Source organism: Carassius carassius, chromosome 32 (genome assembly GCF_963082965.1).
Source record: "Carassius carassius chromosome 32, fCarCar2.1, whole genome shotgun sequence".
Classification (NCBI taxonomy): Eukaryota; Metazoa; Chordata; class Actinopteri; order Cypriniformes; family Cyprinidae; genus Carassius; species Carassius carassius.
The window spans coordinates 25,382,091-25,526,269 of NC_081786.1; the positions used below are offsets into that span (position 1 = coordinate 25,382,091).

At 38.7% G+C, this 144,179-nt stretch overlaps 1 protein-coding gene and 1 long non-coding RNA gene across 2 annotated transcripts; both read left to right on the plus strand.

The window, feature by feature from the left end:
- The first annotated feature begins 15,455 nt into the window (after positions 1-15,455).
- LOC132113039 (glycine N-methyltransferase-like) lies at positions 15,456-98,744 on the plus strand. Its single transcript, XM_059520832.1, has 6 exons — positions 15,456-15,765; positions 64,657-64,784; positions 64,874-64,987; positions 65,068-65,210; positions 68,733-68,857; positions 98,311-98,744. The coding sequence occupies exons 1-6, from the start codon at positions 15,560-15,562 to the stop codon at positions 98,480-98,482; spliced, it is 888 nt and encodes a 295-aa protein (XP_059376815.1). The 5' UTR covers positions 15,456-15,559; the 3' UTR covers positions 98,483-98,744.
- On the plus strand, positions 97,254-98,126 carry LOC132113040 (uncharacterized). Its single transcript, XR_009425073.1, has 2 exons — positions 97,254-97,825; positions 97,903-98,126. It is a non-coding gene; the product is annotated as an uncharacterized LOC132113040 (long non-coding RNA).
- Positions 98,745-144,179: the final 45,435 nt, after the last annotated feature.

Consider the following 144,179-nt stretch of genomic DNA (forward strand, 5'->3'; position numbering starts at 1 on the left):
CATTGAATTCAGTGATGTCATCTCTGTTCAGTTAAATAGTGTCTGTGCATTTATTTGCAATCAAGTCAACGATATCGCTGTAGATGAAGTGACCCCAACTAAGCAAACCAGAGGCGACAGCGGCAAAAAAAACGAAACTCCATCGGTGACAGAATGGAGAATAAAACCTTGGGAGAAACCAGGCTCAGTTGGGGGGCCAGTTCTCCTCTGACCAGACGAAACCAGTAGTTCAATTCCAGGCTGCAGCAAAATCAGATTGTGCAGAAGAATCATCTGTTTCCTGTGGTCCTCTGAGACAAGGTCTTTACAGGGGATCTGTATCTGGGGCTCTAGTTGTCCTGGTCTCCACTGTCTTTCAGGGCAATAGAGGTCCTTTCTAGGTGCTGATCCACCATCTTGTCTGGATATGTACAGTGACCGTCTGATCTGGATACAGACTGGATCTGGTGGCTACGGTGACCTCGGAATAAGAGAGAAACAGACAAATATTAGCGTAGATGCCATTCTTCTGATGATGTAGCAAGTATATAGGGTGTTATGGGAAGTGTTTCCGGTTCCGGTTTACCTAATTAATGCAGCCTAAAAATCCTTTAACGGATTTGAATATTAAAAGCATATTAGTATGTTATGTGTAAGCCAGGTTAAAGAGATGGGTCTTTAATCTAGATTTAAACTGCAAGAGTGTGTCTGCCTCCCGAACAATATTAGGAAGGTTATTCCAGAGTTTAGGCGCCAAATAGGAAAAGGATCTGCCGACTGCAATTGATTTTGATATTCTAGGTATTATCAAATTGCCTGAGTTTTGAGAACGTAGCGGACGTAGAGGATTATAATGTAAAAGGAGCTCATTCAAATACTGAGGTGTTAAACCATGCAGGGCTTTATAAGTAATAAGCAATATTTTAAAATCTATACGATGTTTGATAGGGAGCCAGTGCAGTGACTTACATATGAGAACAACAAAAGCAGTCAGGTCAACAAGAGAACAACAACAGTATGTCGGGTCTCGGGGCTAATCACCTGCCTTTTGGGGTTGTGAATATGTGTTCTGTGTGTTTGGATGGTTTGACAGCTCACCGCGTCTGTCTGTTTGATTTGTATTTCCCCCCGCCCTCCTTGTTTCTCCGTTGTTAACCTTAATTGTTTGCCACCTGATCTCCATGTTCTTCTAATTTCTTCCCTTTATAATTCCCTGTATAATATGGGATCTCTGTCCGTTGTCAGACTGTTGTTACTCATACCAATAGCTCCAATCTACTAGCTGGTCTGTGTACTCACCTTGTCATTTCTTGTCTTCAGACTCCAGTGTCTTTAGCTGTTTTCTCTGCCTCCTGTTCTCACGAACGCAGTGCTCGTAGAAGCTTCCAGCTCTCATTCCTCCGGTCTCGGCTGTCGAACGAGCTAAACTGTGGAACGTTACTCATCTGCTTTGACTCATTTGCTTCAACTTCTCATTCTCTCACTCAGTGCCGGCATTCCTCGGCCCTACGAGCTAAACTGTGGAACGTAACTCATCTGCTCTGTCTCATCTGCTTTAATAAAGCACAGTGTAAATCTGCAACTGAATCCAGCCTGTTTCTCCTGACAGAACAGTCTGACCACATTATGGATTCTGCGGGATCTGATCCACTTCGTTTGGCTCTCGTACAGCAGGGAGTTTTATTAGGGCAGCATGCCGGCCAAGCTCAACACAACCGCACAGGATGTGGACGTTCTTAGTGCCCGAGTCTCTGAACTCCTCACACGGGTGGATAGCCTTCAGCGAGAGGCGACGAGCCGGGGGTCTTTTCTTCACACCGGTATGTCCCACGATTCCAAACCCCATGCCAACAATCTGCCAGTCTACGATGGCGATCCAAATGCCTGTCAAGCGTTTCTTTCCCAGTGCTCGCTGGTGTTTTCTCTGCAGCCCCGGCGTTACGCAAATGAAGAGGCCAAAGTGGCTTACGTCCTTACACTTCTTTCGGGCCGTGCCCGCGAATGGGGAATTGCCGTATGGAGATCGCGGGCTCCCTGTTGTGACACCTTCGCAGATTTTAGTCAAGAGATGGCCAAATTGTTCGATCGCTCAGCTCAGGGTGACGAGGCAGCGGCCCAGTTATCGCGACTGTCGCAGGGGAGGAACACTGATTGTGCCATCCAGTTCAGTCCTCTTGTCAGTCCCCTTACCATCATCACCCATGTCACACCCAAGATTAATCTTCACATTGCTGGCAACCATTGTGAGCAGATTGAACTGTTTATCATTGATTTCCCGAAGGCTCCTTTAATTCTGGGACACCCGTGGTTACATAAGCACAATCCACACATTGACTGGGTTAGTAATTCAGTTTTAGCCTGGAGTCAGTCTTGTCACGTGTCATGTTTGGGTGCTGCTTTTCCTCCTGTCTCTGTGTCTTGTGTTTCACAGGAGGATTCCTCTGATCTGACTGGTGTTCCGGCAGAGTACCATGATCGTCGGGCAGTCTTCAGTAAGGCCCGGGCCACCTCGCAACCTGTGCATCGTCACTACGACTGTGCCATTGATCTTCTCCCAGGCTCTTCTCCACCTAAGGGTCATTTATATTCCCTTTCAGGTCCTGAGAGAGAGGCCATGGACAAGTATATACGTGAGTCACTTCAGGCTGGGCTCATCCACCACCCTCCTCTCCCGCTGGTGCTGGGTTTTTCTTTGTTCAGAAGAAGGACGGCTCCCTGTGCCCCTATATTGATTACAGAGGTTTGAATGACATTACTATTAAGAACAGGTACCCCCTACCTTTAATGTCTTCTGCTTTTGAATTGTTGCAGGGAGCTCTGGTCTTCACCAAGTTAGACCTGTGCAGCGCCTACCACTTGGTACGCATTCGTGAGGGGGATGAATGGAAGACAGCGTTTAACACCCCTTCGGGACACTACGAGTACTTGGTTCTTTTGTTTGGTCTTACCAATGCTCCAGCCGTTTTCCAGGGACTCATCAACAGCGTGTTGGGTGACATGATTAATCAATTTGTCTTTGTGTATTTGGATGATATCTTGATTTTCTCCCCTTCTCTCCAATTACACATCTAGCATGTCAGGCGGGTTCTCCAGCGGTTGCTAGAAAACCAGTTGTTTGTGGAGAAGTGCGAATTCCACGCTGAGTCTGTTACGTTCCTTGGCCACATTATTTCTATGGGAGGGATCAAGCCTGATCCCGCTAAGATAGAAGCTGTCGCCCAGTGGCCGGTCCCTGATTCCCGTAAGGTTCTGCAGTGTTTCCTGGGTTTTGCCAACTTCTACCGGCGATACATCAGGAATTGTGGTCAGATCGCTGCACCGTTCACAGCCTTAACCTCCACTAAGGTGTCCTTCAGATGTTACCGGGAGGCGCAGGTAGTCTTTGACATTTTAAAGTCCCGTTTTGTCTCTGCACCTGTTCTGTTGGTTCCAGATCCTGAGGCCCAGTTCATTGTCGAGGTTGATGCTTCGGATGTTGGGGTTGGCACAGTTCTATCTCAGCATTCCCTCCATGACGGGAAGGTCCACCCGTGTGTGTTCTTCTCTCGTCGTCTCAGCCCTGCAGAATGTAACTACGACATCGGCAATAGAGAGCTGTTGGCGGTACGATTGGCCTTGGGTGAGTGGCGTCACTGGTTGGAGGGGTCAGTGCAGCCCTTCTTGGTCTGGACGGATCACAAGAACCTTGAATACATCCGTTCGGCCAAGAGGCTGAGCTCGCGTCAAGCCCGCTGGGTGCTCTTCTTTGCCAGATTCAACTTCACCCTCTCGTAGCTCTGGAGAGCTGGGTGATACTCCTGGGAGTGGGGGTACTGTCGGGTCTCAGGGCTAATCACCTGCCTTTTGGGGTTGTGAATATGTGTTGTGTGTGTTTGGATGGTTTGACAGCTCACCGCGTCTGTCTGTTTGATTTGAGTTTCCCCCCACCTTCCTTGTTTCTCTGTTGTTAACCTTAATTGTTTGCCACCTGATCTCCATGTTCTTCTAATTTCTTCCCTTTATAATTCCCTGTGTTTCTCTGTCCGTTGTCAGACTGTTGTTACTCGTACCAATAGCTCCGATCTACTGGCTGGTCTGTGTACTCACCTTGTCGTGTCTTGTCTTCAGGCTCCAGTGTCTTTAGCTGTTTTCTCTGCCTCCTGTTCTCACAAACGCAGTGCTCCTAGAAGCTTCAAACTCTCATTCCTCTGGTCTCGGCTGTCGAACGAGCTAAACTGTGGAACGTTACTCATCTGCTTTGACTCATCTGCTTTGACTTCTCATTCTCTCACTCGGGTACCGGCATCCCTCAACCCTACGAGCTAAACTCTGGAACGTTACTCATCTGCTCTGTCTCATCTGCTTTAATAAAGCACAGTGTAAATCCGCAACTGAATCCAGCCTGTTTCTCCTGACACAGTATACAAGTGCCATGACAAGTCTCAGTTAGTCTAGTACAGAATGCATAGCCAGGTTTAAAAAAAAAAAATTATATGAAAGACAAGAAAAGGAAAAGTGTTAGTTTTAGTTGGTTAAGTGCTGTAGAAAAAGATAAGTCTTTAGATGTTTCTTGAAAATGAGTAGAGACTCAGCTGTATGAATTGAGAATTGAGTTCATTCCACCAGCTGGGCACAGTTCAGGAAAAGGTCCGTGACAGTGATTTAGAACATTTTTGGGATGGCACCACAAGGCGTCGTTCACTTGCAGAGCTCAAACTTCTGTAAGGCACATAAGATTTAACCAATGAGTTTAGGTATGTTGGTGCCATGCCAGTGGTCGTCTTGTAGGCAAGCATTAGTACCTTGAATTTGATGTGAGCGGCTACTGGTAACCAGTGTAACCTGATGAGGAGAGGAGTAACGTGAGCTTTTTTTGGCTCATTGAAGACAACCCTCGCTGCTGCATTCTGGATCAATTGCAGAGGCTTGTTAGTATATGCAGGAAGGCCCACCAGGAGAGCATTATAATAGTCCAGTCTGTAGAGAACAAGAGCTTGGACAAGAAGTTGGGTGGCTTGCTCTGATAGAAAGGGTCTAATCTTCCTAATGTTGTATAGGGCAAATCTGCAGGACCCCGGGTCGTTGTAGCAATGTGGTCTGTGAAGCTTAACTGATGATCCATCACAACTCCTAGGTTTCTGGCTGTCCTGGAAGGAGTTACGGTTGACGAACCCAGCTTTATAGAGATGTTGTGATGAAACATATGGTTAGCTGGAATCACCAGGAGTTCTGTTCTCGTAAGGTTGAGCTAAAGGTGATGGTCATTCATCCAGCTAGAAATGTCACTCAGACAGGCTGAAATACGAGCAGCTACCATCGTGTCATCTGGTTGGAATGAGAAGTAGAGTTGTGTATCATCAGCGTAGCAGTGATAAGAAAAGCCATGTTTCTGATTGACAGATCCTAATGACATCATGTAGATGGAGAAGAGAAGTGGTCCAAGTACTGAGCCTTGAGAAACCCCAGTAGCAAGTTGTTGTGACTTAGAAAAATCACCCCAAAGACATGCTGAAGGATCTATCGGAGAGGTAGGACTTCAATCCTACCTCTTAATCCTACCTACTTCATCTTTCTGAGGGTGGACAGGAGAATCTGTTGATTTACAGTGTCAAAAGCAGCAGACAGGTCCAGTAAGATGAGTACTGAGGATTTTGAAGCTGCTCTTGCCAGTCGCATGGCTTCGGTAACCGAGAGCAGGGCAGTCTCAGTTGAGTGGCGACTTTAGAAGCCAGATTGGTTGCTGTCCAGGAGGTTGTTCTGTACAAGGAACATAGAAAGCTGGTTGAACACAGCTTCCTCAAGTGTCTTTGCAATGAATGGCAGAAGGGATACCGGTATGTAGTTTTCTAGAAGTGCTGGTTTAAGAGATGATTTCTTAAGCAGTGGGCTTACCCGAGCCTGCTTACATGCTGAGGGAAATGTTCCAGAGTGAAGAGAGGAGTTAAGTGAAGGTATGACTGAAATGTTAGAATGCTGTTCATAGATTTCAGTTCAGCATTCAACACAATCATCCCTCAACAGCTCATCCACAAACTGGTCCAGTTGCGGCTCAACAATATGCTGTGCAAATGGCTGTTAGACTTTCTGACTGGAAGACCTCAGGCAGTACGGCTCAGCAGCAGCACATCCAGCACCATCACACTGAACACAGGGTTCCCCCAAGGATGTGTGCTGAGCCACCTTCTCTTCACCCTGCTGACCCACGACTGCACACCATCACACAACTCCAACCTCTTTATTAAGTTTGTGGATGACACGACTGTCATCCTGTGCACTGTGTCCTGTTGCATTAATTCTTCATATATTAAAAGCAGGGAATATGTCTTATTAGTTATATCCATTGCTTCTGCATTCTAAGTCTTGCATTCGACAATGCAAGACTTAGCCAGGATGAAGACGACTCTGAAAGAAAAGCAAGTAATTTGGACGCTAAAAGAAAAGAGGAAGTTAATTAGAACTATAGGAAAAACAAAGGGCATGGAGAAATCAAGTGTTTGGAAACTACCGGCGACATCAGCAACAACGATGACCTGATTGGCAGAGAAAAACAACAGTAGTTGATGGCAGAGAAATCATAAAAGCTTTGAAAAAGAACTCTAAAATACATGTCTGTAAAATCACCAACAACCTCCAGAAAGCAAAAGTGTGGAAAAAAAAGGAACTGCAAATGATCATAAGCATACAACCTCATCTGTAAAGCTTGGTGGAGGTGGTGTCATGGCATGGGCATGCATGGCTATCTCTAGAACTGGACCTCTTAATTTGAATGATGACTTAATGTATGATGGCAGTAGCAGAATGAATTTGGAAGGTTACAAAATCATCTTGGCTACCAATATACTAGAAAATGCCACCAAACTCATTAGAAAGCACCTCGAATTAGATCAGGACAATGACCCGAAACAGGGGCGGACTGAGACCACAGCAGCCCACCACAAATATATATATATATATATACATATTTGTGTACTGGGTGGGCCGGCCCACATTGGCTAGCGGCCCACCGGGAAAAGTCCCAGTGCTCCAGATGGCCAGTCCGCCCCTGCCCGAAACACCCTGCCAGTTCAGTCAAGGACTTTATCAGGGCAAAGAAATGTAAAGTCTTAGATTGCCCAAATCAATCTCCAGATTTAAATCCGATTGAATATTAATTTCACCAGCTGAAGAGGAGACTAAAAACTTCCCGAAGCAAGCAACATTTGGAATAGGCTGCATTAAAGGTTGGGGAAAAGCATTTCAATGCATAAGACCAAGAGTCTGATGATGTCTATGGGTTGCAGATTCACTGATCCGATTGCATGCAAGGAATCTGCAACTAAATACTAGCTTTTAATATTTTACATCTGCCTTAAATTCAACTGTTCCAATACTTATGCTCACATCAAATAGTGGGATGAACTCTAAAAGTGCTGTCCTTTTTATTTTGTTAAACATGTATGTGTCAAAAGACCTAATAATAAAATTTTACATATATTTCAATATATTTAACAGTGCTACACATATATTTAAATATATTACCTTTCCATATGGGTTTCTATGCTAATTTAGCTAAAATCAGTTGATGCAGTATAAAAAAAAAATAAAAATAAAAAAATTCCAAACCAGCCAAGACCAGCATGACTTGCTAAAACAGTTCCCAAAACAACTTTAAATCCAGCTTGGGAGACCAGCCAAAGCAACCAATAAGCTTAGGCTGGTTTTAGCTGTATTTTCAGTAGGGAGTTTTTTAAGCTTTCCCATGGAAGTAGACATCTTAAATACATTACAAGTCTTATTGTGTAAAAGTTTTCACCCCCTCAATGAAAGTCTATTGGATTTTAGGTGATTTTGATAGTCTGCTGGATCAGTCAGAAAAGATAGGAACCTGAGTAAGACAAGTCTGCAGGTCTGTTCCAAGTTTGGTGGTTGTAGCTTTAAAAGTCTAGGAGGAAATACATTTTAAAATTAAAATTTGGTCTCAAATCTCAGATCTTTAAATCAGATTTCAGTAAGTTGGCTTTTTCGAGCCAACTTAACTATATATACACAATAACAGCAAAAAACCCCTCTCTCTCTCCCTCTCTCTTTATATATAGTTTTTTTTCTTTTGACACATGTAGTGCAGTTATAGAGATAACATTTATCAATCCTCACTTTCTAGATCAACACAAATATTTAACTTGAGCTGGTCTTTAAACTCAGTGTCTTAGTGCAAAAGGTCAAAGGTTGAACTAATGTTTATACTGTTTCTCCATGCCTAAGGTGGTAATTTATTTACACAAAAATCTAACAAACTCTTGTCCATTATGACAATGTTTCAGTGTCGAGGACAAAGAAAATGTATTGTCCAATGTTTTCTAAACTGCTCATACCATGTTATTTCAAGTCATGTATCATACAACGTTTTTATTGTTTATCTATTTAGGAATAAATGGACTGCAAATGGACTGCATTTATATAGCGCTTTCAACAGACCACATGGCCATCCAAAGCGCTTTACAATTTGCCTCACATTCACCCATTCACACACACATTCACACACCGACTGCGGTGTCTGCCATTCAAGGCGCCATCCAGCTCGTCGGGAGCAGCTGGGGTTAGGTGTCTTGCTCAATGACACCTCGACACTTGGTCAGGTGGAGCCGGGGATCGAACCACCAACCTTCCGGTTTGTAGACAACCTACATGAACCACTGAGCCACTGCCACCCCATAACAATATAATTAACATTGTAAATGTATACTGTGTACTTAACAAGTGCCCCTAATTGTTCAAAATGTGTATTAGATTGTGTGGAGTTTGCAAAGCATAGCACTTGGTCATTTGTTATATAAATGACTTTGTTTGTCTAAGCGATTTAAACTCTGTAGATTTAATGTCAAAAGATAAAACACTTTTCTGATTTCCTATGTTCACTTAATCTGGTTTGGCTAATTACATGATACATTTACATAAACCAGGCAGTACAAAACTACTGTTGAGAAAGGTTTTTATTCAGTTTTCATAATTGTGATCTTTCGTCCATTGTTGTTGTACTTGATGGGGTACTACATTGGATAGTGTGGCCACTGGCCAGGTAGCCTAATTTATATCTAACATCCAGCAAAAAGATGGAGAATTTTATAAGATCTTTAGTCCAGTGTTGTTGTACTTGATGGGGTACTACATTGGATAGTGTGGCCACTGGCCAGGTAGCCTAATTTATATCCAACATCCAGCAAAAAGATGGAAAATTATATAAAATTTTCTAGAGCTACTTTATAGATTAATTTAACTCATTAAATAAATTATGGACTTTTTGCAGTTGTTGGATGGTACCGAATCAACAATTAACTAATTTCAACTAAATAATGATTGTTTACTATTATCTTTTTAAAGCTGCTTTACAGCTGAACTGAATACTATTTTCAATATTCTATACACTATTTTTTTTTTGTATAACTGTAAAGATTCCTTTAAACTATCTTTATTGTATAAAGTGCTACATAAATAATGGTTACTTGTCCTGACAAGTATTTTCTATTGAATCAGTGTTCACACTGGTCACTGAGTACAAGAGAGGTGAGGGGGTGGAAAGAGATTATCTGTTCAAGAATGCAAGTCAGTGGCAAAACTGAGGTCAGACTTTGTCTATGCTGCATTTGAGGCAAGAGGCATTAGGAAAATAAATACATTTTAATGAATTTCTTAAAAATATCAAATGTTACACAAAAATACCAATAGTTACTTTACAGTGTATTAAATGAGACAAACTGACAATAAAAAAAATAAAATAAAAAATAAATACAACAACATTAGCAGTGAAATAAAGTTAATGGACAAGAACAAAAAACAACAGAGAAATTAAGTTAATAATCCATTTAATAATGTGGAGTGACTGATCCTCGCCGAGTACAAATATTAAGTTAAGTGGCCTTTATTTATATAGCGCTTTTTACAGTGCTGATTGTTAAAGCAGCTTTACAGTATTAAACAGGGAAATAGTATGTCGAAATAGTGTGCTGTTCTCCTCTGGCCAGACCAGCAGTTTAATTCCAGGTTCTATATTACACACTATGTATACTGTATAAGTGCTTTATAGTGTTTGAGATATGTGGACATTTATTACTTTTTTTTTTTTTTACTTTAAACATTTTGTGTGTTCATTCACTAGATTACAGTATATTATTAGAAATTTTAACATTTGTCATTTTTTTGTTTTCTAATTAGTCTTTAAAACCCAATAATGCCAGGGAGCAGCTAATGAGACTTTTTTTTTTCAACAAATAGAATAAATATATATATATATATATTAAATATTAAGTACTTAATTAGGTTAAATTACATTTCGCAATTACTTGTACTCAGACTACTTTTTTATTGATTACATGATTACATATTATTCACGCAATGGCAATCAATAATTCATAATTTATTCTCACTTTTTCACTTTTTTTTCACATGTGAAAGTGCCCAATTCAGAATCAGCGGTGCTCTGGTGTTCAGGGGACACGCAGAGACGTGTCTCAAAGCAGTGAAGTACAACATGTTCCTGGAACAACATTCTAAACAATCAATCAGAATTGACATATAACTTCTCAGGAAATATCTGTTTAGGTTTACAATCAGGGTTAGGTTCTTCTACAACCCTTTTTCATCAGCTAACATTTGTCACTGATTTTAGGAATAAACAATGGGCATGGTTAGGTTTAGGGTCTATATTTATGGACAGTAATGTTGATCCAGGATCATGTCTTTCTTGGAAAAATCATGGCGGCCGTCTCAAAGTGTTTAAACACCGAATCTGCCACTTCTTGCTTTTGTACTGACAAATACATACAAAATATGTCAAAATACCCATCTTGGAAAGTGTGAAGAAAAAAAAACATATTGGTTTTGTCTTAAGTGAAAGTTAACAGTTGAGAAAGAAATCAGATGTGTATCATTTAGAATGGATGCATTGTCTCTTAAAGGGTTAGTTCACCGAAAAATGAAAATTATGTCATTAATGACCCTCATGACGTCCCAAACCCGTAAGACCTCTGTTCATCTTCGGAACACAGTTTAAGATATTTTAGATTTAGTCCGAGAGCTTTCTGTCCTTCCATTGAAAATGTATGTACGGTATACTGTCCATGTCCAGAAAGGTAATAACAAACCGAGTCAATAGCCGCATTTCCACTGTCGGGCCAGTGCGAGCCAGGGCTTAAAGCGGACTGGGCAGGGCTAACAGTAGCACCGAGGCCAGAATAGCGCAGGGTTTCCACAATCCTGAAGCTCTGCTGCGCGTCACTAAAACACAACCGTTACACGCCTCTCAGGAACAACGTCATGCAACCTCATCATTTCACCAACAAAGAGAAGTTATCAGAAAACGAATAAGTAATAAATCACTGGAACATGTGCGATCACACAGGAACATGATAAAAGCGGAAAAACAAAGGAAAACAAAACTAGAGGTATTTCGTATTGCTTGGCGGGAAGGTAACATATTCTACAGAAAAGCATTAAAAACTGCTAGATCCGATTACTTTTCTTCTCTTTTAGAAGAAAACAAACATAACCCCAGGTATTTATTCAATAGAGTGGCTAAATTAACGAAAAATAAAGCCTCAACAAGTGTTGACATTTCCCAACACCACAGCAGTAATGACTTTATGAACTACTTTACTTCTAAAATCGATACTATTAGAGATAAAATTGCAACCATTCAGCCGTCAGCTACAGTATCACATCAGACAGTGCACTATAGACCCCCTGAGGAACAGTTCATCTCATTCTCTACTATAGGAGAGGAAGAATTGTATAAACTTGTTAAATCATCTAAACCAACAACATGTATGTTAGACCCTATACCATCTAAACTCCTAGAAGAGGTGCTTCCAGAAGTCATAGATCCTCTTCTGACTATTATTAATTCCTCATTGTCATTAGGATATGTCCCCAAAACCTTCAAACTGGCTGTTATTAAGCCTCTTATCAAAAAACCACAACTTGACCCCAAATAACTTGTTAATTATAGACCAAACTCGAATCTCCCTTTTCTGTCCAAGATACTAGAAAAGGTGGTATCCTCACAATTATATTCCTTCTTAGAGAAAAATGGTAAATGTGAGGATTTCCAGTCAGTATTTAGACCGTATCATAGTACTGAGACTGCTCTCCTTAGATTTACAGATGATCTGCTCTTATCATCTGATCGTGGGTGTATCTCTTTATTAGTTTTATTGGATCTTAGTGCTGCGTTTGACACAATTGACCACAACATTCTTTTGCATAGACTTGAACACTTTGTTGGCATCAGTGGAAGTGCATTAGCATGGTTTAAATCGTACTTATATGACCGCCATCAGTTCGTAGCAGTGAATGAAGATGTATCATATCGATCACAAGTGCAGTATGGAGTATCTCAAGGCTCAGTACTAGGGCCGCTACTCTTCATGCTTTATATGTTACCCTTGGGAGATATCATCAGGAACATGGTGTTAGCGTTCACTGTTATGCTGATGATACTTAGCTCTATATTTCTTTGCGGCCCAGTGAAACACACCAATTTGAAAAACTAATGGAATGCATAGTCGATATAAAAAACTGGATGACGAGTAATTTCTTACTGCTAAATTCTGAAAAAACAGAGGTGTTAATTATAGGACCTAAAAACTCCGCTTGTAATAACCTAGAACACTGTCTAAGACTTGATGGTTGCTCTGTCAATTCTTCATCATCAGTTAGGAACCTAGGTGTGCTATTTGATCGCAATCTTTCCTTAGAAAGCCACGTTTCTAGCATTTGTAAAACTGCATTTTTCCATCTCAAAAATATATCTAAATTACGGCCTATGCTCTCAATGTCAAATGCAGAAATGTTAATCCATGCATTTATGACCTCAAGGTTAGATTATTGTAATGCTTTATTGGGTGGTTGTTCTGCATGCTTAGTAAACAAACTACAGCTAGTCCAAAATGCAGCAGCAACAGTTTTTACTAGAACCAGGAAGTATGACCATATTAGCCCGGTTATGTCAACGCTGCACTGGCTCTCTATCAAACATCGTATAGATTTTAAAATATTGCTTATTACTTATAAAACCCTGAATGGTTTAGCACCTCAGTATTTGAATGCCGATGTCGCCTCTGGCTTGCTTAGTTGGGGTCACTTCACCTACAGCGATATCGTTGACTTGATTGCAAATAAATGCACAGACACTATTTAACTGAACAGAGATGACATAACTGAATTCAATGATGAACTGCCTTTAACTATCATTTTGCATTATTGACACACTGTTTTCCTGATGAATGTTGTTCAGTTGCTTTGACGCAATGTATTTTGTTTAAAGCTCTATATAAATAAAGGTGACTTTGACTTTGGAACGACATAAGGGTGAGTCATTAATGACATAATTTTCATTTTTTGGGTGAACTATCGCATTAAAGTGACCGTGCCTAATTTACTAGCTTTGCTGTCGGTGTCTTTTATGTTTATCCAAGAAAATGAAAGAAAGAAAACCACTCACTGTTTTTGACTGAATTACTTTAAAGTTTTGATGATAATTAATAATCCACAGTCAAACCAAAAGTATTCAGACAGCAGTTTTAATTGTTTATTTTGTTTTACTAGTGGGTGTAGGACACTATAGTTAATTTATGTGAGTATGACAAAATAAAACTTTGTCATATTATACCCAAAAATTCTTTATACTGTAGACTACCATTGAAATTGATTAAAATAATAATAATAATAATAATAATTTGGGACCAAAAATGATTCAGACACTTTGACCTGACCATGTTTTGCTTACATGTTTGTGTGTGTGTGTGTGTGTGTGTGTGTGTTTTAATTGCTAATGCAAACTTTTTACAGCACAGACTGAACAGAATAAAGCATTGCTTGGTAATTGTTCAACAAAGTATTGGTAGTTGTGTAAATATTGTCATACTAACAATGTTGTCTGAAGTTTTTGCTAAACTATAGCAAATAAACTTTGATAATGTAAGAACTGAAGGCTTCTGAATAAATTTTGGTTTGACTGTATATTTTATTTTACATTGAAGACTATGCAGTGCTATTTTACATTTGATTATTCGGTTTCTGTACCTGGACACCTACAAACTTGAAAAATTTTAAACATTGTGTAAATAGCACAAATAAATAAATAGAACTAACATACATATTAAACTATTTCTAACCGGGCCCACTGGTACAACCCGCACCAGGGCCCCGCTAACCCCAGCTATGGCCCTTTGTAATGGCCATAGCTGGCCATAGTAATTTTTTTGGCAGTGACTTAAATTTTGTGATTTGCTTATGGTGTTCATTCACATTCTTTCTAGATTATTGTTTAGAGTGATCAAATGCATTTTAAATAATTGCTAAAAGCTTAATTGGCCAAAAAATGAACTTTTCACAACAACAACAGCAACAAAAACTAATTGTACTATTATTATTCTGATACAAAATGACCAGCTAACATTAATTGACTTATCATATCAGCAGCACATGTGAAAGTGTGAATAAGTGCTAGTCAGGTAAAATCACTATCATACTAATTAGACTGTAAGAGCAGACTGGTTGCTATAAAAGGAGGGAAGAAGTGATTCCAATCATTGTGTTGTTAGCAATGGTTACCTCCAAAGAAACATGTGCAGCCATTGTCATGTCAAATGGCCTCACACGCAAGGAAATTACTACAAAGAATATTGCACCTGAAAGAACCATTTACCAGATCATCAAGAACTTTTATCATCAAGAATCATCAAGAAGAATAAGCCTTTAAAACTTATAAGCTAATCATCATTTTTCAGTATACCGTAGAAACATGTGGAAAAATAATCTACAAATACTGAAGTAGCAAACTTAAAACACAAAATTTATGTCATTGCCAAAGCTTCTGGCCATGACTGTAAATAACAGCAAATATAATATGTTTTCTTTTACTTTGCCTTTTATATCAGTATGTTACAATATTATCCTATTTAAATTAATATGATAAACAAGTTAGGTTCAGGCCACTACAATTCTTGTCATGTAAATGACAAATTAAGAATCAGTAACGGACTACAATTTGCAAGAAATCTAACGTTAGATTAGATCAGATTTTTACTTTGCTTTTAACTTAAGAAGCAAGCATAAAATCTTTTTAGTCTGATATTTTCGCTAGTTGAAAAATAAAGACGACCTCACGTTGTGTCAATCACGTTAACACACTGTTTTCGAAACTTTCTTTCGTCATAAAAAAAAAAGAAAGAAAAGAAAATAATAATCGGATCAGGTTCGATTTTCTGCGTTTTCGCATCAGCATGCATTTTGATAGGAAAGGATGGTGAATACGAAAAACGGAAAAACTCATGCGACAATTTCGGACACGGAGTGCAAAGACCTTACACTTTAACCTTAATCGTAATCTGAAAAAAACATAGATCGGAGGTGTATCTTCCAGCCTTATGCGTCATCACAAGTTTCGGCCAATGGAGATGGAGGCGTGAGTGTATTCGAGCGTCCGATTGGTCAAACGTTTCTGTTTCAACACAGACGCGATATAAGTGTCAACAAAATAAACGTGATAGAAAAACTCAAACAAGACAAGACAGGAGATTAATTCATATCCGGAAGACGAACCGTTCACGTGGTGTGATAATTCATTATGGTGGACAGTATTTACCGTACACGCTCTCTTGGTGTAGGTGTAGTTGGTCTTCCTGATCAGTATGCCGACGGTAAAGCAGCGAAAGTGTGGCAGCTGTACATCGGAGACACTCAAAGCAGGACAGAGGAGTACAAGTGCTGGTTGCTGTCCCTGCTCAGAAAACATGGGGTACAGAAGGTGTTGGATGTGGCCTGCGGCACAGGGTATGACCTAACATGTTCATAATAACTATTATGAAAAATGAAAATTAAGAAAAATAGAAAAACATGTATTTAGCCTTATTAGTGGATATATTTGTATGAAAAATTGCTTATCTGAAAAGCATTAGAACGTCGAACCGAATACACATCGCAGTTTATTTGTTTTACTCCTCGATATGTTGCAACCATAGACAGTATACAGACGTCTTCTTACAGAAGTCTCTTGCAGCAGCGAGATGGCGCGGGCAGCTGGGACCGTCTGCAAAGTTTATGTAAAGGATAAAACGATTAATGTTTTCCCACCAGAAAGTTTTTTTTTTAAATAAACAAAACAAGAGCAATTTGTGCACTAATGTTTTGAAATATATAAAGACAGACACTTATAACACTCACTTGACTTTAGAAATTCAATCAATATTGTAAACAATTAATATTGTAAACAAGATATGTGATAGTGGTTATTATTATATTATTACTATTAATTAATATATTCATAAAAGAAAAAAAAACAATATTAATAATCATTATCATTCCATAATACAGTGGTTGTGCATTAGGCAGATTTTAATGTTCTTTGTTTTCACAAAAGTATGACATCTAAAAGTAAGCACTATTGAAATTAAAACCAATAAATAAATTCATTTAAAATAAATACACTCTTCTGTATCAACATCAAGGTGTGTCTTGGTAACTGTTTTTTATTTGTTTCAGTCACAGTGTCACATGTTGTTTTCTGTTTAGTTCCTGTCTGTCCTCATTTGGTTAATTTCCTGTTCTCATCATAAGTTAATCTTCTGTCATTTAGATCACCTGTTCCTTGTTTTTAGTTATCCTTATCACCTGTCTGCCCCTTGTTATCTTTCTTATTTGAGTTAGAGGCCGTTCTGCTCTCCCTTTTCTTGGATTATTGTTATTTTGTAATGGTCAAAGTGGTTAATGTTTATTAAAAGATTCCTTGATCTCCACTCCTTTCGTGCGCATTTCTAAATCCACATACCGTATGACAGAATCCAAATTACAGAAGCAGGGCCAGCCCAGGCTCTGTTGGTGTAACATTTAATTTGCACGGTATATTTTACATAATACATGACAGTATCAATTTAAAGGTGATGGTTAGGGGGGATGCTTTTTGTAATTTTTTTGAGGGAAAAGTCATCCCCCTCATCGCCCCTAACATTATTTTAATCAGTGTGATGATAGATCAGTGTTAAAATAGTTAATTTCAAAAATAAGGCTGCATGATTAATTGAAATGGAATCAAAAATGTGATTTGACGTGATTCGAAATCGACGTGTATCTTTCAGAGAAGCACTGTTCTGTGATCAGCAGTGAATCTCCATTCGAAGGCCAGAGGGAGCTCTTGCGCTGAAAATCCAAATATGCCCCAAAGAAAAAAAACCCAGGAAAAGCCTATCCTGCAGCTAAATAAATAGAAGATTTAACTGCTTTCATTGATTCAGTGGGACTAATAAACCCACGACTATGACTATATATGGTTTATATATTGACGACTTCTTATTATTTTATATTCAAATAAAGTAACATATTTATAATGTAGTGCCATTATCACAGCTTAGAATACTATGAAACATTTTGTGTGCCTTATTCTGTGTAAGAAAAGCATTATCTCACAGAAGGATTTATTTTAAACACTCGACTGATGTTATGAAGTGAATTTGGAGTAAAAGCATGTTATTAAATGTGGTATTTTCACGTGCTCTCAGATGGAACAGTATTTACTACGCAGAGCCGTAGTTCACTGAGAAGCTATGCAAACAGCTGTCATTATCGGGAACGATTTTTTAGATTTCATGATCATGCAATGGAAATCGTCTACTTTTTTCTTTTTTTGTGTAACTTGATAGTCAACTACCGCTCTTTGTAGTAAATGCTGCTTGATCTGAAACCAGGTGTTGATGATTTACTGCTGATTACAGAACCGGCTTTACTAACAAAATGTGCATAACAATCGCATTTGATTAATCGTGCAGCCCTAGTCAGAAATTATTTTGCTTTAGGGATGGGACGATAACCGGTTTTATTGATAACCGTGATAAAATGTGCTGAAGGTTAGTAATATCGTTTAAAAATGAATTATCATTAAAACCGTGTTTGATTATCGCGGTTTTAATAACTCACTATTAAATCATGTCCAGCCAGCAACAGTCTGACGCAAGCGCAGCGCACAATGTTTTTTTTGTTTTTTTTCGAGAAGGAATGGCGAAAGTCAGTGACTTTTCTATGCTTCTACACTTTTCATTGTAAGGAAGGAAATGCCACAGAATTTAATCTTTCTTTAAATTAAGTGCTTGTTAATTTAGAGTTGCTTGTTTTATTAGTTGTTTGTTGATTATTAAATATAAAACTTGCTGAAATGTTTTCAGTGTGAGCATCAACTATTTTTGAACACTTTCATCTCGTTTCAACAAAACCGTGATAATATTGATAATCGTGATAATTTTAGTCACTATAATCATGATATTAAATTTTCATACCGTCCCATCCCTATTTTGCTTAAAGGGTTGGTTCAACCAAAAATGAAAATTATGTCATTAATCACTCACCCTCATGTCGTTCCAAACCCGTGAGACCTTCATTTATCTTCAGAACACAGTTTAAGATATTTTACATTTAGTCCAAGAGCTCTCAGTCCCTCCATTGAAACTGTGTGTATGGTATACTGTCCATGTCCAGAAAGGTAAGAAAAACATAATCAAAGTAGTCCATGTGACATCAGAGGGTCAGTTAGAATTTCTTGAACCATCGAAAATACATTTTGGTCTAAAAATAGCAAAAACTACGACTTTATTCTCCATTGTCTTCTCTTCCGTGTCTGTTGTGAGAGAGTTCAAAACAAAGCAGCTTGTCATATCCGGTTCGCGAACGAATCATTCGATGTAGCCAGATCTTTTTGAACCAGTTCACCAAATCAAACTGAATCGTTTTAAACGGTTCACGTCTCCAATACGCATTAATCCACAAATGACTTAAGCTGTTAACTTTTTTAATGTGGCTAACACTCCCTCTGAGTTCAAACAAACCAATATCCCCTCTTCTTTTTATAAGTCTGCAAACCTCTGGGGACAGAGAAGACAAGTTGCTCAAGTTTAGGAATAGGAATGTTGTCCCATTCTTGTCTAATACAGGCATCTAGTTGCTCAACTGTCTTAGGTCTTCTTTGTCACATCTTCCTCTTTATGATGCGCCAAATGTTTTCTATGGGTAAAATATCTGGACTGCAGTCTGGCCATTTTCAGTACCCAGATCCTTTTTCTACGCAGCCATGGTGTTGTAATTGATGCAGTATGTGGTCTGGCATTGTCATGTTGTAAAATGCAAGGTCTTCCCTGAAAGAGACAACATCTGGATGGGAGCATATGTTGTTCTAGAACTTGGAAATACCTTTCAGCATTGATGGTGCCTTTCCAGATGTGTAAGCTGCCCATGCCACATGCACTCTAGACCACAGGAAACAGATGATTCTTCTGCACAATCTGATTTTGCTGCAGCCTGGAATTGAACTACTGGTTTCGTCTGGTCAGAGGAGAACTGGCCCCCCAACTGAGCCTGGTTTCTCCCAAGGTTTTTTTCTCCATTCTGTCACCGATGGAGTTTCGGTTCCTTGCCGCTGTCGCCTCTGGCTTGCTTAGTTGGGGTTACTTCATCTACAGCGATATCGTTGACTTGATTGCAAATAAATGCACAGACACTATTTAACTGAACAGAGATGACATCACTGAATTCAATTATGAACTGCCTTTAACTATCATTTTGCATTATTGACACACTGTTTTCCTAATGAATGTTGTTCAGTTGCTTTGACGCAATGCATTTTGTTTAAAGCGATATATAAATAAAGGTGACTTACTTGACTTCACTCATGCAACCCCATACCATCAGAGATGCAGGCTTCTGAACTGAGCGCTGTTACCACCTTTACCGTCCTTTAGTTCAGATGACATGGCGTCCCAGTTTTCCAAAAAGAATTTCAAATTTTGATTTGTCTGACCACAAAACAGTTTTCCACTTTGCCACAGTCCATTTTAAATAAGCCTTGGCCCAGAGAAAATGCCTGCGCTTCTGGATCATGTTTAGATATGGTTTATTTTTTGACACAGAGATTGTTCCAGATTCTCTGACTTTTTGGATGATATTATGCACTGTAGACTCTTTGCAATTATTCTCTGAGAAGCTCCTTTCCAATATTGCTCCACAATTCGCCGCATCAAAATGTTTTGTGATTATTCCTTTAAAATAATGTTTGTTTTATTTTAGTAGTAGGCTATGCACATTCTACTGAAAAATAGTAATAGACACAATGTTTTCAAATCAAACCGTTCTTTTATTTTGATGGGTTGCCGTGAATATCTTTACAGTTCTGTGTATGTGAAATTACGCTAGTTTTACTCAAATTAAATGGCAAAATGCTTGCGAAATGACTCTCAGAGTAGTTCTGGAGATGTTGTTTTTATGTATTTATGTCCTCATTAAGTGAGACGGCAGACGCTCATATTTAAATCATCTTTTGTGGCTTAAGATTAACATATACCAGTCGTGGCCAAAAGTTTTGAGAATTACATAAAAATTGGAAATTGGAAAAGTTGCTGCTTAAGGTTTTATAATAGCAATTTGCATATACTCCAGAATGTTATGAAGAGTGATCAGATTAATTGCATAGTCCTTCTTTGCCATGAAATTTAACTTAATCCCAAAAAAACCTTTCCACTGCATTTTATTGCTGTCATTAAAGGACCTGCTGAGATCATTTCAGTAATCGTCTTGTTAACTCAGGTGAGAATGTTGACGAGCACAAGGCTGGAGATCATTATGTCAGGCTGATTGGGTTAGAATGGCAGACTTGACATGTTAAAAGGAGGGTGATACTTGAAATCATTGTTCTTCCATTGTTTACCATGGTAACCTGCAAAGAAATGCGTGCAGCCATCATTGCGTTGCATAAAAATGGCTTCACAGGCAAGGATATTGTGGCTTCTAAGATTGCACCTAAATCAACAATTTATAGGATCATCAAGAACTTCAAGGAAAGAGGTTCAATTCTTGTAAAGAAGGCTTCAGGGCGTCCAAGAAAGTCCAGCAAGCGCCAGGATCGTCTCCTAAAGAGGATTCAGCTGCGGGATCGGAGTGCCACCAGTGCAGAGCTTGCTCAGGAATGGCAGCAGGCAGGTGTGAGCGCATCTGCACGCACAGTGAGGCGAAGACTTTTGGAAGATGGCCTGGTGCCAAGAAGGGCAGCAAAGAAGCTACTTCTCTCCAAAAAAAAACATCAGGGACAGATTGATCTTCTGCAGAAAGTATAGTGAATGGACTGCTGAGGACTGGGGCAAAGTCATATTCTCCGAAGAAGCCCCTTTCCGATTGTTTGGGGCATCTGGAAAAAGGCTTGTCCGGATAAGAAAAGGTGAGCGCTACCATCAGTCCTGTGTCATGCCAACAGTAAAGCATCCTGACACCATCCATGTGTGGGGTTGCTTCTCATCCAAGGGAGTGGGCTCACTCACAATTCTGCCAAAAAATACAGCCATGAATAAAGAATGGTACCAAAACACCCTCCAACAGCAACTTCTTCCAACAATCCAACAACACTTTGGTGAAGAACAATGCATTTTCCAGCACGATGGAGCACCGTGCCATAAGGCAAAAGTGATAACTAAGTGGCTCGGGGACCAGAATGATGAAATTTTGAGTCCATGGCCTGGAAACTCCCCAGATCTTAATCCCATTGAGAACTTGTGGTCAATCCTCAAGAGGCGGGTGGACAAACAAAAACCCACTAATAACTCCAAGAAGTGATTATTAAAGAATGGGTTGCTATCAGTCAGGATTTGGCCCAGAAGTTGATTGAGAGCATGCCCAGTCGAACTGCAGAGGTCCTGAAAAAGAAGAGCCAACACTGCAAATACTGACTCTTTGCATAAATGTCATGTAATTGTCGATAAAAGCCTTTGAAACGTATGAAGTGCTTGTAATTATATTTCAGTACATCACAGAAACAACTGAAACAAAGATCTAAAAGCAGTTTAGCAGCAGACTTTTTGAAAACTAATATTTATGTAATTCTCAAAACTTTTGGCCACGACTGTACTAGTCGATATTGCGATTTCATATAAGTGTAATAACCTACTTTTGATTAGTTTTATTAAAAATTTGACAAATTCCATGACATTCCTTGTCAAATTGTGAAATTCGTGATTCCGTACTTATTTTCCGCATCATGGAAATCATAAGGTCCTAAACATAGTCCTCTAGGGGGCGGTGTACTGCACTATGAAAGGCTTTGTGAGCTATTTGCTCATTTCTTACAAACCACCATGTAAATGTTGTTCCATGAACCAGTAACACGACACCCCCCTTAGAGTTTGGACAGATGAGCATACTTATTAGAAATGACATTTCAATAGAATGTGGTGTGCTATAGTTGTGCAAATTCTACCAATATCTAATTATTATTCTATGAACCAGTAACAAGACACAGCCTGTGAAGATGAGAGAAAATGCTGTATGTTTACAGAAATTCTATGTTAAAGGGGTCATATAATGCTGCTGAAAAACATTATTTGGTGTAATGAAATGTTTATACTTTTTAAGGTTCAAAAAACACATTATTTTACAGATACATTATTGTTTCTCCTCTATGCCCTGCCTTCTGAAACGCATACATTTTCACAAGGCTCATCGGTCTGAAAAGCGAGGTGTGCTCTGACTGGTCAGCTATCCAGTGCTTTGTGATTGGGCGAATACCTCAACCGTGTGACGGAAATGTTATGCCCCTTAACATATTGTGATGCCCTGTCCGACCGAAGCAACGAAACATAAAACCTATTAGAAACGTTATCTGAACATGATTTCTAGTCGTGTCCTCTTTTGGAAGGCCAAACAAAGTAATTTCGCTTTCTCAATGAAACAGCCTAGAGTGAGCGGAGGATGGCTAGAGTGAGCAGAGGCGGGCAGGCTTAAGAACAGCATGAACGGCGGATTCTACAAAGGGGTGTCCGTTGGGCTTGCAGCAACTACATGTGACGACCCCGGGACTGGACTCTGCTTCGTCCACAGAAAGCCGATCTGGTGGTCCACAGTGCAAAGTTGATATTTCCTTAGCGACCATCACAGATCAGCTTCAGGCATTACAAAGAGGATATCACCCTCTTGGAAGGCCAAACAAAGTAGTTTCGATTTCACAGTGAAACACACTGTCTATACGACATGGCGACGGGGGACAACAACAATACTACAACTAGAATAAAAGTTATGCCTTCTTTCTTTGCATGAACATCTGGGCGGCCGTTTTAGTGGGGTTTGGTTTATCTTTTTGGATTTGAGACTTAAGTCTTCGCAACTTTACAGATATTCTTTATGAACCAAGAGCTTGTAACACTCCAAAGAGAAAGGAAATTGCATCATATGACCCCTTTAATAGGTTTCAATTTGACTCTATAGCATGTATTCAGATTTATTTTTATGAAAGTAAAAAAAACATAGAAATGTGGTTCTATGAACCAGCAACAAGTCACACTCTTTGAGGTTTAAAGGTCCCGTTCTTCGTGATCCTATGTTTTAAACTTTAGCTAGTGTGTAATGTTGTTGTTAGAGTATAAATAATATCTGTAAAATTCTAAAGCTCAAAGTTCAATGCCAAGCAAGATATTTAACAGAATTTGCCTAAATCGAATGACCAGTTTGGACTACATCCCTCTACTTCCTGCAGTAATGATGTCACTAGAACCGTTTTTTTTTTTACTAATCTCCGCCCAAAGGAATACACAAAAAAGGGGGCGTGGTCTTGTTTGCGCTCCAGCAGGGAAGAGGAAGAGTTGCGTTTGTGTTTGTCACCATGTCATCGAAACACTGTTATTTTCATCTCGGGGTCCAATCACCTTTGTTTGGGCTTCCCAGGGACGCTGTACTTAGCAATCAATGGTTACAATTTATGTTTAACTCGGTTCCCAAAAATTATAATCCACATGTAAATCTATGTGCAGCACATTTTGCTGAGGACAGCTTCCTCAATCTCTATCAGTTTAATGCCGGATTCGCACAAAGATTATTCTTGAAAGATGGAGCAGTTCCCTCTTTGTCTGGAGAAGATGTTGTTTATGGACCACAACCGGTAAGTGTATTTTATTATTTAAGTTGGTGCGTTTAACAGTTCTGTAACTTATTACACAAAGGGCAACGCTGTTTAGCTTTGTTAACTAGATGTTAGCGCTGTGCAAAAAAATCTCATGCGATTTTAATGCGCATCTCGTCAGTAAAGGTGTTCTGTGATTAGAAGTACATTTCCAGCATGTGCGTTCAGATCAGGATTGCCAGGTTTCCAGGAGGGCAGCGTGCGCTAAGCTGCTGTCGAATCACAACACAGGAACCGCTGGCACAATACGAAACATGAACACATGTTATATTGCACACTGTAAACACAATCAAAGCTTAAAAAAAACACGACCTTTAAATGTCTGTGTTTTTTAAATTAATTTATTCACATTTCTGAAGTTTAAACTGTCAAAACAACTGCAATGTGTTCCTCTAGGGGGCGGTGTACTGCACATCTTAATAAGCTTTTCCTCAATTTAACTGATGTATTTGTTACATTTTAATATCATGTGCTGTGTTTTAGTTTTGTGAATAAAACCAACATTTAAATATTTGTCTATGAACCAGTAACAAGACACAACCTTATAAGCTGAGATGGAATACTTGAATGTGTTAACAGATTAATCTTTAATTCAATAGCGTGCATCCTGATTTACATATGATAGTAAAAGATAGCTTTAAATATTGTTCTTTGAACAGGTAACAAGACACACCAATTTAAGCTTACATATAAAACTGTGTGCATTCTAAATTAATTATTAATTAATTAATTTAAACTTTGAATGTCAAACTTGGTCAAGAAAAGTGCAGTATCTTCCTCTAGGGGGCAGAAGATTACATCTTTGTAATCAAGAGCAGCTTCAAAATCTTCGGTACTCATCTTACTGGACCCGTCTGCTGCTTTTGACACTGTTAATCACCAGATTCTCCAGTCCACCCTCAGAAAGATGGGTATCTCTGGTATCGCACTCCTGTGGTTTAAGTCCTACCTCTCTGACATATCCTTCAGTGTGTCTTGGAGGGATGATGTTTCTAAGTCACAACACCTTGCTACTGGGGTTCCTCAAGGCTCAGTACTTGGACCACTTCTCTTCTCCATCTACATGACATCATTAGGATCTGTCATTCAGAAGCATGGCTTTTCTTATCACTGCTATGCTGATGACACCCAACTCTACTTCTCATTCCAACCAGATGACCCGACGGTATCTGCTTGCATTTCAGCCTGTCTGAGTGACATTTCTAGCTGGATGAATGACCATCACCTTCAGCTTAACCTTACGAAGACAGAACTCCTGGTGATTCCAGCTAACCCATTGCTTCATCACAACTTCTCTATACAGCTGGGTTCGTTAACCATTACTCCTTTGAGGACAGCCAGAAACCTAGGAGTTGTGATGAATCATCAGTTAAGCTTTACAGACCACATTGCTACAACACTGTTTTCTTAATGAATGTTGTTCAGTTGCTTTGACGCAATTTATTTTGTTAAAAGCGCTATATAAATAAAGGTGACTTGACTTGACTACAACGACCCAGTCCTGCAGATTTGCCTTATACAACATTAGGAAGATTAGACCCTTCCTGTCAGAGCAAGCCACCCAACTTCTGGTCCAAGCTCTTGTTCTCTCCAGACTGGACTATTGTAATGCTTTATATATACACACAGAGCTGGGTAGTAACGGATTACATGTAATCTGGATTACATAATCAGATTCCAAAACTGAAGTACTTGTAATTAGAGTAAACTACTTTTTAAAATACTCGTAATAAGACTACAGTCGTTCACAGTTCACTGATTCTCCTATGTTTCTTTTTTTTTTAACGTTTATATTTATTCCTAATAAACCTGCTGCTTATATACGTTTGTGATTCTTCTAGTTTTTCCGGTAGAGAGGGCGAGGTGTGTCAGAATTGTGCTCAGAAGAAATCAGTAAAAGATAATGGAAAATGGAGTGGAACCTGTTTTTATACAGTCTATGAGGGGAATGCAGCCTTTAAACACTGGATGTTCAGACATCATTTAATTTTTAAAGAAAGACACAGAAAAAAATTCACTATTCAGTGTAAACTCTGCCTACCACGGATTAATTTGTTGTCCATGGATATCTTTGACCTAGCAAAGTTAATGCTGGGAATTTCATGTTCTTTAATATATTTTTGTAATGTTGATTTTTCTTCATTGTAACTACCTTATGCACTTCAAGTTTTTTGAGATGAAATATTTGACCTGGAAATTGTCTTTATATATTAGCCAGGGCTTGACATTAACACTTGTCCGGGACAAGTGGAAGAGAATTTTACTTGCCCGAATGGACAAGTAACCTGATCAAAACAGCATGAACAAACATACTGCGGTAGAATTTTTTTTTTATATTGTTTTTTTTTATATTGTTTAAAATTTATGTTTTATAAACATATTTATATATGTTTTCCCGACTTTCAGCTCGATTGCAAATGTGATATTGATTTTATACATCTTCAGTTAAATAAACAAGTAAATAAACGAGTTTGCTCATGGCGAGGCATTGAAATTATGGCAAGAAATGAGAACCAGGAAGTGTCTAATAACATCCACATACACTACCTGAATTTGACCAAACTTCTTTGGTTTGTTTGTTGTATGATGTTGATCGCATATATGTGACTATTAGGAGTCAAAGTTATAGCGCCATCAACTGGCAGCAGGAAGTGTGTCATTTTCAAAATGCTTTGAATTCAGTATCTTATTTTTACTCGATTTGCTTCCAACTTCATCAGAATAATGTCAATACACAGCCGATAAAAATCTGCTGGGGGGATATTGATATCTAAAAAATATTGTTGCCGTGGCAACATGTCAAACTTGAATACTTTTCAGGTGATTTTGAAGCAGATAACATGCTTAGAATTTCATGAAACTCAAAACAAATATCAGTATTAATGATAGCTAGACACTGGCAAAAGTTCATAAAAAGGTGTGGAAGAGGCACTCTATAGCACCACCTTTTGGGTTAGTTTTAGCTATAGACACCAAACTCGGTACATAAATTGTTCTTATCAAGACGGACAACTTTATAATTATCAGCTACGACCAACAGGAAGTCAGCTATTTTGATTTGAACATGGATTTTTGGAAAAATATAGCTGTGAATTAATGCATACTGCTCAAAGGAGAGTTACAGTATACACACAAAACTTTGTCTACATGATGCCAAAACATTGAGGAACTTAAATTGCGAATGAATTTTGGATAGCTTGAATGGTTTTGTCATGGTGATTTTTTTAAATAACAGTAAAAAGGTCATCATTAATTGCCCTGTATTTTTAAATTGCAGCTTCCGAACACTTCAAAACATTTTTTTTAATCCAGATAACAAGTCATTCTAAGGAAATATGCATAGTTTCACAACTTTACAACACTGTTTGGATAACAGAAATGAAAAAAAAACTGTCAGACATCTGATCTCTGTCTTTCTGCCACTGCCCTGTTTGAGTATGTGTGCTGAGACTTCCATTTTCTGAGAGAAATTGCGCCCCTACAGGAGCAATTCCTCTGATTGAAAGGGAAGAGTCTCCCTTATTTTCACTTTTAAATCTGTTAAAAATACTAATAAATACTTAGATTTAATTCACATTGACAGGCTAAACCAACATACCTGGTTATTACCGGGTCAGGGCTCATTAATAATTTATGTCTGGCCAGATATACGTGAGAAAGACGAGAGATAAATCACCACTCTGATCACAAGCGTGTCGAGTCACGAGCTCATAAAAAACAAATTTATTCTTGTTTTATAGCTTTTAAAAATAAAATATTATGGCGATATTACACAATCCACCAATTAGAACACACCAAGAGCTAAATTCAGATGTTTGTAAGCAGTAAAGTGTGAAAATAAAGACTATTTGACAGCGCAAGACTGTCTATGGGCAGAATAACATCGATTTCTCGAGCTCCAGGAAGCTGATTCAGGCTTTCGTCGTAAGAACAGACACATCACGAACAAGATTATTTCGAAATACATGATAGCTTGGCGAATATAAATGAGAACAGCCACGTGAACATAAACTGTTGAGAAATAAATCTGAAGTGGATCATGATACTGGATTTGAATATTAAGTGACCGCATTTACCAGCTGCTTTGGTCTTCAATTTTAATCTATAAAAAAACAGAAAATCATTCATCTTGGCTGCTTTTTTTATTTGTGTATGTAGTCATGTATTTATTATTATTATTATTATTGTTTTGCTCTAACAAGAATTAATCTATATTTAATTAAATTGATGACATTTTATTTTACATTTGATTTGTCCATTTCTGCATCTAATCACCTAAAAACCTAAAACATGCTCTATTATACTATTGTTAGCAATTTTATTTATTGTCCAATTTATCTGGGGTACACACTTTTATTTACATTTATTCATTTAGCAGACGTTTTTATCCAAAGCGACTTACAGATGAGGACAGTGGAAGCAATCAAAAACAACAAAAAGAGCAATGATATATAAGTGCTATAACAAGTCTCAGTTAGGTTTACACAGTACACGTAGCATGGGATTTTAAATAATAAAAATTAAAAAATTAAAAAAAAATAACCGATAAAAAAAGAATAGAGCAAGCTAGTGTTAGAGATCTTTTCACATACACATACACACACACACACACAAACAATTGCATAATAAATGAAAAGAAAATAGAATACAAAAAGATTAGAAAGGTAGGTAGATTTTTTTTAAAGAACAGAATTAGAATAGTGAGTGTTAAAGTTAGAGGGTCAAATAAAGATGGAAGAGATGTGTTTTCAGCCGATTCTTGAAGATGGCTAAGGACTCAGCTGCTCGGATTGAGTTGGGGAGGTCATTCCACCAGGAGGGAACATTTAATTTAAAAGTCCGTAAAAGTGACTTTGTTCAAGCTTCTAGAGGGCACATAAGTCTGAAGTAACAAATTTAGGTAAATGGGTGCAGAGCCAGTGGTAGTTTTGTAGGCAAACATTAATGCCTTGAATTTTATGCGAGCAGCTATTGGAAGCCATTGCAAATTGATAAACAGAGGTGTGACGTGTATTCTTTTTGGCTCATTAAAAATTAATCTTGCTGCCGCGTTCTGAATTAATTGTAAAGGTTTGATAGAATTGGCTGGAAGACCTGCCAAGAGGGCGTTGCAATAGTCCAGCCTGGACAGAACAAGAGCTTGAACAAGGAGTTGTGCTGCATGTTTCGAAAGAAAGGGCTTGATCTTCTTGATGTTGAATAAAGCAAAGCTGCAGGATCGGACAGTTTTAGCAATGTGGTCTGAGAAAGTCAGCTGATCATCAATCATAACTCCAAGGCTTCTAGCTGTTTTTGAAGGAGTTATGGTTGATGTGCCTAACTTGCACTCGCGTAGCTACGGGTGGGCCTGGGCCCACCCACCTGTCAGTCAGGCCCATCCAGTCATTGGCCTCACAATGTAGCCTAACAATATTCAACAATAATGTATTTTTGACACAAACATTAGTAAGTTGCTCTGTTTCATTTTAGTTTAACATACTTAGCTAAACTTCAGTGTCCCTCTGTGAAATGTGCTTGTCGTTGTGAAGGGGGGATGGGCTGTTCGCAATCTGACTGCGAAATGCGCTATGCGGGCATTTCATCATCACCATGACAACCAAACAAGAATCAAGAAACATTAAGATTTATTTTTATAGGTCAAGTATTGTGATAATTGCAACAGAAGGAGTAAATTATGTTGCAATTATCACAATACTTGACCTATAAAAATAAATCTTAATGTTTCTTGATTCTTGTTTGGTTGTCATGGTGATTATGAAATGCCCGTGTCAGATTGCGAACAGCCCATCCCCCCTTCACAACAACGTGGTGCACATTTCACAGAGGGACACTGAAGTTTAGCTAAGTATGAAAAATGAAACAGAGCAACTTATTAAAGTTCGTGTCAAAAAGACCACGGCCGCCGCAGGAGGAAGATGATGCAGATGTTCAGGAGCCTCAGCCATCAGTCAGTAGTAAAGAGCTGAACAGCTCTGCTTGTGATTACATTAATTCAGCCATTTCTCCATCACCAGCAGTGCTCCATTCTCTAACATCTACCTCACCTACGCGCCAGTGTACAGGTACATACAGCCATGTAATAGGCCTATATACAAATGTGCAATAATGAACACGAATGAATCATGATTTACTATAGCAGCGTTATGTGCGTTCATTGTTTCAGACTCGGCTAAGCCTAGGGCCAGCACTGAGGATGTAACAGCCCCATCCGACTTATCCACCATTGATGACCCTGTTACCCAGCCCAAACTCAGTTCATTTCCAGTCACAACTATAGCAGGCAAAGGAAGAAGTTTTAATGCCCGTTGGTATGAAAAGTTCCCATGGCTAGAGTACAGTATTTCGAGAGACGCTGTGTTTTGTAAGCCATGTCGCCATTTCCCTGAAGCAGCCACTGAGAGCCGATTTATAAAAACTGGCTTTAGAGACTGGAAGCATCTCTCCCAGTGTTGTGTTAAACACGAGACTAGCAGGGCACATACTGCAGCGCTGGGCAGGACTGAAGGATACAGACAAAGCCATAAACCAGGACGGGGAAATATAATTAACCAGCTGCACAAAGACGCTGTTAACAGTTCGTTTGTGGAAAGAAACAGAGAACACTTTAAAGTTGTAATAGACCTCGTTTTATTTTGTGCAAAACAAGACATTCCCTTGCGTGGGCATCGTGAAACTGAAGAGGCACTGAACAAAGGCAACTTCTTAGAATTATTTCAACTGATCTCCACCTATCACCCAGAAATAAAAAGGCGACTGGACGAATTGCCTAGAAACGCGAAACTCACTAGCCCTGATATTCAAAACGAAATCCTGGAAATCGCCGCATCATTAATTATCCGCAAAATAAAGGCAGATTTGCACGAGGAGACAGACACACATTATGCAATTTTAGCAGACGAATGTAAAGACTTATCCAAAAAAGAGCTTGTGGCAGTATGTATCCGATACATACATAAAGGCCTGCTGAAGGAAAGGGCTGTGGGGTTTGTTGAGACAGGGAACATGAACGCAAGTGCTATATCAGCAAAAATCCTGGAAGTATTGGAGCCATTGCAGCTGGATCCAGCTTTGTGCGTTGGATTTGGGTTCGATGGGGCATCAGTTATGTCCGGCAATAAAGGAGGAGTACATGTGATTTTAAAGAAAACATTTCCTCACGCAGTATATGTGCATTGTAATTCCCACCGCCTTAACCTCGTCCTGTGCACAGCATCAAAGGTGTCCCCTAGCATATCAACATTTTTTGACGTCATTAACAACCTGTATAGTTTCATGACGGGGTCACATAGGCATGCTAGATTTATGGAAATCCAGCAACAGCTGCGGCCAGGGAAAACGAATTTGGAGCTAGAGAGGTCCTGTGAAGTCAGATGGAGCTCGTGGTCAAGTGCAGTGAGTAAAGTGCTGACACTTTTGGGTCCTATATTGGAGACTCTTGCTGAATTTTCTGAAAGCTCAGGCAAGACAAAACTTGAGGCAGACTCACTACTGCAACAAATGCAAAATAAAAATTTTTTGTTTCTACTTGTAACGTTCAACAAGCTGTTTGAAACGAGTGACTATGCCACTAAGGGCTTGCAGTCTGCCACTATATCAGTAACAGATTGCATTGATCTAATCGAAGGGCTTAAGGAGAGCTACAGTACATTCAGGAATGAAGAAAATGACTTTGAGAAAGTTATGGCACTGACGGATGATTTGATGAAAATGCATGACATTGTGAATTTTGACGTCACTGGGGCGCGAAAGAGGAAGTTGCCAGCTAAGTTGGGCGATATGTTGATCCAGTCTACCGTGGGCTCTGACCTAAAAACAATTGTGGAATGATATACTAGACAGGCAGATCATGGAACTGAACTCCCGTTTTAAGGCTGACACGTACGGTTTAATGAGAGCAGCCGCTGCGTGCTTGCCTCAGTCGAACACCTTCGGCAAAAAGACTCTGTTACAGCCTGCCGGTGCGCACTTTAACATCGCTGTTGATGATTCTGAACATGAGGTGTTTGTTCAGCAACTAGAAAAAAAAGTATCAAATGGCAGGGCATTTCCATCACTTGTGGAGGTGCTCGATGCATGCCCATGCGATATCTTTCCAAGAATGAACCGTCTCTTGCGAGTCCTCATCACACTACCAATAACAAGCTGTACTGTCGAACGTTTCTTTTCCACTGTAAATCGGATAAAAACTAGTATCAGAGCAACAATGTTGACACATAGACTGAACTCTTTGTCCCTTCTCTCATTTGAGAGAGAATTGACTGAATCCTTGGACTATAACGAAGTCATTGCAGTGTTCAACTCAAAGCCCCGTTGTCTCCTGTTATAAGCGCATCAAAAGTAAGCCAATCTACGTTTACTATGTACACTAGTTGCCTAGTTAATGTTGTTATATAACATGGTTTATGTGGCCGCTGAGCCAGACCAAGCATTGTTTTTACACACTGTCCACTACTGTCCTGATTTAATGATGGTGTTTTTTGCATCTGTCAGATGCGCGTGTGTGTGTGGTGTGGCCGCGCGCAGTGGAAATGTTTATCGTTATGTTCTTAACACTGCTTATGATGACATGATACATGCTTGTGCTCTCATTAAACTGTGGTGTATTCAAGAAGCAGGTGTACTGTAGTTGTGTTGGCCTATTTTGATAACAGATGCATTTTAGGCTGTGCCCACCTGATTTTCTCTGGGCCCACCTACTTTGTGATTCCTGGCTACGCTACTGCTAACTTGATGGGGAAATTGTGATGAAACGATGGGTTTGCTGGAATCACAAGCAGTTCTGTCTTGGCAAAGTTGAGTTGAAGGTGATGGTCCTTCATCCAGGAAGAAATGTCTGTTAGACAAGCTGAGATGCGAATAGCAACCGTCGGATCATCAGGATGGAATGAGAGGTAGAGTTGAGTGTCATCAGCATAGCAGTGGTATGAAAAGCCATGTTTCTGAATGACAGAACCTAATGATGCCATGTAGACAGAGAAGAGAAGTGGTCCAAGAACTGAGCCCCGAGGCACCCCAGTGGACACCTCACCTCTCGAAGATACTTTGAAGGACCTATCTGATAGGTAGGACTCAAACCATTGAAGAGTGGTTCCTGAGATGCCTTTTGCCAGTAGGGTTGAAAGGAGGATCTGGTGGTTAACCGTGTCAAAAGCAGCGGACAGATCAAGCAGGATAAGTACTGAAGATTTGGATTCTGCTATTTTATTCTATTATTTTCATAATAAACTTGTTTGTTAGATTATAGACAGTTACAGTGGTCTATAATAAATATTAACAGGTTTTATTCAAGCTGCTTAGAATGCTTGAATTAGAACCACTGACAACTCCTTCATAACTGGCTTGTAAATAACGTCATTTATTATACTTAAAAGTATGAAAATACAATGATTGAACTTTATAGATATGCTCAAGAACAAAAAAAATATAGCTTTATTTATGAACTGCTTAATAATGCCTATTTAAAGAAGTGCTATTATGCTTTTTAATTTTTTCAACTTTAGTTAGTCTGTAATGTTGCTGTTTCAGCATAAAAAGTTCTGCAAAGTTACAAAGCTCAAAGTCCAATTCAAAAGGAGATATTTTATTGAACAAAAGACACTTAAATAAACAAATTGTTTGGAATTCAACAAATATTTTCCCGTGTGATATAACAAATATCAATGAATGGGATGATGCTTTGGTTGAACTGCACTAGAGAAGGCAATGGGTGTGATATATGTCAATGTCAATGTCACCTTTATTTATATAGCGCTTTAAACAAAATACATTGCGTCAAAGCAACTGAACAACATTCATTAGGAAAACAGTGTCAATAATGCAAAAATGATAGTTAAAGGCAGTTCATCATTGGATTCAGTTATGTCATCTCTGTTCAGTTAAATAGTGTCTGTGCATTTATTTGCAATCAAGTCAACGATATCGTTGTAGATGAAGTGACCCTCATCTGGACACAGACTGGATCTGGTGGCCACGGTGACCTCGGAACAAGAGAGAAACAGACAAATATTAGCGTAGATGCCATTCTTCTAATGATGTAGCAAGTACATAGGTTGTTATGGGAAGTGTTTCCGGTTCCGGTTTACCTAATTAATGCAGCCTAAAAATCCTTTAACGGATTTGGATAATAAAAGCATATTAGTATGTTATGTGTATGCCAGGTTAAAGAGATGGGTCTTTAATCTAGATTTAAACTGCAAGAGTGTGTCTGCCTCCCGAACAATGTTAGGTAGGTTATTCCAGAGTTTGGGCGCCAAATAGGAAAAGGATCTGCCGCCTGCAGTTGATTTTGATATTCTAGGTATTATCAAATTGCCTGAGTTTTGAGAACGTAGCGGACGTAGAGGATTATAATGTAAAAGGAGCTCATTCAAATACTGAGGTGCTAAACCATTCAGGGCTTTATAAGTAATAAGCAATATTTTAAAATCTATGCGATGCTTGATAGGGAGCCAGTGCAGTGTTGACAGGACCGGGCTAATATGGTCATACTTCCTGGTTCTAGGAAGAACTCTTGCTGCTGCATTTTGGACTAGCTGTAGTTTGTTTACTAAGCTGTAGTTTGTTTACTAAGAACAACCACCCAATAAAGCATTACAATAATCTAACCTTGAGGTCATAAATGCATGGATTAACATTTCTGCATTTGACATTGAGAGCATAGGCCGTAATTTAGATATATTTTTGAGATGGAAAAATGCAGTTTTACAAATGCTAGAAACGTGGCTTTCTAAGGAAAGATTGCGATCAAATAGCACACCTAGGTTCCTAACTGATGACGAAGAATTGACAGAGCAACCATCAAGTCTTAGACAGTGTTCTAGGTTATTACAAGCAGTACAAGCAAGAGTTTTTAGGTCCTATAATTAACACCTCTGTTTTTTCAGAATTTAGCAGTAAGAAATTACTTGTCATCCAGTTTTTTATATCGACTATGCAATCCATTAGTTTTTCAAATTGGTGTGTTTCACCGGGCTGCGAAGAAATATAGAGCTGAGTATCATCAGCATAACAGTGAAAGCTAACACCATGTTTCCTGATGATATCTCCCAAGGGTAACATATAAAGCGTGAAGAGTAGCGGCCCTAGTACTGAGCCTTGAGGTACTCCATACTGCACTTGTGATCGATAGGATACATCTTCATTCACTGCTACGAACTGATGGCGGTCATATAAGTACGATTTAAACCATGCTAATGCACTTCCACTGATGCCAACAAAGTATTCAAGTCTATGCAAAAGAATGTTGTGGTCAATTGTGTCAAACGCAGCACTAAGATCCAATAAAACTAATAGAGAGATACACCCACGATCAGATGATAAGAGCAGATCATTTGTAACTCTAAGAAGAGCAGTCTCAGTACTATGATACGGTCTAAATCCTGACTGGAAATCCTCACATATACCATTTTTCTCTACGAAGGAATATAATTGTGTGGAAACCACCTTTTCTAGTATCTTGGACAGAAAAGGGAGATTCGAGATTGGTCTATAATTAACTAGTTCTTTGGGGTCAAGTTGTGGTTTTTTGATGAGAGGCTTAATAACAGCCAGTTTGAAGGTTTTGGGGACATGTCCTAATGACAATGAGGAATTAATAATAGTCAGAAGAGGATCTATGACTTCTGGAAGCACCTCTTTCAGGAGCTTAGATGGTATAGGGTCTAACATACATGTTGTTGGTTTAGATGATTTAAAAAGTTTATACAATTCTTCCTCTCCTATGGTAGAGAATGAGTGGAACTGTTCCTCAGGGGGTCTATAGTGCACTGTCTGATGTGATACTGTAGCTGACGGCTGAATGGTTGCAATTTTATCTCTAATAGTATCGATTTTAGAAGTAAAGTAGTTCATAAAGTCATTACTGCTGTGGTGTTGGGAAATGTCAACACTTGTTGAGGCTTTATTTTTCGTTAATTTAGCCACTGTATTGAATAAATACCTGGGGTTATGTTTGTTTTCTTCTAAAAGAGAAGAAAAGTAATCGGATCTAGCAGTTTTTAATACTTTTCTGTAGGATATGTTACTTTCCCGCCAAGCAATACGAAATACCACTAGTTTTGTTTTCCTCCAGCTGCGCTCCATTTTTCGGGCTGCTCTCTTTAGGGTGCGAGTATGCTCATTATACCATGGTGTCAAACTGTTTTCCTTAACCTTCCTTAAGCGTAAAGGAGCAACTTTATTTAAAGTGCTAGAAAAGAGAGAGTCCATAGTTTCTGTTACATCATCAAGTTGTTCTGAGGTTTTGGATATGCTAAGGAATTTGGTTACATCAGGAAGATAACTTAAAAAGCAGTATTTTGTGTTAGAAGTGATGGTTCTTCCATACTTGTAACAAGAAGTAGAATTTACAATTTTGGCTATATGAATTTTGCAAAGAACTAAATAATGATCTGAGATATCATCACTTGGCTGAATAATTTCAACACCATCAACATCAATTCCATGTGACAGTATTAAATCTAGAGTATGATTTCGACAATGAGTAGGTCCTGAAACGTGTTGTCTAACACCAATAGAGTTCAGAATGTCTATAAATGCTGATCCTAATGCATCGTTTTCATTATCAACATGGATATTAAAATCACCAACTACTAAAACTTTATCTGCAGCCAGAACTAACTCGGATGTAAAATCACCAAACTCTTTAATAAAGTCTGTATGGTGCCCTGGTGGCCTGTATACAGTAGCCAGTACAAACATAACAGGGGATTTATCATTAACATTTGTTTCTTTGGATAATGTTATATGAAGTACCATTACTTCAAACGAGTTATACTTGAAGCCTGCCCTCTGAGAAATCCTGAAAACGTTGTTATAAATTGAAGCAACACCTCCACCTTTGCCTTTTAGATGTGGCTCATGTTTATAACAGTAATCTTGGGGGGTGGACTCATTTAAAATAATGTAATCATCAGGTTTTAGCCAGGTTTCTGTCAAACAGAGTACATCTATATTTTGATCAGTGATCATATTATTTACAAAAAGTGTTTTCGTAGAAAGGGATCTGATATTCAATAAGCCAAGCTTTATCATTTGTTTATCCATATTGCTTCTGTTTTTTATTTGTTGAACCTCAATTAAATTGTTAATCTTAACTTGGTTTGGACGTTTTTTGTATTTTCTAGTTCGGGGAACAGACACAGTCTCTATAGTGTGATATCTAGGTGAAAGAGTCTCTATGTGCTGAGAATTAACTGACCTCTGTGACGGGAGGCAGCTAGCAGACGGTCGGTTTAGCCAGTCTGTCTGCTTCCTGACCTGGGCCCCAGTTAGTCAAGTATAAACACTAAGACTATTTGCCATATTTCTAGAGAGAAGAGTGGCGCCACCCCAGGAGGGATGAAGACCATCTCTTTTAAACAGGTCAGGTCTGCCCCAAAAGCTCGTCCAATTGTCTATGAAACCTATGTTATTCTGTGGGCACCACTTAGACATCCAGCCATTGAGTGATGACAATCTGCTATGCATCTCATCACCACGGTAAGCAGGGAGGGGACCAGAGCATATTACAGTGTCTGACATCGTGCTTGCAAGTTCACACACCTCTTTAATGTTATTTTTAGTGATCTCCGACTGGCGAAGTCGAACATCATTAGCACCGGCATGAATAACAATCTTACTGTATTTACGTTTAGCATTAGCCAGCACTTTTAAATTTGCCAAGATGTCAGGCGCTCTGGCTCCCGGTAAACATTTGACTATGGTGGCTGGTGTCTCTATATTCACGTTCCGTACAATAGAATCACCAATAACTAGAGCACTTTCATCAGGTTTCTCAGTGGGTGCATCACTGAGTGGGGAGAACCTGTTTAATGTTTTGATCGGAACAGAAGAGCGGTGTTTTGACCCACGACTACGCTGCCTCACCGTCACCCAGTTGCCCTGCTGCTGGGGCTCTGTTTCCGGAACCGAACAATGTATAGGAATCCCTGAGCTAGACGCATCCAAAGCCGTATCTAGAGCCCTAACATTTTTACTGTCCTCAATTAAAGTTTGGATGCGTGTCTCTAATTCTGAAATCTTCTCTGTCAGCCTAACTATTTCCCTACATTTATCACATGTGAATCCCTCATCAGCGACAGAGATAGATAAACTGTACATGTGGCAAGAGGTGCAAGAAACAATGATAGGAGAAGCCATTACTCACCGTGCTTGATGAAAATTCTTACTGCGGTTGTTTGATGAACTTGTGAAAAACTGGAGCGAGGGAGAGGAGAAAACAGCGATAGGTTCGAATGAAAACGCTAATGACAAGCTAACGAGTGCTAACGCTTTGCAGGTGTACTGCACTCACGGAAATAAAATAAAAGTGAACGATCAAAGTTAATCTGATAAGATTGATCGATAATATCAGAAATATGGTGTGAATTAAGTTATATTTTACCACTTTAAAAAACAGAGAGTGATAGTAAGATAAAGATTCTAGAGAAAAAATAAAATAAAAACAGCTACACGGAGCTACAATTTGCTACAGAAGGCCAACAGGAAGTAGAGAAAACACTGTCCAACAGCGACCTGTTGGACAGTATGTGTAGTTGACCATGAAGGCTGGAAGAGAAATAAAAAAAAACTACTTATATTCAGGTGTGAAGAATTATTATGCATTTTTTAGTTTACTGATAAAATGAGCCAAAAAAATAGGTTTAACTCAGACTGAAAAATCCAAAATTATTAGATTCCCATGATAAATATTCAAAATTAGAGCAGTACAGTAATTGCAAATTTAAGACATGACCACTGGACAGCAAAATGCTTACTGGGTCAGAAGGGTCAGAAAAAAAAACAGGTGGAGAAGAACAGAAACACATTAACTGCAAAAGAATTAAGAATTAAAGTGTAGAATTAGGTGTGAAACTGTCAGGGAGCATTTAGTCTCCAGTGCCAACATTTTCCAGAACTGCAACTTTCCTGGAGTCTCCAGAATTACAAGGTGTCTGGTTCTGAGAGACTTAAAAGATCCCAAAAAATTACTTTATTGGAATAGCATGAAGTATTGTGAAATACTAAATATTAAGACTTTATATATAGGCTTTATGAACAGATAGGTTTTGAGTGACTCTTGAAGGACCAGTACCACCTCCTCTTATACAACGCTTTGAGGAATATATCTTCCAGATTCTGGCATTAAGATTTAGGAGCTCATTTTTATTCCATCTCCTATCCTGAAATGTCTGTCTTGCAGAATTGACAAAAAATGTATCTTCACATTAATTCTTAATTCTTTTGCAATTTTTTGTGTCATTTCATTTTCACCTGTTTTTTATGTTTGTTTTAGTTTTTTTCTTCTTTTCTGTCAGCATTTTTTGTCTAATGGTCAAGTCTTAACTTCGCAATTTCTGTATTGCATTTGTTTTTGATATTTCTCATGGGGATTTCATAATTTATGACTTTTTAGTTTGAGTTAAAACTCTTTTGGCGCATTTCCTCTGTAAAAGAAAACATGCCTAATAATTCTGCACACCTGAATATAAGGAGTTTTTCTCTTCCAGCTTTCATGGAGAATTATATATCACTCATAAATGATTAAATAAAATAATGGTAGTTATTAAGATTGATATGGTTTGGTATTGGTTAAATGCGTTTGGAAAAAAATCTCAATAAAACAAGGTTTTAATGTTTAAGTTTGGAATATTAACTGACATGAATGAATGCTGTATAATTATTGTTCATGTTAACATAGTTAATGACTATGTTAACATTTTAGATTTGACACATTTAAAAGGTGTGCAGTATTATTTATATTATATTAATTATGCGTTATATTATTCAAAAGAAATTGTGGTTTACTTTGCATCGGAGCATTAAAAGTGGTAGCCTATTTTAGGGGGGGTAGGCTACATGGATTAATTTGCAAAATGTCAATATTTTCATATATTATGCCTATGTTTTAATTTATATTTTAAATATATATTTTTTCCTTTAATAAAACAACATGCATTTTTGTTATTCGTTACCTGGCCTTTATTTTGACATAACTTATTGGGGAAAAAACATTTGTCTGTAAACTGATTAAGAAATTGTTGCATGTTTAAACGTGTGGCACTGTATAATTTCGTTCCGATTATTTAAGCCTGATTTGCCTAAAACAAGAAACGAATAAAATTAAACCTGCACGATTAAATCTTTAAAACTCTAAAGAATGGACGGATTAATAAAACGTACTCACGATTAAACTCAAGTTCTCTCATTATAATCAACAAAATTCACATGATGTAAAAAAGAGCTTTAGTAATTGACAACTTAAGTGATTTTAAAGGGAGCCTTCTTTACTTGCTTTTAAAGTTGGGCAATAGCATATGGCCTAAAAAAAAAATCAGATTTATGATTTAAACCGATTTTTAAAACACTATTCAAATGACGAAGAAATTTTACAAAACAAGTTTTAATATAGTTCTTTATCATTCATTTAGCAGTCAAATTTATAACTGCAACAAGATAACTACAAACAAAAAACAGTAATGTTATTACCTTAATGCTGGAAAGACCTTTATTTTTATTTATTTATTTATTTAATACTAGCCCATCATGCATCTAACCATCAACTCCGGGTTAAGAGCTGTTAAGATTAAAACTGGCAGCTCAGCAGTGAGTCAGTGTCATGGACGGAGGACCTGTTAATATATTTTCTAGTCTATATTTCCATCTCGTTATGCCGCTGGTTTAGGTTTTTTTTTTTTTTCTTATAGAACTTATTTGTAAATATAGCAGACACTTTCTGTGTGTCTTCACCAGACACGAGACTTGTATCCGTGCCCCACAGCGAAAAGTGTGTCTAAACTTGATGACATCACACTATAGTGTCAAATCATCTGAACACAGTGTCAGAACATTTTGTCATAAACAAGCATCAGTTCACTAATGGGGATCGTGTCCAGTGTATCCATCACTGGGTTCTGTGTCTTTTGTTGGATAGCTCCACTTGTGTCCGGTGTAGACCTGGTGCGTTTTTTATTGTTTTATTTTACAGCCCTGCTTGTTTTAATGTTTTTATTAAATATCTGTATTGACTGCATGGTCATATTATCGTATTATTTACTGCCATGCGACCTACAAAAGTAAAGCTTGGCGAGTCAATCAAACGAGCATTGCTGCAGGTTGATTTTTTGGCGGATGTGCTGTGCTTGTGTTCCTGTGGTCGTCTTCATTTCGTCAGGTGAAACGTCTCTCTCACATGCAGCAGAGTCTGTGAGCAGCAACAACTTCCCCTCCACGCACACTGATACCAGAAACACGCTCCGCCTTCACTCCGTGAATAAAGTATTTCAGTATGTTTGAAATATTATGTTCATAACGTAGCATATAAAATAATTATAAAAAAATAAATAACAAGAGAGTTTCAAAGTGGCTTAAGCTATTTTGTGTAATTTTTTTTTCCCTATATCACATGCCAAACTAATAACATTGTAAGTATTAAATCTTTAATTGCTGCTTTCTGCTGTGAACATTTTGTTTGTGATGAAAATAACAGTACATTTTTGTCAGTTATTTTATCTAAACAGATCGATTAACTTCTTCAAGATTTTAAAATCAGATAGCATGCTGATAATGTAGCAGCACTGTAAGATTACATTTGTTTGAATGCATTACTGCGAAAGTGATTGAGTGTGAATCTGTTTAAATCATTCTTTAACCTGAAAATAATCAGTAAAAGAAACAGACTGAATATGCAGTTATATTATGGGCTGTTGGCATGAATTGTACTCGTGGTGGAGCGCTCTTAAAGCGGCGCTCATATTCAAGTGTTTGTCCAAAAATTAACCATTAATGACAGGGAGGCGCCGTCTCATCACTTTAATTGTTTCCTGATAATGAATTTATAATTTTTTAATTTACATAATATCGTGGTGTCTCACATACAATAAAAATATATCTACAGAAAGCTTGAAATGTTTTTTAAACGAAAGTGAATTGTGTAATCTGTGAATGTTGCATTTCTCTCGTCCGAGAGAGCCAGCACTGTGAATTTCATCCTGCAGCTGAAAAGAAAACATTTGTTTATTAATAAATAATTAAAATGTCTCATTTTTCACAATTATTAGGCTACTTCTACATGTGCTTTGTTGCAAACTTAATGCATGTGCTTGAGCGCGGAATATATTAAGATTTGATTATGTAAATTTAATATAAACCTCTGATTAGTTGAATATAACAAACGAACGACTAAAACTAGAAAAATCTTACGTGGGGGCATACCATTTTTTGTCTAAAACCAAAACATCAGTCCTATATAAACCAGTTCAGCAAGTGAAAGCCTCATTAAGACACTGCCCATATGAAAGAGCAAGAGATTCACACCTTTATCTCGACCCCCACAAGTCATACATAACTACCCCCATAAACCCAACCCCCTCCAGCTGAACTGAATTCAGTCTGTGTTTTGGCTCTGAGGAATGGTGTCAGCAGCACTACTCTTTGTATTCATTATTTTCTCGCAGCACATATTATTATTTTCACAAGACCATAATGATAATAACAAATCATCAATTAATAATTAATCATTATGTTATGAAAATCATTGTTATTTGTGATCGTGGGTGTTTGCGGAAGGCTTTAAGACCAAGTGGAATCCTCTGTTCCCGCCTCACAGCGCGTGGAACTCTGCTTCACTGTCTGCGGTTTGGCTTTACTAAATCAGATTGAGGCGAATACAACTTATTGATCACGAGCCCAACATTTAGCAAGCAGGAAAACATTCATTCTAAAGGAAGACGTATTTCATTGAGCTAATGCTGTTAAATAGAGAGACAGAGAGAGAGAGAGAGAGAGAGAGAGAGAGAAACTAGTCTAGGGCTATTCTTAAAGAATAGAAACTTTATGCATTTTATGAATAATGAAATGTTATGAAAAATATGCATTTTATTTATTATCATGCTGTATGGTTGAAATAATATTTTAGTTCACAACTTTAAGTTCTGTTGTTTAAAAAAAAATGCTTTATTGGCTAATGTTTCATAAACCATGCCATTATTAATTAAACAGTATTTTCACCTCCTAAATCACTAACCTTTAAAGTCACAATTCTATAATGGTCAAAATTACTCAGGCCAATGGTATTTTTTAATGACATTATTTTATTATTTTTTATTAATTTTTTTTGAATAATTGTAGCCTACATAAATAGATGAAGCGAAACAAATATTCGGATTGTCCCTTATTTTTTCCTTAATTTTCTTGAAGAATAAACACGTATTTTCTACAAGAATAAACATGATAACATATTATTAATTAATAAAAATAATTTAAGCAATTAAAACCTTTTTTTAAACTTGAATTTAAATACTATTAAACTAACTTTAAATTCTCAAGGAGTTTATAAGTAAAAAAAATGGTAAAATGTCACAGTGCATGTTAAATAGCCTAAATGAACTTGTGTTAACAATATAATTTGAACTAACAATATAATTAGATTTTTTTAAATGAACTATTCCTGTATGAAATTGGACAGCAACCTTTATATCAAACATGTTAAAATCGTCCACAGCTGAGCATCGCGGGAGGCTGATTTGTGCCAGAGCGCGTGAAGTGAATGTGATGAACGAAGTCATTTTCAGATTCAATGAAAAAAAAAACCCTGGATAGCCTAGATTAGGCCCAGGCTCTGTTCTGAAGTATAAAATAATTATAATTACTGTTAACCCAGAGTATCATATTTTAACGGATTAATCGCCTATTTTAATTTGCTGGACGTTTTCTTTATTTTTTATTTTTTAAACACGCTAAAGAATTAATTAAATTTGTCAGAGGAAAAAAATATATGAGTCGTGTATAGGTTTCATTTTTACGGATTTATCACCTATTTTCGTTTGCTGCATGTTTTTTTTTTTAAACACGCTAAAAAATAAATCTGAGTTTGTGAGAGGAAAAAATATAACTCAGGTATAAGTTGCATTATATTACATTTAGAAATAATAACGGCTGGCCTAATAATGTTATAATGTACTAACAGGATATTTTTAGTTCCCTTCACTTTACAACAAATCCTTTAAATTTAACAAATTTATCAGAACAAAACAAGAATTAAAAATATATAATTCTAATGGATAAATATAATTGCAGTATATAATAATATAGGCTTAGTTATAAAAAAACAAAATAATAATATTAGTTTAAAGCTAAGCATAAGGTAAGGTTGGGCTTTCTCTTTCGGGATTTCTCATTTGTTTCCATATTCGTGATGTTGCCCATTTGAAGCTTAACTATTATTCATGAGGTAAATAGGCTGTGTAGTTCACGCGTGTTTCAGTATCGATGGAAAAAAATCATAATTAACGATATGTCAAAGTGCTAACGCTAAATGTCTGGTGAACGACTGCTGTTTCCAGTGAATAAGTGCGCGAGGCACCAGCGCGATCAAACAGCTGAAACAAATAATACTTAATTTTTGGTCACACATAAGGCATAATTCAAAAATGCAAAGTGTTGGCAGTTTGAAAAATCAAGAATAATAACAGAGTTAATACTAATTATTGCTAAATGCTGGACCATTCTCATTTCGCTCTGCATATGGAACCTGAAGATTTTTTTTAAACAAAGAATGAACCGAAATGAAAATGAAATGAAAACATTTAGCTATATATATATATATATATATGTATATACATACATACATAGGCCTTATATTTATTTACTGTTTAATAAAACTAGCATATGATCCTTTGTGTAAAGGTCTTCTTTTAATTTTTGTTGAGTAGACTGTAGCCTAAGACTGTCCTACATTTAGAAATTAACAAATTGTACATTTTTTTATGTTTTTTTTTTTTTTTAATGTTAAAATGTTATATCATAATGTTATTGTTGTTTTATTTCCTTCATTTATGTCATTTTACAATTACATTAATTTCGCAATCCGTCCCTATGTGCCACCTGGCGGTAGTTTCGCTAATGATTTTACCACGTGACTGAATTACAGTTACCGCCGCAGCGGTATAGACCAATTTCGCTGTCCAATTAGGCTGTCCATTAGGCTGGCGTTCGCACTGATGGCTTAAGCCCGCCATCGCTGCTTGCAGCTTGCAGCAAAGCGTTAGCACTCGTTAGCTTGTCATTAGCGTTTTCATTCGAACCTATCGCTGTTTTCTTTTCTCCTCTCCCTCGCTCCAGTTTTTCACAAGTTCATCAACCAACCGCAGTAAGAATTTTCATCAAGCACGGTGAGTAATGGCTTCTCCTATCATTGTTTCTTGCACCTCTTGCCACATGTACAGTTTATCTATCTCTGTCGCTGATGAGGGATTCACATGTGATAAATGTAGGGAAATAGGCTGACAGAGAAGATTTCAGAATTAGAGACACGCATCCAAACTTTAATTGAGAACAGTAAAAATGTTAGGGCTCTAGATACGGCTTTGGATGCGTCTAGCTCAGGGATTCCTGTACATTGTTCGGTTCCGGAAACAGAGCCCCAGCAGCAGGGCAACTGGGTGACGGTGAGGCAGCGTAGTCGTGGGTCAAAACACCGCTCTTCTGTTCCCGATCAAAACATTAAACAGGTTCTCCCCACTCAGTGATGCACCCACTGAGAAACCTGATGAAAGTGCTCTAGTTATTGGTGATTCTATTGTACGGAACGTGAATATAGAGACACCAGCCACCATAGTCAAATGTTTACCGGGAGCCAGAGCGCCTGACATCTTGGCAAATTTAAAAGTGCTGGCTAATGCTAAACGTAAATACAGTAAGATTGTTATTCATGCCGGCGCTAATGATGTTCGACTTCGCCAGTCGGAGATCACTAAAAATAACATTAAAGAGGTGTGTGAACTTGCAAGCACGATGTCAGACACTGTAATATGCTCTGGTCCCCTCCCTGCTTACCGTGGTGATGAGATGCATAGCAGATTGTCATCACTCAATGGCTGGATGTCTAAGTGGTGCCCACAGAATAACATAGGTTTCATAGACAATTGGACGAGCTTTTGGGGCAGACCTGACCTGTTTAAAAGAGATGGTCTTCATCCCTCCTGGGGTGGCGCCACTCTTCTCTCTAGAAATATGGCAAATAGTCTTAGTGTTTATACTTGACTAACTGGGGCCCAGGTCAGGAAGCAGACAAATTGGCTAAACCGACCGTCTGCTAGCTGCCTCCCGTCACAGAGGTCAGTTAATTCTCAGCACATAGAGACTCTTTCACCTAGATATCACACTATAGAGACTGTGTCTGTTCCCCGAACTAGAAAATACAAAAAACGTCCAAACCAAGTTAAGATTAACAATTTAATTGAGGTTCAACAAATAAAAAACAGAAGCAATATGGATAAACAAATGATAAAGCTTGGCTTATTGAATATCAGATCCCTTTCTACGAAAACACTTTTTGTAAATAATATGATCACTGATCATAATATAGATGTACTCTGTTTGACAGAAACCTGGCTAAAACCTGATGATTACATTATTTTAAATGAGTCCACCCCCCAAGATTACTGTTATAAACATGAGCCACGTCTAAAAGGCAAAGGTGGAGGTGTTGCTTCAATTTATAACAACGTTTTCAGGATTTTTCAGAGGGCAGGCTACAAGTATAACTCGTTTGAAGTAATGGTACTTCATATAACATTATCCAAAGAAACAAATGTTAATGATAAATCCCCTGTTATGTTTGTACTGGCTACTGTATACAGGCCACCAGGGCACCATACAGACTTTATTAAAGAGTTTGGTGATTTTACATCCGAGTTAGTTCTGGCTGCAGATAAAGTTTTAATAGTTGGTGATTTTAATATCCATGTTGATAATGAAAACGATGCATTGGGATCAGCTTTTATAGACATTCTGAACTCTATTGGTGTTAGACAACACGTTTCAGGACCTACTCATTGTCGAAATCATACTCTAGATTTAATACTGTCACATGGAATTGATGTTGATGGTGTTGAAATTATTCAGCCAAGTGATGATATCTCCGATCATTATTTAGTTCTTTGCAAAATTCATATAGCCAAAATTGTAAATTCTACTTCTTGTTACAAGTATGGAAGAACCATCACTTCTAACACAAAAGACTGCTTTTTAAGTTATCTTCCTGATGTATCCAAATTCCTTAGCATATCCAAAACCTCAGAACAACTTGATGATGTAACAGAAACTATGGACTCTCTCTTTTCTAGCACTTTAAATAAAGTTGCTCCTTTACGCTTAAGGAAGGTTAAGGAAAACAGTTTGACACCATGGTATAATGAGCATACTCGCACCCTAAAGAGAGCAGCCCGAAAAATGGAGCGCAGCTGGAGGAAAACAAAACTAGAGGTATTTCGTATTGCTTGGCGGGAAAGTAACATATCCTACAGAAAAGCATTAAAAACTGCTATATCCGATTACTTTTCTTCTCTTTTAGAAGAAAACAAACATAACCCCAGGTATTTATTCAATACAGTGGCTAAATTAACGAAAAATAAAGCCTCAACAAGTGTTGACATTTCCCAACACCACAGCAGTAATGACTCTATGAACTACTTTACTTCTAAAATCGATACTATTAGAGATAAAATTGCAACCATTCAGCCGTCAGCTACAGTATCACATCAGACAGTGCACTATAGACCCCCTGAGGAACAGTTCCACTCATTCTCTACCATAGGAGAGGAAGAATTGTATAAACTTGTTAAATCATCTAAACCAACAACATGTATGTTAGACCCTATACCATCTAAGCTCCTGAAAGAGGTGCTTCCAGAAGTCATAGATCCTCTTCTGACTATTATTAATTCCTCATTGTCATTAGGACATGTCCCCAAAACCTTCAAACTGGCTGTTATTAAGCCTCTCATCAAAAAACCACAACTTGACCCCAAAGAACTAGTTAATTATAGACCAATCTCGAATCTCTGTCCAAGATACTAGAAAAGGTGGTATCCACACAATTATATTCCTTCTTAGAGAAAAATGGTATATGTGAGGATTTCCAGTCAGGATTTAGACCGTATCATAGTACTGAGACTGCTCTTCTTAGAGTTACAAATGATCTGCTCTTATCATCTGATCGTGGGTGTATCTCTCTATTAGTTTTATTGGATCTTAGTGCTGCATTTGACACAATTGACCACAACATTCTTTTGCATAGACTTGAATACTTTGTTGGCATCAGTGGAAGTGCATTAGCATGGTTTAAATCGTACTTATATGACCGCCATCAGTTCGTAGCAGTGAATGAAGATGTATCCTATCGATCACAAGTGCAGTATGGAGTACCTCAAGGCTCAGTACTAGGGCCGCTACTCTTCACGCTTTATATGTTACCCTTGGGAGATATCATCAGGAAACATGGTGTTAGCTTTCACTGTTATGCTGATGATACTCAGCTCTATATTTCTTCGCAGCCCGGTGAAACACACCAATTTGAAAAACTAATGGATTGCATAGTCGATATAAAAAACTGGATGACGAGTAATTTCTTACTGCTAAATTCTGAAAAAACAGAGGTGTTAATTATAGGACCTAAAAACTCTGCTTGTAATAACCTAGAACAGGGGTTTTCAAACTGTGGGTCGCGACCCACTCGTGGGTCACGGAATGGAACAAGGTGGGTCGCACAAAGTCACTTGGCTGCAGCTAATTTTGCGTTTCAATGACACACAGACACTAACACAGTTCAGTCTAGGGCTGCACGAATGTGACGAGTGGGGCGGGGCCTAGTGCCATGGGAACAGAGCTAGGCCGGTGGAGTGATTGGGAAATGAGCAACACTCACCGGTCTCAAGAACCACGGAGGAGATCGGAAAGATACAAAAGAGGAGCGATGACAGTGAAGGACGAGAGAGGACCAGGCCTGGGTTTTATTTTGTGTTTGTTTTTTATTTGTGCACGGCAGTCATCCGAGAGGGGCTGTCGCGCTGTTTTGTGTTTATTTGGTTATTAAAACTTTGTTTGATTGTCCGCCGGTTCCCACCTCTTTCCACGAAGGAGTCATCGAGGCGGTGGGCTGGAGTGAGTTCGCCCCCCCCCCCCCCCCCCCGGCAACTCACTCCAGCCCACCACATCGAGCACCCTCGGCGGCAGACTCCTTCGCCCTGCTCGATGGCACTGCGGATTCACCCCAGCGGCGAAGGATCTTCGGCAGCGCGCCCCTCCTTCCTCCCTGGCTTCGGCACCAGTGTAAAACATTAAAATCTTCACAATCACAGGAAGAAGGAGGCGGGAACTGGGAACCCACTCATCACAACGATATAGCCCACCAACATTAATAATGAACTGCAATATCCTTAGTGTGATTTTCAAATTGCAATTAAGTCCGTGTGCGTTGCGTGTTTTGAAGGTCTCAGAGCAATGTCATTAAAAGGTTCAATCGGTCTTTTTTTACCTATTTCACAATTATTTTAATCTCCAAACTGTTTTAGATAGTTCTGCTTTGCTTCTTATGCTTTTCTAAAAAAGTGTTGGATTGTGCTCCGTTCTCGCCGACACACACGGAAGGATCATGAATGCAACAAAACACAGCAGCGCAGATCACACTTCACTGGAGTGAGCCTGCTTCACGTTTTTATGGACACTACATATTTTAACGCCTGTAAACAAAAATTAAAACTTGTAAATTTGTAGTGAAATTTTCAGTTGTACTCTAAAATAAAATGGTTATTTTTCTTAAATACTTAATTTCTGTCATAAAAATTTTAAGTAAGATTAGGTTTAAAGTAATTTCACTCGTTGTTTTTTTTTTTTTTAAATATTTTGGTGGGTCGTGAAATATATTACACTTGTCTAGGTGGGTCGTGGAATGGAAAAGTTTGGGAACCACTGAAGAACACTGTTTAAGACTTGATGGTTGCTCTGTCAATTCTTCGTCATCAGTTAGGAACCTAGGTGTGCTATTTGATCGCAATCTTTCCTTAGAAAGCCACGTTTCTAGCATTTGTAAAACTGCATTTTTCCATCTCAAAAATATATCTAAATTACGGCCTATGCTCTCAATGTCAAATGCAGAAATGTTAATCCATGCATTTATGACCTCAAGGTTAGATTATTGTAATGCTTTATTGGGTGGTTGTTCTGCACGCTTAGTAAACAAACTACAGCTAGTCCAAAATGCAGCAGCAAGAGTTCTTACTAGAACCAGGAAGTATGACCATATTAGCCCGGTCCTGTCAACACTGCACTGGCTCCCTATCAAGCATCGCATAGATTTTAAAATATTGCTTATTACTTATAAAGCCCTGAACGGTTTAGCACCTCAGTATTTGAATGAGCTCCTTTTACATTATAATCCTCTACGTCCGCTACGTTCTCAAAACTCAGGCAATTTGATAATACCTAGAATATCAAAATCAACTGCAGGCGGCAGATCCTTTTCCTATTTGGCGCCCAAACTCTGGAATAACCTACCTAACATTGTTCAGGAGGCAGACACACTCTTGCAGTTTAAATCTAGATTAAAGACCCATCTCTTTAACCTGGCATACACATAACATACTAATATGCTTTTATTATCCAAATCCGTTAAAGGATTTTTAGGCTGCATTAATTAGGTAAACCGGAACCGGAAACACTTCCCATAACAACCTATGTACTTGCTACATCATTAGAAGAATGGCATCTACGCTAATATTTGTCTGTTTCTCTCTTGTTCCGAGGTCACCGTGGCCACCAGATCCAGTCTGTGTCCAGATCAGAGGGTCACTGCAGTCACCCGGATCCAGTACGTATCCAGACCAGATGGTGGATCAGCACCTAGAAAGGACCTCTACATCCCTGAAAGACAGCGGAGACCAGGACAACTAGAGCCCCAGATACAGATCCCCTGTAAAGACCTTGTCTCAGAGGAGCACCAGGACAAGACCACAGGAAACAGATGATTCTTCTGCACAATCTGACTTTGCTGCAGCCTGGAATTGAAATACTGGTTTCGTCTGGTCAGAGGAGAACTGGCCCCCCAACTGAGCCTGGTTTCTCCCAAGGTTTTTTTCTCCATTCTGTCACCGATGGAGTTTCGGTTCCTTGCCGCTGTCGCCTCTGGCTTGCTCAGTTGGGGACACTTCATCTACAGCGATATCGTTGACTTGATTGCAAATAAATGCACAGACACTATTTAACTGAACAGAGATGACATAACTGAATCCAATGATGAACTGCCTTTAACTATCATTTTTGCATTATTGACACTGTTTTCCTAATGCATGTTGTTCAGTTGCTTTGACGCAATGTATTTTGTTTAAAGCGCTATATAAATAAATAAAGGTGACATATTTATTTGTATTTTTTTTCCAATGTCTCGGGGGCTTTTGGGGCCCTTAACATGCTCAAACACTCTTGAAAATTGGCACACACCTTGGAAACCGCAGCCATTAGGGCCGGGCAGAGACTGATACACGGGCATGGTACAGGGGTTCTACAGCGCCCCCTGGAATATGGAGGACCATATATTATGCATACTTGTACGTGGCCGTATGAAACTTGGTACATATATAGATCTCATCAAGCCAAACAACTTTCATACTGCATGTCATAGGCTCCGCCGAACAGGAAGTTGGCTATTTAGGGTTTCGTTTTCAAATTTTTCGTCAAAGTTTTGGGGGCTTTTTGGGCCCTTAACATGCTCAAAAACTCTTGAAAATTTGCACAGACCTTAGAATCCGTGGCCATTAGAAGGCTGCATAGGCTGGGAGCCGGGCGTGGCACAGGGGTTCTACAGCGCCCCCTGGAACACAGTCAGAAATGTTGATGTATAGCTCACACATACTTGCACGTATTCATATGAAACTCAGTACACTTATAGATCTCATTGTGCCGAACAACTTTCGTATTGCATATCATAGGCTCCGCCCAACAAGAAATCAGCTATTTAGAGCTATGTAAAAAGCACATGCTCTGGAATTTGATATACTTGTCATAGGCTTTTTACCCGATTGCCACCAAACTCAGTCAACTTGATCTCAAGACATTGGGGATAAAAAATTGCCAGGGGTTTTTGATCTCTCAAACGGTTTGTCCGTGGCTAGGCGTTGAAATTATGGCGAGAAATGAGTTTTGAATTCAGCATCTTATTTTTAGTCGATTTGCTTCAAACTTCATCAGAATAATGTCAAAACACAGCCAATGTAAAACTTTTGAGGGGATATTGATATCTAAAATAATGTTGCCATGGCAACATGTCAACTGGGATATGTAATTTTGAGGCAGATAACATGCTTAGAATTTCATGAAACTCATGATGCCAAGATACTGAAGATGCTAAATTGAGAACAGATTTTGGAAAGCTTAAACGATTTTGCCGTGGCAATTTATTGAAATTAGGGGTGTGCACGCATAGTCGAACATTCGAATATTCGTTCTGCTCTAATTATTCGATAAATAAAAATGATATTCGAATTTTGCAAAAAAAACAAACAAAAAAAAACAAGTTCACAATAAAACCTAATTTGGTCACTTTCTGTGATTCTCCACGGCATATTTGAAGATGTATGCAAGCAAAAAATAATTTATGAATGAATAAGTGAATAAGGGGCCGTTCACATATTCTCCTTCTCCAAAGCGCTCGGGCAGAAGCGCTCCTGAGGCGTCTGCCGTTGCTAAGCAACAGTGACGGGCTCTCTCCATGATGACGCGGAAATTTCAGCAAATGATAAATGGATTTGCAGCACAAAAAAATCGCTTGCAGTAGCTCTGCTACTAAATTTATGATCAGCTGTTCCTTCATCTTGGCTGAGCTTTCAACGTTGTTACGGGAAAGAATGAAGCTGAATGTTTAGTTCTTGTCACATGACCTGCGGTGCGCTTGCGGCATTCTGAAAAGTTGAGATGTTTTTAACTCAATGCTTTGCGGACGCGCCTGGAAAAAATGAGCGCGTCGCACCGCGTGCGCATCGCGACTGCGTCGCTTCCATTATGAGCACGCAAACCTCCCGCCTACATTGGAAATAATGAACTTGAGCGCACAAAAGACACGATATGTGAACGCCCCCTAAGAACTGCAGTCTTCTACAGTACTTCAAATATGACGTGGAGAATCACAGAAAGTGACCGAATTCAAGAACATTGTTGCGGCATCTTTCAAGCAACGAATAAACACCGCTAACTTGGAGAATGCAGTGAAAACTCCTCTTCTCGCGTCTGCCCTAGACCCTCGGCACAAACATCTCAGGTTTTCTCGATGAAAACATGAGAGAAGTAAGAAAAAAAAGTTTTTTGAACATTATCAGAACATTTTCCTTGATGTGAGTGGTGCAGATGCAGCCGCCATCATCAACGATAAAGCGGATGCAATGCCCACTCGTCGGAAAAGGCTGAGCCAGTTTTTCAGCGATGATTACAGAGAGTCCAGCCGAGATGAGTGGGAACAGTTCTTGCTGGAGCCATGTATTCCACCAGAAGAGGATCCCATTCAGTGGTGAAACGAAAACACGAAGCGCTTCACAAAACCTATTCGTTTAGCACACCGTTATTTGTGTGTCCCGGCAATTTCTGTGCCGTCAGAGCGCGTTTTCTCCGCGGCCGGCCTTATTGTTAACAGACTAAGAAGCCGACTTTCCCCCGATCATGTTTACATGCCCGTATTTCTTAACAAGAACATGTAAAACAATAGAAAAAAAGCAAAAAAGATTTGCTGACAGTTTAAAAGTTTCAAAGTTAAGTGTAGGCTACGTTCTACAATAGCCTAATCGCTGCAGGCTGCTTTACGTTTTTTCTTTGTTCACTTTTTTTTTCACTTTTTATTTTGCTTTTAATCTGTACTTTTGTTTGTTTGCACGCATTGTTAAAAGGTTTTCAGCTACAAAACACGATGTGTAGTCTAATGTTCAAGCTTATTGTGTGTAAGCTTGTTCAAAATGACGGAAACAATAAATGTTGCTGAAAAATAACGTCTGTCTCATTAAACTTAATTTAAATAAACGAATATTCGAATATTCGTTTTTTGTGAGCTCAAATATTCGAATGTGATATTTGCGGAAAACGCCCATCCCTAATTGAAATAACAGCAAAAAAGGAACTCTTCACTCTGCCTCTCTGTGAGAGAGAGTTTAGGGGTGAGTGATTGTGTGTGTGTGAGGGGGTTGGTGAATGTGTGTGCGAACTGTTGGTGGGTGTGAGAGAGAAAGAGAGAGAGAGGGGTCTGTTTAAATTTTAATTGGTTTAAAATTATCAGTAAAAGTGTTCAGCCCTCAAATTAAGAAACAGATGTATTAAAAATATATTTTGTAATATTTCACAAATCCTTATAGATAAATAAAATCATGTTTTTATTTACATTTATGCATTTAGTAGACACTTTTTTTATATATACCTAACAATAAATCTTATAAATCTTTAAAGGTTTTGATAACACTCCACAATAATGACTCATTTGTTAACATTACTTATTGCATTAACTGACAAAAACTATAAATGTACAATATATTTTTACAGCATTTATTAATGGTTGTTGATGTTAGTTAATCAAAATGTTTGTTAATTCACATTGCATTAACTAATGTTAACAGATAAAACTTTACATTTTATCAATTCCAAACCACATAATTCTCAATAACTGCTATTCATTTGGTATTTAATCATTTATGAGTGATATACAATTGTCCATGATGGCTGGAAGTGAAAAACTCCTTTTATTTAGGTGAGCAGAATTATTTGGCTTGTTTTCTTTTACTGATAAAATGAGACAAAAAAGAGGTTTAACTCAGACTGAAAACTAATTTAAAAAATCCTAAACCAGTTCATTTAATTTACATAATTATTAATAATTGTTAATTTCACACATGAAAAGATCAAATTATGTATACACATAGACATATTTTTTTCTGCAGATAATAATTTTAAACTCATTTGATACTGACCTATAACATCCAGTGACATGACATTAATTTGAATTTACACAATATGGATGTAACAGTAAAACAGCTCAGGTCAAAGATAAAGACTAAGCTGTAATGCAGGCAAAAATATTTCACAAATGCTTATATGTAAAAAAAAAATGGTTAAAAAACCTTTATAAATTATTAGAGGTTTTGGTAACATAAATTTTTCATTTGTAAACAATACTAATTGTATTGGTAACACTTTATAATAACTCCACTCTGTGAATCATTAGGTAAGCATTACACTCACAGAAATATTTCACCCAAAATTTAAGATTTATGTAATTTTATTACATAACAAATTCCCATTTATATTTTTTTCATAATTTTAACACAAATCTACCAAATAAACTTCATACGATTTATTTTCATTAGGATAATAAAACCTATTTATTTTAAATGCATAATCCTCAGGGTTTATGTAATTAGTTTATGTAAAGTGTAATTATTCTTAATTAATAATAAAAAGTTTATTTATTTAAAATACATAAAGTTTATTGTATAAATTGCATAATAATTAAGAGAACTAAATCAGGATAATTAAAAAAGTTAAATAACATTTATTTGAATCATGTTTAATGTATGCTTATATACTAAACCAAATTACATTTATTCACTTAGCTAACGCTTTTATCCAAAGCGACTTATTATTATTTAATAATAAGTTATTTAACTTATTATTATTGCCACATATGTCAGAGGTCGCACACCTCTGGAGCAACTAGGGGTTAAGTGTCTTGCTCAGGGACACATTGGTGTCTCACAGTGGATTCGAACCTGGGTCTCTCACACCAAAGATACGTGTCTTATCCACTGCGCCAACACCACCCCATCTCCAAATTAAACAGTGCATCACATTTATGCAATTGTTTCCCCATCTTATAAAAAAAAATAGAATTAGACAAACACAAAAACAACTCTATTAGGTTATTTGTGAACTTACCCACTGTACAAAGTTACGTCCAGTGGACGTCTTTTTATGTCTTTGCAGACGTTGAAAAGACGTCCACTGAGGAGCCAGAATGAAAGTTTTTATGACGTCTTTTTTTGACGTCTTCTGTACGTCTGATTTAGACGTTCACAGAACCTCCTTACAAGGTTAAAAACTAGTTCAAAAGTGGTCAGTGGAAATATTTCAACATCATTTAAGGTTCATTTAGGCATCATTTATACTGTTTCTGGACCAAATCAACACTCTCAGGATGCATTAGATTTAGACTCATGTTATTTCAATGTAATTTCCAGACACTGTGTTTGTCCTAAAATCAAGAAAATAAAATAATCTTCATGAAATAATGGAATAACTGATGATTGAGCATGTGGTAAAATCAACTGCAAATCAAAGACATTAAATTTCTGAAGATCTCAGCAGAGGAGGATCAAACATCTCCACAAACATGGAATCATTAGATTGACTTTATTTCTGTCAGACATCTAGAGAAGCTCTTATTGAGAATTAACAGAGGTTTAAATGTTGATATTTGATTCATTTGAAGTCACCATTGTGGTGGACAGTGTGGTGGACAGCTTATTTGGGATCTTGGTCCTCATTCTTCTTGTGTTAGCTTGTCTCTGGCTGTTATAACTGTGTATTTGTGAAACACTGTTGTTGTAGCAAAGACAAATTTAAGAGAGCTCAGGTGTTATCGGCTCTTTGTTGGTGATGATAAAGTCATCACATTACAAGTATCTGAGGTCAAGAAATAAGTGTTGTTTCGTTTGTATATATATCTCCTAAACCTTTTGACTCTACAGTACAGGCACCAAGAGCAAAATACTTATTTTGAAGTTCGACAAAATGCATGCATTTGAAATATTTTGAGCAAAAGCATCATGTACTCACACACACAGACTTCTAGATTTAGCATATGCATCACAACAATGGTGACAATCAAAACAAACAAAACTGCTTCATAGCACAAACTCATCCTTATTTTCCAGACTTTTTAGTTTTAATTGTCACCATTGATGTGATGCATATCCACAATCTTGATGTCTGTGTGTGACTACATGATGTGTTTCTTAAAAATAAGTACATTCTTTATTTCTACAAAGTGTCTGTCCATGAAAACAAATACATAGCTGCAACAAAACATTAATAACTTATTGTGCTATAGTTTAATCAACATTAAAAGAAAGATGTTAGCACTTGAGCTCACTGCTCTCTGCCACAATAAGAGTGTTTTATAACACACAGTTACAACAGCCAAAGATAAGCTAACACAAGAAGTATGAGGACCAAGATCCCAACTAAACCAAACACTGTCCACCACAATGGTGACGTCAAATGATGTTGATGTAAATGATGTAAATTGATCCTCCTCTGCTGAGATCTTCAGAGATTTAATGTCTCAATCATCAGTTATTTCATTATTTCATGAAGATTATTTTATTTTCTTGATTTTAGGACAAACACAGTGTCTGGAAATTACATTGAAATAACATGAGTCTAAATCTAATGCATCCTGAGAGTGTTGATTTGGTCCAGAAACAGTATAAATGATGCCTAAATGAACCTTAAATGATGTTGAAATATTTCCACTGACCACTTTTGAACTAGTTTTTAACCTTGTAAGGAGGTTCTGTGAACGTCTAAATCGGACTTACAGAAGACGTCAAAAAAGACGTCATAAAAACTTTCATTCTGGCTCCTCAGTGGATGTCTTTTCAACGTCTGCAAAGACATAAAAAGACGTCCACTGGACGTAACTTTGTACAGTGGGTAAGTTCACAAATAACCTAATAGAGTTGTTTTTGTGTTTGTCTTATTCAATTTTTTTTATAAGATGGGGAAACAATTGCATAAATGTGATGCACTGTTTAATTTGGAGATGGGGTGGTGTTGGCGCAGTGGATAAGACACATGTCTTTGGTGTGAGAGACCCAGGTTCGAATCCACTGTGAGACACCAATGCGTCCCTGAGCAAGACACTTAACCTCTAGTTCCTCCAGAGGCGTGCGACCTCTGACATATGTGGCAATTGTAAGTCGCTTTGGATAAAAGCGTTAGCTAAGTGAATAAATGTAATTTGGTTTAGTATATAAGCATACATTAAACATGATTCAAATAAATGTTATTTAACTTTTTTAATTATCCTGATTTAGTTCTCTTAATTATTATGCAATTTATACAATAAACTTTATGTATTTTAAATAAATAAACTTTTTATTATTAATTAAGAATAATTACACTTTACATAAACTAATTACATAAACCCTGAGGATTATGCATTTAAAATAAATAGGTTTTATTATCCTAATGAAAATAAATCGTATAAAGTTTATTTGGTAGATTTGTGTTAAAATTATGAAAAAAATATAAATGGGAATTTGTTATGTAATACAATTACATAAATCTTAAATTTTGGGTGAAATATTTCTGTGAGTGTAAGAAATAGTCAGTTCATTTTTTATTAATCTTTATCCCAACATTAAGTCATTAGTAAGCAGTTTATAAATATAGCTATAAATGCCTTGCTCTTGATTTATAAGCACATTTATTATAAAGGTGATTAAAGAATCAGTTATCTTCCTAACAAAATAATTAATAAATAAATAAAAAATAAACAAACAACACAGAGGGATACATAATTCAGAAATATTTATTTCAAGATGCAATAAAATGAAACTGTACAACTGTACACTTGGATTGTTTTTACGTAAAATTGCATAGGTTTTTTTATCAAGGGTACAGATGAACAGTTTCATTATTTGCATCTTGAAATTTTTTTTGCTATGTTCTGTATGCCTCTGTGATCCATTAAATCTCCTTTGTAAATGCTTTGGTATAAATAGTCCTCACTTTAGGTGAGCTCACAAAATTAGATGGCTGGCAACTACTAAATGTTTATAACAACCTGACTTAATCATGAACTACAGCTGGAATATGTATCAACAAAGCAGTTATTAACAAACTGAGCAACTGTTATCACATGTCTTAATAACAAGATTTATATATGTATGTTTAAATAGTTTACTAATCATTTACTTAAAATTTCTTAATGATCTTATGCAGGGGTTTTCAAACTGTGGGTCGCGACCCACTCGTGGGTCACGGAATGGAACAAGGTGGGTCGCACAAAGTCACTTGGCTGCAGCTAATTTTGCGTTTCAATGACACACAGACACTAACACAGTTCAGTCTAGGGCTGCACGAATGTGACGAGTGGGGCGGGGCCTAGTGCCATGGGAACAGAGCTAGGCCGGTGGAGTGATTGGGAAATGAGCAACACTCACCGGTCTCAAGAACCACGGAGGAGATCGGAAAGATACAAAAGAGGAGCGATGACAGTGAAGGACGAGAGAGGACCAGGCCTGGGTTTTATTTTGTGTTTGTTTTTTATTTGTGCACGGCAGTCATCCGAGAGGGGCTGTCGCGCTGTTTTGTGTTTATTTGGTTATTAAAACTTTGTTTGATTGTCCGCCGGTTCCCACCTCTTTCCACGAAGGAGTCATCGAGGCGGTGGGCTGGAGTGAGTTCGCCCCCCCCCCCCCCCCCCCCCGGCAACTCACTCCAGCCCACCACATCGAGCACCCTCGGCGGCAGACTCCTTCGCCCTGCTCGATGGCACTGCGGATTCACCCCAGCGGCGAAGGATCTTCGGCAGCGCGCCCCTCCTTCCTCCCTGGCTTCGGCACCAGTGTAAAACATTAAAATCTTCACAATCACAGGAAGAAGGAGGCGGGAACTGGGAACCCACTCATCACAACGATATAGCCCACCAACATTAATAATGAACTGCAATATCCTTAGTGTGATTTTCAAATTGCAATTAAGTCCGTGTGCGTTGCGTGTTTTGAAGGTCTCAGAGCAATGTCATTAAAAGGTTCAATCGGTCTTTTTTTACCTATTTCACAATTATTTTAATCTCCAAACTGTTTTAGATAGTTCTGCTTTGCTTCTTATGCTTTTCTAAAAAAGTGTTGGATTGTGCTCCGTTCTCGCCGACACACACGGAAGGATCATGAATGCAACAAAACACAGCAGCGCAGATCACACTTCACTGGAGTGAGCCTGCTTCACGTTTTTATGGACACTACATATTTTAACGCCAGTAAACAAAAATTAAAACTTGTAAATTTGTAGTGAAATTTTCAGTTGTACTCTAAAATAAAATGGTTATTTTTCTTAAATACTTAATTTCTGTCATAAAAATTTTAAGTAAGATTAGGTTTAAAGTAATTTCACTCGTTGTTTTTTTTTTTTTTTAATATTTTGGTGGGTCGTGAAATATATTACACTTGTCTAGGTGGGTCGTGGAATGGAAAAGTTTGGGAACCACTGATCTTATGAACCACTGACAACTCCTAAATAACTGAAACTTCATGAAACTCTAAACTTAATGGTTTGGTTTAACCCTTTAATTGCCAAATACCTTCAAACTAGCCTGCCAGAGGGTTACTGTAAGTGAATGTGCTCTCGCAGGGCACAGTTTTTCTGATGCCCACCGGGTTGGCGTTTGCACTGATGGCTTGAGCAGCTATATTTATTCTTACGCTTCTTCTTCTTCTTCTCCGAAAAACTTCTCCAAAACTCACAAAACTTTGCTCACGCATCAGAACTGGCAAAAATTTACATCTGATATAGGTTTCAAAAGTGGGTGTGGCAAAATGGCTCGATAGCGTCACCTGTTAAATTTCAACGGAGTGCGCCTCAAGCTACATTTCACATACATGCATGAAACTTGGTACACACGTGTAAGACACCATTACCTACAAAAAAGTATCTTGTTACAAGATCCAAAACCCTACAGAAAGTAAGTTATTTTGAATTGCCTTTATGATTTTTGTGCAGTTTTTGCCATTTCCATGCCTCGTACTTTGACAAACTCCTCCTACAGTTTTAATCAGATTATCTTCAAATTTGGTGAGGGTCATCATAAGACCTTTGAGATGTTAAATTGCGTAGATTTTGAGTTTTGTGAAGGGGTGTGTCCCTGTCGGCCTTAGAAAATTTGATGTTTCGCCGTGAAACAGGAAAGCCGCTGTAACTCAAGCTATGTCCGATCTGCCCCAAACTTCACACATGTGATATGTTTTCTGTCCTGAACAAATACCCATGACCAAATTCAGTTATAGTCATAGTGCCACCTGCTGGTAACAGGAAGTGACATGGTTAACACTGTTTTGGACCAAAATGTATTTTCGATGCTTCAAAATATTCTAACTGACCCTCTGATGTCACATGGACTACTTTGATGATGTTTTTCTTACCTTTCTGGACATGGACAGTATACCATACACACAGTTTCAATAGAGGGACTGAGAGCTCTCGGACTAAATCTAAAATATCTTAAACTGTGTTCCGAAGATAAATGGAGGTCTTACTGGTTTGGAACGACATGAGGGTGAGTTATTAATAAAATAATTATGATTTTTGGGTGAACTATCCTTTTAAATAGGCTGGCAACATGCTAGAAACATACTAAAACATGCTAGCAACACTTAGCTCAGTGCTAAAGCATGCTATTAATGCAGTGAAAAAGCTGCTGTATTTCAGGCTAGCGATGTCTGATCTGCCCCAAACTTCACATGTTGGACAAGAGTCCTGTCCTGAACACATCAACATGCCCGTATTTGGTTATAGTCATAGCAGCATCTGCTGGCAACAGGAAGTATCATGTGTAACACTGTTATGGACTCTTAATAACATGTTAAAAAGTGTCAACAAGTGTTAAATAGGCTGGCAACATGCTAGAATCAAAATAAAACATGCTAGCAACACTTAGCTAAATGCTTAAGCATCCTATTAATGCAGTGAAACAGGAGGTTACTGTAATTCTGGCATACAGTGTGCAATCTGCCCCAAACTTCACACGTTTCACAAGAGTCCTGTCCTGAACACATCAACATGCCCGTATTTGATTATAGTCATAGCGACACCTGCTGGCAACAGGAAGTGGCATGTTTAACACTGTTATGGACTCCTTGGAAAATAATAAAAAGCATCAACAAATATTAAATGGGCAGGCAAAATTATGCAAGCATACTAAAACATGATAGCAACACTTAGCTCAGTGTTTAAGCATGCTATTAATGCAGTGAAGCAGAGCATTATTGTAACTCATGCATACAATGTCCAATCTGCCTCAGACTTCACATTCCTGGCCTGAAGATATCTACATGCTCATATTTGGTTATAGTTATAGCACCACCTACTGGCAACAGGAAGTGACATGTTTTACATTTATACACTATTAGTAACACTGTAAAATATTCCATTGTGTGCTAATCATGCTTGAAATATTTTCAAACATGCTAGAAACACTTACTATGGGCTAAAAAGTGCTATTAATACTATGAAACAGGATGTTGTTGTAACTCATGCATATAATGCCCAATCTGCCCCAAACTTCACACATTTTATAAGAGTCTTGGCCTGAACACATCTAAAGGCCAATATTCAATTATATTATAGTGATTATAGCGCCACCTGCTGGCAAAAGGAAATTAGTTATTTTAAACTAACTTAAACATGAAATGTCCATAGACAGTAAAAGAAATGGACACAGCGACCCCATTGGAACTCAATTGAGACAAGTGAAGCCCATTTTTAGCGATTTTTAGCACTTCCGTTTCTGACGCGCAGACTCAAACTAAGCTTGATGACGTCAGCAATCTGTCTGACAGATGTAAATCTTCTAGTAGCTGTGCGTGCAAACTGCCATCGTTAATCTTGCAGAGATCGCGAGCTTGAGCGGGGAGTTCTTTTGCGTGAGTGAGCAGGAGTAAGTATTTTGATTAATTATTTTGTATAGTATTTTAAAATGTAACGCCAGGGCTTGTATCTATGGGCTTCTCTCTTGACGTCTCCCCGATTGCCTGCAAGCTTCTCCTCCTGTCTGTACGCTAATTTCTCTACTGTGTGACAGAGAGTCGAGTGGTTATGATGCAATTGTTAGCCTATTTTTACAAAAACTATTTCTATGGGGCCATAATGTAACATAGAAGGTAATGGAGCCCTTTATATGTTGTCGTGTATCTTTAGAAATAAATAATGGACAAATGGAGTCTTTAAAAGCCTCAGATGTAAAGTTATTCGTTGTCAAAGTGATGCCAAAATGAATGGGAGTCAATGGGATACTAACACCAGTGAAGTTCTGCTACAAGATGGCGGCACGCGGCCGACTTCAACTTCCTTCCCGCCAGGAAATGTCTGATCTGCCCTAAAATTCACATGTTTGATAAGATTCCTTTTCTCAACAGATCTTAAGGCCAATATTTCAGTTATAATCATACCGCCACCTGCTGGCAACAGGAAATTACTTGTTTTAAACTAACTTAAACATGCAATATCCGGTCTGCCCAAAGTTCATGTGTTTGATATGGGTCCTAGCCTGAACTCATCTTTAGGCCAATATTTATTTATAGTCTTAGCGTCACCTGCTGGAAACAGGAAATTTCTTCTTTTACACTAACTTAAACATGCAATGTTAATAGTACTTACGTTAATAGTATTTATAGCTCCTAACAGGTGTGTGACTATGAGAAGTTATTACCTCAAAATGTACGTCAAAATGCAGTTTTCCCTATTGCTCGTGTGTCAGCGATTAACCCTCTGTGTGCCACTGATGGAATGCGTGCCGTAGGTTACCGACCCCTGATCTAGAACATGATGCATTGCTGTGTCTGTCATAATTAAATAATTCTGGAGCAAGTGGCTGTGTATGTGTGTGTGTTTACATAAAACATTTTTTGTTGACAGTCTTCCTTCAACAGACATTAATATAAGACAATACTGCAAAAACAGTTTACTGTAGAGCTGTTTTATTCCTGCTCTATATTTATTGTCCAACATTCCTAATTTTTCTGTCATTTATTTAATTGTTTATGTTGGTATTAATTCAGTGTTTATAATGCTAATACTTGAAATAATTTTTTTTTTTATCATTTCAACAGAAACTGACAAGGTTTCTAGAGAGCAGAGGTTTTGAGGGAAGATTTAAACACATTGTCCGTAAAATTATTTGTTAAATTCGATGATCGCTAAAATTAAAATTGCCGCTGTCGCCTCTGACTTGCTTAGTTAGGGTCACTTCATCTACAGCGATATCGTTGACTTGATTGCAAAAAAATGCACAGACACTATTTAAAATGAACAGAGATGACATCACTGAATTCAATGATGAACTGTCATTTTGCATTATTGACACACTGTTTTCCTAATGAATGTTGTTCAGTTGCTTTGACACAATGTATTTTGTATAAAGCGCTATATAAATAAAGGTGACTTGACTTGACATTATTGTTGTCATAATTCAGGTTGTATTTCAGCTTTAATGTATGGGTTTTTAAATTAAGCAACTGATATTTGCCATAGCGACAGCAAGAAGCTAGCAGACTGTCGAGTTGCTTTCACTCCAAATTTGCAGAAGCGTAGGGGTGCTGCTGAGTGCTGCTGTTGCAATGGAATGTTCTATTTGTTTCACTTTTTCAGTATACAGTAACTTATTTGGCATAATGGGCGCACTGCTCCTGCTCTGGATACTCACGTCTTCTGTGCTGCCATTGCCCTGCTTGTACATCCAGTGTGAGACACTGTTGCTTTAAGATCTGATGCATAGATCAAATATTTTATCACATTAATATTTTTCTCAACTGTTCAAGTTCACTTAAAACAAAACCGACTGCATTTACATGAATAGTCTCCAAGAAAGGCATTTTGACATAACTTTTCATGTAAGTGTGTAGCAATAACAGAACTTAAGCGAAAGAGAACTCTCATTAATACATTGACTTAGAGGCACGTTCTGTGGCCACACATTTGGTGTGTGAGCACAGAAACCTGTCGGCTTTCAAATACTGGACAAGACTTAAAAACATGCAAATAACTTTTAATAAATAAACTTTTACAAGTCAGATCCCTTTAAAAATTGTACTTGAGAATGGACTCAAGTATGAGTCCGAGTAACCTAACTCTAATTTTTTTATTGTTTTTTTTGTTGTTGTTGTTGTTTTGTTTGTTTTTTAAAGGGTCGATTCCATCATGTTGGTAGAAGAGGGATTTAAGGTGGTTAGTGTGGATGCCAGTGACAAAATGCTTAAATATGCTCTTAAAGAGAGATGGGAGAGGAGAAAAGAGCCTGCCTTTGATAACTGGGGTAAGTGGAGATCCCTGTTTCAGTGGGTGACTTTACTGTCATGCGAGAATCAGTTAAAGTTTTTTCATGGCCTGGACTTTTTATTTCAGTAATTGAGGAGGCCAACTGGCTAACGTTACCAGAAGATGTTAAAAAACCTGGAGATGGGTTTGATGCAGTAATCTGTCTAGGCAATTCATTTGCTCATTTACCAGACTTCAAAGGTAAGAGTACCAAAGCAAAAAAGTTTTAATATTTTTTTTTAACAGATTTGTCTATTTAACCACTTTCTTGTATCTTACAGGGGACCGGAGTGATCAGAAGCTTGCCTTACAAAACATAGCCAGCATGGTGAAACCTGGAGGGATCCTAATCATTGACCACCGTAACTATGATTACATCCTTGAGACTGGCCAAGCACCCCAAGGAAAGAATATTTACTATAAGGTAGTTAAAGACTCACTGTGGTGTGCTGACCTAGTTTTCAATAAAACCAGAAGTTATGGCAAGACATATGGTGAGGGTCCTCCCTTTAAAAAAAAACAACAACAATACCAATAGTGTTTTATGTCTCAGTCCCACGGGGACATGACACAAACAGTTTTACCCAATCTCATGTTAATCTTAGTACCTATAGAGTAGTATTGCATCCTTCATATCTCAAAAGAGTGTTTAGTTTTATTATATGTATAAAAGAAAGATACAGCTTTACGTTTCTCCCCGAAAACAGTTCAACTCCTGGAGGTGTCCCGTGGGACCACTCCATCTTTCGATATCAAAATATGTGCAAATCCAGCATCAAAATGGGCCTTATTTATAAAAATAATTGTCACCCGAAATGATGGGAACAAACAAACACACTTGCAGAACTCTGTTGCTGCCCCTTGGAAGAATAAACAACATCAAACTACACTCTTTCATGTAACAATGGGTTCTTTGGGAAGCTGAACAATGTTCAATTCCCTCACAACCAAAACCACACTTCTTTTGCAGCTGTCAGAGCAGAAATGTATTCTGCTGGCTCTTTTCATGTTCAAATGTAAATATATCACGTATACATACACCCGCCCATAGACCCTCCCTTCAATTAAATCAGGAAAGTTGTTGGAAATGGGCAAAAGAGACAGGAGATTAAAACAACAGGGGCCCGTTTCACTAAGGAGGTTCAACCAACTCTGAGTTTAAACTTGAACTCTGAGTTGACTTACCCTGAGATGGGAAACTCTGGTGAGTTTTCGGTTACAGAACAGCTGAAATGAGTTGGTTTAATCAACTCTAAATTGACTGATTTTGAGTTAAGCGTGTGCACCACAACTATAAAAAGCCATTATCAATGGAGTGCCGTTATTACGATTTACCATGGCAACACCTCCCATCAAAAAGCCGTCTGCATACTTCCGACTCAATACAAATGTAATTGTTCTCAGTGTTATAAAATCACAGGTGAAAACTGGCAGAACGTTAGATTAATGAACTATGGGCAAAAAAATATATATATAATAATAATATTAATAATAATATTTTAAGTGCATTTTTCTTATTTTGCAAATGATCTGCCAATAGAGTAAGAAAATATGGCAATTAGTGGAATTAACATACCGATAGATCCTATCTACAGTAGGCTTAGTGCAAGTAGCTCTAGGTGCTATTTACAGAAAACAATTACAGTGAAAATTGTGATATATTCTATTTACCATGTAAAAGTAGCAGTTCTTTGCAACAGGATAAGTGTAAATAATAATTAGATGCTAGTTATACTTTATACTGGCAGATACATCTGCACCTCAGTATTGTTATACATTAACAGGATGCAATAATAACAGATTGTAAATGATTATATTTATTACAATTATAAATAGTTGTATCATTATTAAAAACTTGTTAGGCACTTTACTTCCATTTTTAGAACATTATGTTCATTTTTATTGAAAATAAATTGTAATGTGACGGGAAAAGTGAGAAGAACGAGGTTGGCAAAAGCCGGACTCTAACCCAGTCAATCGCGTTACAAGCTAGTTTTCCGTGCCCAAAACATTACTGTCTACTGTACACCATTGAAGCCATTATTCACATGTGTCGTATTTAACCTTATGTGTCGAGTTAATTTGCATTAAGATTATTTGTATTACCACACTGGCATATAATATTACTTAAGTAAAATGCACTTAATTTAGATCCCCACATGAAACAAGATTAAGTATCTTTTATCATTTTCTTATATAGAAAAGCGATCTTTATTTTATTATTTTTTTATATTTTGTATTTGGAGAAAAAAAAGAATAAAAAAAAAACATTTAGTAAGAAGAGCATTTTTCCAGCGTGCATTAATGAAGTGTTTAAAAAGGGGGAGAAGACCGAAAGAAACTCTGGGTTTATCGAAGAAAACCTGCTCCTGACCAGGTTAGGTTCATAGAGTAAGTTACCATGGTAACTGACTCCGAGTAAAAGTTTGCTCTCTTTCAGAAACGGGCTTGACTTACCCTGCTTTCTCGGGTTTGACAAACCTCCCATTCTGAAACAGAAAACCTAGAGTTTCCCTCATTTCAGGGTTAACATACTCAGAGTTTTCACTTAACCTACTTTGTGAAACGGGCCCCAGGTGTGAACATTCTCCCTTGTCTACTTGTGATCCAATTGGCCAAAATGAATCTTAATACAAGGTGTAAACAAACAGGGCCTTAGAACTATTTTTACCAGGGGAAAAATATATCTATAAAAGTTATACTTTTAAGTAATACTAATTACTTTTATGTACTTTTAACTTTATTAACTTTTTATCATTGCTGTTTATAATGCAGAGAACGTCTAAGCATTTGCAATGTTTGATTGTGCCTTCATCACACTTTATTTTGTTAATGTTTTGGAGCACACTAGCTCATTCTAAAATCACTTCAGTTTTGTTTTGTCTTGAATGGGACTTTAAGAATCCAGCTGTGTACTAGGGACCACAATTAACTCTATAGTATTTTAAGAAAAGCCTCTAGACTATAATTATGCTTGGCTTTTGTCTGAAATCATGTATCCACTTGATTCTTTGTACTGAAGATTTTACATCAGGGCTTAGCTTCAAAAATGTGAAACAATTGACAAAGTTTGATAAATACCGTATTTTTCGGACTATAAGTTGCACCTAAGTATAAGTCGCATTATGTCATCTCTGTTCAGTTAAATAGTGTCTGTGCATTTATTTGCAATCAAGTCAACGATATCGCTGTAGATGAAGTGTCCCCAACTAAGCAAGCCAGAGGCGACAGCGGCAAGGAACTGAAACTCCATTGGTGACAGAATGAAGGAAAAAACCTTGGGAGAAACCAGGCTCAGTTGGGGGGCCAGTTCTCCTCTGACCAGACGAAACCAGTAGTTCAATTCCAGGCTGCAGCAAAGTCAGATTGTGCAGAAGAATCATCTGTTTCCTGTGGTCTTTTCCTGGTGCTCCTCTGAGACAAGGTCTTTACAGGGGATCTGTGTCTGGGGCTCTAGACTGGATCTGGTGGCCACAGTGACCTCGGAACAAGAGAGAAACAGACAAATATTAGCGTAGATGCCATTCCTCTCATTACCGTCTACAGCCGCGAGATGGCGCTCTATGTTTTCAGTGTAGGCTACAGGAGCACTGAGCAGCATAGAGCGCCCTCTCACGACTGTAGACGGTAATGTTTTATCTTGGTTCATTTCTCTTGGTTCATGTCTAATTAATTTTGATAAATAAGTGGCACCTGACTATAAGTCGCAGGACCAGCCAAACTATGAAAAAAGTGTGACTTATAGTTCGGAAAATACGGTAACTTGTCAGCATTACCTACCTAAAAGTAATTAAAGTTGCAGTCAAATATGGTTTCTGAGAAACAGTATTGAAAAAAAAAACACAAGTTGTTTGTTTTTAAGGCCTGTTTAGTTGACTTGATTTGTGCTTATGTAAAAGTCCAATAATTCATATGAAATTTGAAAAAATCAGGGCTTGTTTTTCAGAGTGACCTAAAACAGGACATCTCCACCTCAGTGCTGTGGGTCAATAGCAAGCCTCACATGATCACACTGGACTACACTCTAGAACTGCCTCAACCAGTGGATGTTCAGTCTCCACCTGATTCAAGGTACTGTGACCTAAGCTTCTAGGGGTGTCATTGGTTGTGATCTGTATGTAATTATAGAGTACTATGGAACAGGGATGTGATTACAAAAACAGAATATCAGCTGTAGACAAACTGTTTTTCATGGTACTGTATTTTAGAGTTATCATAATACCATAAATATATCTCACAGTACTATACCAGATGAAGTATTGATATACAGATAAATCTACTAGTGCAGACTATCTATCTATCTATCTATCTATCTATCTATCTATCTATCTGTCTGTCTGTCTGTCTGTATTAACACACACACACACATGCATATATATATATATATATATATATATATATATATATATATATATATATATATATATATATATACAGTACAGACCAAAAGTTTGGAAACATTACTATTTTTAATGTTTTTGAAAGAAGTTTCTTCTGCTAATCAGGCCTGCATTTACTTGATCAAAAATACAGAAAAAAAATGTAATATTGTGATATATTATTACAATTTAAAATAATTGTTTTTAAATTTATTATACTTTAAATTATCATTTATTTCTGTGATGCAAAGCTGAATTTTTAGGATCATTATCACATGATCCTTTAGAAATTATTCTAATATGATGATTCATTATCAAAGTTGGAAACAGTTCTGCTGCTTAATATTTTTTTCAGAACATGTGATACCTTTTTTAGGATACTTTGATGAAAAAAAAAGAAGAAAAAAAAAGAAGAATGTTTTTAAAATATAAATATTTTGTAACAACAATATACACTACTGGTCAGTAATTTGGGGTCAGTCTTTTTTTTCTTTCTTTTTTTTAAATAAAATCAATACTTTTTTTCAACAAGGATGTGTTAAATTGATAAAAAGTGATAGTAAATAAAATATATTATTAGAATATATATTATTAGAATTTTTTTTTTTTTTTAATAAATGCAGTTCTTTTTAAACTTTTATTCATCAAATATATTAGACAGCAAAATGTTTCCAACACTCATAATAAATCAGAATATTAGAATGATTTCTAAATGATCATGTGATAGACTGGATGTTACATGTGACACTGAAGGCTGGAGTAATGATGCTGAAAATTCAGCTTTGCATCACAGGAATAAATTATTGTTTTAAAGTATATTCAAATAGAAAACTATTATTTTAAGTTGTAATAATATTTCACAATATAACTGTTTTTTCTGTATTTTTGATCAATTAAATGCAGGCTTGATGAGCAGAAGAAACTTCTTTCAAAAACATTAAAAATAGTAATGTTTTCAAACGTTCGGTCTGTACTGTATATATATATATATATATATATATATATATATATACACACACACAAAATTAGAGGTTTAACTCAGACTGAAAAGTCACAAATTATCCAATAACAATAACAAAACTTATGCAATACAGAAATTGAAAAGTTAAGACATAATCTTAACTGCAAAAGATTTAAGAATTAATGTGAAGAGTTAGATATAAAATCATCAGGAACCATTTAGTGTCCAGTGCCAGTCTCCAGAGTCTCCTGAAACATAGAGCATATATATATATATATATATATATATATATATATATATATATATATATATATATATTAACAGATTCAATTGTTGTATTGCTCTTATCTGTACGATCAAAACCGAAAGTGTAATTTAAGTTATTTTTGGGGTTTCAGTTCTTTCATGGACTGTGTCTGTCTTTACTCCCAGCTAAATTCTCTGCCTTTCTGAAGTAGCTCATGCAGTGGTCTGGCTATGTCTCCATAATCTCTGGTTTGATAACCTTTACTGCTTCAATTCTACTCGTCTGAGGTTGGATGCCATCAGAACCAACAGTCAGTCCAACATACTCCGCTTTTATTCTGCATCATTGTCCTTTGGCTAATGACAGTTTAGAACCAGTAAGCTGGGTGAGAACATGCCTTATTTCAGCTAAATGAACTGACCAGGTTTGACTACGCATAAGGGCATCATCAACATAGATCACATTGTTGCATGTAGATGCATCACCCATCGCTTGTGTAGAACTATATTAAACACTGCAGTGTAGTTTGAATAGCCAAATGGACACCTTTTCCAAATTAACTGTATACCTCCAAAGCAAAATGTTAACTTGTACTGATCTGCAGGGTCTACCTTCACTGTCCAAATACCATTTGCCACATCCACTGTGGATAAATATTTGGCTATAGTAACCTTTTCTAGCTCTTGGTCCAGATGTATCATGGGCCAAAGTGACAGGGGAAACTGTTTGTTCAGTTGGCAGTAATCTACAGCTAAACGGGAGAATTGAATTTTCTCTGACAGGGAATCAATAAAATCCTGAATAAAGTCAAAAGCAGCAAGTGGAATTCTATGCTGCCGTACAAATGTCACTCTCTGTGTCCAGAGCATCTGCCTGTGCTAACTGTTGTTGCACCTCTGCCTCAAAACCAGGGTACGGTTCAGTGCATTGTTCCACATTTTCCTTTTCACTAAGTGGTACAGATGGCTCATGGACCTTCACTGTCAAAGTATACTCAACACATAGCTCCCTCCATCACTGCTGGGTGGGGTGTGATGGAAATCATTTTGGTGGGGTAGGTGAGATACACTTGTTCATAGCTGTCTTTCTCTATTGTCAAATAAGGAAGCTCTCCTATGACTGGAATAGTTAATTCCTAAATAGAGCTATCAACCCTAGAGGAGTGCGTGGGGAATATGTATACTTCCTCTTGTGAGGTTTTGTACCAGAAGGTAGGTTGAGCGGTTGTACAGTTCAAGCTGTGTGTTACCACAGATTGTTAGTCCCAATTTGCAAAATTGAGCAGAGGGCTGGAAAAAGGCAAGTACTGTCTGATTCAGTTATTGACCTCTTTTAATGATTAGCCAGACAGGGACCTCTGCCGTTTGGGCAGGAACCACCATTTCAAACTCGTTCATTACCTGACATGCCTGGGCAATTGTCTGCAAATAGCAAATTAGGACCAGTATCTGCTCTATCATTGTTGACTGTATCTAACAGCACTCCCAGTCTTACTAACACCTCAGAACCGAGGTATACTGAGCGTGTCAGATCAGGTACCACAAGAATGTAGTGCTTGAACTGTTTATGGGCAAGGCTAAGGGAGACTTGACCTTGACAGGTGCCTCATTGACACATATGCCCACTGCCACATGTGGATTATATGTATTATATTATGTTATGAGTTTCCAGGGCACACAAAAATGCATCTTTCTTCTCTAACAGAGCCTGTTCTCATGAGCTGAATCTTCTAAGAGTTGCATGTCCCTCACATCAGATGCTTCTCCATTGAGAAAGGGATCCTGCTTTGTCTGCTATCTAGTATCAGTTGTTTATTTTACCTCGACTGCCTTACAAAGCTTCTGGCTAGAGCTAGTCTCTCTGATGGGATGTGGAGTTCAGACCTGTGCCCACAATTGACAGTTGTGATAATCAACGGTGCCAGCCTATTTAACAAATCCAGGCCGACAAGAAAATGTTCTGTGTTAAAACCAACAACATGGAGAGTAGGGGTGTAACGGTACGTGTATTCGTACTGGACCGTTTCGGTACAGGGCTTTCGGTACGGTGCACGTGTGCACCGAATGACTGAATGCAATATTTTGTGTTCGGAACATAGGTACATTTTCGTGTTTCCAAATGAAAATATTAAGTGGCGGAAGTCTCCTCGTTCAGCATAATCCTGCCCTGCAGCTGATTGTAAGGTTTTCGAAAGGCATCGTGCGAGTGTGAACATCTTAATTATTTTCCAGTTAATGTGTTTCTGTTCTTCTCCACTTGTTTTTTTCTGACCCTCCTGACCCAGTAAGCATTTTGCTGTCCAGTGGTCATGTCTTAACTTTGCAATTACTGTACTGTACTTATTTTGAATAATTCTCATGGGGATCTAATAATTTTGGATTTTCAGTCTGAGTCTAACCTTTGTTTTTGGCTCATTTTATCAGTAAAGGAAAAATGCCTAATAATTCTTCACATCTGAATATAAGGAGTTTTTTTCTTTTCCAGTCTTCATGGTCAACTACGTATATATCACACTCGTTGCCTTCTCTAGTGCAGCTCAACCAATTTACATCCCATTCGTCCATATTTGTGATAACACAAATCCCGGAAAATATTTGTTGTAGTCCAAACAAGTTGTTCGTTGTAGTTTTTAAAATGTGATTTTGTTAAATAAAATTTCTCCTTTTGAATTGGACTTTGAGCTTTGTAACTTTGCAGAACTTTTTTATGCTGAAACAGCAACATTACAGACTAACTAAAGTTGAAAGAGTGAAACAGCATAATAGCACTCCTTTAATAGGCATTATTAAGCAGTTCATACATACAGCTATAAATGTTTTGTTCTTGAGCACATCTATAATGTTCAATCATTGTATTTTCATACTTTTTTAAGGATCTTTGTATAATTTATAAATTATTACGTTATTTACAAAAATGAAATATAAACAAATGCAATATATATATATAAAATGTACTGGCTTTCCAATGCCGTTGATAATAGGAGTCAAAGTCAAAGTCACCTTTATTTATATAGCGCTTTAAACAAAATACATTGCGTCAAAGCAACTGAACAACATTCATTAGGAAAAGTGTCAATAATGCAAAAATGATAGTTAAAGGTAGTTCATCATTGGATTCAGTTATGTCATCTCTGTTCAGTTAAATAGTGTCTGTGCATTTATTTGCAATCAAGTCAACGATATCGCTGTAGATGAAGTGTCCCCAACTAAGCAAGCCAGAGGCGACAGCGGCAAGGAACCAAAACTCCATCGGTGACAGAATGGAGAAAAAAACCTTGGGAGAAACCAGGCTCAGTTGGGGGGCCAGTTCTCCTCTGACCAGACGAAAAGGAGTAAGCAAGTTTAGAACACCTACAAAAAAGAGTCCATGCAGATGGATGTAGATACATAACAAATGTCTTTCTTCATTACTTGAGCTCCATTAAACATGATCTCAAACTTCTTGTGGCCTCTCCTTGTTCACATGTACGCACAAAGCCATACCTTATGAACCAAAATTTTATTTTATTTATTTATTTATTTATTTTTGATTGCCTAGAGCCTGATTTATTACTCCAGGTATACAATCTGCTATTAGGATTCTTCTCTCTCCATATATCTATCAGTTTAAATCTTCTTATAAAGTCAGTCAAGTATGAGTCTGAATTGTTACGCTGAGAGGGTGGACTTTTATCTATAGAACCGTCTAGAATAATGTTAAAATCACCTCCTAACAATATAAACGCATTTGGGAATCTAACCACCCAACCTGTAAAAATATTTTCAATTGACAACAAGAGGTTCATATTTTTTTTCTTGGTATTGTACCCATAGATATTAGAAACTAAGTAGGTTGAGTCATTATGTTCAATAACTTGGCAAATAAAGTGACCGTCTAGGTCACATTGTGTGGTCAAGACATTTCCATTAAACCTGTTATTTAAAGAGGCTACCCCAGCTGACCGCTCTGTTCCGTAGGAGAGCCATATAGTATTTCCCCATTGAGACCTCCAAAAGTTAGAATCGTCCTCATTAGAGTGAGATTCTTGAAAATAAACAAAGTCTGACTTGAATTGTTTTTCGAACAAAAATAATGCTTTTCTCTTAAGACTATTACGAAGACCCCTGGCATTTAGTAAGATAAATGACAACATTAATAATGACACAAAATAAGAACTATGAAAGATAAAGAACTTAACCTTAGAAAAGCCTTGGTTAAATAGCCTACTAATAGTGTTGATAAGTGACAGTGGGCTGTCGAGATCGGCACCATATTTAGCATTATAACTCAGCACCATAATATAACCTTAACATCACTCACGTAAAAAAGAATAATGTTCAATATCATATAACCGTATAAGTAGGAGACGTATAAAGATTATAACGTTACCCTTTTTTTTTTTGAACCAGCAGGAACTTCACCTGCTAAGTAACACAAAATTTTACCCTGAGATAAAACAATTCAGAGTAATTATCCTGGAATGACCTGAACACGAGGCACTTCTTAGACAAACCTTCTGAACTAAGCTTGACAGATCACAGATTAATTTCCGAACCGTTCACGAATCCTTTTCCTCCCACGAAATAGGCCGTTTTTCCTTCATCCCGAGCTTTCTTTATGTGCGGCCACAGTTTTTGTCTGTTCTCTCTGCCCTCTTGGGTTAAGTCCTCTGAGAAGCGAAGACCATTGTTTTGGAGATAATAGTTGTTTTTTGCTGCTTTCCAAACTGCATCCCTGTATCTTCGAGAGATAAATCTCATGACAACGCCTCTAGGTTTCGTCTGATCTTGCCGAAGTTTTCCCGACCGGTGCGCGACGTCTATAGCAGCAGGGAGGCTTTCCTTTTCCTCCGGTAGAATCGCCTGACAAACACTGGTTACTCGAGCCCGCACATCCTCCTCCCTGTCCTCTGTCAGCCCTTGGAGCCGCAGGTTCCACCGGCGGCTGTATCGCTCCAGCTCACTAACCCAGTTCATGGTTTTCAAAGCAGAATCCTCGTTCCTTTGCACCCTCTTCTCAATGTTAAACCACCTTTGCATTTAAGACTTTAATGTCGCCGCGTACAGATTCCACCATTTTTTCGAGGGTGACGCTCCTGTTGTTAATAAGATCAGCCAAGGAGCGCACTGCATCATCTGAGCCGAACCCGGCTTCCCTAGTAAAAGTTGGTTTCTTATGAAGCGGAGGCTTACTTGGGGTTATGGGCAAGGGCGGGAATTCTTCTTCAAGGCTTGTTTGCTGGTTGCAATCCATTCCGTCGTTGGTATACTCGTGGTTGCTAGCTAAGCAGCTAGCCCCCTCCTCGTTGGACATGGAGTCGTTAGGATGTTTCTGTCCGGACTTTCTAGGCATTATAGTTGTGTTCGTTTAGTCTTTCACTGAGAGTTTGTGTTAATCTTTTCTTGTAAATTATTTCAGCTGCATTTGCAGAGGCTGACGGTCAATATGTGCTTTAAAGCCGGTTTGATGCCGAGAGCTCGTAACGATGCGGCTATTCACTCCGCCATCTTCCCTCTCCCCCCTTATGAACCACATACAACTAGAATCCTCCTTGCGAGCTACTCTGACATGTGCTCAAAAACTGTGTCCTTCCCAATTTCCAACACACACACTTGTTGCTCAGATGCTCTTATTAGACATAGCCACAGCACCACCCAGTGGACAAAACCTTTATCATCCCTAAAATGCCTCCTACTATATATATATATATATAATTCAAGTGTACAGTTTCCTTTTAATGCATCTTGAAATAAATATTTCTGAGTTCTGCATCAAACTGTGTTGTGTTTATTTATTTATTTTATAAGATAACTGAGACTTTAATCTCCTTTGTAATATATGTGCTTTTAATCCAAGAACAATTTATTTATAGCTGTATTACTGCTTAATAATGACTATTATTAAGGGACAAGGCTTTATAATCATGAACTGACTATTTACTAATGCTTAGCTATTGAGTGCATTTATTATAAAGTGTTACCAATGCATTTACTAATGTTAACAAATGAAACATTATTTTACAGTGTTACCAAATCCTTTAATAATTTATGTGTTTTGTAATGATTTTATTGATCTATAAGCATTTAAAATAGAAATAGTTTTGCTTGCATTGCAGCTTAATCTGTCAGTTGAAGAGTTTTACTGTTACATCCATGAGATTATGTAAATTCAGATAAATGTCATGTCATGTCACAGGATGTCATAGGTCAGTATTAAATGAGTTTGAAATTATTATTTGCAGCACAAATAAGGTCTCTTAGGATGTTTTTAAATCCCTAAAACTGTCAGAAAAGGATAAGGCCTAAGATATTTCTTAAGCTGTAATGAAAGAAAAAAAAAACACCACCATTAGCAAAACAATAAACATTTCAAATACTGATTTTTTTCCCTGATGATTAAAGAGATGATTAGGTCTCTCTCTCTCTCTCTCTCTCTCTCTCTCTCTCTCTCTCTCTCTTTAAGTTCCTCAATGTTTTTGCAACATGTAGACAAAGTTTGGTGTGTATAGTTTACTTCCCCTGTGAGGAGTATGCATTAATTCACAGCTGTAATATCCAAAAATACATATTCAAATCAAAATAGCGGACTTCCTGTTGGTTGTAGCTTATGACTGTGAATTAGAAAGTTGTCCGTCTTGATAAGAACAATTTATGTACCAAGTTTGGTGTCTGTAGCTAAAACTAACCCCCCCCACTTTTGACAAAAGGTGGCGCTATAGAGTGCCTCCTTCATGCCCTTTTAAAAGCTTTTGCCATTGTCTAGCTATCATTAATACTGATATGTGTTTTGAGTTTCATGTAAATCTGAGCTTGTTGTCTGCCTCAAAATCACCAGAACAGAATATTCAAGTTTGACACGTTGCCATGGCAACATTGTATTAGATATCAATATCCCCACAACAGATTTTCTTCGGCCATGTTTTGTCATTATTCTGATGAAGTCTGAAGCAAATCGAGTAAAAATAAGATGCGGAATTCAAAGCATTTGGAAAGTGACACACTTCCTGCTGCCAGTTGGTGGCGCTATAACTTTGACTCCTAATAGTCACATATATACGATCGGAATCATACAATGAACAAACTGATGAAGTTTGATCAAACTCAGGAAATGTATGTAGATGTTATTAGACATTTCCTGTTTCTCATTTCTCGCCATAATTTCAACGCCTCACCATGGGCAACCCGTTCGAGATATCAAAAATCTCTTCGCAATTTAGCATCCCCAATGTCTTTAGATCGTGTTCACTCTCGCCCTCCAGGCTTGAGCCCTAATAAGAAATATAGCTGCAAGCAGCGATGGCGGGCTCAAGCCATCAGTGCAACACCACCCCGGTGGCATCAGGTAAACTGTGCCCAGCGGGCACATGCATTCACAATAGCCCTCTGGCAGTCCGGTTTTAAGGGATATGGCAGTTAAAGTGTTAATCCAAATCATCTAGACTTTGAAATCACATTCACAGAACAATATATATAACTTTAGTAACACATTTTTAGTCTGAGTTAAACCTCTTTTTTTTGGCTCACTTTATCAGTAAAGGAAAAAATGGCTTCTAATTATTCACACCTGAATATAAGGAGTTTTTTTTCTCTTTCAGCTTTCATGGACAACTACGTATATATAACACTCGTTGGCTTCTCTAGTGCAGATCAACCAAGTCTCATCCCATTAGTCAATATTTATGATATCACAAATCCTGGAAAATATTTGTTGTTGTCCAAACAATTTGTTCGTTGTAGTTTTTAAAAAGTGATTTTTGTTGTATAAAATATCTCCTTTTGAATTGCACTTTCAGCTTTGTAACTTTGCAGAACTTATTTTATGCTGACAGCAAAATTACAGTATATCTAAAGTTGAAAAGGGTAAAAATAATAATAGCACTCCTTTAATAGGCATTATTAAGCAGTTCATAAATACAGCTATAAATGTTTTGTTCTTGAGCTATAAAGTTCAATCATTGTATTTTCATACTTTAAGTATAATAACATTATTTTCAAACCAGTTATTTAGGAGTTGTCAGTGGTTCATGAGATCATTAAGAAAGTCAAATTAAATGATTAATAAACTATTTTAGTGTAAATATATAAATCTTATTATTTAGACACATGATAATAGTTGGTCAGTGTGTTAATAACTGCTTTATTAACATATATTCCTGCTGTAATTCATGATAAAGTCAGGTTTTTATAAAACATTTAGTAGTTTCCAGCTATCTATTTTTGTGAACTCATCTAAAGTGAGGACTATTTATACATTTAAAGCATTCACAAAGGAGATTTAAAGGAACATTCATCTACCAAACTAAAAAGTCAAACACAACACAGAGGGATACAGAACACAGAAATATTTTTTCAAGATTGATAAAATGAAACTGTACAGCTGTACACTTGACTATATATATATATATGTGTGTGTGTGTGTGTGTGTGTGTGTACTGGCTTTCTGCATAACAAATGTCTTTCTTTTTTACTTGAGCTCCATTAAACATGATCTCAAACTTCTTGTGGCCTCTCCTTGTTCACATGTACACACAAAGCCATACCTTATGGACCACATACAACTAGAATCCTCTTTGCGAGCTTCTCTGCTGTGCGCTCAAAAACTGTGCTTCCCAAATACCAACACACACACTTGTTGCTCAGGTGCTCTAATTAAACATAGCCACAGCACCACCCAGTGGACAAAACCTTTACCATCCCCAAAATGGCTCCTACTATACGTGTATATATATATATATATATATATATAATTCAAGTGTAGGGTTTCCTTTTATTGCATATTGAAATAAATATTTCTGAGCTCTTTATCAATCTGTGTTGTGTTTGTTTATTTTTATTTTTCTTAGGAAGATAACTGACCCTTTACTCTCCTTTTTAATATATGTCCTTATAAACCAAGAAAAAGCTGTATTATTTATAGCTGTATTTATAAGCTGCTTACAAATGACTATTAATGTTGGGACAAGACTTTATAAAGCATGAACTGACTATTTACTAATGAGTGCAGTTTTTATAAAGTGTTACCAATGCATTTACTAATGTTAACAAATTAGACATTATTTTACAGTGTTATCAAATCCTTAAATGATTTATTAGTGTTTTGTAATGATTTTATTGACCTACAAGCATTTGTGAAAGGAAATGTATGTGGATGTTATTAGACATTTTCTGTTTCTCATTTCTCGCCATAATTTCAACGCCTCGCCACGAGCAAACCGCTCGAGTTATACAAATCCCCTGGCAATTTTTCATCCCCAATGTCTTGAGATCATGTTGACTGAGTTTGGTGGCAATCGGGTAAAAAACCTATCACAAGTATATCAAATTCCAGAGCATGCGCTTTTTACATAACTCTAAATAGCTGACTTCCTGTTGGACGGAGCCTATGACATGCAATACGCAAGTTGTTCGGCACAATGAGATCTATATGTGTACTGAGTTTCATATTAAAGGGGTGGTTCGGGATTTTTGACATCGGACCTCATTTTTAAGTCAGCCTGGTTGTTATTCATTAGTGGAGACATTTTTTTTTTTTAAATTATCCAGTCTTTATATTTGGATAGATAGCCGATGCTAGGCTAGCGCGAGTCAATGGGTATATGTTAGCCAGCCATTAAAAAACGTTTTACCCGCTCCACAGTGCACCAAACGCAAATCAATTATAACACTAGACTATCGATGCAAATGTCCGTTGATAGAATAATGTTAGAAATCAAACTTACCTTTCATCACATTGCATTAGTTATAATTTGTTCCCTGTAATCATAAGCCTTGTCGACAGCAGCAGCGGAGTGATATTGATTACCTAGGCAACCGAGTGACCGGTCCACACATGACGCAAGTGTATTTACCTGCCGCTGGCACACTGATTATCACTAACATCACATAAGCAGAGCAAAGTAAAATTCCGCAGCGGCTGAGAAACTAGTTCCTTTAGGATCATTGAGATGAAAGGTAAGTTTGATTTCTAACATTATTCTATCAACGGACATTTGCATCGATAGTCTAGTGTTATAATTGATTTGCGTTTGGTGCACTGTGGAGTGGGTAAAACGGTTTTTAATGGCTGGCTAACATATACCCATTGACTCGCGCTAGCCTAGCATCGGCCAACTATCCAAATATAAGGACTGGATAATTTTTTTTTAAAAATGTCTCCACTGATGAATAACAACCAGGCTGAACTAAAAATGAGGTCCGATGTCAAAAATCCCGAACCACCCCTTTAATACGTGCAAGTATGTGTGAGCTATACATCAACATTTCTGACTGTGTTCCAGGGGGCGCTGTAGAGCCCCTGTGGCACGCCCAGGTCCCACAGGGATATATATATATATATATATATATATATATATATATATATGTGTGTGTTTTTTATTTTATTTTATCCGTATTGTATCTTTTTTTATGTTTTAGGATGTTTTTTGTATTTTCTAGTTCACGGAACAGACACAGTCTCTATAGTTTGATATCTAGGTAAAAGAGTCTCTATGTGCTGAGAATTAACTGATTTCTGTGGCGTGAGGTGACTACCAGATGGTTGTTTTAGCTAGTCTGTCTGCTTCCTGACCTGGGCCCCAGTTAGTCAAGTATAAACTCTAAGATTATGTGCCATATTTCTAGAGAGAAGAGCAGCACCACCCCAGTAGGGATGAAGACCATCTCTTTTCAACAGCCCAGGTCTGCCCCAAAAACTTGTCCAATTGTCTATGAAACCTGTGTTATTCTGCGAGCACCACTTAAACATCCAGCCCTTGAGTGATGAAGATCTGTTATGTATCTCATCACCACAGTAAGCAGGGAGGAGACCAGAGCATATTACAGTGTCTGACATCGTACTTGAAAGTGCATATACCTCTTTCATTTTATTTTTAATGATCTCCGACTGGCGAAGTCTAACACCATTAGCACCTGGGTGAATAACAAACTTTCTGAATTTATGTTTATCACTAGCCAGCACTTTTAAATTTGCCAAGATGTCAGGCACTCTGTCTCCCGGTAAACAGTGGACTATGGTGGCTGGTGTCTCTATTTTCATGTTCCATACAATAGAATCACCAATAACTAGAGCACTCAGTGGGTGTGTCACTGAGAACCTGTTTAATGTTTTGATCGGAACGGAAGAGCTAATCTTAACGATTAATTGCGATTAATCTCATCTCAAAATAAATGTTTTTGTTTACATTATGTGTGTATTGTGTTTATTTTAGGGCTGGTAATTTAACCCATCAATTAGATTAATTAATTATTTAAAAAAATTAACGCATTTAATGCACTTGCCCTTCACCAGTCCTGTGTGGGTCATTTGACATTTCATACAGTTGATTGATGACAAATATGAGGCAGGGCAACAACTAACTGCATGATGGAGCCTAGAGAAGAGAGTAGTTGTCCCTAAATGTTCCTAAAATTCCAAGATATGGGGCAAAAATGCCTGTTTGAGTTCTTGTCTCATATTTGGTAAATGGACTGCATTTATATAGCACTTTCAACAGACCACATGGCCATCCAAAGTGCTTTACAATTTGCCTCACATTCACCCATTCACACACTCATTCACACGCTGACTGCAGTGTCAGCCATTCAAGGCACCATCCAGCTCGTCGGGAGCAGCTAGGGTTAGGTGTCTTGCTCAAAGACACCTCAACACTTGGTCAGGTGGAGCCGGGGATTGAACCACCAACCTTCCGGTTTGTAGACAACCTACATGAACCACTGAGCCACTGCCGCCCTCTATTTACATAGAGTGATATCACACAAGCAATAGGCTAAGTGCAATATCACACGAGTGCAAATGTAATACTGATCTTATATTAAGGTTCAGTAAGAAGTTAATATCGTGTTATTTTAGACACAGTGTTATCTGTGTAATTTTGCCAATGAAAATATAAAGACAAAGCAGAACTGTTCGTCTTCGTGCAACACACAGCAGCAATTAATTTCTTAATGCACATTTTGAACGAATTGGGTGAACCATTTGGCGCATTGAACCATTGGACATAGGCATGATGGATTTGAATCGGCACTATGCAGATTGATCAGTGTATGACATCAAGGTACTGCGAGAGCAATTCAGTAGCATAAGGAGCTATCAGCTCTCTATAGCTCTTGCAGTATTTGATGTCACATCGATCGGTTTGATGGTGATGATCCGTTTAAAATCAAACAAGCCTAATGATTCAATGGACCATTCATAAAGAGCCATTTACTTCACTTCTGAATAAATCAGCCATTTGAAAAAAATAAAATCGTATTATGTCAAACTTTGAATAGAAATTCACCACTCATTCATATTCACTCACGCAGTGGTTTATTTGTGTTCACATAGATTCACTGAACAGCATCAATAAGGGTTTATGGTCCAAAGATGCATGTACATTTACTTCATATTTCTTCAGACAGAATCATCATTTCGATTTATTTTCCACTGATTTACGCGATCTGATGATAAATAGCCTCTCCCAGCGCTGTGTCTGTGTGTGTGCTCCTTTGTGTTCATGCTGTGACTCAGACAAACTCTGATTGGTCCTTCGCCTTGTCAATCTTTAGAGTCTCATAACAAGACAACGTCATCGTGTCACATGCTTCCTTCACTCTTCCGCTTTGATATCTGACCACAACAACACAGAGAAACCTCTGTACCCACGAAATATCCAAATAATAAAAACACGATTACGTTAGTAAATGGTTGGTATGTGATTTTCTTGAGATTTGGGCCATGTGTATAACAATATTGAAAAATGTACATCTGAAATGCTAACTTGTGCAGCGATGTAAAAGGTTAAATATATATATATATTTATTGCATATTTTTACAACAGTAAACGACCAAATTCCACCTGTGGTTGCAAAAGGAAGTTATTACAAACATTCGATCGGGGTTACAGTGAGTTTTGAGTAAAAGTGTACTATATTATTTCATAAATAGTCTGATGTAGCTTGATGCTAACGTTAGCTCTAATGCATCTACAAAGCAGCTGGAGTTCTTCTTCATAATGCATTTTGTCATAATAATTGACGTAAGGTTGTAAGAAAATGTTTTGTTGTATTTTTATAGTAAGGCTTTTAATAATAGTGGGGCAAAAGTATACTGGGTTTGAAGCAATGTGGCTTGGTAAACCTTGAAATACCAGAACAAAGGCTAATAATGGTGGAATAAAAACAAAAGAATAATGATAAAAGAATAATGCGGATAATGTGTCATACCGGGCCAATGTGTGATAGGCTCGTTTCGTAAGAACAATAGAATCATGAATAGGGCAGTATTCAGAGCCAATACTGAGGCAGCACACAGGAGAGTTTACATGAGAGTTTACAGGAGATGACAAGGGCCATAAACTCCCGAGTCCCCAGATCCGCCATGGCCTCCAAGGCGATTTCATATATATATTTTGTGCACGTGAATTGGATTTCATGCATATGAAACGTGTCTTTTGTGTGAATTATTATTATTGAGATCAATCCGATTCCATAGGTACATGGCATGGTGTGGAATGTACGAAGTGGATCCCTCTGACAGCTCTAATTCTTATTTTGGCACTTTCTCAGCATAGTTTCTCTGTAGAGTTTCAATCATGAATTTTATATATTCCTGCTTGTACTGTTCACTTACTTTAAAAATGTCCTTTTAAGACAGAGGAGACGCTGCTCTGCAATGTGGCGAGGTATCATAGAATGGTCTTCTTTAAATTGCAACTTGAGATTTTAATGATTGACCTGTAGAACTGCAGATTAATTTACTATCTTTAGCAATTTTTCCATTGAGAGTACCTTCTTCTCTTCTGAAGTTACTTCACTGAACTCTTGGTTGTATTGTGAAATTAGTAGCTTTTCTAAGTTTGCAAATGAAATTCTGTTCACATAGACAGGTATTTCAACGTTGAAGACATCAGTTAAAGGCAATAATTTGTTGTCATTCAATGCAGAAACTTCCAAACCAAAAATATAAAACTGGTGGGAACAAATCTCTCCTGTGTCATGGTGCACAATAAGATACTAGTTTTGCATCCTTTGATGTAGTCTTTTGGTCCAGAAGGTAGAAGAGGACCTTTGATCCAGAAGAGCATACACCTACGGCACTTTACTGCCCTTTGCATCCCTTTGACAGGAGCAATGGAAAGAATGCATTTTGGTTACTGGCCCCAATATGCCCACAAGCTTTTGGGGACACTAATGCATTACCTATTGCATCAATTTGCCTTTCTGCCTGTTTTTCTCTTTTAACTTGTTGTATCCACAGTATCAAACCTGCAGAAGAACGTGTTCATTTCATCTACAAGACTTTGACTGCAAACTACAGAACTGTTGCTTTTATTGCAACTTTTTCCCAAATGTTTAAGCCCTCCCAAGCCTGTTTTATATTCCCACTAAAAAAATTACTCTCTATTGTGTTTTTATATTCAGTTTTTGCCTTTAGGATATCCCCCTTAATTGTTTCCTTTTTTAAAAAGTGCCCCTTTTATGCCCTTTTTAAGGTTGCTAATATTATTTTATGAGTCTCCTAAAATAGGTTTACATCCATGCAAGGTATTAAAACAATAGTTTTCTCAATATATATATATAGTAGTTTTTTTTTTTTTTTTTTTTTTACCTCATTTCTAAATGATTTGTAAACTACTCTTGTGAAGCAGTTCAAAGAATCATTCTCTCTAAATCCTTCCTTTCCGTGAGCCCTCGGAATGACAGCCCTGGAAACTTGTCTATACATAAAAAAGATGGTATCGATTGTACCTTACCAATTCGAGTTGGAGTCTGATGATCAACAAGAGACTGATTCACAAGCACGACTGGAGCAGGACATTTCTCAGTGGTAAGTGTCAAGTGTTGAAAAGTTTGTGGTAATTATAAGATGTGATAAAACAAATGTTCTATCACAGCATAGGATACAGTGTCTTATCGGCATGATGTTAACCACATGGAAATATAGCGGTTTGTGGGCGGGCAAAACTAATACCAGTGACAAAACTACTTCCAAATACTTCCTTTAATTGTTTCTAGCATAACAGGAATCTTTGTTTTTCCTCTCCTATTAGGAGTACCTTGTATATCACCGAATGCTGAATCAGGCGAAATGTGAGCTCGTTTCTTAATAAATGCAACTAAATCCAACATTTTTACTTTGCATCCATGTTGCTCTTGCAGCTCATATACAACAGTACGCCATTTCTCCCTGAGTTTGAATGGGAGTTTAAGTATGATGTTTCCCATGTCAATGATCTCATTGAACTCCTCCATATAATCCATACCTGACATAGCAGTGCCATAAGCTCTAAGGAACATTGCAAAATCCAACAGGGCCTTTGAATATTCAGTTTAATCACTGGCCAGGACTTTGCTTTTTCCATATAAGCACACGATATCTCGTACATATTTCCAAAATTTTCTTTAAATCATTTTGATTTTTAATAACTTTAGCAATATTGTTGTCTTGCTCTGCAATAAACTGCTGACTTGTACTTGCAGACAAGATTGTAGACTGCTGACGTGTACTTGGAGGCAAGACTGTAGACCAGGGATAGGCAACTTCGGTCCTGGAGGGCCACTGTCCTGCAGAGTTTAGTTCCAACCCTAATTAAACACACTTGAACAAGGCAATCAGTGTTTTCGGGGGTTACTTGATAGATACAGGCATGTGAGTTTTTATGAGGGCTGAAGCTAAACTCTGCAGGATGCAGAACCTGATTTTACCAAGTGAGACATGTTCCTGGGACAACATCTTTGTTGACCCTGGAACAACATTGTGATTAACCAATCAGATTTGAAGAACAAGTTTATAGATTTTGTGAAGTTTACGCTTAAAATCACTGTTTGGTACTTGTACTGTACATCAGTGTCATTCATCTATCATTTCCTCTGATTTTAAGGATTACTCATGGTTAAGGTTAGGTTTAGGTGTAGGAATATGTCAGGACCACATTTTTTGAGTAAAATGTTATTCCAGGGTCAACAAAATATGTTGACCTAGGAACACATCTAACTATAATAACTATAATAGCAATATCAGGACGTGCCTGCAGGATAGTGGCCCTCCAGGACCGGAGTTGCCTATCCCTGCTGTAGACTGTTACCTTTTTACTTGAACTAGTGGTTTTGTCAGGTCTTTAAAAAGGATGGATATAACTTGGGGTGATACTTAGAACACCAACACGTTCTTTTAGTTTAACACCCATTGCATCTTTATCAAGTGAGTTCAAGACATCACCCATATAATCAACTCACGTCTTCTCTTGTGTCTGATTGAAGATTATTCATTGCTGCTTCTGCATGTTTTAGATAAGTGATCTTTTCTGTAGCAGCTTCTAGTTCACCTTGAATTTCTAAAGCTTCTAACCTTTTTTCTTAACAACTCTAGACATTCCTCTAACTCATGCCTTTTTTGCAGAGTATCAGCCTTGACTAATAGTGCTGCCCCTTTTGCTTTTTCTTGGAATACGGACAGAGCTTGTTGATTTGCTACTTAATCTACTTGAACTTTTAGAACGGTTGCTACACACAGATCTACGATCATCAACCTCTCCATTGTTTGGATCTTCTCAGCTGCTTTCACTATGCGTTGAAGTGACTTGCGGCAGGACACTGCAGGTGCCATACCACACAGTGATGGAGCTAGTCAGGATGCTCTCGATGGTGCACATGATGGGGGCCAGGGCTCTAGCTCTTCTCAGTTTGCGGAGGAAGTAGAGACTTATTATTAATTAATAATATTGCCTTTAACTTCCTCTAGATAATCTTTGTCTTTGTCTCTGAAATCTTTGATTTTGGACCACTGTGCAACAGTCCAGTTCTTCTTCTCTTTACCCAGGTAAGACGCCTCTGACGTTGTCTGTGGTTCAGGAGTGGCTTAGCAAGAGGAATATGTCAACTGTAGCCAGTTGTGTGGTCGCTCTTGATGCCTTGACCCCAGCCTAAGTCCATTCTTTGTGAAGTTCACTCAAATTCTTGAATCGATTTTGCTTGACAATACTCTGCGGTTCTCTCAGTTGGTTGTGCATCTTTTTCTTCCACACTTTTTCCTTCCACTCAACTTCCTGTTAACATGCTTGGATACAGCACTCTGTGAACAGCCAGCTTCTTTGGCAATCAATGTTTGTGGCTTATCCTCCTTGTGAAGGGTGTCAGTGATTGTCTTCTGGACAACTGTCAGATCAGCTGTCTTCCCCATGATTGTGTAGCCTAGTTAACCAAACTGAGAGACCATTTTGAAGGCTCAAGAAATCTTTGCAGGTGTTTTGAGTTGATTAGCTTATTGGTATGTCACCATATTCTAATTTGTTGTTTTTGGAGCACTTTTTTTTATTGGTCTTATGAAGTATTATAATTTATTGATATTTGAGTTGGTGTTTTTTTGTTAAATGTGAGCCGAAATCATCACAATTAAATGATCCAAAGACTTAAATTATTTCAGTCTATGTGCATTGAATTTATTTAATACACAAGTTTCACAATTTGAGTTGAATTACTGAAATAAATTAACTTTTCCACAACATTCTAATTTACTGAGATGCACCTATAGACTCAATACGATACCTGCTGATAGGCAGCTGCTTTCAAATGGTCCTGTGCTTATGTGTGTTCTGTAAATTGTTTTACTTTTTACAGCTCCTTTACTTCTGCCTCTTTTAAACACAAGTAAGATGTGTAAAGTCCCTGCTCAACTGTGTGAACATGTCATATTGCTGCTGCAGGGAGGTATGGGGACTGCAGATGTGGCCATAACAATAAACTGCAATGTTTGTTAAGGAAATAAGGGAGGACAGCTGATCACCCTTATAGTGCCTAATCATCACATGTAATTGTCTCTCTGTGTGTGTCCACCAACCCCCATAAATATCTGGGATAACATTGCACTGCAAGAGCTAACAAATCTGGTGCATCCAAGAGTATGAGATGCACTGTAGGACTTAAAGCAGCTGGTGACCACAACGCAAGGTACTGTATGCCGACTACAGATGTGGCCATTGCAATAAACTGCAATGTTAGTTATGTAGGACAGTGCTAAAGGAAAACAGGAAGGACAGCTGTTCTTCCTTACAGTGGCTAATCATCACATACACTAAGTAGACATCGAAAACGCATCTTTTACGGCGGCGGCGGTATAAAGTGCATTTGCAGCCTTTGACCGCTGAGTGGCGCTTTAACCACAAGTTATCAAACAAGCGCATCAAAGCACATTTTCGCAAATAGACGTCAGTTTTGCCTCACTGATGTGTTACATTTGACGGCTTCAGTCACGGAAAATGAAAGAAAAACACTATAGTTTAAATATTTAATATATTTAATATTTAATATTCACAGATGAAAGTTTGGTATTTAGGAAGTTATGTGCATTTCTTAGAACGAATTCAAGCAGGATAAATGTCAAGCCTGTGCCTGAGTATGTGCTTATATTTTCTAAGCTACATGGTATTAAACCATATTTTAGATTTGACACATTTAAAAAGTGTGCAGTATTATTTATATTATATTAATTATGCGTTATATTATTCAAAATAAATTGTGGTTTACTTTGCATCGGAGCATTAAAAGTGGTAGCCTATTTTAGGGGGGTAGGCTACATGGATTAATATGCAAAATGTCAATATTTTAATATATCATGCCTATATTTTCATTTATATTTTAAATATAAATATATTTTTTCCTTTAATAAAACAACATGCATTTTTGTTATTCGTTACCAGTCCTTTATTTTGACATAACCTTTTGGGAAAAAGACATTTGTCTGTAAATTGATTAAGAAATTGTTGCATGTTTAAATGTGAAGCACTGTATAATTTCGTTCTCATTATTTAGGCCTAATTTGCCTAAAACAATAAACGAATAAAATTAAACTGGCACGATTAAATCTTTGAAACTCTAAAGAATTAATAAAACGTCCTCACGATTAAACTCAAGTTCTCTCATTATAATCAACAACATTCACACGATGTAAAAAAAGGCTTTATTAATTGACAACTTAAGTGATTTTAAAGGGAACCTTCTTTACTTGCTTTTAAAGTAGGGTAATATAAATTTTTTTTTTTTTTTTTTTTTTTTTTTAGAACTTTAGAACTTTCTGTGTGTCTACAACGGATGCGAAAGTTGTCATCTGTGCCCCACAGCGAAAAGTGCGTCTAAACTTGATGACATCACACTATAGTGTCAAATCACCTGAACACAGTGTCAGAACATTTCATCATAAACAGAACGAGCATCAGTTCACTGATGGGGATCGTGTCCAGTGTATCCATCACTGGGTTCTGCTGTGGATCGTTCCACTTGTGTCCGGTGTAGATCTGGCCTGCGTTTTTTATTGTTTTATTTTACAGCCCTGCTTGTTTCAATGTTTTTATTAAAAATCTGTTTTGACTGCATGGTCATATTATCGAATTATTTACTGCCATGCGACCTACAAAAGTAAAGCTTGGCGAGTCGATGAACGAGCATTGCTGCAGGTTGATTTTTGTCGGATGTGCTGTGCTTGTGCTCCCGCGGTTGTCTTCATTTCTTCAGGTGAAACATCTCTCTCACTCGCAGCAGAGTCTGTGAGAAGCAACAACTTCCCCTGCGCGCGCACTGATACCAGAAACACGCTCCGCCTTCACTCCATGAATAAAGTATTTCATTATGTTTGAAATGTTATGTTCATAACATAGCATATAAAATAATAATAATAATAATTAAAAAATATAACAGGAGAGTTTCAAAGTGGCTTAAGCTATGTGTAAACATTTTTCCCTATATCACATGCCAAACTAATAACATTGTAAGCATTACATCTTTAATTGCTTCTTTCTGCTGTGAAAATTTTGTTTGTGATGAAAATAACATCTTTGTCAGTTATTTTATCTAAAACAGATCGATTAACTTCTTCAAGATTTCAAAATCAGATAGCATGCTGATAATGTAGTAGCACTGTAAGATTACATTTGTTTGAACGCATTATTGCAAAAGCGATTGAGTGTGAATCTGTTTAAATCATGCTTTAACCCGAAAATAATCAGTAAAAGAAACAGACAAACTCTTAACATCCCGCTCGACTCTTGCAGTCAACCTTCTGATCAAGCTAAATATGTTTAACATGAATTCTTGCTGAATATGCAATTATATGGCTGTTGGCATGAATTGTACTTGAGATGGAGCGCTCTTGGAGCGGGTGAAAACCACAAAGCTCATATTCAAGTGTTTGTGCAAAAAAATTATTAATGTGCATTAATGACAGGGAGACGCCGTTTCATCACTTTAATTTTTTCATGATAATGAATGTATAATTTTTTAATTAACATAATATCGTGGTGTCTCACATACATTAAAAATATATCTACAGAAAGCTTGAAATGTTTTTAAAGAAAACGAATAGTGTAATGTGTGAATGTTGCATTTCTCTCGTCGGAGAGAGCCAACACTGTGAATATAACCAAAACAACAGTCCTATATAAACCGGTTCAGCAAGTGAAAGCCTCATAAGACACTGTCCAAATGAAAGAACAATTCACACCTTTGTCTCGACCCCCACAAGCCATGCATAACTATCCAAAACCCAACCCCCTCAAGCTGAACAGAATTCAGTCTGTGTTTTGGCTCTGAGGAACGGTGTGTTACTGGGCTGAAACATGCCTGCACTCAGCAGCACTACTCTTTGTATTCATAATTTTCTCGCAGCCCATATTATTATTTTCACAAGACCATAATGATAATAACAAATCATCAATTAATAATGAATCATTATTTTACGAAAATCATTGTTATTTGTGATCGTGGATGTTTGCGGAAGGCTTTAAGACCAAGCGGAATCCTCTGTTCCCGCCTCACAGCGCGCGGGTCTCCGAGGCTTCACTGTCTGCTGTTTGACTTTACTGAATCAGATTGAGGCCAATACAACTTATTGATCATGAGCCCAACATTTAGCAAGGCAGGAAAACATTCATTCTAATGAAAGGAAGAAATATTTCACTGAGCTAATGCTGTTAGAGAGAGAGAGAGAGAGAGAGAGAGAGAGAGAGAGAGAGAGAGAGAGAGAGAGAGAGAGAGAGAGAGGGAAACGAGTCTAGGGCTATTCTAAAACTAGGAGCTCATTATATTGAAGTACAAATCCAAACACCAGAAACATTATGCATTTTATTTATTCACATGCTGTATGGTTGAAATAATATTTTAGTTCACAACTTTAAGTCACTTTGTTTAAAAAGAATTGCTTTATTGGCTAATGTTTCGTAAACCTTCAGTTGTTATGCTCTAAAATCCATGCCATTATTAATTTCACAGTATTTTTAACACCTAAATGACTAATCTTTAAAGTCACAATTCTATAATGGTCAAAATTACTAGGCCAATGGTATTTTTTAATGACATTATTTTATTATTATTATTATTATTATTATTATTTAATATTTGTAGCCTACATAAATAGGTAAAGCAAAACAAATATTCGGATTGTCCCTTATTTTTTCCCTTGTTTTCTTAAAGAATAAACACGTATTTTTTACAAGAATAAACATGATAACATATTATTAATTAATAAAAATAATTTAAGTAATTAAAACCTTTTTTTTTAACCTTGAATTTAAATAGGCTACTATTAAACTAACTTTAAATTCTCAAGGATTTTATAAGTAAAAAAAAGTTCTAAATTATTATGATAATTCGATTTTTTAAAATGAACAATTCCTGTATAAAATGGGACAGCAACCTAGTGGTTCTCAACCTTTTTTTCCAGCGGGCCGCACTATGGTCTAAGTGAAAGTCGCATATAATTTACATATTACGTCAGCAATACAAACCAACCTGATTTATAATATTATAGCCTAACTATTATGATATATAATCTATTACATTCATTGAAATAAACAATTCTACTCCCCATAAATAAAACACCTGATGCTGTCGGGAGCTGACCAATTTTGTGAGATTCAGCTTGAAAGGAGTAACAGCACAAAGAAGTTGCGATTGTAACGCCTGTGTTATACTCTCCGCATGAGCAATCCGGACGCAGACACGGCCAGCGCGGACGCAGACTTCTTCAATTTATACTTCTGAATGCGCAGGCTGATGGCCAGCTCTGCAATTGCCCAGAATTAATGCACATCTGACTGTCTTTATATTCTTTTACTGACGGATTGCACAGGTTCGAGTAGCAACGAGCTTCTTCACTCTGCCTGCACATGTGCAATTTTGCTTTTGAAGTCGTCTGCTCAGAGCCTCGGCACACACTCTCCAATGACGTTTTTTACGTCACGCCTACCTAGCGGTCCGTAGCGGACTCGCGGACGCAGAAAGTTTGACAGAGGCTTTAAGATGCAGGCTTGCATGACCTGACGCGCAACACTTCAGAAAATGTGCGTTCACAAATGTAGCCTTTTTTGATCCAAATATGGAAAGCACTTTTGAATTTAATAATATGAGGTTCTCTCAGGAGATGTTTTGCCACATTTCTTCAATTAAGGATTGCTAGTGTATGGTGTTTCTATTTGCCTGAACTTCTTCAAGTGAGTTGCGCGACAAAAAAAATGAAAATCCAGCACTTCTCCATACTGATACTGCGACTATTCACAGTTTGTACATGTTCATTCGCTGGCATATTTTTTGAATTTCTTTTTTTTCTCCCTTAAAAAACAAATGTGTCCATTCTGATGCGTCCAATTTTACCTTAAAGGCAATTTACCTAATGGCTGTTGATTTGAATTTAATTCTGCCAAAGTGCGTGCTTGTATGTGTTCGTTAAATGCTTATGCCAGTAGGTCTGCTCATGTCTGAAAATAATATATGAAGAAAAAAAAAATCACATAAAAACATTAGGATATAGCGTATATTCCATTAGTAGCATTTTTTTTTAATTGATGTAAAAAATAAAATTTTACAAACTGATAAAGTTTTTTTTTTTTTTTTTTATTCAGCATGTGAATTCGTGACGGGTCGCGGGTTGAGAACCACTGCTTTATATCAAACATTTTTAAATCGTCCACAGCTGATCATCGCAGGAGGCTGATCTGCGCCAGAGCGCGTGAAGTGAATGTAATGAACTCATTTTGTGAATATAATGAACTCAGAATGAAGTCATTTTCAGATGCAAAAAAAAAAAAAAAAAAAACCCTGGTTAGCCTAGATTAGTCCCAGGCTCTGTTCTGAAGTAAAATAATTATAATTACTGTTAACCAAGAGTAACAAATTTTAACGGATTAATTGGCTATTTTCATTTGCTGAATGTTTTCACGCAAAAAAATTAATTAAGTTTGTCAGAGGAAAAAAATATATGAGTCGTGTATACGTTTCATTTTAACGGATTAATCACCTATTTTCGTTTGCTGCATGTTTTTTTTTAAACACGCTTTGTGTTTGAAAAAAAGATTATAGTGAGTTTGTGAGAGGAAAAAAATAGGCTATAAGAAAATATTTTACAACAAATCCTTTAAATTTAACAAATTTATCAGAACAAAACAATGATTAAAAATATATAATTCTAATGGATAAATATAATTGCAGTATATAATAATATAGGCTTAGTAATAAAAAAATAATAATAGGCTAATAATAATAATTTAAAGCTAAGCATAAGGTAAGCTTGGGCTCTCAATCGGGAGAAATCCAAACGTTTCCATAATCGTGATGTTGCCCATTTGAAGCTTAACTATTATTCATGAGGTAAATAGGCTGTGTGCGTTTCATTATTGATGGAAAAAAATCATAATTAACAATATGTCAAAGTGCTCACGCCAAATGTCTGGTGAACGACTGCTGTTTCCAGTGAATATGTGCGCGAGGCACCAGCAATCAAATAGCTGAAACAAATAATACTTAATTTTTGGTCACACATAAGGCATAATTCAAAAATGCAAAGTGTTGGTAGTTTGAAAAATCAAGAATAATAACAGAGTTAATACTAATTATTGCTAAATGCTGGACCGTTCCCATTTCGCTCTGCTTATGGAACCTGAAGATTTTTTTAAACCAAGAATGAACCGAAATTAAAATGAAATTAAAACATTTAGCTTATATATATATATATATATATATATATATATATATATATATATATATACATATACATAGGCAATATTTATTTACTGTTTAATAAAAATAGCATAGATATGATCCTTTGTGTAAAGGTCTTCTTTTAATTTTTGTTTAGTAGACTGTAGCCTAAGACTATCCTACATTTTAAAAATTAACAAATTGTAAAAAAAATTATGTTCTTTTTTTTTTAAAATGTTACAATGTTATATCATAATGTTATTGTTGTTTTACTTACTGCTATCTCATTTTATAATTACATTCATTTCGCAATCCGTCCCTTTGCGCCACCTGGCGGTAGTTTCGCGAATGATTTCAACATGCGACTGAATTACAGTTGCGGCGGTATGCGCGGCGGTAAGGCCCAGATAGGCTGGCCACCTACTGTATAGCTGTGTGTGTGTGTGTGTGTGTGTGTGTGTGTGTGAGTGAGTGTGTGTGTATGTCTGTCCACCATCCTCACACAAATATCTTGGATAACATTTCACAGCAAGAGCAAGAACAAATTTGGTGCAGTCCATGAGCATGAGATGCACTGTAGGACTCAAAGCAGCTGGTGGTCACGACAAATACTTTTGATATTTGAAATTAGTTTGATTTCCTTTTGAGTAACACAAACAAATATATGAAGAATGTTTAATCTGTTCTGTCCCTACATTAAATCAATAGGGACATAAAAATGGCATAAAAGTAATCAATGCAAGACCAGTGTTTATTTATTTATTTATTTATTTTTATAAGACAATCACTTTGTATGATAAACAGAACAACATGTAAGTGTTATTCACAATTCACGGGACACCTCACATATAAAGAGTGAAATCGAAATATGGTGACATCAGTTGCCATCATAACACTAGCTAGCTCCAGTAAGGTTTGGATGTTATTCATGTGCTGCTTCATTCTCTGGTGTTTCATGAAATAAAGAAAAAAATGCAGATATTGAGTGCCATGAGGGGAGTAAATTATAACATAACATTTTTAGGTGAACTGTTTTATTAAAGGGTTAGGTCATCCAAAAATTTAAATCTTGTCATTTACAGACCATCATGTTATTACCAAAATTCAAGACGTTTTAATAAAACCAGAAAAAGTTATGTCTCTCTGTTAAAAGACTGTTTTAACATCAAATTGCAGTATAATTTTCCTTTCCATCTCTAACTGTACTGAGCTAGAACAATAACCACAGTGACACTTGTAAAATCGGCACATCATAATGCATTATTATCTGTACTTTTAAAACAATTGTCCATAATTGTCTAAAATACAGTATGCACAATCTGCAATAATACCACATCCGGAAATGTCATACTTTTTTATGCATAATAATAATAATAATAATAATAAGATAAGATAAGCCTTAGATTCATGAAAAATTTGTCCAATGACTGATCAGATTTTGTGTGAGGACAAGCAATTTGTGCATTACTAGTACATGTGAGATAATATGTAGAATCTCAGAATCATGGCTTTTAGATGTTAGAAAAAACTAGTCGCTGAATGGTTTTCTATACCTACAGTACTTTAGGTTTTTGTTGAACAGTTGTTGATGTTAAATGCATGATGTACTGTACTTAAAGGGATACTCCACCCCAAAATTAACATTTTATCATTAATCACTTACCCCCATTACCCCCATTTACCAACACGTAAATGCTTTGTTCATCTTCGTAACACAATTTATGTGTTCATTAATGACTCACCCTCATGACGTTCCAAACCCGTAAGACCTCCGTTCATCTTCGGAACACAGTTTAAGATATTTTAGATTTAGATTTAAAAAATGTATGTACGGTATACTGTCCATGTTCAGAAAGGTAATAAAAACATCTGTAAAGTAGTCCATGTGACATCAGAGGGTCAGTTAGAATTTGTTGAAGCATCGAAAATAAATTTTGGTCCAAAAATATCAAAAACTACGACTTTATTCAGCACTGTCTTCTCTTCTGGGTCTGTTGTGAGCACGTTCACAACACTGCAGTGTAGTGAAGTCCGGTCGGTTCACGAATAAATCATTCGATTTAACCGGTTCTTCTTGAACCAGTTCACCAAATCGAACTGAATCGTTTGAAATGGTTTGCGTCTCCAATAAGCATTAATCCACAAATGTCTTAAACTTTTTTTAACGTGGCTGACACTCCCTCTGAGTTAAAGTAATTCAATTACTCATACAGTACACTGACTGAACTGCTGTAGAGAGAACTGAAGATGAACACAGAGCAGGTTCACTTGTTCTTTTGATTGGCCTTCATTCAAGCCTTCGGTTTACCCGCGCTCATAACATTAGCACAGAATCAGTTCAGAATCTATCACCAAAAGAACCAGTTGGGTTCAGATGCACTGTGTGTCAGTCTACTTCACGCTGAATCACACATGTGCAGTATTATCAGCTCCTCTGTTCTCAAATCAGACTTGTCCGACAGAAACGGTTCTTGACTCGAGAACGAGTCAATCATTTGTTCGTTATCTGGCCCGGCTCGGTGTTCATCTTCAGTTCTCTCTTCACAGCAGTTCAGTCAGTGTACTGTTCTAAACACTGCAGTAAATGAATTACTCCGGGATATTGGTTTATTTTAACTCAGAGGGAGTGTCAGCCACGTTAAAAAAGTTAACAGCTTAAGTCATTTGTGGACTAATGCTTATTGGAGGCACGAACCGTTTCAAACGATTCAGTTCGATTTGGTGAACTAAATTGAATTAAATTGAATGATTCGTTCGCGAACCAGACATCACTACACTGCAGTGTTGTGAACGCGCTCACAACAGACCCGGAAGAGAAGGCAATGCTGAATAAAGTCATAGTTTTTGTTATTTTTGGACCAAAATGTATTTTCGATGCTTCAACAAATTCTAACTGACCCTCTGATGTCACATGGACTACATTGATGATGTTTTTATTACCTTTCTGGACATAGATAGTATACCGTACATACATTTTCAATGGAGGGACAGAAAGCTCTCTGACTAAATCTAAAATATCTTAAGCTGTGTTCCGAAGATGAACGGAGGTATTACGGGTTAGGAAAGACATGAGGGTGAGTCATTAATGATATAATTTAAATTTTTGGGTGAGCTAACCCTTTAAGATATTTTCCATATTTTCGGAAGGCTTTTTGTGACTGTCCCATAGACTGCCAAGTAAAATACACTGTCAAGGTCCAGAAAAGAATGAAAGCATTATCAGAATAGTCCATCTGCCATCAGTGGTTCAACCATAACGTTATGAAGCAATGAGAGTACTGTTTGTAAGCGAAAGAAAACCAAAATAATGACTTTTTTCAGCAATTCCTTTGTCAACAGTCTCCTCTGTGTCTCTCAACATCACTTGAACGGCCTATGTTCTTCGGTGTCAGCCACACCACAAGGATGCACTGTTTTCTCTCAAATCAAATCATACATTGCCAACTGGCAACCACGTGCTCTCTCTCTCATGAGGCCAACACGTAAGTGACTGTAATTCGTCAACAGGCCTCTGGAGGCTGGCTGCAAAAGGAAGTCAATCACATAGACTACGGGTGACGTCACAGACACTACGTCCATGTTTTTATACAGTCTATGATAAATACACGTAGAAACAGTCCATCCTTGTGGTGCGGCTGACACAGAAGAGCGTAGGCAGTTTGAGTGAAGTGGAGAAACACAGAGGAGACTGTTCACAAAGGAATTGTTGAATAAAGTCATTATTATTGTTTTCTTCGCTTACAAACAGTATTCTTGTCACTTCAGAACGTTACAGATGGACTATTCTGATGATGCTTTTCATTATTTTCTGGACCTTGATAGTGTATTTTACTTGGCAGTCTATGGGACAGTCACAAGCCTTCAGAAAATATAGAAAATATCTTAAATTGTGTTCCGAAGACGAACAAAGCTCTTACGGAACTCTTGTTTAGAACAACATGGGGGTAAGTGATTAATGACAAAATTTTTATTTTGGGGTGGAGTATCCCTTTTTAAAGCTTTTCTTTTCTGTCTTGCAGTAAATTCCGCCTGTCATACTACCCCCATCGTTTGGAGAGTTTTAAGGAGATTTTAAGATCATCATTTTTGGGAAAATGCGAGCTCAATGTATATGGAGACTTCGAGCAATACACCCCAGGGCAAGGAGAGGTGCCCTGTTATTTCATTCATGTGGTTAAAAAGACTACTTAAAGCCATTTTTAAAGCCATTTGGTTGTGAAAATTTGTCTGTGCAAAGAGAGAGAAAAAATAAAAAATAAAACAAGGGCTTGCATGACATGATTTTAGTTATTTTGCTTTGTAGGGGATTATGTTTTTCTCTTTTTATTTACTGTTTCGTATTACACATTTTTAAGCATGTGTAACATTTAACATTTAACATTACAGAACTCTGCTGAAAGCATATCACACAGAATGTGTTTTTGTGTTTCTCTGTGCTGCCTAGTTATTATTTTTATTTTTTAATCGTGGTAAGTTAATTCAATTTCTCACTTAAAAAAGACCAAGTACTGGTTTAACACTGCAACCTGTAGAAAGAATTGCTGAAAAATCTTTAGCAATTATGCACAGACTGTTATGGTGCAAACACAGATAAAAAAGATTATATAAACCGTATAAGTAAAAGCGAGATTAGGGTGTACACTTAAATTCACTTACACATACTTAATGAACTACTTGAATACACAGTATGAAGTAGTCTTACCTATGTGTATAACTGAATGTTCAGACAAATACATATCACTGCTGTATGTCTTTCAAAAAATATTTTAAGTGCTGAATCTTTGCGTTTTTTTTTTTTTTTTGCTTTAAATGTGCACCAACTGATACATAGTTTAATGATCTATAGGTATGCAAATATTAAAGTTTACTGGACCTATATATTTTTCCTTTCAAATTGTGTATTAACATCTATTAACATCAGTTTGTTTTGGTTTGTTAATTGGTGGTTGTAACTTGTAAGGTTTTATTTTAATTTTTTTTTTCATTGTGCTGACCCATATCAAAGTCCTTTGACACTCACACAATGTAAAGACTGTGTTTAATTCCAAAATAAAAACCCTCTAAAAATCTATATAACCTCCCCCTTTTGTGTCCTCTTTCATATCCACTGTTTTGAACATCTTCATCTTCAAGACTAATAACTGTTCAGTCACTATATCATTCTGAAGTGAAACTGGTCTTTTGAAAACAATTTATTTAAAAAATTATAGAAAACCATGTACATGGGAAAATTTAGAGGATTTTTTTTTTTTTTGTATTTAGCATTAGAGAGTCCCGACATTTTGTGGGTGAGACACTGACGTGGTGTCATTCTTGTGCACAAACCCTTCTTTGTTAACAGGAATTTTTGGGTTTATATATGGCATTTATTGTGGAATTATTTTATATCAAAATTTAACATCATATTGTGTAAGGACAAGAGATGAACAGATCCATTTGCAAGCTTTATTAAGAAGACGTGATTAGAAACAGGCAGGGGTCAGAAAATGGCAAACTGGTATGTATACGACATGGCAAGAGCAGTCTGGTAAACAAGTGAGGGTCAGTCACCGGCGAATGTATTCCAACAGGGTGAGACTAAAGGGATAATCCAGGTAAAAGTCAAGGTCCAGGCAGGGGCAGACAATATCCGAACAGGGCAAGACAAAAGGAGTCATCCGAGACACACATGCAATAGTCAGAACACGAGAATACTGACAAGGCAAGACTCGGATAAGGCTAGAAAAACTAAAGCAGGCTCCGTAAAGTAGCTATCAGCTAAACAGTTATATACGCTAAACAATACTCGACAGTGAATGGTGATGTGAGATATATATATATAGTGTGTTATTGGTAGTAGCTGTGTGTGATTGGTTTCAGGTGAATTTGTGATTAGTGCCATGGAGCTTGGGAAATGTAGTCCAGGATGATGTGTAACAGTATGTGTGGTGTGAGAGTCAATATAATGTGAGGCCGACCTCTGGTGGCATGGACAGGATTGCAGACACTCCTAAAACAGTAAAATACAGGAGAGTGGTGGAGCTGAGGCGGAACGGGGAGGGATGAAAGACCAGGTCCACATGGAAGTGGAGAGACAGAGGACTGAGGCAGAGTTGGCTGAGCAGAGCGCCAAAGCAGAACTGGCAAAGCAGGAAGCCAAGGAGCTGATGACCACCACAGCTGAGCACATGGGTCTGAAGATCCCCACGGCGGAGCAGGATGGAAGACCACAAGGCCAGAGCAGACTGAGCAGAAGAACACCACGGAGGAGCAGAAGACCACCAGGCCAGAGCAGACTGAGCAGAAGACCACCACAGAGGAGCAGAAGAACACCAGGCCAGAGCAGATGGGACAAAAGCCCACCATGGCAGAGCAGGCAGAGCAGAAGCCCACCAGGGCGGAGCTGAAGACCTCCACGGCAGAGGAGATGGTGCAGGAACCCACCAAGGTGGAGCAAACGGGACAGAAACCCACAAGGGTGAAGCATTCGAAGCAGTAGCCCACCAGGGTGGAGCAGACAGAGTGAAGCCTACTAGACTAGAGCAGAAGGCCAGCAGAGCATAATCAAAGACCACCATAACAGAGCAGATGAAGCTTTGGCCTGGGGCATAAGAAAAACTGAGATAAGAGAGATAGACAGCATATATAGTCTTAAGGACCCAGGTAGAGAACACAGAAAGTTGGTCAATAGTCCCCCTGGTGACCACTGAATGGGCAGACAGCTCACTGAATGAAACAGGATAGGCAGACAGTTCCCAAACAGGCTTATTTACTGGGACTGGCAAGGCAGACGGTTCAACAGATAGGTTGGGTAAATGGAAAATGCACACAGTTCATAAATGTTCTCTATTGTTAGAGGGTTAACGGGTCTGATGCAAAGTGCAGTTATAGTCTCTGGACTCATGATAGGCAGTTTTAAGGGGTCAGTGGTGGGTTTTTGTGCTGTGACAGACAGGGCAGTAAACTCTGTGTTAGTTTCCTTGAAAGTGACTGGACAGACAGGCAGTTCAATATTAAGTGTATTAACTGAAACCGGACTAGTAGACATGACAGTGAACTGAGTAGACAGATCATTTAGATTTAGACACATTAGGGGAAACACAACAAGCAAATAGTTCCTGAATGGTCTTTGGTCTTGTGACAGTGTTAGCAGGGCAGACAGATAATTAATTTAGAGTTTCCTCTGCAGTGACAGGCAGGCATGAGAGTTCCTGAACTGCTTCTTCTGCTGGGTTGAGTCAAGTCACCTTTATTTATATAGCATTATATAGACACAAAAAAGATTGTGTCAAAGCAACTGAATAACTTTAATTAGGAAAACAATGTGTCAATAATGCAAAATGACAGTTAAAGGCAGGACTTATGACTAGCAGTTGTGACTTGACTCAAAGAGATCAACTGTGAGTTGACTTAACCCAGGTCGATCAACTGTGACTTGACTTGACTCTAGAAGATCAGCTGTGACTTGACCCATGACGACCAACTGTGACTTAACTGGACTCAGGAAGATCAACGGTGACTTGACTTGACCAATTACGATAAACTGTGAGTTGACTTGACTTGACCCATGAAGATCAACTGTGACTTGACTTGACTCAAGAAGATCAGCTGTGACTTGACTTGACCCATGACGATCAACTGTGAGTTGATTTGACCAATGAAGATCAACGGTGCCTTGGCTAGACTCATGAAGATCAAAGTTTACTTGACTTGACTCATGAAGATCAACTGTGACTTGACGTGACTTATCACAGTACTGAGACTGCTCTCCTTAGAGTTAAAATGTCCTGCTCTTATCATCTGATCGTGGCTGTATCTCTCTACTAGTCCTATTGGATCTTAGTGCTGTGTTCGACACTATTGACCACAACATTCTTTTGCATAGACTTGAACACTTTGTTGGCATTAATGGAAGTGCATTAGCATGGTTTAAATTGTACTTGTATGACCGCCATCAATTCGTAGTAGTGAATGAAGAGGTATAATATCGATCACAAGTGCAGTATGGAGTACCACAAGGCTCAGTACTAGGGCCATTACTCTTCACACTTTACATGTTACCCTTGGGAGATATCATCAGGAAACATGGTGTTAGCTTTCACTGTTATGCTTATGATACTCAGCTCTATATTTCTTCGCGGCCCGGCGAAACATACCATTTTTAAAAACTAATGGAATGCATAGTCGATATAAAAAAACTGGATTACGAGTAATTTCTTACTACTAAATTCTGGAATAAAAAACAGAGGTGTTAATTAACGGACCTAAAACCTCTGCATGTAATAACCTAGAACACTGTCTAAGACTTGATTGCTGCTCTGTCAATTCTTCGTCATCAGTTAGGAACCTAGGTGTGCTATTTGATAGCAATTTTCCTTAGAAAGCCACATTTCTAGCATTTGTAAAACTGCATTTTTCCATCTCAACAATATATCTAAATTACGGCCAATGCTCTCAATGTCAAACGCAGAAATCTTAATCCATGCATTTATGACCTCAAGATTAGATTATTGTAATGCTTTATTGGGTGGTTGTTCTGCACGGTTGGTAAACAAACTCCAGGTAGTTCAAAATGCAGTGGCTAGAGTTTTTACTAGAACCAGGAAGTATGACCGTATTACCTAGATACCTAGAATATCAGAATAAATAATACCTGGAATATAAAAATCTACAGCGGGTGGCAGATCAAATCAAATCAAACTTTATTTCTATAGCCCTTTACAGCAGCCACAAGGTGTCCAAAGTGCTTCACATCAGATACAAATAACACATCATTCGAACACAATATTCAAATAAAATTATAAACAATAAGCTATATATAATTACTTAAAAACATCAATGGACAAAGGAAAAATAAAAAATGTTACAATGTTACACCGCTACTGCGTATTAAATGCCAGTTTTAAGTTTGGTTTTAAAGAGTACAATGTCTGTTTCAGTAGGCATGTCAGGGGGGAGCTTGTTCCAAAGCTTAGGGCCAGCAACAGCAAAGGCCCTATAACCCCACTGTTTATGCTTCGACTTAGGGACCTGTAAAGTGCATTGATCAGAAGACCGCAACTGCCGATTTTGTCCACCCAGAGTTAAAAGCTCAGACAGGTACTCAGGGGCTAGCCCATTTAGAGCTTTAAAAACAAACAATAAAATCTTAAAATCAATCCTAAAACGCACTGGAAGCCAGTGGAGAGTAGCTAAAACCGGAGTAATGTGTGCTCTTCTAGGAGTACTGGTTAAAAAGCGAGCAGCAGCATTTTGTACAAGTTGCTGACGGGAAAGAGATGTTTGACTCAGACCGACATAAAGAGCATTGCAATAATCAAGCCTTGAACTAATAAAGGCATGTAAAGCTCTTTCCAAATCGTGCCTTGTAAGAAAAGGCTTAACTTTACTCAGCAGACGAAGTTGGAAGAAGCTCATTTTTACTACATTGCTAATCTGTGTATCAAATTTCATGCTGCAATCGAAAGTCACGCCCAAATTCCTGACAGTTTGTTTGGCACATGGAGTCAAAGCTCCCAAACTTAAATTTGAATTTACTGACATGCATCTTGTATTGAAAACAATGCATTCAGTTTTATCTTCGTTTAAAGTAAGGAAATTGCGAGAAAGCCACAGCTTAATTTGAATAATGCAAGCGGTTTAATGCTACACTGTCATTTGATTTTAAAGGCAGGTAAATCTGCAGATCATCTGCATAACAGTGAAATGACAGATTATGCTTGTTTATTATAGCCCCTAGTGGCAACATATATAAAGAAAACAGGGTGGGGCCCAGAATTGAACCTTGGGGCACACCACAATAGAGGGGGGCAGACGATGATGAGCAATCTCCCACTGTGACAGCGAAACTCCTATTTGTTAAATATGACCTGAACCATTTAAGTGCGGAGCCTTGAATGCCTACACAATGCTCAAGACGTGCAAGAAGAATTGAATGGTCCACTGTGTCAAATGCTGCCATTAAATCCAGGAGCACTAATACAGTAGGGTCCCCTGAATCTACAGATAGTGCTATATCGTTTTGAACCCTTAACAGTGCCGATTCGGTACTATGACGTGATCTAAAACCAGATTGAAACTTCTCAAACACAGAATTTTGTTGTAGAAAAGCTTGTAACTGATTAAAAACAAGTTTTTCTAACACCTTCGAAATAAAAGAAAGATGTGAGACTGGTCTAAAATTCGACAAAACATTAGGATCAAGATTTGGTTTTTTAAGCAGGGGTCTAACTACGGCATGTTTAAATGCATCCGGGACTGAGCCAAAACTGAGACAAAAATGTAAAAACGTGAGTAAACTCGGCCCAAGAGTGCTAAAAACTTCCTTGAGCAACCAGGCAGGAACAATATCTAAACTACAACTGGTAGGTTTCATGTGATGTACAACCTGAGAGAGCAATGACAAAGAGATAGGTGCAAATTCCCCAAAGACAGCAGAGTACAAAGGATCATCAGGTACAAACTCACTAAGATCAACACTGGCATTTTGCCTAACTGAAGCTACTTTATCAACGAAGTAACATAAAAACTTTTCACACATACTGGTTGAAGCCTCTGTCAAAGCTAACGTACGTGGATTTAAAACAGAGCTTATAGTGTTAAATAAGACCTTAGGTACATGACAGCTGTTAAATATGACAGATGAGAGATAATCCATCTTTGCCACCTTTACTGCCCTCTGATACTCTTCAAGATTATCCCTTAAGATTCCCAGAGAAACTTGCAATTTGTCCTTCTTCCACTTCCTTTCAGCTTGTCTGCAATGTTGCCTTCTGGCTCTTGTGTTGTCATTTAACCAGGGGTCCGGTTTAGGTTTAGCAGACTTAAGCCGGTAAGGGGCAACTGTGTCTAGAATTTCTACAGTTGTTGAATAGAAAGCAGAGAGAATGTTATCTGAGGACGATGGAAGAACCATACCATTCTTGGCATAAAACGTACTCGGTTACTAAACGTAACTTAAGCCTTAGCTTAAGACGCTATGGGAAAAGTCTCTTTTCACGAAATACTGAAGCAAAAAATTATCCTTAATTTTGTATTTTTGTAAAGTGCATTTGCAGCAGTACACAGCCATAGGCGAGACGGCTCGTTCGCTCATTGGCTTGTTCTGCGGCAACTGCACTGCCTATCGAGCACAGGTTGATGCAACATAAGACCAATAAGGGCGCTTCGCGCCCTTCTTGCCACTTCCCGCCGAAACGGGTGTGGCCCAACCTATAAAAGGAGCTCGAAAAGGCTGACTCACCTGATTTATTTCATCGCCGAAGCGAACCAGAGTGAATCGTACGCACGGCAGAGAACACAGTACTCGTTCGCTCTTCTAGAGAGAACCGAGGTTACGTTTAGTAACCGAGTATGTTCTCTTACGAGAGCTCTCTCGTACTGCGTCTTAGCTTAAGACGCTACGGGAACCCAATGTAAAACGCCGTGCGCGCAGGGATCACACCAATAAACCTTAAGCAACGCGGGAACCTCCAGGTTATAGAACCTGATAAATGTAGACGGCGAGGCCCAACCTGCCGCCATACATATATCCTGCAAGGAGATCCCAGTAGACCACGCCCACGACGAGGCGACGCCTCTTGTGGAGTGTGCTCTGACGCCCAACGGGCACTGAAGGCCCCTGGAAGCGTAAGCTAACGCTATGGCGTCAACTATCCATCTGGATAGAGTCTGTCTCGAAACAGCCATTCCCTTGGAACGTCCACCGAACGAGACAAACAGTTGCTCCGTCTGCCGAAAGGCAGCAGAGCGAGACACATAAGCTTTTAAAACCCTGACAGGGCAAAGAAGACTCGAGTCTCTATCCTCTCCTGACACCGGCAGGGCAGACAGGGCAATAACCTGAGCCCGAAACGATGTGTTGAGGGATTTCGGCACATAACCATGCCTAGGTTTGAGTATGACCCTTGAGTCATTGGGCCCAAACTCCAAGCACGACTGGCTCACAGAGAGTGCGTGCAAATCACCCACACGCTTCACCGAAGCGAGAGCCAACAAGAATACTGTCTTGAACGACAGATGCTGAAGGCTAACCGATTGGATAGGCTAAAAAGGGGGACCCTTCAAGGCCTCCAAAACCGCCGCGAGGTCCCACATAGGGACTGACGGAGGTCTGGGAGGATTCAGCCTCCTAGCTCCTCTGAGGAACAGGATGACTAAATCATTCCTTCCTATTAACTGACCGAGCGCCGTTTCAGAAAACGCTGCGATGGCCGCCACATAAACTTTGAGCGTGGATGGGGCTCTGCCCTTATCCAATAGCTCCTGTAGGAAGGAGAGGACCTCCGTCACCTCACAACTAAGGGGTGAATAACCTCGAGCTGTGCACCAGCTGGAGAAAACCGACCACTTCGAGGCATACAGACGTCGTGTCGACGGAGCTCTAGCCTGAGTGATGGTATTTAGCACTCCCACTGCGAGATCAGCGGGTAACCGTTGAGCGCCCACACATGGAGGGACCACAACTCCGGTTGAGGGTGCCAAATCGAGCCCCTGAACTGCGAGAGGAGGTCACTCGTCAACGGTACCGGCCACGGGGCGATATCTGCTAACTGCATCAAATCTGGGAACCATGGTTGGTTCATCCAAAGAGGTGCTACAAGCAGTATTGAACATCTCGTTTCTCTCACCCGTTCCATCACCTGCAGAAGGAGGGAGACGGGAGGGAAAGCATAAAGCGGGCAGCACGGCCATTCCCGTGACAGCGCGCTTTCGTTCTTGGAAAAGAACGCAGGGCAGTGAGCGTTTTCGTGGGACCCGAAGAGGTCCACCTCCGCCCTGCCAAGTCTCTCCCACAACAGCCGGACTGTTTGCGGGTGTAGAGACCATTCGCCCGTAGGGACATTGCCTCTGGACAGCCTGTCTGGACCCAGATTCTGTAGCCCAGGCACATGCACTGCCCTCAGCGAACGCACGTTGCGCTGAGCCCAAACCAGGAGGCGTTCCGCTAGACTGTACAGGTTTCAGGACCCGAGACCGCCCTGGCGATTTATGTAGGACACCACAGACATGTTGTCCGAACGGACTAAGACGTGGTGATCCTTGATTTAGGGACAAAAGCGCATCAGCGCGTTCTCCACTGCCAGCATTTCTAGAAAGTTGATATGATGGAGCTTTTCCCGTTCTGACCATAGGCCAAAGGACGGTCTGCCCTCGAGCAGCGCTCCCCATCCCGAAGTGGAGGCGTCCGTCGACACCATCTTCACAATCGGGGAAGTCCCCAGGCTTACACCTGATCGGTACCAGCCGTTCGCTGTCCAAGGTGCCAGAGCTGTGACACAGCTCTGATTGACCTTGAGATGCCGCCGGCCAGACGCCCACGCTCTGCGCGGCACCCGCGTCTTCAGCCAGAACTGCAGGGGGCGCATGCGGAGCAGGCCCAGCTGCAGAGCCGGAGATGATCTTCTGACAGTGTTTCCGCAGCGGAAAGAACTCGCTGCGCGCTGAATGCCCATCACGCGCTGTGGTGACAGCTGCGCCGTCATGGAACACGAGTTCAGAACTATACCCAGAAACAGAATCGTCTGACTGGGGTTCAGCGAACTCTTCGCCCAATTGACACTGCGGCCGAGCTTCTCGATGTGATCGAGTAAAACGGCCTGTGGTCCACGAGCTCCACTCGTGATCGGGCCAGAACCAGCCAGTCGTCCAAATAATCCAGCACTCGCATGCCTCTGAGTCTGAGAGGAGCGATCGCTGCATCCATGCACCTCGTAAACGTACGAGGAGCCACGGAGGACTGTAAACTGGTATGCCTGGCCCTCGAAGGCGAATCTCAAATATCGCCTGTGGTTTGACGCTATCTGTATTTGAAAATACGCGTCCCTAAGATCTATTGACATGAACCAGTCCCCTCTGCGAATCTGTGCGAGGAGTTTCCTGGTCGTAAGCATTTTGAAACTGCGTTTCATCAATGCCTTGTTCAGCTGTCTTAGATCCAGTATGGGCCTGAGACCCCCGTCTCTCTTGGGCACCAGAAAGTATCTGCTGTACAGCCCCCCCTCGCTTTGAGCTTGAGACACAGGCTCTACAGCCCCTTTGCTCAACAGTTTTGATATTTCGGCCCGAAGTATGTGTGCTACTTCTGTTTTGACCGTAGTTTCGACGTGCGCTGAAAAGCGCGGAGGGCGTCGAAAAAAACTGTAGCGAGTAGCCTCTCTTTATAATGCCTAGAACCCAATCCGAAACCCCTGGAAGTGCTGACCATGCATCTGCATGAATGGCTAAGGGCTGGATGCGAAGCGCGCTCTGTTGACTGGGCAACGGCGGCGCTCGGGTGTGCTGCGCATCTGAGGCGGGGAGCGCGCTGATCACAGCGGGCAGATCGCTCCTCCTCGACCCCGTCCCGGCGCTTAACCGACTGGGGGAAGGCTGAGCAGGCCCCGTGGGACTCGATATGTCTGCGAGTAACTGTGGGCTGCATATGTGCACATTTACCACTTTCAACTCGCTGTCTGCCTGTGCAGAGCGTACGTGCACGGGCCTCGTTTTTACAGAAGCCACGCGCCGTATGTGACATAGTGTATGTGGGCACTGGGGAGTGGACACGTTTACTATGCGGCGCGCTCGACCGATCTGTGTCGATCTTATGTGCTCGAGTCTCGAGATGCGTTGCTGAAGCTGTTGTGATAACAGCTTCTTGTGTGCAGGCAAGCGGGCAACTGTGCAGGCTTGCGCGTTGCAGAAAACGCTGAGACAGTCACAATTCCTGGAACTGAAACAGCGGCGCGCTTGGGTGAGAGCTCGGCCACAGCGGAACTCGTACACCTGCGCTTCGATGAAGCAGCCATCGCGAGTAGTGCAGCCGCAGCGTCACACAGCAGGCTTTAGATGGCAACACCACTTTTGCCGCCGTCCAGCAGAGGGCAGACAAAGATGCGTCGCTATCGCCTGTTCCACCGGCGGAATTGACTGGTAGTTCCTGTTTTTTAGCATCATCAGTGTGGAGAATGCTAGTGAGACAGACGAACGAGTTCGCACTGAATATGGACCGTTCCAAGCCTTCGCCACCTCTTCGTGAAGCTCAGGAAGAAATGAGGCGGGCTTTGAGAATTACGCTCATCCGAAAGGGAAATACCATCCAGCCGGGAACGAGAGGGGGGGCGCTGGTGCAAACCACTCGCGGCCGAGACTCGTCGCGGCCCACGCGAGCATTCGCCCCGGCTCCTTCTCAATGTCAGCTCGTCTGCTGGGCTTCTGAGCAGAAGGCGCGAGATCCTCGGAGCTCGCCCAGCCCTCACTGCCCGAAGCTAGCAGAGAGCGCGTGTCTTCTTCCCCCGATGCGGCCCTGAGATCGACTTCCTCGGACGACGCGCCGGCAAACAGCGGGCGATGCATGGGGGGGCGGTGAAGCAGGGCGAACCGGCGAGCTCGGTTGAGCTGAAGACGGTTTTCGGAATCCGCTGGAAGCGATGCTTTTACGGCGCCTCAGCGCAGCGGAGAATGCAGGCTCAGAGAAAAAGGCCAGGCGAGTCCTCAGAGTCACCATGGCAACAGCTCGCAGTGGGGGCATCCGCCGTCAGCAAGCGCGAGCGCTGCATGATCTTCACCCAGGCAGGAGACACAGATGACGTACCGGTCTCCCTCGCTGAGTGGGGCTCTGACGAGCCGCAGGAAGGCATCTTAAAAAAGACGCAAGCTCTTTTACGAGTGTGTGTCGCAGGGCGAACACACACACACATAAAGAACAGCTGGATATAACAGAATTGAAAGGATATAGGCGCCGGATAGCGCAGCAGGAACGGTAGAGGAAGGCGGCGATGCCAGCAGCTTCAGAATGGCTCGTCCTGCTGATATGCTTTCTCAGACGGCGCTTGCTTCCTCCGTGATCCAGCGATGCGTGAGCTTCGCTGAAGAGATGAAAAATCAGGTGAGTCAGCCTTTTCGAGCTCCTTTTATTTGTTGGGCCACACCCGTTTCGGCGGGAAGTGGCAAGAAGGGCGCGAAGCGCCCTCATTGGTCTGATGTTGCATCAACCTGCGCTCGATAGGCTGTGCAGTTGCCGCAGAACAAGCCAATGAGCGAACGAGCCGTCTCGCCTATGGCTGTGTACTGCTGCAAATGCGCTTTACAAAAATACAAAATTAAGGATAATTTTTTGCTTCAGTATTTCGTGAAAAGAGACTTTTCCCATAGCGTCTTAAGCTAAGACGCAGTACGAGAGAGCTCTCGTAAGAGAACTGAGAGCCCAAGAACATCGAAGCAAACTCTCCAGCTGAAGAGGGTGTGAAACAGCGACGCTTAGAAACTGAAAGTACAAGTTTAGGAGGTTGTGGAACAGTGATTTTATGGGAAAGTGATCTGAAAAACCTGATTCTAATATTTCTGTGACTGAAACTGAAAGACCAAGGGAAATAATAAGATCCAAGGTATGGCCTAGATTATGTGTTGGCCTGTTTACACATTGGTTAAGGCCAAAAGAGTTTATCACATTTTTTAAATCATTAGCAAAGGCATTTAAGGGGCAACAAACATGAATGTTGAAGTCCCCACAGATTAGGAGCTTATCAAATTTAGGAATGACATCAGCCAAAAACTCAGAAAACTCACAGATAAAATCTTTGTTGGGTTTTGGTGGACGATAAATGACAGCAAATAAAACAGGTGAATTCAGGTCAACCACTAACAATTGGAGCTCAAAACTAGCGTAACAATAAGCAGGTAATAATCTGCATCTATAATCGTCCTTAAAAAGAGAAGCCAAACCACCACCTCGACCTGAAGCTCGCGGAGTATTAAAAAAAGAGCAACCAGATGGGAGGAGCTCCGTAAAAGCACCATTTTCCCCTGGTTTCAGCCAGGTTTCAGTCAGCATAAGAAGTCAAGATTATTTATCATAAAAAAGTCATTAAGGATAAAAGTCTTATTTGTGACTGATCTGGTATTGACCAAAGCCATACGAAACAAACACGGTCCAGTTTTTTGTGACGCCCGGCTAAGGGGGTGGAGATTCCCAAGCATGCAGCCACGTTTGTAAAGTCTCACAGTCCGGCAGCGAGAAAGCCGGCGTCCAGAGTCAGAAGGATCCATAACAGGCCGCAGCCACCGATAACAACATGCCAACGATCGCCGCCACCTGCAGCCAGCTAACTCCACTGGAAGCCATCCCCAGGAACGGTCCGGATTGCACACGGAGACTGAATCCAGGTAAGCTCGTAGCCTTACACGAATTCCGCCTCTCTTTCCACGTCTCCTGCGACGATTTTTATTTTTGCGAGGTAGAAAGCAGGGTTGACGCTGTAAGAAAGCTGGTATAGACTCAAGGAAGGGCGGTGGGGTCTTTGACTGTTCGTCAGTACCGTAGATCGAAGAAATATAACCCGATTTGCCTATAGTTAAAAGGGTCAGGCGATCATACACCAGCAGCGGTGACACATTTTGAGTGATTAGTAATAGAAACAGAAAAATCAGCAAAAATCTCAGCAGAGACAAGCGGCAAGCCACACAGAACGGTGCCATCTTCCCCAGGCAGATCCTTTTCTTATTTGGCACCTAAACTGGAATAACCTACCTAACATTGTTGTTGTAGCAAATTAGCTCAAAAAGGGAATATTTATGATTAATTATAACTGGTTATAATTAATAATTTATATTTAGATTAGATTTTAGAATTAACGGTAACACTTTAGAATACTGTTTCTTACTTACTACATTACTAATAAGGAAATATTGAAGAACTAACAGGTGATTATTCATTAACACTTAACTCACTACTGTTAACTACTAAGGATGATGTGTTAACTAATCAGTATGTAATATAATTGTATGATTGTGTTAAGTAACAGTTAGCTAATCAGTAACTAATATATTCTGTCATACCTCCTGAAGAACTACTATTAATTATCTACTAGTTAAGGTTCAAGAAAAATAACTATGAAATAACTACTACTGACAGTTATACGCAAAAAAACACTATAATAATCAGGCTGTGTCCCACAAATCAAGTACTTGAGTAAAAGTACAGATACCCCAATAAAATATTACGCCAGTAAAATTATAAGTAGGTCTATTCATTTTCAAAATTACTTGAGTAAAAGGACAAGTACAAAGTACTACTACAGTAGCAACTTTGTACAGTCCACTTATTAGCCTATAATGGAAATGAAATATGGATTTTGTTTGCTTCTAAATGTTTAACTTTTGATTATGAAAGGTTTGTTAAATTAGTTCAAATGTGGGCAGTATACATGTTAAAATGGAATAAAATATGCTGTATTAAGAAATGTTCTCATCTAAAATAAACAGATGAGAGTATTTTACAAAGTTTATGATTACTTTTATAGGTTGTTCTTAGTCAAAATGATGTAGTTTATTATTATTTACTAATAGGTTCACTTTAGAATTCTGTAAGTCCTGCAAAATTATCTGATAATTCTTTATTAATTACTAATGGGTTCCCTATGTTTTCACTTTAGAATACTGTTTCAGATTCTAAGTAATTCTTCAGGAATTATTTGATAATTAATTACTAATGGGTTCCCTATGTTTTCACTTTAGAATACTGTTTCAGATTCTAAGTAATTCTTCAGGAATTATTTGATAATTAATTACTAATGGGTTCCCTATGTTTTCACTTTAGAATACTGTTTCAGATTCTAAGTAATTCTTGAGGAATTATCTAATAATTTTATTAATTACTAATGGGTTCCCAACATTTTCACTTTAGAATAGGCCTAATGTTTCAGGTTCAAAATAAGTCCTGCATAATTATTTGATCATTAATTATTAATTACTAATGGGTTCCCTATGTTTTCACTTTAGAATACTGTTTCAGATTCTAAGTAAATCTTCAGGAATTATCTGATAATTCTTTATTAATTACTAATGGGTTCCCAATATTTTCACTTTAGAATAGGCCTAATGTTTCAGGTTCAAAATAAGTCCTACATAATTATTTTATAATTCTTTATTAATTACAAATTGGATACCTGTATTTTCACTTTGCCTTACATACAGAAATTGAATTAATGGTAATGTGGTATATGCTGAGGAGGCACACATACAGTACTGTATATAAAATATAAAAACTAAGGTAAGTTATCGCAAGGCACTGGAGTCATGGTGGGGTTCCTGTTGGAAGCTGATTTCTTACAAAACACACTCACAAAACAATTCACTACACAGGCAAAACCTCTATAAAATGTATTGCATTTATTAATATTGCATTTTCATACTACTACTAATATTGCTAATAACATTTATATGAAAGGGTCACAATTCAATGTAATTGTGTAAAACTGTTCATTAGTAGTTACTTCATAGTTATTTTTCTTGAACCTTAACTAGTAGATAATTAATAGTAGTTCTTCAGGAGGTATGACAGAATACATTAGTTATTGATTAGCTAACTGTTACTTAAGATAATCATAAAATTATATTACATACTGATTAATTAACACATCTTCCTTTGTAGTTAACAGTAGTGAGTTAAGTGTTAATGAATAATCACCTGTTAGTTCTTCAATAATTCCTTATTAGTTATATAGTAAGTAAGAAACAGTATTCTAAAGTGTTACTGAATTAACTGTAGCGGAATTGATATTACAATTATTCGATCTGTCCATCCACCGAGCAGGCAAAATAAGCAGTAATCAATTCTAGAAAAGGTTATTTTCCTGGCCAAGGAAGAATAACTGTTCTACTTATGCAGTACTATCAGTAGTTTAGCATGAAGCAAGATTACAAACATCAGTGAGTTCGAATTGTGAGCAGCACACAGAGACAACTCAATTGTGAATATAGGAGATTTAATAAATGAACCTATTGCAAGCATATAACTAAACCAAGCAAAACACATATATTTATATATACAGAATGAAGGAAAGTAAAGAAAGAAGAGAGAAAAGCAAAAGAATGGCAGTATTTCACATCAATTAACCACAACCTAACGAGAATCATCAAAGAATCAAAAATCGCCTTAAAAGGGGCTCAGGCTTAAACACGCATCTTAATAGTTGTAAACGGTTACTTGCATTGGCTTCATTGCTGAACAAAAGTCCTGATGCAGTTGAAAATTGAGGTTCTTGATGAGTTCTTATTAGAAGGAAGCTGGAGATTTTCCTCTGGTTCTTCTGAAGATAGGAAAGTCCTTAGCGGTTTGGCAAATTTATTTTGAAGAGAAAAACTGCCAGAAAGTAAAACTCAGGAGAGTTTTGAGGAGTCTTGGAGAGTGTTCGTCTTGAAAAGCAAGGGTTTCTGAGCACAGATTACCCAAAGATAATGGTTTTTAACAGTTTCTATTCACGCCCACCTTTTGGGTGGAATGCCTAATCAGATGCATGAATTTTGAGTGGGAGATGTTCCTTTGTATCCGGTTTATGGCCCATTGGAATGTTTATTGCTAGTCTAGAGAACTTGTGCAGTTTTACCCAAACTATGGTACAAATAGGATGATGCATTTTAGGATCACATAGTGTACATAATTGTTTAAGGAATAAAAAGCAGATCATTTTGATACTAAGAATGAAACATGTAGAAGATCTTAATTCAGAGATACACTCATGTACCTGAATATAAGCACTGAGAGTCTAACACAACACAAATTAAGAATTTTAACTAGGCTACTACCATAGTAAAACATACAAACAATACATGCATATACCAGATACATTTGTAACTGATTAATTATAGTCTAAATGAATAAATGTGTGTGTGTGTGTGTGTGTGTGTGTGTGTGTGTGTGTGTGTGTGTGTGTGTGTGTGTGTGTGTGTGTGTGTGTGTGTATTGTGAGAATGTAAGTTGGCTGGTTAGGCAGGCCCATTTGGTGTCTGGCATCGAGGGCTATCTAGTTATCTTGGAATGTGTTTGAAGTTGGATGGGGAGACCTTAAAGAAGGTTTGCTCAGTATCTTCCAGATAATGGGGTAAACCTTGCCATTAAGCACTCATATAAATGTATACTATGGGGCCAGATTCTGTAATTTATATGCAAATGTCATAAGGCTAAAGGAATCCCTACAACCAAGCCCAAACAATTGTACATGATCCTAAGCAGTCCCAGAGGGCAAGCAGTGTCGGCCCAGATCCGGCCCAAATGGATTTCACACAGGCCAGATGTGGGCCGGATCTGGGCCAACACTATATTGCTGTTTGGGGTGGCTACATTGGGGAGGCAGACACACTCTTGCAGTTTAAATCTAGACTAAAGACCCATCTCTTCAACCTGGCTTACACTAATATGCTTCTACTATTCAAATCCATTAAAGGATCTTTAAGCTGCATTAATTAGGTAAACCGGAACCGAGAACACTTCCCATAACACCTGATGTACTTGCTACATCATTAGAAGAATGGCATCTATGCTAATATTAGTCTGTTTCTCTCTTATTCCGAGGTCACTGTAGCCAACAGATCCAGTCTGTATCCAGATCAGAGGGTCACAGCAGTCACCCGGAACCAGTACGTATCCAGACCAGATGGTGGATCAGCACCTAGAAAGGACCTTTACAGTCCTGAAAGACAGCAGAGACCAAGACAACTAGAGCCCCAGATACAGATCGCCTGTAAAGATCTTGTCTCAGAGGAACACCGGCACAAGACCACAGGAAACAGATGATTCTTCTGCAAATCTGACTTTGCTCAGCCTGGAATTGAACTACTGGTTTCGTCTGGTCAGAGGATAACTGCCCCCCCCAACTGAGCCTGGTTTCTTCCAAGGTCTTTTTCTCCATTCTGTCACCGATGGAGTTTTGGTTCCTTGCCGCTGTCGTCTCTGGCTTGCTTAGTTGGGGTCACTTCATTTACAGTAATATCGTTGACTTGATTGCAAATGATTGCACAGACACTATTTAAACTGAACTGAGATGATGGCATCACTGAATTCAGTGATGAACTGCATTTAACTGTCATTTTGCATTATTGACCCACTGTTTACTAATTAATGTTGTTCAGTTGCAATCCTTTTTGTTTAAAGTGCTAAATAAATAAAGGTGACATGACATGACTTGACTTGACTTCAGGAAGATCAACGGGGACTTGACTGGACTCATGAAGATCAACTGTGATTTATCTCAAGAAGATCAGCTGTGTCTTGACTTGACTCAGGATTGCCATCTGTGACATAACAGGGCATTGTTGTGTCCGCCATTTTACGAACAGGTTCCCCTGTCACCGCCATTTTGTGAACGTACTCTAGTGCAGTCGTTATTACACAAGTGAGTGCGGTGTCGTGTTCCTCTTCCACGACACACACAGTAAACAAAGAGCCGTTAGAAACGAATGCAAAGTCCATAAAGTCTCTTAAAGACGAACGATGACCCTCACGGATTAGTTGCGATTTAAGTGGCTGACTAATGCCCTCACAAAAAAAAAGTCTAGAAGCACACAGTCAGGCAGATCAGAAAAAACATGCAAGATCTAAATACTCTTGAATATAGCTCTTGAGCGATCGTATGCCCTGTTTGAGAGTTAAAAAACAGTCTTGCAGTGTCCATACCTGATGACTCCCCTTACGAAAAAGAAGTTTATTCAAGTGTGCTATAAGTATACTTATTTAAAAAAGTATACTTTATTTACTTCTCAGGAAAGGGCTTCATGTACTTCTCAGAAATATATTTAAAATGACATTTAAGTATACTTATACTTCAAAAAAAGTCTAAATATATTTGAACTATACTTGTGCTCCTAGAATCCGTGTTTTCATTGTTTTATGGTAGAAGGCGCTAGTACACATCTTCTGTACAGAATTTCCCAAAAAACACAAGTGAAGAAGAAAAAGAAGAAGCAGATACTAACACATGTAATCTAACATGATCATCTGACATGAAACTGCATCAAAACTGTAATGTTATGGAATAAAATGTAGAACGATGAAGAGGTAATGATTAAAGTCAAGCTTTGGGGTGTTGATCGACTTTATCTATGTTTTGATTATCATTCTGAATCCAATTCCAATTCAAACAAACTGTTATACTTAAAGTATACTTAAATGTATTGAAACGATTGAAACGAGACACTGAAAGCTTGGTCTGGTAATGCTGATCAAGTAATGCTTAACAACTCGATGGCGCCGCACATGGCTGCTTCAGTGCTTGGCTCTCCAGTGTTTGTACTGTTTTTGTTCGTTTTTCCTGTTTTTTTGTTTAACAAACACGATCAGTTTCACCAGGGATGAACTGTTGAACATTCGGCAGAACACACCACAAGATCTTTTACCGGATTTAAATTATTCAGACGTTTTACTGAACGTTGTTATCGGAGGAGCAGCGGCGCTGATCAAACGCTTCAGGACGCGCAGATGGGGAAAGAGAGTGAGAGTGCTCGTCAGACTCAGGAAGCGTGGATTTCGAACGCCGTTGCCTAGCATCCATCTGGCAAATCTCCGCTCTCTACCCAACAAAACAGACAAACTCCTTCTGCTCTCTTGGACAAATAAGGATTTCTCACACTCTGCTGCTCTGTGTTTCACAGAAACCTGGCTGAATGACACCATACCGGACAGCGCGCTCCATTCAATTCAATTCAATTCAAGTTTATTTGTATAGCGCTTTTTACAATACAAATCGTTTCAAAGCAACTTTACAGAAAATTATGTTTCTACAATATTTAGTAATAGCTTATAAGTGGTGACTGTCAGTTTGTGCACGTATGACAGGATTTGTAGAAAAATTAATACAAGACCTAGTCAGCCAGATGATGAACATTATTAATAATTAATAATTATTATATGATGCAGTCACACTTACAGCAATATTTGTTAGTTCTGTTGTTGATTCAGGGTTAGCTTCATCTGTGGTCCTCTGACGGTCAGCATCATCTCTTCTCAGGTGTTCTGGATCCAGACTGGAGCTTGTGTAAATCCTAGTTACCACGGGATGTAAATTTTAATCATTCTAGGGGACTTTAATAAAGCCAATCTCTCCCGTGAACTGCCAAAATACAGACAGCATGTTACATGTCCCACCAGAGACAGTAATATATTGGATCGCTGTTACACCCCAATAAAGGATGCATATCACTCTGTTCCACGAGCAGCTTTAGGACGTTCTGATCACTGTCTGGTTCATCTTATACCGTCCTAAAAGCAGAAACTTAAATCTGTCAAACCTGTAGTAAGGACTGAAGAGATGGACCAGCGAAAGAGAGCAGGATTTACAATCTTGTTTTGATTGGAGTATTTTTGAAGCTGCTACCACCGATCTGGGCGAACTCACAGAGACTGTAACATCCTATATTAGTTTCTGTGAGGATATATGCATTCCTACCAGCACTTATTTAACATTCAACAATGATAAGCCATGGTTTACAGTAAATCTCAGACATCCTCGTCAGGCCAAAGAGGATGCCTACAGAAATGGGGACAGAGTCTTGTACAATCAGGCCAGGAACACACTGAACAAAGAGATAAGAGCGACTAAAAAGACCTACGCTAAAAAGTTGGAAGACCAGTTCACTTCCAACGACTCAACATCAGTTTGGAGAGGACTGAGAGCCATTACAAACTACAAGAAACCATCCCCTTGCACTGAGGCTAATCAACGTCTTGCTAACGACCTGAATGAGTTTTATTGTAGATTTGAAACCCCCAACACCCATCCTGACCATCTCCCTACACAACCATTAACACCTCCTGCAATCCCCCTCTCCACACCTCCTGCTCTTCAAATCTGTGAAGATGATGTGCGCCCGTCTTCTTCAAGAAGAACAAAAGAAGAAAAGCACCAGGCCCAGATGGCTTTACACCAGCCTGTCTGAAAATCTGTGCTGACCAACTGGCCCCCATCTTTTCACAGATCCCTGGAGTTGTGTGAAGTGCCTTCTTGCTTCAAACGCTCCACCATAATCCCCAACCCAAACTGGTTCTGGCTTATCTGGAGGACATCACTGGACCCTTACTGGACCCCCTGCAGTTTGCTTACCGAGCAAACAGGTCCGTGGATGATGCAATCAACATTGGATTGCACTTCATCCTGCAACATCTGGACAAAACAGGGACTTATGTGAGGATCCTGTTTGTGGACTTTAGTTCGGCTTTCAACACCATCATCACAACAGCCCTCCAGACCAAACTGACCCAGCTCTCTGTTCCTAGCTCTATCTGTCAGTGGATCACCAGCTTTCTGACAGATAGGCAACAGTTAATGAGAGTGGGGAAATTCATGTCAAACAGCTGCTCCACCAACACTGGTGCCCCTCAGGCATGTGTTATCTCCCCTCTGCTCTTCTCCCTGTACACCAACGACTGCACGTCTAAAGACCCCTCTGTCAAGCTCCTGAAGTTTGCAGACGACACTACAGTCATCGGCCTCATCCAGGACGGTGATGAGTCTGCTTACAGACAAGAGGTTGAGAAGCTGGCTGTCTGGTGCAGTCTTAACAACCTGGAGCTGAACACGCTCAAAACAGTGGAGATGGTCGAGGACTTTAGGAGAAACCCCCCTGCACTTTCCCCACTCACCATCATGAACAGCACTGTGGTTGCAGTGGAGTCATTCAGATTCCTGGGAACCACCATCTCTCAGGACCTGAAGTGGGATAATCACATTGACTCCATTGTGAAATAGGCCCAACAAAGGTTGTACTTCCTTCGCCAGCTGAGGAAGTTTAACCTGCCACGGGAGCTGCTGAAACAGTTCTACTCAGCCGTCATTGAGTCTGTCCTGTGTACTTAACTGTCTGGTTTGGTTCAACAACAAAATCAGACATCAGAAGACTACAGCGAACTGTTCGAACTGCTGAAAGGATTATTGGTGCTCCCCTGCCCGCCCTTCAAGAACTGTATAAATCCAGAGTGAGGAAAAGGTCTCAGAAAATCACTCTGGATACCTCACATCCAAGTCACCCCATCTTTGAACTTTTGCCATCTGGCCGGCGCCTCAGAGCCGCAAATACCAGAACAGTCAGGCACAAGAACAGTTTCTTTCCCCAGGCAATCTACCTCATGAACAGTTAAATGTTCCCCACTTATGCTTATGCAATAAAAATGTGCAATATCCTTATATTTATTTGTTACCCCTCCATCCTAGTACATCCCTGCATCTTACTCAATCCTATTCCATTATCATTTATAGCACAATTGTTTATACAATTATTTATTAGCCAAATATTTTTTTTGTGTGTTTTTGTCTCTGTGTACTGGAAGCTTATGTCACTAAAACAAATTCCTTGTATGTGCAAGCATACTTGGCAATAAAGCTCTTTCTGATTCTAAAGTATACTTAATAAAATAAAACTTGAAGTATACTACTTTTTGGTAAGGGTTTACAAGGGGAAAGAAGAAATGGTTTACTGAAAAGTTCTTAAAAAGCAGGATTTCATTTTATACCATTTCTTTAAACCAGTGGTTCTCAAACTTTTACCAAGTACCATTTCAGAATATATTTGGCTCTGTAAGTACCACCATAATGACCAACATTAAATTTTAGCAGTGTAGTAGGCCTAACTATGCAAATGAGGCAGTTTTATTCCTAATAAGAATATTTATTGTTATTAGCCACTTTTACGTTGTAAATAAACAGTTTGAATATTAATACTGCACTGTGCTTACATACAGGTAAATGAAAACGTAAAGATTAAATTAAAACGTACTGTTCTTAAATGTAAAAAAAAAAAGAACCTTACTCAAAGATTAAATTACAATGAATTAACATGATTTCATATTTAATTTAGTGATTCCTCTGCATACCACTAGAGCCCGACACTTTGAGAACCACTGCTTTAAACAATCCTAATTCATTTTTATTAATTAATTAATTAATTAATTCATGCATTCATTCATTCATTCATTCAATTCATAATTGTACCAACATTTGCAATTACATATTTCAGAAAACACAAACCGAGTATGTTATCTTTGAGAATATTTCAAGATTAAAAAATATATAACACACCTAATGCTTGGGATTCATATCAGGAAAATGTGAAAAAATCTCTAAATGACATTAACATCATTTACCAGCAACAAAACAACATCAAGATGAGCATATAACTGGAGCATCAGCTTTATCTGTGATAAAGCAATACAAAAATGTACTCACAGGTATTTATCTTCTGCAGGTTACATGTCCTTTCCTCATTTGTAAACTGTGTTAACGTTATACTTTACTATTTTTAAAAGATAATAAAGATAGTGATTTTCTTACCTCATTTTACCATTTTATTGTCCAGTTTTCTAGATCAGATTAACTAATCATGATCAAAGCAATGAAGTAAAACAACCTATTGGAATTGTTTCAGCGTGATAAAGCAGTGAAATGTATTTAGTTTTATTGCTGTTAATGATGATAATATTTAACATATACCTTTAGATTTTAGAATAGGTATCATAATTAAAATATTGGAAAAATGATATTAAAATAATACTAATCTTAAATAATTTAATATAAATAATTTAAAAGGCAGACATTTATTTTGTATGCTGACATTAAGTTGATTCAACATACAGATCTTATTTTTGATCTGTATGTTCCACTGCCAGATATAGACAGGCTCCTGCGGGAACGGCTAATGCTGTGGCAGTAGGGAAAGACTGAAAAGGCTCCTGCGCGAGCAGACCCTGCTGCGGCAAGAGGGAAAGACAGAAAAGGCTCCTGCGGGAGCAGACACTGCTGCGGCAGTGAGGAAAACAGAAAAGCTCCTGCGGGAACAGACACTGCTGCGGCAGTGAGGGAATACAGAAAGGCTCCTGGGGGAGCAGACACTGCTGCGGCATAGAAGGAATACAGAAAGGCTCCTGCGGGAGTATACACTGCTACGGCAGTGAGGGAATACAGAAGTCTCCTGCGGGAGCATACGCTGCTGCGGCAGTAGGGAAAGACAGAAAGGGATCCTGCGGGAGCGGCTACTGCTGCGGCAGTAGGGAAAGACAGAAAAGGCTCCTGCAGGAGCAGAGAATGCTGCGGCAGTGAGGAGATATAGATAGAGGCCTCTGCAGGAGCAAGAACTGCTGCAGCAGTGAGGAAATACAGAAAAAAGGCTCCTGCGGGAGCGGGCACTGCTGCGGCAGTGGGGAAATACAGATAGATGCTCCTGCAGGAGCAGATACTGCTGGGATGCTGGAGTGAGGATAAGCCATTATGGATGGATAAGGGGATGTTAAAGAGGGTTAGCTATGGTTGGCCACAAGTTTAAGTGAACAGCGATGGACTGTTTAAAGGGGTTGGCTGATGAGGGTTCGGTGAGCTTCTTTGATATGAAATCGGTCTGACCGCTAATAGGTCTTGTAGCCCTCTGCCTTCTGACAAAATCTGTGCCCTGATGTTGCTGGCTACGGGGGTGATTCCAAGGTGAGAGTGTTCGAAGGGATGGTTAGGGTGTGGCAGAACAGAGAAGGAAGGGGGTGCATGGGAGGATGAGGAAAGATAGCTGCTGGAACCACCTGCGGAGACGAGCTCATGCTTGGGATGGCTCCGGGAGCAAAAAAAGGGGGGGTTGGGGTGTGGCGGGCATCGAGGCCTGCGCCAGGAGTATTCAGAGGGATGGGTGGGGTGAGGGAGGGGGGAGCATGAGAGGAGGAGGAAAGATAACTGCTGGAGCCGCCTGCAGAGATGTGCTCACACTTGCGGAGGCGTGCTCATGCTTGGGACAGCTCCGGGAGGGGGAAAGAGAGGGGAATGGCAGGCATCAGGGCCTGTGCCATTAGCAGAGGCAGCCTCACACTGGGCTTAGAATGTTTTTCTCTAATACACATTGGCCACAATTATTGGCCACCTTTTATTCAATACTTTTTGAAACTTCCATTTCCTAGTTCACCAGGTCTAAATGTTCTCCTATAATGCCTGATGAGGTTAGAGAACACCTGACAAGAGATCAGAGACCATTCCATCATCCAGAATCACTCCAGACCCTTTACATTCCCAGCTCCATGTTGGTGCTTCTCCTCTTCAGTTCACTCCTCTCATTTTCCATAGGGTTCAGGTCAGAGGACTAAAATGACTATAGCAGAAGCTTGGTTTTGAGCTCAGTGACCCATTTCTGTGTTGTTTTTGAGGTTTGTGTTTGGATTATTGTACGGTTGGAAGATCCAAATATGGCCCATTATAAGATTTCTAACAGAGTCAGACACTTACTGATTTTTTATCTGTTGGTATTTGATAGAATCCATGACGCCATGTATCTAAACAAGATGTCCAAGACCTCCAGCAGAAATATAGGCCCACAACATAAAAAAAAACACAGCAGTATATTTCATTGTACACATGGGGTACTTTTTTTCTCTGTGTTCACCAAACCCATCTTGAGTGTTTGCTGCTAAAAATCTCATTTTTTAGTTTCATCTGATCATAGCAGCCATTCCCATTCAAAGTTCCAGTCATGGCTGATAGCTGAATATGCTTTAGTTTGTTTGTGAATGAGCTAGGATCATTTTTCTTGTAACCCTCCCAAACAACTTGTGTTGATGTCGGATCTGTTTGTCATTTTTTAAAGGTTTTCTGAACCAGAGACTCAATTATTTTCTGCAATTCTCCAGCTGTGACCCTTGGAGAGTCTTTAGCTACTCAAACTCTTCTTCTCACCGCACATTAGGACGATATAGACAGACGTCCTATTCCAGGCAGTTTTGTAACATTTTCTGTTGGTTGTTAATTCTTAATTGTTGCCCTGATGGTGGAAATGGGAATGTTCACTGCTCTAGCTTTTTTCTTAAAGCCACTTCACCAATTTGTGAAGCTCAATTATCTTTTGCTGCACATAAGAAATATATTCTTTGTTTTTTCTTATTGTGATGGATGATTAAAGGAATTTGGGCTTTGTTCTCCCTCCTCTTTATGTTTCTGTGTGTGTGTCCTTTATTTATATAGCACTTTAAACAAAATACATTGCGTCAAAGCAACTGAACAACATTCATTAGGAAAACAGTGTTTCAATAATGCAAAATGACAGTTAAAGGCAGTTCATCATTGAATTCAGTGATGTCATCTCTGTTCAGTTTAAATAGTGTCTGTGCATTTATTTGCAATCAAGTCAACGATATCGCTGTAGATGAAGTGACCCCAACTAAGCAAGCCAGAGGTGACAACGGCAAGGAACAAAACTCCATCAGTGACAGAATGGAGAAACAAAACCTTGGGACGAACCAGGCTCAGTTGGGGGGCCAGTTCTCCTCTGACCAGACGAAACCAGCAGTTAAATTCCAGGCTGCAGCAAAGTTAGATTGTGCAGAAGAATCATCTGTTTCCTGTGGTCTTGTCCTGGTGGTCATCTTAGACGAGGTCTTTACAGGGGATCTGTATCTGGGGCTCTAGTTGTCCTGGTCTCCGCTGTCGTTCAGGGATGTAGAGGTCCTTTCTAGGTGCCGATCCACCATCTGGTCTGGATACGTACTGGATCCGGATGACTGCAGTGACCCTCTGATCTGGATACAGACTGGATCTGGTGGCTACGATGACCTCAGAATAAGAGAGAAACAGACTAATATTAGCGTAGATGCCATTCTTCTAATGATGTAGCAAGTACATCGGGTGTTATGGGAAGTGTTCCCTGGTTCCGGTTTACCTAATTAATGCAGCCTAAAAAAAATCCTTTAAGAGATTTGGATATTAAAAGCATATTAGTATGTTATTATGTGTAAACGAGGTTAAAGAGATGGGTCTTTAATCTAGATTTAAACTGCGAGAGTGTGTCTGCCTCCCGAACAATGTTAGGTAGGTTATTCCAGAGTTTAGGCGCCAAATAGGCAAAGGATCTGCCGCCTGCAGTTGATTTTGATATTCTAGGTATTATCAAATTGCCTGAGTTTTGAGAACGTAGCGGACGTGGAGGATTATAATGTAACAGGAGCTCATTCAAATACTGAGGTGCTAAACCATTAAGGGCTTTATAAGTAATAAGCAATATTTTAAAATCTATACGATGTTTGATAGGGAGCCAGTGCAGTGTTGACAGGACTGGGCTAATATGGTCCTACTTCCTGGTTCTAGTAAGAACTCTTGCTGCTGCATTTTGGACTAGCTGTAGTTTGTTTACTAAGCTTGCAGAACAACCACCCAATAAAGCATTACGATAATCTAACCTTGAGGTCATAAATGCATGGATTAACATTTCTGCATTTGACATTGAGAGCATAGGCTGTAATTCAGATATATTTTTGAGATGGAAAAATGCAGTTTTACAAATGCTAGAAACGTGGCTTTCTAAGGAAAGATTGCTATCAAATAGCACACCTAGGTTCCTAACTGATGACAAAGAATTGACAGAGCAGCCATCAAGTCTTAGACAGTGTTCTATGTTAATACATGCAGAGTTTTTAGGTCCTATAATTATCACCTATGTTTTTTTTTCAGAATTTAGTAGTAAGAAATTCCTCGTCATCCAGAGTATATATAGTTTTTCAAATTGGTGTGTTTCACCGGGCTGCGAAGAAATATATAGCTGAGTATCATCAGCATAACAGTGAAAGCTAACACCATGATTCCTGATGATATCTCCCAAGGGTAACAAATAAAGCGTGAAGAGTAGCGGCCTTAGTACTGAGCCTTGATGTTCTCCATACTGCACTTGTGATCAATATGATACCTCTTCATTCACTGCTTGATGGCGGTCATATAAGTATGATTTAAACCATGCTAATGCACTTCCATTAATGCCAACAAAGTCTATGCAAAAGAATGTTGTGGTCAATTGTGTCAAACGGAGCACTAAGATCCAATAGAACTAATAGAGAGATACTCTAAGGAGAACAGTCTTAGTACTATGATACAGTCTAAATCCTGACTGGAAATCCTGATACCGATACACTACTTACTACCTTTTCTAGTATCTTGGAAAGATAGATTTAAGGGAGAGTTAAGATCGGTCTATAATTAACTAGTTCTTTGGGGTCAAGTTGTGGTTTTTTGATGAGAGGCTTAATAACAGCCAGTTTGAAGGTTTAGGGGACATATCCTAATGACAATGAGGAATTAATAATAGAAGAGGATCTATGACTTCTGGAAGCACCTCTTTTAGGAGCTTAGATGGTATAGGGTCTAACATGTTGTTGGTTTAGATGATTTAACAAGTTTATACAATTATTCCTCTCCTATAGTAGAGAATAAGTGGAACTGTTCCTCTATAGGGGTCTATAGTGCACTGTCTGATGCGATACTGTAGCTGACGGCTGAATGATTACAATTTTATCTCTAATAGTATCGGTTTTAGAAGTAAAGTAGTTCATAAAGTCATTACTGCTGTGATGTTGGGAAATGTCAGCACTTGTTGAGGCTTTATTTTTCGTTAATTTAGCAACTGTATTGAATAAATACCTGGGGTTATGTTTGTTGTCTTCTAAAAGATAAGAAAAGTAATTGGATCTAGCAGTTTTAATGCTTTTCTGTAGGATAGGTTACTTTCCCATCAAGCAATACAAAATACCTCTAGTTTTGTTTTCCTCCAGCTGTACTCCATTTTTCGGGCTGCTCTCTTTAGGGTGCGAGTATGCTCATTATGCCATGGTGTCAGACTGGTTTCCTTAACCTTCCTTAAGTGTAGAGGAGCAACTGTATATTAACTGTATATTAAAATGCTAGAAAAGAGAGACCTCATAGTTTCTGTTACATCATCAATTTGTTCTGAGGTTTTGGATATGCCAAGGAATTCGGATACATCAGGAAGCATCAGTCTTTTGTGGTAGAAGTGATGGTTATACCATACTTGTAACAAGAAGTAGAATTTACAATTTTGGCTATATGAAGTTTGCACAAAACTAAATAATGATCTGAGATATCCTCACTTGGCTGCATAATTTCAACACTATCAACATCAATTCCATGTGACATTATTAAATCTAGAGTATGATTTGAGTGACAATGATGACAATGAGTAGGTCCTGAAACGTGTTGTCTAACCCCAATAGAGTTCAGAATGTCTATAAATGCTGATCCCAGTGCATCTTTTTCATTATCATCATGGATATTAAAATCACCAACTATTAAAACTTTATCTGCAGCCAGAACTTACTCGGATGTAAAATCACTAAACTCTTTAATAAGGTCTGTATGGTGCCCTGGTGGCCTGTATACAGTAGCCAGTACAAACATCACAGGGGATTTATCATTAACATTTGTTTCTCTGGATAATGTTATATGAAACACCATTTCTTCAAATGAGTTATACTTGAAGCCTGCAACACCTCCCCCTTTTCCTTTTAGACGTGGCTCGTGTTTATAACAGTAATCTTGGGGGGTGGACTCATTTAAAAAAAAAAATTTCATCATCAGGTTTTAGCCGGGTTTCTGTCAAACAGAGCACTTCTAGATTATGATCAAGTGATCATATTGTTTGCAAAATTGTTTTCGTAGAAAGGGATTTGATATTAGATAAGCCAAGCTTTATCATTAGTTTATCCATATTGCATCGGTTTTTTGTTTGTTGAACCTCAATTAAATTGTTACTCTTAACTTGGTTTGGACGTTTTTTGTATTTTCTAGTTCGGGGAACAGACACAGGCTCTATAGTGTGCTATCTAGGTGAAAGAGTCTCTATGTGCTGAGAATTAACTGACCTCTGTGATGTGAGGCAGCTAGCAGACGGTCAGTCTAGCCAGTTTGTCTGCTTCCTGACCTGGGCCCCAGTTAGTCAAGTATAAACTCTAAGACTATTTGCCATATTTCTAGAGAGAAGAGCGGCACCACCCCAGGAGGGATGAAGACCATCTCTTTTCAACAGATCAGGTCTGCCCCATAAGCTTGTCCAATTGTCTCTGAAACCTATGTTATTCCACTTCCGCAGACATCACTACAGAAAGACAAACACATTCGAGACAGACTGGTTATCGGGATAGCATGTCACAAAGGCTTCAGATGGAAAGCGAATTGACACTGGAGAGAGCAGTGCAGATGGCACACCAAGCAGAGCTCGTAAAAACACAAAACTCGGCTGTAGTGATGTCTGCGGAAGTGGCTGCATTACAGCAGCAGCCTAGAGGAGTTAAACACTATAATGCTGGTAGGAGAACAAACAACAGAGTACAGCAAAGTGATAAACAGACAGAAGAGAAAATGTGTTCACGTTGCAATAGATGTCATAGGCTATGCGAGTGCCCCGCCTATAAATAAACAATGCCGTTAATGCAGGAAACTCGGACACTTTGCTGCTGCCTGTCAAAGCAAGGCTGTGAGAGCTGTACATTTGCAATACAAAGAAGAGGATGACAGTGAGGCATATTTTCTTGGCAGCATTGAGAAAAGTGATTCAGAGTCTGATTGGCTGGTAAGTCTTCCAGTGTGTGGTAAAATGGTATCTTTCAAAATAGACTTGGGGGCTGACATCAAGATTATGTCCAAGAATACGTACCAAGGTCTCCCACAGCACCCCCGTTGACCAAAACAGAAATACAGCTTAACAGTCCTGATGGCAATGTGGAAACAATAGGAAAATTCTTAGCAGAGACTAAAAGAAACACATCTCGTCATCAGTTTTGGATTCATGTAGTGAATGGACATTATACACACAGCCTTCTCAGCAGTAGTGCAGCCTGTGCTATGAGATTATAGCCAGAGCAGATCACATTCACAAAATTTTTTGGAGAAATTGTCTGTCTGAACTGTAAACCAATAACCATTGAACTTAAGCCAGATGCACAACCCTATAGTTTAGCTATACCACGGAGGGTGCCCTTTCCCTTAATGCAGAAGTAGATGAAGAGCTACAGAGGATGCAGTCTATGCAGATAATATGAGAAGTCACACAGCCCACGGACCGGTGTGCTCCAATGGTCCCAGTAGTTAAGAAAAATGGGAAAGTCAGAATATGTGTAGACTTGAAGCGCCTCAACAAAGCCGTGAAGAGGGAAAAATTCATACTGCCCACTTTGGAGGATGTTGCCGTAAATCTGACAGGAACTAAAGTTTTCTCAACGCTGGAAGCTTCCTCAGGATTTTGGCAAATCCCGTTGGATTACAGTAGTTCAATACTCACAACATTTATCACTCCAAGAGGCAGATTTTGTTTCCAGAGACTTCCCTTTGGAATTACATCGGCACCAGAAATCTTCCAGGGGGAAATTACCAAGCTACTGGAGGGACATGAGGGCAGTGTAGTAGTCATGGATGATGTTCTGGTGTATGGCAGAGACCAAAAGTCACATAATAGAAATCTAGAGGCAGTTTTACAGACAATCCAGGAGCCTGGATTAAAGCTCAACAAAGACAAATGTCATTTCAGTAAGAAAGAACTTGTTTTCTTTGTTTTCTCTGCATGTAATAACCTAGAACACTGTCTAAGACTTGATGGTTGCTCTGTCAATTCTTTGTCATCTGTTAGGAACCTAGGTGTGCTATTTGATCGCAATCTTTCTTTAGAAAGCCACGTTTCTAGCATTTGTAAAACTGCATTTTTCCATCTCAAAAATATATCAAAATTATGGCCTATGCTCTCAATGTCAAATGCAAAAATGTTAATCTATGCATTTATGACTTATCAAGGTTAGATTATTGTAACGCTTTATTGGGTGGTTGTTCTGCACGCTTAGTAAACAAACTACAGCTAGTCCAAAATGCAGCTTCAAGAGTTCTTACTAGAACCAGGAAGTATGACCATATTAGCCCGGTCCAGTCAACACTTCACTGGCTCCCTATCAAACATCGTATAGATTTTAAAATATTGCTTATGACCTATAAAGCCCTGAATGGTTTAGCACCTCAGTATTTTAATGAGCTCCTTTTACATTATAATCCTCTATGTCCGCTACGTTCTCAAAACTCAGGCAATTTGATAATACCTAGAATATCAAAATCAACTGCAGGCGGCAGATCCTTTTCCTATTTGGCGCCTAAACTCTGGAATAACCTACCTAACATTGTTCGAGAGGCAGACACACTCTTGCAGTTTAAATCTAGATTAAAGACCCATCTCTTTAACCTGGCTTACACATAACATACTAATATGCTTTTAATATCCAAATCCGCTAAAGGATTTTGAGACTGCATTAATTAGGTAAACCAGAACCGGGGAACACCTCCCATAACACCCGATGTACTTGCTTTATCATTAGAAGAATGGCATCTACGCTAATATTAGTCTGTTTCTCTCTTATTCCGAGTTCACCGTAGCCACCAGATCCAGTCTGTATCCAGATCAGAGGGTCACTGCAGTCACCTGGATCCAGTACGTATCCAGACCAGATGGTGGATCAGCACCTAGAAAGGACTTCTACATCCCTGAAAGACAGCGGAGACCAGGACAACTAGAGCCCCAGATACAGATCCCCTGTAAAGACCTCGTCTCAGATGACCACCAGGACAAGACCACAGGAAACAGATGATTCTTCTGCACAATCTGACTTTGCTGCAGCCTGGAATTGAACTACTGGTTTCGTGTGGTCAGAGGAGAACTGGCCCCCCAATTGAGCCTGGTTTCTCCCAAGATTTTTTTCTCCATTCTGTCACCGATGGAGTTTCGGTTCCTTGCCGCTGTTGCCTCTGGCTTGCTTAGTTGGGGTCACTTCATCTACAGCGATATCGTTGACTTGATTGCAAATAAATGCACAGACACTATTTAAACTGAACAGAGATGACATCACTGAAGTCAATGATGAACTGCCTTTAACTATCATTTTGCATTATTAATATACTGTTTTTCTAATGAATGTTGTTCAGTTGCTTTGACGCAATGTATTTTGTTTAAAGTGCAATATAAATAAAGGTGACTTGACTTGACACATCATCAGCGTCGATGGAGTAAAACCTGATCCAGACAAGGTGAAAGCAATTAAAGAAAGATTCTGCATGGCTCTGGGACATAATAACAGCAGGCCTTTAACAACATAAAAACAATGCTATCTTCAGCTCCAGTTTTAGCTTTCTATGACATCACAAAACCTACCATTGTGTCTGCAAATGCCAGCAGTTTTGGGCTGGGCGCCACTCTGCTGCAAACTCATGATGACAAACTACTTCCTGTGGCTTTCTGCTCCAGAACCCTGTCATGTGCTGAGTTAAAATACTCTTAAATTGAAAAAGAATGCCTGGCTGCCGTCTGGGCATGTGAGCGGCTTGCGTGTTATTTGCTGGGTCTTGCTGAGTTTACACTGCAAACGGACCATAAGCCACTGGTCCCCCTGATTAACACTTATGATCTGGACAAAACACCTCTGCGCTGTCAACGTCTGCTGATGCGCCTGATGCGTTTCAATGTTAAAGCAGTACATGTCCCAGGCAAATCACTAGTTGTGGCCGATGCGCTGTCGCGCTGTCGCGCTGTCACGCTGTCACGCAACCCGTTAACTGGAACAGGAGTTCCTGATACTGAAGTGGATGTGCATGCTTATGTGGAGGCTGTGATTCAGACTAAGCCAATATCAGAGGCAAAGCTGGACGCCATTCGTGAAGCCACATCCACAGACCCTATTATGAGGGAAGTAATGCGTTTGGTTAATGACGGCTGGCCACACCATGTGCCGTCGGAGCTTAAGGCTTACCATGCAGAACGGGGATCATTGTCCAGGGCCGGGGGACTGCTTTTACATGGTGACAGGTTTGTAATTCCTACTGCACAATGGTGAGAGATTCTTATTCGACTGCATGAGGGTCACCTAGGACTAAATTAATGCAGAGAATGGGCAAAAATGTCAGTCTGGTGGCCTGACTTTGGAAAGGATCTTCAGATGAAAATATCTCAATGTGCCTTCTGTCACGAGCACAGACCTATTTAGAGGAAAGAGCCCCTCATTCCCACTCCACTTCCTCCCAGTCCTTGGCACGCTATTAGAGCGGATCTGTGTGAATATGGTGTAAAGATCTATTTAGTGGTCGTTGATTACTATTCTAGAGACATTGAAATTGCACATTTAAGCCTCACTAGCAACCGCAGTGTGATCACTATGCTAAAAGAGATGTTCATTAGATGGGGGATTCTGCATGAGTTACACTCAGATAATGGTACCCAGTTCAGCAGTATGGAATTTGACTTTTGTAAGAGCTGGGGCATCCAACATGTTACTAGCAGCCCCCACTTCCCACAGTCAAATGGGAATGTTGAGCAGGCTGTTAAGAAAGAGAAACATATCTTACGTCAACCTGACCCTCAATTGTCACTTTTGAGTTACAGAGCCAGTTTGCTGCCACTGGTGCATACCCTGCTCAGCTGATGTTGAGGCGACAAATTCGCACTACACTGCCTGTTCTTGAGAGAAGACTTTGCGTCCATGCCGTATCAGCATGTACCATATAAAAAAAAGACAAAAGGCTAAAGCAGCTTACAAGCACTTCTTTGACAAAAGACATTCTGTCCGTATGCTTCCTTGCTTAAACCCAGAAGATCAAGTTGGATGGGGAGAAAGCATGGTGCACATCAGGTACAGTGGTGAGGAACACAAAGGAGCCACGATCCTATCAGGTTTTGTTCAGACACAAAGTGGAGCTGTGTTTAGACGTAACAGGCATCACATTCAGTTGGTAGAGCCCACAGAAACTGATTTTTGAAAGACTAATGTGGACAGTTCTACACACATACCACCTGCACAAAACACACAGGAGCATTCTGCGCCTGTCATGAATGCAGAGCAAATTCCACCTGTTCCTGGTCCTAAAATGACCTCTAGTGGCAGAGTAATAAAACTGCCAGTTCGTTACAGAGCGTAGAAGTGGAGAGAGACAAAAAGTCAGAAAGTTATGATAATGGCAAAAGGGTGTTCAATGCATAATTAGATGTTTATGAAACAGCATTCCTATTAATGTTTATGCATTTCAGATTTCTTAATGTGGTTTAAATGTTTGAAGTTCAATAGTATGCATGCCACAGTAATTTGATTGTTTATTGAATGCACTTTCTCTTTTGCTATGGTTCATAAGTTAACTGATTTATATCCGAGTTAATGCTGACTGCAGATCAAGTTTTAATTGTTGCTGATTTAAATATCCATGATGATAATGAAAAAGATGCATTGGGATCAGCATTTATAGACATTCTGAACTCTATTGGGGTTAGACAACACATCTCAGGACCTACTCATTGTCGAAATCTTACTCTAGATTCAATAATGTTACATGGAATTGATCTTGATGGTGTTGAAATTGTGCAGCAAAGTGATGATCATTATTTAGTTTTACTATTTACTATTATTTTAGTTATACTTCTTGTTATAAGTATGGTAGAACCATCACTTCTACAACAAAAGACTGCTTTGTAAGTAATCTTCCTGATGTATCCCAATTCCTTAGCATATCCAAAACCTCAGAACAACTTGATGATGTAACAAAAACTATGGACTCTCTCAGGATCTGAGGTCTAGGGGGTTTTGGGGGCCTGGAAAAGGTTTGACATGCCCTGACTTTTGTGCTTTTTTCAGTTGCTTCTAAACATATACATGGCTAAAGTCTGAAAGCACTGTATTCAGTACAAACTGGGCTACAATAATATGTAAATAGCATGTATGTACATGATTTTGTTTTTGAGAAAACAATGTTTATGCGTGGTTAGTGAAAAATAAAATTTTTGAAGTCACTGAAATAAGGGCATAAAACACACAGAATATTTATTCACAAGACGGTCAAGAAGCTTGTAGCCTAGTATTTTGCTTCAAAATGATGTGAAAATCATCTTGTTTACTCACTCACAGAAAACAAAATATTGATTTAAATTTTCTAGCACACTTTTTGTTTGTAAAGGGCATATATGAGTAGGTGTCAACTATCATGAATATCATTGTGATTTACACCTGAGAAGACAAAGGCCCGCATAATGAGCTGCATAATGAGCCTTTCAGTCAGGTTTGTCACTTAGAGGGAAGAGTTACAAGAAAGAATGTGAGGACAAAATAAATGTATAGATTTTATGTATGTAGTTTATTAAGAATATATTTAATTATCCCACAACATAATTAAAATTCACTTGCGAATGCAGTTAAGCAGTTTATTAAGAACAATCAAAGCAGATTTTCAAAGCTGAATTTTTTGCAACATTACTCACAATCTTTCAGAAATCCTTTTAAAAATCTGATTTTCTACAAAAAACAAAAACAACAACAACAACAACAACAAAAAACCTTTTATTGTTATTATTATCATTATTATTAATGTTGAAAAGAGCTGGGAATATTCTTTCAGGGTTTTTTTTTTATAAATTTACAGAACAGCATTGTTTGTAACATTTATCTTATTAATAGTTTTTATTTATCATCACGTGTGTGCTATACAAAAGTTTTAACTTCTATATATACTGTCTCCAAGCTTTTAAATGTTAAACTTGGAGTAAAACTGGATGCTGAAAATTTTGATTTGATCACAGGAACAAATTAAATTGTAAAATATATTAAAAAAGAAAGCAGTTATTTTAAATAGTAAAAATATTTCACAATATTACTGCTTTAGCAAACTGGTATTGACTGGTATTGTGTCCTGTTGAAATATATAAATGAACATCACATAAATAGAGCGCAGTGTTAGTTCAGTCAGGACACGGAGGCATAGGCTGCGACCAGCTGATGCGGTCAGCTGTCAAATAGCTCCAATCACTACCATTCTACAATTAGACATGGGACATATATACGTAGCACTACTGCTTGGTAAGTATGCTCAAATGGCTCGCAACCCTCCCTCCCTTCCCATTATAAGCATGAGCATGTTACAGAGCACCTTCTGGTTGTCGTCTTTTTGTTTCAGATCACTAAGGCTTTCAAGTCCTGGTTGGCATGGACCTCACTGCTGAGAGACACTCTTCCTCATAACCAAGCTACAGGTTAGACGTCCCACTGCTACATCTACACGATTACCACTGTTTGCTTTTAAAGGCACTGTGTCTTAATTGTCATGTATTTCCAAGCTGATGGTCCCGGGGGGGGGGGGGGGGGTTAATGTTTAAGCTTTTGTATGTTCAATTTATTTGGGAGCAAGAACCCCCATAAGGAACCATACTGCCAAAGATAAATTGTGTTCAATAAATTCAAGTAACTTGCCAAAGTGGTCCTGTCTGAACTAGCATTTCCAGCTCTTAAATAAACTAAATGATAAACTACATTATTAACATTAATGTGATGGTCTCTGATACTAGTGGTACAGTAGAACATTTAGATTATGTAAATGAAACTTTTATACATTTAGTCAGGAATTATACACTTAGTCAGGAATTACAAAGTTTTGTTGTTATAATGTGTGTATACAAATAAAAGTAGACCCTTTACAGATTCGACTGATGTATTGCTCTTATCTGTAGGCTACGGTCAAAACTGAAAGTGTAATTTAAGTTCTTTTTGGGGTTATCAGGAGAAGATGCCTCATAACGCATTTTGTTTAAAATGTAAATGTAAATGTAAATAACGCGTATACGTGGGGATCGACTCCAGAGGGTTAAGCCTCTCATCAAAAAAAAACACAACTTGACCCAAAATAACTAGTTAATTTTAGACCGATCTCAAATCTCTCTTTTCTGTCCAAGATACTACAAAAGGTAGTATCCTCACAATTATATTCCTTTTTGTTCTGCATACTTAATAAACAAATTACAGCTTGTCCAAAATACAGCAGCTAGAGTTCTTACTTGAACCAGGAAGTATGACCATATTAGCCCAGTTCTGTCAACACTGCACTGGCTCCCTATCAAACAAAGTACAGATTTTAAAATCTTGCTTATTACTTATAAAGCCTAGTTTAAATCTAGATTAAATACATATTTAACCTGGTTTACAGATACACTAATATGGTTCTAATATCCAAATCCATTAAAGGATTTTTAGGCTGCATTAATTAGGTAAACTGGAACCGAGAACACTTCCCATAATACCCTATGTACTTTCTACATTGTTAGAAGAATGGCATCTACGCTAATATTAGTCTGTTTATCTCTTATTCCGATGTCACTGTAGCCACCAGATGCAGTCTGTATCCAGATCAAAGGGGCACTGCAGTCACCCAGATCCAGTACATATCCAGCCCAGATGGTGGATCAGCACCTAGAAATGACCTCTAAAGCCCAAAAAATTGAACTGCTGGTTTCGTCTGGCCAGAGGAGAACTGGCCCCCCGACTGAGCCTTGTTTCTCACAAGGTTTTTTTCTCCATTCTGACATTCTGGCTTGCTTAGTTGGGGGCACTTAATTTACAGTGATATTGTTGACTTGACTGAAATGATTGCACAGATACTATTTGAACTGAACTGAGCTGAATGATGACATCACTGAATTCAATGATGAACTGCCTTTAAATGTCATTTTGTATTATTTACACACTGTTTTGCTAATTAATGTTGTTCAGTTGTTTTGACACAATCGTTTTTGATTAAAGTGCTATATAAATAATGGTGACTTCCCAGGTAGCAGGGAACATTCTGTGAACTCTGGCTAACATTCCATAAAAGATTTTTAAATGTTTTAAATAAAACATTTAAATGTAATGTTGTTAAAATGTTATCAAACACACATTGGCACAATGTTTCAAGATAACAAATGAAGAACATTCTCTCAGCCACATTAGTAGAATGTTATAAGAACATCATTCATGCTTGAGGTGATCAAATGTTTTGTTTAAAACGTTCTTCTAATGTGATGCTCTAACAATGATAGAGCATTTTATCTGCAACATTTTGAGGATGTCGTTGAGGTATCATATTATAAAATGTTCTCAAACACACATTGGGACAATGATTCAAGACAACAAATGAAGAACATTCTCTCAGCCACATTAGTAGAATGTTATAAGAACATCATTCATGATTGAGGTGATGAAATGTTTTGTTTAAAACGTTCTAGAAGAACATTTTAAACAAAACATTTCATCACCTTAAGCCTCAAGTTCTAATGTGATGGTCTAAAAAAGATAGAACATTTTATCTGCAACAATTTGAGAATGTTTTGAGGATGTTGTTAATGTAACAGATTATAAAATGTTGTCGATAAAACATTTTTACAATGTTTCAAGATAACAAAGGAAGAACATTCTCTCAGCCCCATTGGTAGAACATTATACGAACATCATTGAGGCTTGAGGTGATCAAATGTTTTGTTTAAAACATTCTTATAATGTGACGGTCTAACAAAGATAAAACATTTTATCCGCAACATTTTGAGGATGTTGTTCTGGTAATAATTATACAATGTTGTCAATAACACATTGGCACAATGTTTCAAGAAACAATGTTTTCAAACAATAATTGACTGATTTAAAGAAGGGAAGAAGAGCTTCCAATCCTGTTCTTGTTAGCAGTGGTTACCTGCAAAGATACACGTGCAGCCATCCTCACTTTGCATCAGAATGGCCTCAATGCAAGGAACCCAGCTAGCAGCAGGCCCGGCTGCAGGATTAAATGACTGAGGGGGCATGTAAAATTGTTAAGGGGGCTTAACTTTATTACAGCATCAATGATTAATACACACTGAGACCTCGCTTTGCAACGATAGATTTTTAAATACAGCGCTCCCTAAAACACTCCATATGCAACTGCAGGTAAGTTAACCAGAGACTAGCAAATTTTAAACAGCCTAATGATGATAGATCATATCCTATACCTTTTTAGAAGAGCTGCAGTCTCCTTGATTTGGCACTGAATCTCCTTAGTAAAAACTGTATTTTCAGGAAATCACACAGTTGACAAAAGATAAGCCAGCGTCATTTATTATGAATAATTAACCCTTTCACACTTAAGTTTAAAATATTCTAACTGACTCCTGAGAGTAAGATTTTTCAAGGCGACAGTTATTTTAGAACGTTCCCCCTTAATGTTTCCATGGCAACGCATCATATTTGTCACGTGAAACACCGAAGCCACAATAATGAAACTGTATAACAGATGTAGGCTATCCTTCATTTAGTTTTTCCTTTTTTATTCGAAATATTCACAAACTTACTTACCATGTCATCAACTATCTGATATTCCAATTCTCAAATATGTTTAAGTGAGTGTGTTTGGTCGTTTAAAAACCTTTATAACAATAGAGTAAACTTTATAGTTAGCCTACTTCCACTGTGTTTGTCTGATTTGAAAAACACACGTCAACAAATTACATTTGAATAGATAGTTATTGCTGCTTCCACAGACTCCAAATGTAGGCTATTGTTTTACCAGTGCTTATGTGTAGCCTATTTAAATGTATGAAATCTAAAATAAACATTATGAGGTTGAAAACACTGCATAGTTGTGATATATGACAGCGTTGAGCTCGTCCGTCTCTGGCTCAGCGCCAACCAACGCGATGTTGTTGAGGTAACAGATTATAACAGAGTTACAAATGATCTGCTCTTATCATCTGATCGTGGGTGTATCTCTCTATTAGTTTTATTGGATCTTAGTGCTGCGTTTGACACAATTGACCACAACATTCTTTTGCATGCAGAAATGCAGAAATGCTAATCCATGCATTTATGACCTCAAGGTTAGATTATTGTAATGCTTTATTGGGTGGTTGTTCTGCACGCTTAGTAAAAAAAACTACAGCTAGTCCAAAATGCAGCAGCAAGAGTTCTTACTAGAACCAGGAAGTATGACCATATTAGCCCGGTCCTGTCAACACTGCACTGGCTCCCTATCAAACATCGTATAGATTTTAAAATATTGCTTATTACTTATAAAGCCCTGAATGGTTTAGCACCTTAGTATTTGAATGAGCTCCTTTTACATTATAATCCTCTACATCCGCTACGTTCTCAAAACTCAGGCAATTTGATAATAACTAGAATATCAAAATCAACTGCGGGCGGCAGATCCTTTTCCTATTTGGCGCCTAAACTCTGGAATAACCTACCTAAAATTGTTTGGGAGGCAGACACACTCTTGCAGTTTAAATCTAGATTAAAGACCCATCTCTTTAACCTGGCTTACACATAACATACTAATATGCTTTTAATATCCAAATCCGTTAAAGGATTTTTAGGCTGCATTCATTAGGTAAACCGGAACCGGAAACACTTCCCATAACACCCTATGTACTTGCTACATCATTAGAATAATGGCATCTACGCTAATATTTGTCTGTTTCTCTCTTATTCCGAGGTCACCGTAGCCACCAGATCCAGTCTGTATCCAGATCAGAGGGTCACTGCAGTCACCCGGATCCAGTACTATCCAGACCAGATGGTGGATCAGCACCTAGAAAGGACCTCTTTGCCCTGAAAGACATCGGAGACCAGGACAATTAGAGCCCCAGATACAGATCCCCTGTAAAGACCTTGGGCCCTATTTTAACGATCTGAAACGCAAGTGTCAAAGCGCAAAGCGCAAGTAACTTTGTGGGCGGGTCTCGGCGCTGTTGCTATTTTCCCGGAAGGATAAATGGCTCTTGCGCCCGGCGCAAATCTAAAATGGGTAGGTCTGAAGTAGCTTCATTATTCATAGGTGTGGTTTGGGCGTAACGTGAAATAAACCAATCAGAGCGTCATCCAACATTCCCTTTAAAAGCAGGTGCGCAAGTTCCATTATGGATTGCTATTATTATGGCGTATTTACCAGGCGCACGCCAGAAGCGGTTCACAGCCGAGGAGACTGATGTTCTTGTAAGAGCAGTGAAAGAAAGAGAAGTTGTGTTGTATGGGAATGGGAGAATTACAATTAGCCTGAATAATTTGTAAGCTAGATTTATGCCTATTTTTTCACATCTTCGTGGCACACCACAATGATTTCCGTCATCCCATGTGTTAATATTTTTTTATTGTAACAATTTATGATTTGCAAAAATAACTGTTGCATCTGTGTAGATTACATGAGCAAATTGTATGCGCGTTGTGCACGCTATACATTATGGTCAAGCATGCGCCCTTAAAATAGCATAATGAACAACACGCAGCGCGCCACTGACTTTAGACTAGTTTTGGTCAGTGGCGCAATTGTTTAATGGAACAGCAAAATAGTACCAGGGATTGTTTGCGCCGGAACACGCCTCCTTTTTTGCGCTGAACCGCCCAGGGAGCGCAAGTTCATTCACTAGTTTAGCGACGTGCTTCTGTGGAGGGAAAAGTGCGCTTTGCGCGGGTGCAAAATAGGAATGACACATGCATCGGTGTACAAAGTCAATTGCGCTGGGTGCAAGATAGGGCCCCTTGTCTCAGAGGACCACCAGGACAAGACCACAGGAAACAGATGATTCTTCTGCACAATCTGACTTTGCTGCAGCCTCGAATTGAACTACTGGTTTCGTCTAGTCAGAGGAGAACTGGCCCCCCAACTGAGCCTGGTTTCTCCCAAGGTTTTTTTCTCCATTCTGTCACCGATGGAGTTTCGGTTCCTTGCCGCTGTCGCCTCTGGCTTGCTTAGTTGGGGTCACTTCATCTACAGCGATATCGTTGACTTGATTGCAAATAAATGCACAGACACTATTTAACTGAACAGAGATGACATCACTGAATTCAATGATGAACTGCCTTTAACCATCATTTTGCATTATTGACACACTGTTTTCCTAATGAATGTTGTTCAGTTGCTTTGACGCAATGTATTTTGTTTAAAGCGCTATATAAATAAAGGTGACTTGACTTGACTTGTTATAATGTTCTCAATAAAACATTGGCATAATGTTTCAAGATAACAAAGGAAGTACATTCTCTCAGCCACATTAGGAGAATGTTTTAAGGATGTCATTGAGGCCTGAGATTGTGTTGTTTTTTATAAAACATTCTTGTAATGTGACGTATTAACAAAGATAGAACATGTTATCTGCAACATTTTGAGGATGTTTTGAGCAGTGGTGGGAGGTAATGAATTACAACTACTCACGTTACTGTAATTAAGTAGTTTTCTCGGGTACTTGTACTTTTTTTATTATATTTTTTTTTTAAAGCTGTACTTTTACTTGTACTTAAGTACTAATTAAGCAAAATAATCTACTTCGTTACTTTTAAATCATAGTTCTTACTGAGTACGCCCACAATTTGAATGATATTCAAATTTTTGAAGGCACTTCAGCAGCCAATAAAAATATCTGATCATAAACGTACCAATGAAAGTGCTGATATCTGAACCGGGAAAAGCGCCGCTGCAGCGGGTGAAGAGCTGATCAGACAGTAAGGGAGCTCAGCATCATTTATGGATTCCAAGCTTGGAGAATCAAACTACATGGTAGTGTTATCATAAATATCTATAATTCAATACCGATACTGAAATATCTGACACGGTTCAAATACTCATTTTCCACCATATCTGAATATATACTGATACAATCTGCGTCTCTCTCTTCTCTCCCACAGTGAGTTTGACACACATCCGGCTGCTGTCAATTACAGTCTGAATGTCTGCGTGGGAATGCAGGTATTAAGTCATCAAAACTATGAATTAACACATGTGGAATTATATATGGAATTATATACATAACAAAAAAGTGTGAAACAACTGAAAATATGTCATATTCTAGGTTCTTCAAAGTAGCCACCTTTTGCTTTGATTACTGCTTTGCACACACTTGGCATTCTCTTGATGAGCTTCAAGAGGTAGTCACCTGTAATGGTCTTCCAACAGTCTTGAAGGAGTTCCCCGAGAGATGCTTAGAACTTGTTGGCCCTTTTGCCTTCTGTCTGCGGTCCAGCTCACCCCTAAACCATCTGGATTGGGTTCAGGTCCGGTGACTGTGGAGGCCAGGTCATCTGGCGCAGCACCCCATCACTCTCCTTCTTGGTCAAATAGCCATTGATGCCTTCAGTGTGACTCTACAATTTTCATAGTCATGAAAATAAAGAAAACTCTTTGAATGAGAAGGTGTGTCCAAACTTTTGGTCTGTACTGTATATATTTTTATCTTCTTGGTCTAAAAGCCGCGTTTGATACTGTGGATCACAGTCTATTACTTACTCTTCTTGAAAGAATGTTTGCTGTGTCTTGGACTGACTTAAGGTGGTTGATGTCTTATTTTCCTGACCACTCCCAGTTTTTTTCAATGGGTGGTTATAGTTCTGACATTATCTCAACTGGTGTCCCTCAGGGTTTATTTTATTTAAAGATGTGATTGAAAACACAGGCAGGGTCTAAATAGTAGCAAACAGGTATATAGAGGTCGGAGGAGCAGAGGCGGAACAGGGGGAGGGATGGAGTGCCAGGTTCACGTGGATGGAGCAGACAGAGAAGAAACCCACCAGGTCAGAGCAGAAGACCACCAGGCTGGAGCGGCTGGAGCAGGAAACCACCACTGTGGCACAGATGGAGCAGAGAACCCCCAGGGCGGGCCAGACTGGTCGGGACAAAATGATAGAGAGGCCTAGAAGAAGCAGAGACAGACAACACAGACATAGCATTAATGGCCCCAATGACCGAGGCAGGGTACTCAAGGAGTTCATCAATTTCCCTGGTAACCACTGAACGGGCAGACAGTTCATAAGCAGGCTCACTGACAGAAACTTGACAGACAAACTGTTCATAAACAGGCTTATTGATTGGGACTAGCAAGGTAGACAGTTCAACAGATGCATTTGAGAAAACAGAACAAACAGACAGTTCATGAATGATCTCTGTAGCAGTAATAAGGGTTAACAGGACAGACACTGAGTGCATTTTTTTTGGGGGGGGGGGGGGGGGGGTCATGACAGGCAGGTTAAAGGGTTAAGCATTGGAGACACTTGTGAGCAGTGCACTGGCAGACAGATCAAAACCAGGTGCACTGACTAAAACTGAACTTGTAGACATTTCACAGACAGACTCAATAAAAACAGGACAAACAGACAGTTCAAAAGGAAACTTCCTCGACAGGAACTGGATAAACAGAATTTTCATAGTCACAGTCATTCATAGTTTTTGGATGTGATTGGACAAATTGACAGTTCATTAGTGGTCTCTTTGGCAATGACAGACAAGGCTGATAGTTCAAAGACAGCATCTTCGGCTAGCTTGGGACCGGATACTAGTTCATAATTGGCCTCCATCGCTGGTTCAGGAGTGGACGACAGTTCATGGGCAGCCTCTGAGGCCAGGTCAGAACAAGACAAGAGTTCATGAGCGGCCTCTGTAGCTATGACAGGACAGATGGAAGATTCACAGATGGCCTCCATAGCTGTGACAGAGCAGGATGAGGATTCACAGATTGCCTCCATAGCCAGGATGTTCTGCAGCGGTTGCCGCCACCTCTGGAGTTTCTAAAGTAGTACCATCAGTACATAAAGAGAGTTCAGTAATGGTCTTTTTGATTGTGACATGACAGACTGAGAATGCATTGCTGGGTGCCACCACCATACCAGGGGCTGAAGTGAGTACTGCTGCTTCGAAAGGTTCTGCAGCATGTGCCACCACCACTGGAGAAACTGCAGTGGGCACCATCACTTCGGGGAACACAGCAGCGAACGCCACTACCCCAGAGGTTTCTGCTGCACCTGCCAGCACCTCTGGAAATACAACAGTGGCTGCCACAGTATCTAAAATTTCAGTGGTGGTGTATGCAGCACAAACACATCATAAAGCAATCCCCTACATGGGAAGTGCTGCAGGCAAAGAAATTAGTTCATGAACAGGAGGGGTTGAGAGTGCTGGTTTAGGGATACCAGCTGCACGTGCTGACACCAGCATTGAATCCACCGCTGGATGCCAGTCTGGAAGACTGACCTCACAGATCTGGGTGCAACAGACAGGGAGTGACAGAATTCAGGATGAACAGATAAGACATGGCGATTTGCTGATACGTGACAAGATTCTGGAAGATCAGTGGAGATGTGACGAGATTCTGGAAGGTCAGCGGAGACGTGACAAGACTCAAGATGATTGGCTGAGACGTGACGAGTCTCTGGATGATTACTGGACTTATGAAGATTAGCTGTGACATGACGGAGCTGTGTTGTGGCCACCATTTTGCGAACTGCTTCTGCTGTCGCCGCCATTATTTTGAGTGCAGCAGCCATTTCACAAGCGGGTTGAATCTCTGGAGTAGCCATCAGCAAAATTGAATGTACCAGCTCTTAATGTCTCAGACCTTGCAGCCACCATTACTACAATGTCGAGGCCCTCCTCCACGACACCCACAGTAAACAACGAGCCAACAGACAGCAAAGCAAAGTCCATAAACTGAGCAGGTGACAAACGCAGATCCTTGTGTCTAAGTTCAGACTGAAGAGGTTGATTAACGCCATCACAGAAAAACTCAATCAAAATAATGTCCAGTCATTTTA

What these genes read in the sequence shown, in the direction of transcription:
- LOC132113039 (XM_059520832.1), top strand. Translation starts at nt 15,560, where the DNA reads ATGGTGGACAGTATTTACCGTACACGCTCTCTTGGTGTAGGTGTAGTT. An exon ending in GAAAGAATATTTACTATAAG is followed by an intron (nt 65,211 to 68,732) that starts GTAGTTAAAGAC and finishes CTTGTTTTTCAG; the next exon opens with AGTGACCTAAAACAGGACAT. An exon ending in CAGTCTCCACCTGATTCAAG is followed by an intron (nt 68,858 to 98,310) that starts GTACTGTGACCT and finishes TCTGTCTTGCAG; the next exon opens with TAAATTCCGCCTGTCATACT.